General features: G+C 38.1%; 6 protein-coding genes across 6 annotated transcripts in view; all 6 read right to left on the bottom strand.

Moving 5' to 3' along the window:
* LOC122401267 (odorant receptor 4-like) overlaps nt 1–3418 on the bottom strand; it is a 3955-nt gene extending 537 nt beyond the window's left edge. Inside the window, exons 1-5 of the mRNA XM_043403296.1 lie at nt 3385–3418; nt 1888–2140; nt 1226–1329; nt 578–917; nt 223–494 (exon numbers count right to left, since the gene is read on the bottom strand). Coding sequence (XP_043259231.1) covers nt 223–494; nt 578–917; nt 1226–1329; nt 1888–2140; nt 3385–3399 — 984 coding nt within the window. The 5' untranslated portion in view covers nt 3400–3418. The remainder of the gene's footprint in view (nt 1–222; nt 495–577; nt 918–1225; nt 1330–1887; nt 2141–3384) is intronic.
* A 3793-nt stretch (nt 3419–7211) lies between these two features.
* Nucleotides 7212–10240, bottom strand: LOC122401308 (odorant receptor 22c-like). Its single transcript, XM_043403374.1, has 6 exons — nt 9989–10240; nt 9291–9543; nt 8956–9059; nt 7937–8272; nt 7585–7860; nt 7212–7301 (listed from the first exon to the last, which is right to left on the bottom strand). The coding sequence occupies exons 1-6, from the start codon at nt 10238–10240 to the stop codon at nt 7245–7247; spliced, it is 1278 nt and encodes a 425-aa protein (XP_043259309.1). The 3' UTR covers nt 7212–7244.
* A 636-nt stretch (nt 10241–10876) lies between these two features.
* On the bottom strand, nt 10877–13731 carry LOC122401307 (odorant receptor Or2-like). Its single transcript, XM_043403373.1, has 6 exons — nt 13477–13731; nt 13102–13354; nt 12722–12825; nt 11979–12314; nt 11360–11635; nt 10877–11049 (listed from the first exon to the last, which is right to left on the bottom strand). The coding sequence occupies exons 1-6, from the start codon at nt 13729–13731 to the stop codon at nt 10993–10995; spliced, it is 1281 nt and encodes a 426-aa protein (XP_043259308.1). The 3' UTR covers nt 10877–10992.
* Nucleotides 13732–14903: 1172 nt separating this feature from the next.
* Nucleotides 14904–18012, bottom strand: LOC122401306 (odorant receptor 30a-like). The gene is made up of 6 exons (XM_043403371.1): nt 17818–18012; nt 16460–16712; nt 16128–16231; nt 15593–15928; nt 15142–15417; nt 14904–14972 (listed from the first exon to the last, which is right to left on the bottom strand). Exons 1-6 carry the CDS (start codon nt 18010–18012, stop codon nt 14904–14906), a joined length of 1233 nt encoding a protein of 410 aa, XP_043259306.1.
* Nucleotides 18013–35601: 17589 nt separating this feature from the next.
* LOC122401320 (neuropeptide SIFamide receptor) lies at nt 35602–119360 on the bottom strand. The gene is made up of 3 exons (XM_043403391.1): nt 118708–119360; nt 51537–51636; nt 35602–36380 (listed from the first exon to the last, which is right to left on the bottom strand). Exons 1-3 carry the CDS (start codon nt 119267–119269, stop codon nt 35603–35605), a joined length of 1440 nt encoding a protein of 479 aa, XP_043259326.1. The 5' UTR covers nt 119270–119360; the 3' UTR covers nt 35602.
* On the bottom strand, nt 41220–43479 carry LOC122401321. Its single transcript, XM_043403392.1, has 2 exons — nt 43431–43479; nt 41220–41898 (listed from the first exon to the last, which is right to left on the bottom strand). Exons 1-2 carry the CDS (start codon nt 43440–43442, stop codon nt 41650–41652), a joined length of 261 nt encoding a protein of 86 aa, XP_043259327.1. The 5' UTR covers nt 43443–43479; the 3' UTR covers nt 41220–41649.
* Nucleotides 119361–144179: the final 24819 nt, after the last annotated feature.

Below are 144179 nucleotides of genomic sequence, written 5' to 3'. Positions count from 1 at the left end.
TGAGTTATATTAATACGATTCTTTGATTGCGCGTTCAAAATGGGCACTTAGATAATGGTTCATCGAGTTAGTAGACTAAATTTTCAGTCATCGTAGGCGCCTCAGTGTACTGATGAAGTTACTTGTAATGTTGACTAAAAATTGGTATTTCTATAGGAAGCATGGTCTTCCAATTGAAAATATAGAACTGTTTTAGTTGACAGATGTAAAACTGTTAATTACCGTAGTATACGTTTCGAGGGACACAACAAAGAATCCACTAGCATTTAGGCAACAAGGAACTCTAGATCTCATCATGACAAGTATTAAGTCCTTTCGTAGCGCACTTCCATCTTTGTTCATAGGCAACTGTGTCCACGGTGCTGCGTAGACAGCTGCAGCTATTTGTGTACTTTCTTGTATCAAACAGTCACAGCTGTAGGTGAACATCAACAGCTGGCACATGCAGCCCGTTATGTGAAATGCGAAAATTAGACGCCTTGATAGACTCGCTGCTTCCTGTTTGATGAAAAGAAATGCAGAATAATAGCATACATGCAGAATGCTGGAATATTATCCTTATATTTACAACACCTACTAACCAAGAGAACCAGATATCCATCGAGGCATATTAATAAACTAAAGATTATCACTTGTCCCAGTCCGACTGCCGCGAATACTTCTTGGAGCCTACTGCAGTATTTTATAAGTGCCTGATGTTGTTTAACGTACATTTTAAATGCTTCTAAACATTCGTCTGCCTGATACAAAGGATTTTGAAACGAAGCTTCTTTCAGCTTCGTTTCGTCTTTCAGTGAAACCAGGTTTTCTATCCTGTATTGTAATATACGAAACTGACTAGCTACGTGGAGATTCAAGACACACAGGAAGTTGTCCAGGCATAGATAGCATACGCCGATATGGTATAAAGTCAGTACCTGCGCAAGTGTAAAAAGTATACACAGAAATGATTTTCATAATTTTATTCTATTTGTAGCAAAATTGCATGAAATTCCCACTTTTGAACAGTATAATTTTGCTTCAAAATATTTTTCATTAGACGTACTATAATATTATATTTCGTTTACGGATTAAAAAAATAAAAAAAAAACTTACACGTACGCTGTGTTCAATTCATATTCTTTGATTCACTAGTAGCTTAAAATCCTGTACAAGAACAATACAAAATGGACGTAGAGGAACATACTTTTCAGAAATGCAGTGGTAGGAAATTAATTTAAAATACCTGTATTGTGAACGTTATCTCAAAATACGGCGTTACGGTGAATGGCAAGTCAAGCCATATTTTAAATGGAAGTATCCTGTCAGAGTCGTTTTTTCCTATATTTGCTAAAAATGTTTATAGAATTTCGTCGATAGGCTGTTATCCGATTCTGAATGTTAATTATTATATAGTATCTCAGTTTGTATTTTTTACAATGAGGTGAAATGTCTTACTAATTTTGAATAATATCAGGTCAGAGAAATAATTGTAAAAATTGTAATTATATTTTATAACATAAATTACACAAGGTGAGTTACTTGAATCGGAACACCTGACGTCTATCCTAAATTTGAAGATAATTATACGTTTTGTCTGTGTTCCATGCATTTGTTTCTGTCTTTCCGAATCTAGGATAGATATTTAGTTGCTCTGTTACCGATTACATATCCTGCAGAGTATTATACTTCCCGTCTTCAGATGAACCAGACCGTCGATTCACTTGAAGACGGGAATAACTCTATCACGTATTTTCTTGAAGTGTTTGGCTAACCGATTGCACATTCTAAAACAGCTGCATTTCGTCTGAATTTGTAATTTAAAAGCTTCGTAAAAATAATACGGATGTAGAACAGTGGCAGTGTAATGTGTTTTCGTTTTGTGGTAGTCTCAGCGAAAAGTCTTACCAATCATGGGGCCTACTGCATAGCTAATAGCTGTGCCTTGCGAAAAGAAACAGAAGATACAAATTAGACAAGTACAGATACGCTTGCAATTGCCCATAACAGTTTTCTCGTAAGGGTCATAATTCGTATGCCAAAAATTCTTCTGGGTGTACAAAATCAACTCGAGAAATGCCTTTCTGTGCTTGAATAGGATAAGTATCTTGAAAGAAATCGTGATCAGTGTTATGGCGTTGCATATGCTGTAAATGCAATCCTATAATCAGAAATCACGACATGCATATTTTAAGGAAACATGGGTATACAACAATTTCATATACATATGTGTAATGTTATATAACATTAACGAGTGAATTCTAAAATGCAATAGCAGTCAAAAGAAGATATCTTGCTGGCACTGAAACATCTTTCTACACAAAATCAACGTAATTTAAAACATTACTCCCAAACTTCCTTTAAAAAATGGACACTTTAGTAATGAACGACTCAAATCTTTCTGATAGACTATACAGGGTGTTCGGCTACCTCTAGCAAAAATTTTAATGAGCAATAGTAGATGCCAAAATAAGACGAAAATCAAGAATACCAGTTTGTTGATGGAAGCTTCGTTAAAAAGTTATTAACGTTTAAAGTGCCGCCCTTACTAAATTTTTTTCTCGAAAATGCGCAAGATTTCGGGGGTATGTCTATTCACCAAAAATGACTGTAATTGAACCCTACAACCGAAAATAATTTTTCCACAACGATTTGCAATTTTTTAATTTTCTCGAATAATTTCACACCTTCTCTATTTTTTTTCTCGAAAGTGGGCAGGATTTCGTGGGTATGTCTAATGACAAAAACTGATTGTAATTGACCCCCGCAACCGAAAATAATTTTTCCACAACGATTTGCAATTTTTTTTCTCCGTTGAAAAATTTAGGCACCTAATTGGATTTTCAGTAAGGAATTTTTTTCTCGAAAGTGCGTACAATTTCGGAGGTATGTGTAATGATAAAAAATGATTGTAATTGATCCCCGCAACCGAAAATAATTTTTTTAGAACGATTTGAAAAATTTTTTTTCGCCGAAAAATTTCACCACCTACTCGATTTTTTTTCTCGAAAGTAGATAGGATTTCGGAGGTATGTGTACTCACCAAAAATTATTGTAGTTGACCCCCGCAACCGAAAATAATTTTTCCAGAACGATTTGAAATTTTTGAATTTAATTGTTAATAACTTTTTAACGAAGCTTCCATCAACAAATTAGTATTCTTGATTTTCGTCTTATTTTGGCCTCTACTATCGCTCATTAAAATTTTTGCTAGAGGTGGCCGAACACCCTGTATATGGCGATTCTAGAAACTGTGGCCAGCTGTAGTTCGTTTCTAAGAGATGCTATAAAGTTAATGAAATTCAGATTCGAAGATCAGAAATTTTTGGAATAACGTCACTGTTTTAAAATTAAAGTTTATTTGCCCCACACCAAGAACATTATCCACGTTCTTCTCACACTCACAGCGAATTCATCCATGGAGTGGTAAGCATCCGTCGTTTGGACAACGAAGGAAAAGCATACAGCCCAGACCGAATAAATAAAGGCAATTTTCCTCCGACGTTCCTCGATTTTATTCTTTGCTGGCCAAATCCCGACTACTTTCATATAAAACGACGTTGCAATGAGCGAAAGGTCTCTACTGTGTTCCGTAGACATAGCGAATTTCGGATGCCTGTCCGTGGACAATTTTCAACTTTCATAAAGATCTCAATGCCGATGGTCATTGGCGTGAAGACTAACTAAGTTCACGTGACATACTATATGTGATATATTCTTTCCTCAAGATTCACGAGTCTAGAACATATTCGATCCGTGCATCCTTTCTAGCACTGTATAAGCTATGCGGGGTGAATAACTAGCATAATTACAGCTGTCAGGGATGAAGTGGAAACATAGTCGGTTAAGCTGCTGTAATAATGTATGAAGAAGGGTTGTTGATTTCCACGGGTAAGAATTGGCACGCAAGTAAAATGAATCGTTATAAAGTAGTGCCATCTCCATTACTGGCGAGGCAATTGTCTTTCTAACTTGTAAGTATGTATTATTACAGTCACCCCTTTAACGTTGCGAAGATAATTCTGTTCCTTACATTATTCACATTCTAAACGACAGTCAGGATGGTCAGTTCTTGCCAAGAACCAATCCGTGAGTGCAGAGTTGAATGTAAATCTGAACGAGAAATAACATAATGTAATGAATCTTATTCATACTGTACAAGTTAAACTCGTTGTTCGGAGAATTTGTGTCTGACCATTCGTTATGTACATAGGTAGACAATCTGCAATTTATACGTTCCGTTTTCCCCAATATATTTTCAATGCTGAAACGTAGCCTCAAAAATTGATATTAACACGCATTGTACAAAGAGTCTGTTGGCAAAATAAAAAACAACGATCAAATGATTGTTGTTTATTGCTTAATGTAATCAAACAATGGTAAAATCGATTTCTTTAAAACGTAAAAAGAATCATTCCTTAAGGTTTGTCATCCATAAGTCTGTTCGTTTATCAACTTTCAGATTTACTGATTATTTTTTAATTAGCCAGTGCTGTATAGAAGGTGTTTGAAATCGTGGTTGTATTAATATTATGTAGAAAGATTTGTGTTGCGTAGCAACGTATTCCAGCCTCAAGGCCATAGTAATTTCGACCGCAGCGCAAAGAAAAACCCTGCAGCCCTGTACGTACTAATACAAGGACACTACAGAACAATAGCGACATTTGGCCGCTGAAAACCTTCCCAAAGGACCCCGCACAGATCTTATGAAAAGTGGCCCCCGGTTAAATTAGCTGAACTTTTGATATGATGTAGTTCATTATGTCTTGATGAAAAGTTCCAATGAACCCAAGCTCGTAAATTGAACAGTTTCCGAGATACAGGGGATCAAAAGTCAATAATAGTGCGCCTTATTCTAGACTACCACGTTTCAGCATATTTGAGTGTAAGAAGCACTGTTGTACACTGTCCATTTTGTTCAGCGCGCACACTTATCTTTTTCTGGTTCTGTGATGCGCTTCAAGCGGTAACTTAATAGCGCTTGAATATTTGGTGGTTGGTGTAATAATTGAGATACAATTAACTATTTTTAATATTTAATAATCTATCTTAGTCTACTACAGTGCGGTCTTCACCTTTCTTGTTTAACTTTGTTTCCTGATTTAAAAAATGTTTATTTGATGGTAACCGATTCAAACTTTTTGTTGTTATGCCTCTCCCCGTCAGAAAAACTACCCTTAAATACAAATCGGCCTTGGGTTCTGACGGGGATGAGGCACGCGGATTGGCTGCTGTGGTATTTTGAATTTTGTCAGGGAAGGCGGTCGTTTTCCCTGATTGGAGAAGTATTTGTCGAAAATATTACAGGTGACCGCCTCCAAGCCATCGGTCACCGTTAGGTACAGAGGGCACTATCGAATGACGTCCGGGAAATTCCGCGTGCCTCGACCGTAGCAGGTAATAATTTTTATGAAGCGCCTTGACCTTACTAAGACATGCAAAAATGTTTAAGCCTAAAATAGAGAACCAAATTGCGGATTATAAAACGGCGTGGAAGACAACCGATGGTCGATGGCTTCATAAACTTATTCTTGCTATGGATCAGGGGGGTTTCTTTAGACCTTTTGGCGGGCGTACATGGGTCCCGCTGTAATTAATATTGTTACCTGGTAACACATTTATTTGACCCCTTAAAACTCAATAGTAGTACTGTGGGCCCTTAAATATTACCCCTTGACCCCCTAACACTCTGACAAAATAAAAAAAAAGCCAAAAAGGTGAAAAATGGTTCTCTTTTTCAATGTACAAACATAAAGCACCGTCGACAGTAGCATTACCCAGTGTGTACCACGAAGAGGTTGCTCGATCGGATTTTGCACACCAAGTGGCCCTGAAAAGGGCCGTTTTTATAATTCTCTCTATTCGGCCATAAGAATTTCAACATTCATATTGACTTGATGCCCCCTATTAGCGGCATCTCTGGTCGTATTTAGAAAATTGCCATTCGAATATTTGGCATGCCTTTGATGACGAGCAAATCCTAAAAACCTTAAAACTCTTGCAATATGTGCGCATGCACCCAATGTTTTGGCACCAGATTGACAGGTGCAGTAGTAACCATTTATTACTTCCTCTTCTAGTTCCAGTTCATTTTCGCGAATGTGAGAAATAAGAATTTGATGTTTGGTACAATTCCGAAATTGTGAATAAACTTTTAGTTTTCTAAGGCTGTTATCTACCAACGAAGTGCCAAACTATAATTCATCGTCATCATCTTTTTGCAGCAGAGGGTCAGGGAATCTAGGGGTAATATTTAAGGGCCCGCAGTACTACTATTGAGTTTTAAGCGGTCAAATAAATGGTCAGTGTACAACAGTGCTTCTTACACTCAAATATGCTGAAACGTGGTAGTCTAGAATAAGGCGCACTATTATTGAGTTTTGATCCCCCGTATCTCGGGAACTGTTTAATTTACGAGCTTAGGCCCATTGGAATTTTTTATCAAGACATAACGAATTACATCATATCAAAAGTTCAGCTATTTTAACCAGGGGCCATTTTCCATAAGATCTGTACGGGGTCCTTTAGAAAATAGTATCATGTTTTTACAACCTAGGTACCGTCACCTTTTGCATCGACCTCGACCTTTTCTTTCCAAGACTTTCTTCTCCTAAAAACCATCCCACGACTTTTCCAATCACCAATTATAGAATTGTATCCTCCCAAGTCTTTCCACCACTTAAAATATCCTACACCAATCAGGACTCCTCTGACATGTAATGCTAAGTAAACATTATCATCGCTAACAGTTCGTTCCAAAATCGAAATCATAGAGAACCAAGAATAGTGCTCTTTTGGAATACATACCGACTAACTGTAAAATTTACATAGTCTCAGCGCGATTCGGTTATGTCTTGTAACGGAACAGTGTATTCGTGGTAAACTGACCGAGCACTCGCCTACGACGTTCAACAATCTGTTATGAGATACGATAGAATAATTTGTCAGTGTACATTAGTGAAATTAACAACAAACAGTGGTAAAAACTTATTTATGTTGATTAAATTACAGATCGCGAACACTTTTGTACAATATTTAATTTTGTCTTCGTTTGTATTTATATTATGAACGATAAAGGATGGAAATAAATTCAATTCAATGGCACCAATTTTACTAAATGCAAACAAACGATGCTACAAATAAGGTACAAGAATATTATATTATTGAGACCTATACTACGAAAATATTTGGTCCTTTTGCATTTGATCCACATACACAAGTATTAACAATTTCATTTATTATTACTCGAAGTGTAGTTTGTAACTTTAATTAATCATGGACTGCCTCAATAAAGTGAAATAAGACATTGCGGTGCTAAGAACCTGCAACAAAAAACGTTGGATTTAGAAAAGCTCGGGGAAGAGGGAATAACACAAAGTAGCAAAAAGAATTTAATGATTCGTGAATCCATTTATTATAAATGGGAATAAAAATATTATAGTTTTGATGATTTTTTAATGTTCATCAACGAATATAAAAATCTCACGAAGCAATTAAAATTCAGGTAACAAATTTTTGCGATCAACGGTTACTTCTAGGGTACAAAAAGAGTAGCGAAATTGAAGATTTAGATCAGAAACAAAATAAATGGAGGAGTTATCGTACCGTGGTACAAGTTTCCAAGGACACGGCAGAGAATCCACAAGCAGTTAGACAGCAGGGCTTTCTCGATCGTAAAATAACCATATTCAAATCTTTTCGTAGCTTTTTGCCCGCTTTGTTCATCGGTAGATTTATCCATGGTCCAGAATATATCGCTGTTCCTATATTTGAACTTTCTTCTATTAAATTATCGCAGCTGGATGTAAACAGGAGTAACGCGCATAAGTTGCCCAGTATATTGAATATAAAAATAAGACGTCTAGTTTTTGCCGACTCAGCCTGAATTGCAAATCACAGGTCTCTAAAATATACTTCCGGATGGACTGTGTACAATTTGAAAATGATAAATACGAACCAGAAATATTTGGTAGCCCACGAGGCACATTAAAAAGCTGAAGAGAAGGATGTGCGCCAGCACTATTATATTAAATATACTTTCCAGCCGATTGCAATACTGAATGTGCGCCTCGTGCTGTTGTACGTAGCATTTAAATCGCGAATAACATTTTTCTGTATAAGCTGACAAATTTACGCTCGATGTATTTTCGGTTATTTTCTGGGTATCTGTGCCACCCAAGTTTTTCAGCCTGTACTGCAATATGCGAAACTGAGTGGCTGTGTGTAAGTTTATTAGGCACAACAGATTGTCGAAGCAAATGTAACACACGCCGATGTGATACACAGAGAGAGCCTGTGTAAATAAGAAAATTACGTAGAATTTTTATGATGTACAGTACTGCATCACGTTTTGCAATCAAATTTGAACAGCTAGATTTCATATGATTCGTTTTTAATTACAGAACTGCTGGCTACTCGAGTTGCTGGGTGGTATTCGAGGAATGTAAATGGCAGTAAAACGAGCCCGAAGCAAGTATCCCTAACGCAGATTGATGCAAAAAGTGAGAAAGTATTGTACCAGTTTGCTTATTCGTTTCAGAAACTATATTATAATGGAGGTTATTTCTGAACGATCATAAACGGTAAATAGATTCTGTTTCGATTATACTAACTCAAAAAAACATTTGATCATTGTTGTAATCGATATTAAAGCTTCCATAAATCACTTTTTATAAATAGAAGAGGTCTTTTCAAATTTTGGCAATCCTTGGAACACAAGTTCTGCAAGTCTCTTTCGATTCATCCAGCACTTTAAATTGTTATTTTAACTAATATAACTGAAGATTGTATCAAACTTTTTTTTCGATTGAATAATGATAGTTGAGTAGTAATATTCGTGCAATAATTTTTGAATACTCAAATATTCGAATAGTGGCAATCTTAGTTAATAATTTCATGTTATCTAAACACTTGTTTTGGGATCCTACAATCTAGGAGTGCCTACAAGACTAAAAGGCATTGCCAAATATAATATACCTGTGCCACAAACGTTATCTCGAAATACGGTGATTCGTATACAGGAAAGTCAACCCACATATGAAATGGAAGAACTCTGTCTGTGTGATTTCTTCCAATACTTTCTGAAATACAGACATTTATTCAGAACACGCGGTTAAATATTCAATGACATTCGAATGGAATGTAACTATTAAATTGTTTTAAAGGATTTAGTTTTCCTTCTTTGTCGTATCCAGTAAAGATTTCCTCAACGATCGTAGTTCATTTTATCTATTCTATTTTATGAAATTTTATGAAATATAGTTTCATGAGATACTAACATAATGTATTACTATTCAAATTAATCCATTTACCTAGAATAGGCGCTATCACGTAGCTGACAACCGTGGCTTGTACACAGAAATTGATTAATATCAGACTCACAGTGGAGATTCTTTTGCAGTTGATTATCATAATTTTCTCTGTGGGATCATAGTTCGTATGCCAAAAATGCTTGTGTGTGTACAAAAGCATTTCGATGAACTTTCTTCTGTTTGCAAATACAACTAACAACTTCAGTAAAACCATCATCAGACATAGAATGTTGCATGTTATGTAACAGCAGTCCTAGAATGAAAAAATTGTAACACATTTATTTATTAGAATTTGGATTATTGCATGAGTGAAGTAACGTTAGAATTGTCCATGTAAATATTGCAGGGAAGTATAATTAAACTTAACCGCAATAAAAATTGAAACAAAGAATAAATCCCCATAGTTCCAATTTGTAGGTTTAATAATTTATAAAAACACGAAACACAAGAATAGTTATTGAAACTGAAGACTGTTCGTTTCCAAAATAAATAATTAAATTTCCGGGTCGCGCTCCACGTATTCTGATAAAAAGAGAAATTTTTTAAAGGAATGTTAATAAATATTACAGTGATTATTAAGATTCATGTATGTACCGCAATTTGTGATTCAATTACATTTATCGAACCCCAAGTTACTTGAGCTACTTGAAGTCTATTTTTTAAATAGAAAAGATTTTTAAAAAGTCTCGTATACTCACGCCAAAGTTTGGCCAGGAATAGTAAAAGTCTCTTGTTTGAAGCCACACGCCGAACAAAACTGCAATAACCGTATATAACAACGTTAAGTCTCTTCGGCGTTGTTCCACGCGATTTTTCGCTATCCACAAACCGACAATTTTCATAAGGAAGCTTGTTATGCGAATAGAAATGTCTCGTTTATAAAGATCAGAATCTAGCGTCTTTGAACGATCAGAAATGCTAGTCTTTGGATCGTTCAAAGCCTTTCTCATTTTCTAAACAGTGTTACCGATTTCAAAGAGAAGTATTTCTGACTGACGTTATCAATTTCTGACACCTTTCAACAGTGCTCCTTCCGGTGTACGATTTTCTTGGCCAGACAAAAGAATGCTAAATTGTGCAAACGAAATTACAGTTCACGAATGTCTATCATTTGTTCGGGTCGATGAGCAATGTATAATTCAAGCTATAGACTTCTGTCACTTGCAGCGAAAATCAAACCAGCATGCTGCTGTGATATTGTAACTAGTGCCATGCTGGAAAAGGTAAGCAACAAAGGATAGCAAGTGAATAGCAAACTTCCTCAGTTTGACCTTGGATGTCTAAGAAGACGTTATTTACCAAGAAACAAGTGAGATTCTCTTTTTTTAACTGTTTTTCATTAACAATTGCTATTTGATCAAATCTTCTTTAGTTACGTCTATATTGACGCGTATAAACGTGTCAATGGAATATGGTTTCGTTTGTTTTGATAAGGAAGCTACTTACGATTTTTAAAAGGAATAGAATATGTCCATACATTTTGCTAACTACTCGAAGCGTGCGGGTGTTCGAACTTCCGGTCATTTAAATTCATTACCTTGGTTGGAAATTAACATTAAGTAATGCAGTGAAAGTTGATTGAATATATTTGCAAAAAATATTATTATCCGTACAAGAAAAATACTTTGATTTTTTGCATTTGATCCACAAATACAGGCATCAACAACAACATTTATTATTACTTGCAGAGTAATTTACAACTTTAGTTGAGCGCAGATTGCCTTAGTAAAGTGAAGTAGGACATGGCGGTGCTAATAACCTACGATAAAGATTTTTATGTTTCAAAACTAATATACCGAATTTATACATTCAGTTTTCAAAGACATTGACAGATGTTTCAAATTTTTGAAAAAGGATAAACCTCTAGTGATCAGTGAAACTTTTTAAAAAATTTTAAATAAAGAAACAATTAGTTCTTATAAAGTATTATTTCTGAAGAACGATATGGGTTACTATTAAATGTCAAATTGTTATATTATAATGTACTCCTTTATTGGTACGTTTGATTAAGATTGAGATTAACGAAGAGGTCGTATAAATAAATATATAGAAGAATGTGAATGACGTACCTTGGTACAAGTTCCCAAAGACACAGGAAAGAATCCACAAGCAGTTAGACAGCAAGGCTTTCTCGATCGTAAAATAATCATATTCAAATCTTTCCGTAATGTTTTGCCCATACTATTCATCGACAGATTTATCCATGGTCCTGAATATATCGCCGTTCCTATATTTGAACTTTCTTCTATTAAACTGTCGCAGCTGAATGTAAACAGCAGCAGCGAGCACAAATTGCCCGTTAGATTGAATATAAAAACAAAGCGTCTAGTTTTTGACGATTCAGCCTAAACAGATGTCAGACAATGTATTGTCAAAACAGACAATTGTATATAAATAAAAATGTACCTTACAAGATACATTTTGCCATCCGAGGAAAAGAGGATATTTAATTAATTATAGAAAATACCAATATTATTATTAGTGAAGTATGAAGAATGAGCAAGTCAACTTTAATTAAATAAAATATTAGAACAATAATAAATACGGGACTAATGCAATAAATTCTGTTTTCAAATAATAATTTTGTGCCAAATTAAATGTGGGAACTACTATGCCATTAATACAATAGAACCTCGATTATTCCACGAAATATGGACAATGTATAATTTCAGAAAGATAAATACAAACCAGAAATATTTGGTAACCCACTAGGCATATTAACAAGCTAAAGATGAGAATGTGTGCCAGGACTATTATCGTAAATATACTTTCCAATCTATTACAATACTGAATGTGCGCCTTGTGTTGTTGTACGCAACACTTGAATTGCGAGTAACATTCTTCCGAATAATTTGACTGAGCTGTACCCGATGTTTTTTTGAATATTTCTTTCGTGCTTTCACTGCCTAAGTTTCTCAGCCTGTATTGAAGTATGCGAAACTGAGTGGCTACATGCAGGTTTATAAGGCACAATAGATTGTCAAAACATACGTAACACACGCCGACGTGATACAAAGACAAAACCTGTATGAAGAAGAAATTTATATATAATTTTTTAAAAATCACACATATTGTTTTTACACCGCTAAAATTTTACGTTGAAACATTATTTCAACTATTACTAATTCCTTAACGTTCTTGAACAGTTATATTTTATGTAGACTATAGTAATATAAATTAATGTGAAATCGTTTAAATGCAACATGTTGATGACTGATTTTGAAATCTCTATAAAATTATGTGGGTTAAACTGTATATAATATATTTTAATTTCAAATTATGAAATTCAGGATCCTAAAATTAGAATCCTGTTTCTAATCATCGACTAAATTTTAAACGAATATTGTTTATAAAATCGATTCTTTAAACGTGTATTGTGTGGTTCTACGTTCTAACACTACAAAACTAAAAGGTATTGATAATTACAATACCTGTAGCACGAACAATATCTGGTAATACGGTGTTAAGTATAGAGGCAGATCAACCCACATATTAAATGGAAGAACTCTGTCCGACTGATTCTTCCCAATGTTTGCTGAAACACAGACGTTTATTCAGAATATGCGTTTAAGCGTTCAATGATTTTCGAATGGAATGTATTTTTCGGGGAGGAAAATGATTTTTCACAGATTGGTCTCGATATTCCTTCATTTTCTCTTCGATTATAGATTACAGAACGTCCGCTCTACCTCGACTAACTCGATTTAGTCTTCACACCTTCGTAGACCATCGAGCCCCTTTCTTAGGTAGTCACACTCCTTCCTTATCTTAATCCTGTATTTGCAAGCCCAATAACGGCATATTAACTTACCCATAATAGGCGTTAGCACATAACTGACGATCGTGCCTTGACAACAGAAGTTGATCAATGCGATACTCAAAGTGCAGAGTCTTTTACAATCAGCTATCATTACTTTCTCATTGGCATCGTAGTTTGTATGCCAAAAATGCTTGTGCGTGTACAAAAGCAGTTCGATGAAGTTTTTCCTGTGTATAAATACAACAGACACCTTCAGCAAAACCATCATCAGACATAGAATGTTGCATGCTGTGTAAACGCAGTCCTAGAGCAAAAAAGAACGTGTGTTCTGAAATTTCATACACTGACGCATGAAAAATATTTTTTTTCACAAAAAAGAATTAAGAACCACGGTCGTTCGAGAATTGAGAAATTTGATACACTCACGCCAAAGTTTGGCCAAGAATAGTAAAAGTCTCTCGTCTGGACCCATACACCGAATAGAATTGCAACAACTGTGTATATCAACGTTAAGTTCCTTCGACGTTGTTCCACGTGGTCTTTCGCTAACCATAAGCCAACGATTTTCATAAGGAAGGTTGCCAACAAAATAGACGCGTCATGTTTATAAAGAGTTTGTTCGGATGTCTCTGAGCGATCAGAAACGCTACTATCTCTTGGCTCGTACGATGTTTTGCCCATCTTCTGTCATACATTACACATTACAAAAAAAGAATGTATTTCGGATAAAAGTTATCAATTTCTGGTGACAACGATGGGGAACGATTCTCTTTCCGCGCGGTCTTCTTGATCAGAAACAGAATGCTTAGGAACGGCGAGAAAATTACAGTTCTCGAATGTCTATCATATGCACGGATCGTTAGATAATGTATAATTCAGGCGACAAACCTCTGACAGTTGCGGCGAAAATGGTAACCAGTGTGCTGTTGCGACATTGTAGCAGGTGTCATTCCGCAAAAGGGAACCTGACACGAACTAGCGCACCCCGCGTGTGTAGCAACTTCTTCAGTTCTATTTCCGGCGAATAAAAAAACTCTTTTTTTCTCCTATATTATATTACTATAATATTTTGTCATATATTCCTATATTACTCGTGTTTCTCCATTGAAATGGTTTTTGTTTCGTGTCAATCCAACTTTAATTTTAAAATTCCACCAATCTATCTCTCTATCGTACGATAACTCGTCTAATAACTCGTATTAAAAATACTAAAATTTATACGCGTGGAGTTCGGAAACTACTCATGTTTTATCCATAATTAAGCAACTGTTAGAAGCGGCAAAGATTGCTTTTTAAAATGGTTTTTAGTTTATGTCGATCCGACTTTCCGTTTTCGAGGTATCGTAATTTATGTAAAAGGCAATTTTTTTAATTCGACTATCTCTGTCTTCGTCTAACGAGTCGGGTCATCCTCTTGCACGTGCGTCGTGAGAAACGTGACCGAGTGACGTAATATTTACTATTTACTGCGAGCGTGAGCGGTCAATGACCTTACCAAGGCAGTAGTGAAAGTTCACTGACTTCGCGACGTAAACAATGAAAAGTAAACAAACGCTTCGGACCCTTACATCTCCGGAATTAATTACGCTATCGGCTTGAACGTATTCTAGCATTTCATCTGTGCAACTAGTAGAACGATACAGTGAAGGGTTCAGTGTGCCAAGGCTTGAAATCGATAATTTTGTAATGGGTAATGTATATTCCTAAACCTATATTATGCATACATGGAATCTTATAAAATGATGCTTATGATCTTTTCTAATACAAATTATACATTTGTAATACGTAATATGTAATGCATATATTTACACGAGCATACAGAATGCGGAAAAAGTATAAATTCGTGATTTCATTTATGTATTTTCCATGTCAAGAGTTGACTGCCTTAATAGAGTAAAATACGACATCGCAGTACTGAGAACCTGCAATAAAAAAGTATAAATGTTATATTTTCAAAGATTATTACAGTTTTACAAATGTTAATATCGCGGGTAATCTGATTCTTTAAAATGTTTATATTTTGTCATAGCAAATTTGTTTAGCAAATAAATAACTGATATCGCTAATTTCCGTTGTAAAATAGGTAATTACCCCAGTGTAGGTTTCCAAAGATACGGGGAAAAATCCACTAGCTGTCAAACAACAAGATCTGTTGGATCTCATAATAATTATTGTTATATTTTTTCGCAGCAATTTGCCAGTTTTATCCATTGGAAAGGCAGCCCACGGCCCTGAAAATGTTGCACTGCCAACATTACCACTTTGTCGTATTAGACCATCACAACTGTATGTAAACATGAACAGCTGACATAAAACAGCTGCCATGTTAAGTATCAAGCTGACGCTTTTCGAGGTAGGTGTATCTGCCTGTTCAATTAAACGGTATTAATACAAACAAATCAGATAGAAATAACATATACATTGGGGAAAAAGTCTATATATATATAGCAGATCATTATGAATTAAAAGTGTCACATTACAATATGATTTTGTAATGTAAAAATACAATTATTTTTAATTTCTGTGTACTTAATTTACTAACCAGGAATAGTTGGTATCCCACGAGGCACATGACCATAGCTAAGAATAACACCTGACCAAGTACAATCATTGTAAATATATTCTCAAGCATTCTGCAGTATTCGGTGAGTGACTGATGTTGATGGACACAGTTTTTCAATTTTTGAGAGCACTCGTTCTCGTAACTTGACAAAATTTCATTGGAAGCTCGAGCACGAATTTGTTTCTTAACGATGTCGTTCAAACTCATCAACCTGTATTGCAGTACTCGAAACTGGCTAGATACATGTAGATTCGCGAGACACAAGAAATTGTCGAAGCAAATGTAACACACACCGACGTGATACACGCATAATATCTGTACAAATACGATTCACTTTCACTAACTGGGGAATTTTACAAAAATTTAAATAAGTCGTCATTTTATTTACTAATAGTCTTATCGTTCGAAACAGTCTTTCGATAAATCAACGGTTCAATGTTCATTTCCTTTAGGAATAGAAACGAACACTTTGTTTTACATAAGTACATAAAGGGAATTCCGGAAATGACAATACCTGTATTATGAATAATACTTCAAAGTAAGGAGATATCCCTGTGGGGAAATCCACCCACATATTAAACGGTAGTATCCTGTCAGATTCGTTCTTTCCAATATTTGCTGTGGAAAGAAAGAATCTCTGCCATAAAATATATTTAAGAAAACCATCGAGCCAAATTTTTTTCGAACGGTTTATTCCAAAGTTGAGTCATTTATCTAAATTGTGCTTATGTTAAGAATAAACAGCGAGGAAAAAAATCGAACAATATAATTGATACTCACGAAACTGCATTTTACGAATACAAGCGTAGAATTTTGTTGCATCTGTGTTTATATAGTTGAGCTCACCTAAAAGTGGTGTCACCATGTAACCAGCGCACGTGCCTTGAGTACAAAAACTAAGTACAACGATGAAAATAGCGCACAACCTCTTGCAGTCGTCCAGAATCAATTTTTCCTGTTGATCGTAATTCGAATGCCAGAAATTCGTTTGCGTGAACCGAACTAAATCAAAGAACTCCATTTTGTGTACGTACAAAACGGCGATCTTAAAGAGGACGATCATCAGGTACAAAATATTGCAAGAGATATAGACGCAATCCTGGAATAGTAAAATAATGAATAACACACTCGCAAAATGATACAAATTTTTTAACTGTTTCTAACGAAACAACGAACAAAATCTATTTATTCTATTTACGAAGAAACTATAATCTCATATATTATCTTCAACTTTTACTCTTTTCTTTCGCAGTATAATATTAAAGATATCTACAATTCCCGTTATTCCACGTTTTCTTTTTATCAAGAAAACCTCCGATAATTCCCCTGTTTTGGGCTTCAAAAATTAGATATATACGAGGTGTGTAAATTAAGTAATGAGACTGGCAACGTAGCGTTCGATCTGTCAACATTTGGAACACGGGACTTGGAGAGACGGTATGTGAACGTGTGATACGCCTTCGATACAAGTTTGTACCCGCTAGAATCATTTGGTTGTCCGTAGCAATTATTTTCGTAAAACAGTTGTTTCTACTGCGTTCTAACAATGAGTCAAAAGTCATGATTTGCTTTTTCGATAGCCAGGGAATCGTCCACAAACAGTTTGTGCCTCAAGGCCAAACGGTCAATCAACACTTTTACCGAGAGGTTCTAGAAAAATTTCGAAAAAGGGTCATGCGTGTGAGGCGAAACATTAAGAACGACTGGGTGTTGCATCACGACAATGCGCCTTGTCACACAGCAATTTCAGCAAATGAGTTTTTGGCCAGTAAAAACATTCCTGTGGCTCCTCAGCCTCCTTGTTCGCCTGACTTGAGTTCTTGTGATTTTTCCTCTTCACGCGATTGAAAAATCACCTCAAGGGACGTCATTTTGGAACACTCGAAAACATTGAAGCGACTGTAACCGACCAGCTGAAGGGTATATCAGTATCCGAGTTACAGCGGTGCTACGAGGATTGGAAGAATCGTCTCCAGCGCTGTGTGGCTTCCCAAGGAAGTTATTTTGAGGGAGATAATATTGAATTGTAATTCTATTTGAATGAAAAAATTTTATAAAATCAGTCTCATTACTTAATTTACACACCTCGTACGCCTAACAATTTTTCACGCTGCAACAGGTTTTTGTAACGTATCGATCCTAGGAACGCAGAAACATCTTCCTCTTTTTCAAGTTAAGACAGCGTTGAATTCTTGTTCACTAACATTGAAATTTCCCCACGAGTAATAGAAATCCCTTATCGCGATGCACGCGGCGATAAAGAGTGTTGAGATCGTGTAGACCAACGCGAAATTTCTGCGGCGTTGTTCGGCGCGATCGGCAGCCAGCCACAAACCAACGGTTTTCATTAAGAAGCATGTCCAAGCGATGGATATGTCTTTACTCTGTGCCGAGCGCATGGCAGAATTCTAATAGTTGCAAATATTCTTCTCTGTCTCGTACGATAGCGTTCATATCGATTTCCGTGAAACGGAGGAAGGAACGTCTTTTCTTCTGACAACACTTTCACCTGTCGATTCTTTTTTGCGCCGGTCTCTGATTTCGCGTATCCGCGTGTCCTGTCCGGCGTGGCAAAAAAGGTGTTGGAAATTTAACGGGTGCATTATTGATGGTTGAAGGGAAATGAACGCAGCACCCCACAGAACAACAAAGAGACCATGACTGGTGAATCGAGCACCGTGCCTTTAGATGTACCTAGTTGCTAGCGATCGGAGTGTGTCAGTTTTAAGCGACACGACGTAGTCTCGCCATTTTCAAAGGTAAATGGATTCGAATTAAGTGTCACGCACTCTGTAAGACGAGTACAGGAAAGCTTATCAATTTATTCAAAATTTCATCATGGTTTTGGGCGTATATATTTATTACTCGATGAGAAAATTGGTTCCTTCCACATTCGAGTGACTTGTTTAACTCGCGATAAAAATAAATGAAATGAAGTATCACTGTTTTTAGTATTCTTCGAGTGAAATAGCATTTCAAAAGATTCTGACAACAAACAAAATATTTTATTCTGATAGTTACACAGTTTGAGTCCTCTCTATGAAATAAACACGTTTGAGGCATTACCAAACTTTTTTGGGACCTCGATGCTAGAAAACTTGTTAAATCAGGTATGAAGAGCAATTATACTTGATCAGAAGAAATTATTTTCTTCTGTAACCTACAGATATTGCATTTTATTGCTCTTCATAGATATTTATAACTAATTGTAGAAGTGTTTACTACTTTTATTAAGAAATTCGTGAGCTAAAGGGAAACTGGGATTGTAATCCATTCAGTCATTCTGACAATATTGTTGCACTTATTTGAACGTAAATATGATACGTGCATTTAACGACCGATGTTTTCACAATAAATTAAAGATTGAATGGTTTCAGAACGGATACTTGAAATTAGCTTATGCCTGTGAATGCAGTTTGTAATGTTATATTTAATTTTCGAAGAACATTGATAATGTACAGAAATCTGTAATTTATAAAAATTACCAAAGAATTAAATTATTATATTTGAGATTCGTATAAATTGTAAAGTTATATTTTGTTCGTTAAAATCGCGTATACCTTCGGTTTGATTCAGATTTACGGCCAAACATTCTAACATGAATAATGTAAATGATAATAAGTGGTTACATATTTCCATATGATATATCTTTGCATAATTTACATAAACACATATGAAAAAAAAGTATTATTGCGTAAGAATATCTTGCTGTACCGGTTACTAGATTTGTTAAACATTGATACCACAAACTGTATTTAATATTTTATTAATTGCTTATAATATTGTGGGATCGGGAAGATAATGACTCCGCTCTGTTCCGTTCCGCACAATTGTATTGTTGCTGTCGTACAACGACGTGACTCGTGGTGCGGGTTACGCTCGACTCTCTGGTACGATCATCGCCACCGTACCAAGAGGCCTTCAAAAACAAAAGACGGTCAGAGACGACGACAACGGCTTTTCGGCTCACGCGGCTCTGGTCGTCTCGTGTGCAACCATACATTGTAGCGGCTTCGAACGGCTAAGGCGTATGTGGTGCCTTGGCCGCCACAATAAAAATTATCTATCACCTAATCAAAGAACCATACAAATTTCAGAGACGAACAAAAATGGAAATTAAGCATCAAAATTAAACTACATCTGATGATCCCACGGTGGATGATGATGTCTTCTGCGATGTCCTCGCGATAAATCTAAAAGTAAGTCTGCAAATTTCATTTAGGAATATAGAAAAATAAGAGTTTAACTTTATCAAATTGTATTAAACAAAATATCACATAACACAGGACCCCGCACAGATCTTATGGAAAATGGCGCCCGGTTCAAATAGCTGAACTTTTGATATGATGTAGTTCGTTATGTCTTGATAAAAAATTCCAATGGGCCTAAGCTCGTAAATTGAACAGTTCTCGAGATACGGGGGATCAAAACTCAATAATAGTGCGCCTTATTCTAGACTACCACGTTTGAGCATATTTGAGTGTAAGAAGCACTGTTTTACATTGTCCATTTATTTGACCGCTTAAAACTCAATAGTAGTACTGCGGGCCCTTAAATATTACTCCTAGATTCCCTGACCCTCTGCTGCAAAAAGATGATGACGATGAATTATAGATTGACACTTCGTTGGTAGATAACAGCCTTAGAAAACTAAAAGTTTATTCAAAATTTCGGAATTGTACCAAACATCAAGTCCTTATTTCTCTGTTACATATCATTCATGCATGGGGCTGAAACGTTTGGTGACTTGGGCGTTGGCTCGAGCATCTAGCGTGCAACCCTTTGAACGGGGTTGACTCATGCCGTATGCGCACACCCGGCCCAACTTTCATTTCCTTTTATGGTAATGCCCCGCCTTAGTACTGAGCATTTTCAACTATATGTATAAGGGCCGCGGTTTCTTACTCGGGGAGCTCAGTTTTACCTAAACTCTCGGCACGACGTTACTGTGGCACTCAGGGCAAGATCGGGCTATAATCCCCTTCAAGCAACTATCTACGACTATCTACCTTAGCGGTTTATCAGTGAGTGTCCATTAATCGAGTAGGAGCTCCCGCGAACGCGCCGCGTAAAAGCCGATAACAAATCTTGCGCCTTCGAGGCAATTTAGCAATTGTACAACTTCTTGTAAATCCATAGCTGTACTTGAGCATCGTCAAAAATATATATTGAAGTAGCATTCCTTACGTGTGTTATTCACTCAATTCAACCCTGAACCATATTAACCGTAAGGCTAGGGGTATCTCACGAATCCGGTACACCTTTACCGCTCGAGGTGTACCATCACGACAGAGAGCAAGATCCTAAAAACATCCTAAAACCCTACGTAGCTCCCAGGGTATAAAGCCCCTGGTTCGTCCACTTCTACTAGCGACTCCCAGGGTATAGAGCCCCTGGTTCGTCCGTGAAACCTTACATCTTCCCTATAAATCTAACCCCGTGGCTTCCAGGGTATAGAGCCCCTGGTTCGTCCACGTAACCTCCACCTTCGGCTCCCAGGGTATAGAGCCCCTGGTTCGTCCGTGAAACCTTACATCTTCCCTATAAATCTAACCCCGTGGCTCCCAGGGTATAGAGCCCCTGGTTCGTCCACGTAACCTCCACCTACGGCTCCCAGGGTATAGAGCCCCTGGTTCGTCCGGACCTCCTTTCTTTTCCTAACCATACCCAAAACCACCGGTCGAGTACTGACCCTCGACCGAATCCAGGATCTCGCGCTCGCGCTCGTAACATCTCACATTCGCGAAAATGAACTGGAACTAGAAGAGGAAGTAATAAATGGTTACTACTGCACCTGTCAATCTGGTTCCAACACATTGGGTACTATGCGCACATATTGCAAGAGTTTTAAGGTTTTTAGGATTTGCTCGTCATCAAAGGCATGCCAAATATTCGAATGGCAATTTTCTAAATACGGTCAGAGATGCCGCTAATAGGGGACATCAAGACAATATGAATGTTGAAATTCTTATGGCCGAATAGAGAGAATTATAAAAACGGCCCTTTTCAGGGCCACTTGGTGTGCAAAATCCGATCGAGCAACCTCTTCGTGGTACACACTGGGTAATGCTACTGTCGACGGTGCTTTATGTTTGTACATTGAAAAAGAGAATCATTTTTCACCTTTTTGGCTTTTTTTTATTTTGTCAGAGGGTTAGGGGGTCAAGGGGTAATATTTAAGGGCCCGCAGTACTACTATTGAGTTTTAAGGGGTCAAATAAATGGACAGTGTACAACAGTGCTTCTTACACTCAAATATGCTGAAACGTGGTAGTCTAGAATAAGGCGCACTATTATTGACTTTTGATCCCCTGTATCTCGGAAACTGTTCAATTTACGAGCTTGGGCCCATTGGAACTTTTCAGCAAGACATAATGAACTACATCATATCAAAAGTTCAGCTAATTTAATCGGGGCCCACTTTCCATAAGATCTGTGCAGGGTCCTTTCCTAATACTGCACATAATGAAACACACAAAAGTTCAATTATATTGTAGGAATGGATGTGTTGTGTGAATGTTTATTGATTGGTATGGCTGAGGAATGTTTCGAGTGATTCTATTGCAGAGCGAATACAATGTGTTTTGGAAAGATTGTGAAACAAGAGTGTTTGGGCCAGAGCATTTGAGATTATCTGACCGAATGCGTTTTTCGAATAACTGATGACGGTGAACGAAATAAAGTGAAAGGGAGAATGAAAGATACAGCAAAAGAAAATAAATTCAAGCAAACAGCTTCGGGAAAAGCGCGCAGCAAAAGAGAGAGTTTAGCGAGTTGTGAGAGAGTTTTCGTGAGATTTCGTGAGTTTTAGAAAAAAGAGAGAATAGTGAGAATTACCTCGATTTCCATTTACGAGGAATTTAATACAAATAATTCCTACACTATCAAACAGTATTAAATAATGAAACACACGTAGAAAAATCAAAGTTCAATTATATCAAGCAGTGTTAAACAAAATATCACATTACAAATCTCCTAATATCACACATAATAAACAGTTTAGTAAAATAATAAACGATTACAAAAATTATTCATCACCTAGCTAAAGGGCCATTCGTATTGCAACAAAAGCAATTAGGCAGTTAAGTAAAGCCAAATTGGAAGCAAACGATAAAATAGAAGTGGGGAGCGGATTTCTGAACATTTCTTACCGCTGGTTAACATTGGTCAGTAGTGGTCAGCACTGGTCACCTCTGGTCAGCACTGGTCAGCACTGGTCAGTAGTGGTCAGTAGAGGTCACCAGTGATCACCTGGGGTCACCTGGGGTCACCTGGGGTTAGCAACGGTCAGCAACCCTCGAAGGTTCCCTCCTTGTCATGTGTACGCACCCAAAATCGCGACGAGACCGATGAGCCTACCAATAGCCTTTTCTAACATGATGGAAATTTGGGGATTCTAAGTCACAGCCAAAATCAAAGTTAACAGTTAAGATCGTTTGATCTACAGAACTATTTCGATTGGTTCTCCCTCTTGGATATTCCTGAACCTTCACTAGACCGCTGATTTTGAAATCACCCTCATTTTTGTCCATCGATGACCATAAGCTAACCACTGTTGACCATCGAGTAACCAATGACCCATTAAAAACCTTACATTTTATTCCACTTTAAAGGAGTGTATATCAAGACTAGGAAATAAAAAAATAGATGTTAATCGGACATTCCGGATAATCGACACAATAAGACATACATGCACGTACTTTAGGATTATACTTACCACGGGATGAATCCATGGTAGGTACAGAATACAGAAATTTTTCGACAAAAATGACAAATTTTAAATCGTTGTGAAAAAATTATTTTCTGTTGCAGGGGTAAATTACAATCATTTTTGGTGAATAGACATGCCCCCGAAATCTTACCTACTTCTAAAAAAAAAATTCGGGTAGGTGCTGAAATTGTCTATAAAGGTGACTCGATCAAGCATTGGTTCTAAGATTTAAAATGTCTCTGTCGAATTACAATTTGAATGATCTCCGGGATCGTAATTTGAATGCCATAAGTTCCGTTGCGTATAAACGACCAAATCTACAAATTCTGTTTTGTTTTTTACTTTAATTTAAAATTACTTTGATCTACTTAGATATGCACTTAGCCATCCGTCAAAGGTTTCATGTCTTTTGTCGTACGAGTATGCCACATTCTCACGCGAAACGGGGATGACGTGTGAACGAAAGGAAGAACCATATGCTGAATCGATGAATGATGTTTATGTGTCGTATGATTGTTGTATCGTTTGTGAAAATGAAGGAAAGACATTTTACGATGTATCGAACATCACGAAGTACAAGATTTTATCGTACACGTCCGTCTAGCGAAGTAGTTTACACGTGACTTTGTTGCTTTGATAACCAAATTTTAGTCGTACGACAGACGAGTGAGAACACCATGCAACGACTTATTCGTTACATTTATTGTTGAGCAATTGTTTATAATATAATTTTATTTCATGAGTCAGAAGTTTATGTCAATATGTTGTAATTGCAAACTTGTTTTCGTAGTTTTCAGATAAACGGATACGAAGGAATTAAACAACGAGAAACTTGCATTAAGAATTACAGGGTAAGCACAGGTATTAATTTAAAAATGTACAAATTAAATATCATTATATACATATAACACAGAATGTGAGTAGATAATTGTATACGATTGTTTACACATTTTGTTTATTTAATTTCTAGGCATTGTTTCTTATTATATGTACAATATGACCATTTTAATTCTTAGATGAAACTATTATTATAAATTTTTAAAATATTACAATTTTGTATTTTGTAATTATGTAGATACGTTGTTGGACTTGCTATAATAACATTTGAAACATTAAAAATCACTATTTGCATTTTAGAAAGAGAAAGATTATATAACTTTTCGGTGAAAATTATTGAATCAGAGAGTATAAAACGACGAAACGAAAAGAACTGTCGGTCTAGATTAAAAGTGTTATTACACGACATTACGTCGAGAAAATATACGTTTAAGACTATTGCAAATAAATTAAAAACTTACCTTGCGTTACAGTGTTATGCACAGTTACGTGATGAAAAACGTCAGAGTTTAATGAATCGTGCAACTGCTCTAAAAAGTAAAAGTGACGATTAAAGCGGAAAATTTATTAATCGTATCTAACTGTAATAGACGCCAAACAACTATAAAAATACAAGGAAATAGCTACAAGAACCGTGAAAGTAATAGCAGCAGGAATAAATGACAGAATTATTATTTTCAAAATTATTTCTTGAAGTAAGATAACATAAATGTATTAGATTGTAATATAAATTAATCCAAATTTCAAATAGAAACTCTATTTAATAACGAAGATTATATAATTCGTTTAAAATTATTCAGGACTTTGTTACCATTTAGTTACCATTTTATTTAAAAAGGAATAATTTAAATGCAACCAAACTCATTTATGTTAAATAATATATTATTTTGATATAATATTTAAAACGTATCTAAGTTTAAAAGAGGAAACGTAGTAAATAAGAGGGACTCCTTCAGAAAAGGACACGATTTACAGTGGAAGTATTTTATCATATATATATTTTTATCATTTTCATTCAGAAAATACATATACTTATTCGCAACTCATTGATCCTCGTGGGACATGATTCAGTGCTGCGATCGTTCTATTCATACACTCTTGGACAGACAGGAGGTCGCAGGGACAAGGAAAGGAGGCAACTGAAAATTTATTGTTACTTCTACCGACAGGCAAACATTGGTGGACGAAAATTTTTAGCGACCAACACTGAATCATCGTTCCACAACAATGTCTGACGCTATACTGAAACGTACAACAAACAAAGACTACCCCTCGCAGTGCTTACGTATTGGGGTCTCGATCGCAAAGTGTACCCATTAACGTTACAGTAATTAAAGGAGAGGCAAGAGGCTTCGATATTGGTGAACGCTCTTCGTTTTCTTGTTTCGTGGGAGGGGGGAGGTTTCTTGGTACGTACACTTTGATACAATATTAAAACACTTATCAATTTCATTTGCAAACATTTCCTTACCTAGTATGTTTCTATTATTTCATTGTTATTCGGATAATGATAATTATCCACATAACGTGTACCCATAAAAGCAACAAAAACTGAACTGAAACGTGGTGTGTATTCAATTCACACGATTCCCAAGTAATATAATTAATTCTAGTTAAGTTCGTTAACCGAGGGACTTATCGTGTACAATATACAGATATCGATACCCGGATACAATTCTCGTCTAATTAGAAGCTGAAGCTCGTCCTTCGACAGACTCGATCGTTTATCCTTCGATTCTTTTTTCCGAAAGCGAAACGATTTATCACGTCTTTTGCCAATCGTCGAAGTTTCCAAGGACGCGCGAAACCATCGCGATGCTATCGTAGAAATTTTTTCGCAATCGCAAACCGCGCGTTGCTGATTACGTTCGATCGTTCGTGCTAAATTCCATCGCCGATCATTTCGAAACTAATCGAAACGCAACCACGTATTTCGTTGAAGCTCCCTCGAACACAATATACGTTAATACAATTTAATATTTTTGTTCTTTTTTCTTTTTACTACGGATCAACGCAGCTGGTCGTTGATAATATTCCTCTACATTGCAGCTGGTAGCCGATAATAATTTCCTCTAAACGTTGAGTGTCTATTTATGTCTCTACTCACGGATTACAAGTGTGAACCTAACGATTGCGACTACCCGAATAGAACTCACTCGAAGAAAGAAAAATGTAAGAAAGTAAGAATCTCTAATGCTTAAAAGTACGTACGCGTACGTGTCGATTCGCGTAATAGTTGCGACGCGTTAAACATATGCGTTTATTCTGCGAAAGCTCGAAGTCCGTCTGCAATGTCGTACACGCAATAGCTTCAGTCCGTATTACGCGGCGTTTCTTTTGCGTTAACGAGAAGAGGCCGTGCTAAAAAGTTAGTCAAAGCGAAGGTAAATTTACCAAAGCGCGTCGCGTTCTTTAACAAGCTCACAGTCGGATCAATGCGAGACAATTTTTAAGCTTAATCCTTGATTATCACTCGTTCGTTCCGTCAACCAAGTTTTCTGTTAATTTACGTATATGCATAAACTATCGGCCATATGTATGATAACGATGGTTAGTATTTCATTTCTGACATTATTGTTAGAAATTTTTACATTTTTCTTTGAAGGATTAGTATCGACTAAACTGTCTAATTTAAAATATTTTTAATTTTTACACAATGTAATAATTAATAAATTAAATAAAGAGAATAATAAATTCACTGATATAAATTACTAAACTGTATTGGTCTGGTCTTGATTACTAGAAAAAATCTTAACTTTAATTATACATATACTGTATAAAACGTAATAATTGTGAGTGAATATAAAAAGATGGAAAAAAATAAATATCAAAATCTGTAGAAAGTATAGTCACAAAGTCTAATAAATGGAGTATTATGAACGTTAAAAGTAGAGGTATGGTATTACTTCGTTAACTGATTGTACTATTCCCTCGATAAACGAGGTAATACTGTGTTCACATAGATAAAATTAATTTAGGAAAATGATCTCATTTTATATCTGAATAGACAATCTTTCATATTAAGCTTGTAAATATTAGATAATATACAAATAAGATAAAGAATTATTTTTAATTAATAATCACATGTAGAAATAATTCAGTAAAAAATTGTTCGTTCAAGTAAACTAATGTATAAATATCTAAGGATAATTTGTTACTCCAAAAATCGTCCATAAAATATTTTGTGATTCATAAATTGTTATGTTGGTGAACGTCATATATTAATGTCAAATAATTACGAACAGTTAAGAATATTAATTTATGCAAGATACGAAGGGGAATAGCACTGTGTCTATTAATTAACGTCATTTATTTTCATCGATATCTTGAATTCTTTGACTAGCAATAACTTTTCCAACAACGTGTATAGTTTTAAACGAGATATCCCACGTTAACGACGGAAAAATATTACAGTGTGTGGATGACAGTAATTGAAGAATATTTGTTAAAATAAAAGGAAAGCTTATTCGACAATTTAACAACAAGTACGATACAATGTTTCTGAAACGTGATCATTTATGTGTATACTTCACCTTGAAAGATTTAATGTAAGTTCTTAGAAAAATATTGGATGAATATGACTTGAAATTTTCGTGACCGGCATCAACGTGTTTCCTTTGACTTATCATTGCTTCTTACGGCAAACAGGCAAGGATTAAACTTACGAACCTATCCTTAGTTGCATATTTGTTAGTTCACATACCTATGTGCAATATGTGCAAAGTGACTTTTGATAGGTAGTAATTGTTTTTTTTACTATATTTATTATTATTCAACACAATTCGTTTCGAAACGACTGGGTGAAAATTAAAAAAATCTTTCATCAGTTTCAATATCCTGCAGATAATCCCTTACTTACATATATGTATATACGTCTCGTTATTGCGATTGCAAATATGATACTAAATTTCTAAATTCCAAGTCGTTTCAGCGTCGTACGACGGTACGAGGACAAACTCACTTTGACGTTAGCTACGATACGTATTAATAAGTTTGCAAAAAATGACATTCGGTGGAAAAGGATTAATTTAACGTTCGTTTCTTAGAAAAATAGTTTATGAATCCTTATATGACTCGAAATCTTTTTCGGCCGGCATCAACGTTAGAAAGTTTCCAGATTGAAAACGCACTTTCTCAGGCAACGATTCACGAATTTCCTATGTACACAGTTTTCCTACGAAGTTGAATCGCGGATAAACGCTCTTTCAAAGTCGAGATCGTTGAACTTTCACGACGAAACCCTGGAAACCGTCCAAGGACAATGTACTCCGTCTAGTGAAAATTTACAAACAGTTTCCTCTGGCTATAATCTATAAAATAAAATCCATTCGAACGTAAACGTCATCCCAGTGGACGCCGAAGCATACAAGGCTAGGTGTTCGTATAAAGAGCTTATAAAACAATGTAATCGGTAAATCGCCCTTCGATCGCGCTCGCTTTGTGCAGTTACATTTCGTAATCGTGTTTACAGAACAGCAATGTTTGTCGCGTAATCGATTCGGCACACCGTGCTGCACGCCATCGCTTGATTAATTTGAAAACCGTCCGTTTCGAAATTACGTACTCGAAGATATCGTAATAATAGGAATAAACGATGCTAAAGTGTCGCTGCTGGTTTAGTTTTTCTTAAATCGTACTGAATATAATATGGTTGCTCATAATAGTCTGGGAACGCTACGTTTTTCCAGTTCGAATGTCGGACATTTTGTGCTATTCAAATTCCACGTACAGTACTGTCCTTCAGGTTGTCACGCAGTTACGCCATTAACTATATCTCACGCAACATCGTTTGTTGATTCTGCAGATTCTTGTTGTTCGCGTACCCCAATACCTAGAGCACTTCCGCATCTTTCAGATTGTCTTAACTCGGTCCCGAGCCTATGACAACCCGAAAAGCAACACTGTACAATGTGCGAGGGGATCGAAACATTAATATTCGTTTCTTATTTCCTTACAATCTACTTTACGCGAATTACGCTATCATCGTGGATTAAAACAATATTGACTGCAACGCTTTTATAATTTGTCGGTTCTCGAACAACGAATATATTATTGATACAACACACGTACTTCGCGCGCATACAGTAGAAGGTCGATTATCTGGACAAGCGAGGGAACAACTTCGTTCGATGAACGATTAATAAACTGCTCAAAATAACTGCAGAATCGCCTATTCGTGTTTCTTTAATTTCCAAAATTTAATTCATAGTTCTGCAGAGCCAAGAAACGTGATCCTTCAATTACTTCGAGCGATTTATTGCATCTAACAGCCTTAACCATTCGACCCAAACAGTACCCATTAATTAACATTGCTGATAAATAAGTATGCAAATTTAACGAGGCATGCGCGAAACCGGTTTCTAACGCTTAAGATAGATTGTAACAGATTTTCTTCGAACGTTCAACTTTATTTAACAAAAAATTTTCTTTCTTAAGAGCCTTCGAAACCTTTCACAAATAACAACTAAACGAAGGTTAACGTTCAATTAATCGTTCCTATCTCCTTGACAACAGTAAATTTTCCTTTTCTCAACAGTCGAAGATCCAAAGTCAAACACCTCCAAATTCTTTCAAACTTAATAACAACAAAGATTAACGAAGCAACGCTGTTTATCGTGAATATGTATATATATACTAATCGAGAGTTAAGGTATCATCGTTCAGAGAACTGGAAGTGCAACATGTAAACAGTTCTTTTGCTTTAAGCCTAATATTCGAAATGGTTTTAAATAACAACGATAACTTTAATAGTAGATAAAACTGTCTAAAAAATAATGAAAATAATTTCTGTTGCGTTTTAAAATTAATAACCATCGATTTCCTTTTGAGTCTGTCAGAGAAGTTAATTTTTGCAATCAAGTTCCGAGGCAACGTTTCTACAAATACATGTTTTAACATTTACTTTACTTTGTTTTGCAATCGTTGCGATAAACGGCGTTCTACTGTACCCGCTTAAATGATTCTCTGGACAATGTACGTTCAACTTGTGCCGACGAACGTCAATCTTTCTGTATATCTTGTCGAATTGTTCGAAAAGTAACATCCCCCGGTTGCGCTAATTTTACCAAACGACGCATCTGCTGATGCTTGATTCGATAATCTCGAGTGTGTGCTTATTTATGGCGATTGCTCGTTCGCCCACACGCCATAGTAATCAGAAATAAACATATAAAACATATAGAGTTGTAGCAATAAACGAAATCGTCGACCAGATTAACGTATCGAATGACACAAGCGTGACAATTAATTGGCCAGGTTAAAATCTTCAACGAGCTAAGTTCTTTGGAACGCTAGAAGTTTGATATGTGTATCGTTTGTAAATCGTTTCAGAAGAAAGTTTTAGGATAACTTGGTCGTACAATAATTTCCACTTTCAAACGACAATGTCTCTACCAGATTCAAGTAACGGAATCATTTTTACTACTGTTTTGGTTTATATGGTACGAGCGGTTCATCTATTCGAGACAAAGATCGCAACCTACTCCGCTTTTAAGGAAATTTACGGTCCCTGTTTTATTTCTTAAAAGCGGACACTAGCGTGGATGGATGAACTTTGGAAGTATATTTCGCTCATTTTGGATACGATACAAGTTCTGTAGTAGTGTTCTTCGAAGTAGTTTCTTTGCGTCATGACTTTTTGGTTTTGATCCATTTTTAGGATATCTTGAGTCCGATAAGTTGGAAGCTGTGGAAATTACAATTTTCTCATTTTCAATTTTAGAAAATTACCAAATATCAGAAATAGCACACTTAGTATAGGAATATTTTTACTAAATTTTTAATGTGCAAGATTTTGAAATATAATGATTACGATTACGAACTTTTCTCATTTCCAAAGTTGTTTAAATTTACTCCCAAACATTCGAGAATCGATTTCAGAATGATATTGTATTTTTGTACGAAATTTAAACATCGTGCAATTTTTTAAATTATCCAGTATATACTAAAAGGCTTGAGGCATTCAAAAAATACAAATAGCTGTCGAGAAATCACCTGGCCAATTAAATGTCACGCAGATAACAGTCAATTTTTACGTTTCGTACATTTTTTGGCGATGTTCGAAAAGTCCTCGCATGATTGGTATTACTGGGAATAGTATTGTTGGTAATATGTGAAATACAAAAATCGTCAACGAGATTATTGACAATACTTGGACGACACAAGTATTTAAAGTACAAAGAATATCGTTGACAGTGATACTTGCAATAGATGTAATATCAAAATAGTTAGAGTACTGACAATACTATAGATGACATTATTACCAGGATTTCAAGCATTAACCTAACCGACAATCTTCACGAAATATTCACAATCTTATTGGCAATACTTGAAACGCTGCGGTATTTAGAATCAACGTTGTAAAGAGAGCTCTGAGAATAGGATAGAAACATTTGATGTTATATAGAACTCACAATAATTGATAAAATTTTCCGTTACAGTGACAACAGTGGCAGGGTCAAGTACAGTTTCTACTCATGAGTATCGATAAATTCGGTATCCAAAATTCACTTTGAAAAATCGAGTACTATTTATAAAAAACATGTTTCGCTTCATGCATCTATGAAATAGATGATACATCGTCTAATTATGATTAAAATCCGGAGTAAGTACGTACAAAGTTTGAAAATATACTTATCAGTTAAAAGAATAAGAAAATATCCTTAAAATACTTCATTGTTAATTAACTTCATAGTAAATTACATTCATCCAAGTATAATAAATATTCTGCGTTTTGTACATATTATTAATTACAATAACCAACAAATTTATAACACCTTTCAAACATAATGTCGAATGAAAATATAAACTTCAAGAAATGCAATGTTAATGTATCCTATTGTAAATTAGTAATTGAGGTAGAAATACGATAGAATTTTATTTACAATACTTTTCTTGGCTACGCTTCGACTACGGTTTGTAAATATGTCTATTATTTTTTCTCTTATTCATATAAAGTTCGAACATATTCTATGGGGTTTCGATTCTACTTGTAACTATTGTTTTAGTTATCTGAAGTATTTACACAGGATTCAAATAAATACCATAAGATTTCGATATTATTTGCTATACATATACTTGATCCTCTCACTACTGTATGCTAATGACGTTCGTAAAGGCAGAAATACAAACAATAATAGGAAAATTTGTCGTAATCAAAGTTGATGGAAAATTAAGTCAACAACATTCTCACAACGTTATAGAAGAAAATATAAAGCTTCAAATTATTGTTTCTAAATGTTGCATCTGTTGAATTCTTTCCTCAGGCCACTCTCTACAACTTAGAATGTTATCGATAATAACAAACTATGCGAGGAACTTTTCGAAGCCTGTTTTTCGGTTTTAGTGTGCGTGCAGAAACTAATCGCACGACGGCGAACGAGTAAACGACGAGCGTGCGCTCCGATGGGAATTAATGAGACTTGATGCTTTCAATGAAATAATGAATAAGAATGGAGGTAACGGCGGTGTATATAGTTACAACATCGCTGCGATATATATATATATATATACACACATACATATACATATACACATACATATACATACACACATATGTATACGTATACATAGACGTATACACGTGTATATGTATACATATACTTACATACGGTAAGTTACATATTTACATAGAGACAGCAGATAGACGTTTAGTTCCACGTGTAATATGTACTATATAAACATTACATTCTTATGTATTATATCGTGTAACTTAAATGCTTAGTCACGTTTAGTGCGTATACAGTCGCTCCTCGAGATTTTATAATATTTCCTCAACGTGGGCCCTCCGTTTTACAATTGTCTTCTCTGTATCTCCATTTTTTGTGTGTACTTGTTTGTTACCCTTAACAGTAAATCGTTCTTATCCTATATATTATGTCACGCGACATCGCCCGACATCGTTGAGCCACAATAGATATGAATAAGGTATCTCACGACCGTCTATACATTATACTTCGCACGTTTCGGTTACATCTAGATCCTGTCTCGCCACGTATAAAAACCTTACGAAAATAGTTGCTCTATCATAAAATCCCACAGCTCTTATACGACGTACCATCTTACATTTTTACAAAGTGTCGGGGAGTAAATTTCAACGGCTAGTCGCGAACACGAGCACGCCTAGAGTCGTGAATCCCCGGGTAAAATGCCGCTCGCCGTCTCTTCGTTGATCGTTTGGAAATCTAACGGGCGGACGATACGAATTTGATTCCCAATCCCGGCACGCGCTTCACGCGGAAACGATCCGTTATAGATCGACGGAGTGTCCTCTGACATCGAGGAATAGCGCTGCGCAAAATTCGCATAAGGTCGACGAAATTCTCTGGCCACCCGTCAGCATGCAAAACATCTCACGGAACAAACATCGATCCGAGTAAAACTAGCCCTATTACGCATACCAGTTGATTACTTTGTCTTCAATTTTTTAGCGATATTAAATTAATATGTATTAACTGAAACGTAACGGTGGATCAATTGGTAGAATCGTCGAGTATTCCTAAACTTTAGTTAATGTACATAACAAACGTAAAGTAAAAATGAAATAAATATTCTGGTATCTTTCAGGTTCACCTTTGCTTTATCAAACGATAGAAAACAGAATATTAGATTAAAAGGTACAGTGACATTCCAATTTATTTTTTCGAAAGCACAGATTGTATATTTACTATTCTTGAACACCTAATTCAAAACTTTGACAAATGGTCTTCGATTAAATTTTGGTTTTTAAAAACATCGTAACCTAATCGTTCGCGCAACGTGGTGTACGATCTTTCCATGCTGACGAGTTATCCGCAGAATGTGATCAGCGCGAAAGTACGCGTAATATACGTAAGTTTCCCTACGATTCAATCGGTGAGATCAACTTCTAAAAAAAAGATACGCACACGCGACAAATGGTCGACAACCATCGAACGTTTACCGTCCTCTGGTCTTCCTTTGGCGATATTATGGCAGATAAATCCGAACGGTAGCGGCAGTTTTATCGTCGACCATTTGCCATCGGTACGTAACATGGTCTCTGAACTAGCTCGTAACAGGAGTTACTCCCCTGGAGCGTAAAAGGTCGTTATTGTCGCCAGTGACCGCGTTAATTCGTCGCACATGTAATCGATCGAGAATAATTCGAGACAAAACGGTAAGTCGGTCACTTCCGTCTTTCTCTTGGACACGTAGACACGGGGTTGGTGGCGGGTAGGCGTAAAGATGGCTCAGGGATAGAGACAGGCGACGGTTGGAGGAAGGAGGCAACGTTGATAACGCGGGCAAAAGACGAAAGCGCGTGAATCGTTAATTATTTCGATCGAATCGGTCAACGTTAAAACCGTCGTTGCGCACTGCTGGGTCGCTTGGCGCGCGTTCCGCCTTAATATAGTCTCGAGAGTAATTTATATAGGCATATGTAATGTATGGCACCTTAAGAAATCCCAAGAAGACTAGAATCGTCTAACGTTCCAATAAGAAAATATATGTGTATATACCTGTTGGAGTCGACCGTGCTACGATAAGTACAAGTAGAATACCTAGTAATCTGTATTTCTCGTACGAGGAGGTAATGTTTAGCAATCTTTCCGTCTCCCTTCCTATAATACGCACTGTCTGTCCCTCTCGTTCTACACCAGTAGCGTGTATAGTAACATCGTGTATGGAGTACGCAACGCACAGAGATATTTCAATGGCGTTACGCAACTCGAGAACGCACCAGCGATAGTCGAAAACGAGTCGATATCGTCTCGTTTCTCCAGTCTGTCATCCGCGCGCGATTACAGTCTATCACGAGTTCGCAGTTAGAAGATCCCCAGACCCTGCAAGGCGCGCGAAACCCATAGATCAGAATCAATAATATACTTATTGTTAGTGGTGGTTCGCGTACGCCGGGAAACGACAAGACTCAAATACTCGATTCTCTCGATATTCTTCGTCTTCTCATTCACGCAACGCGTCTTCCGGCTGCCCTCTGCTCGCCGCTGTCATACATCACCGCTAATCGCAATCAGGTGACTCGGTCCCATTGTTCCGCTGATTCCTTACAACGCTAGAAAGACGCTCGTGAAAAAGGAAGAGGCCTCCGACGTTTCCATAACCCTGGAATTCGACGATCATGCCCCCAGATATGTCGGAGCGAGGGATCTACGACAACGGCGAGCCTACGGAACCGTCGAAGGTGGTTGGTTCTTAACAAAATACTATTTCACGCGACGAACGAATGAACGACGGACTCGAGAAACGTTGTTCTTCGCGATGGTCGACCCACGCCGTGACGTATTACATACGATCGCGAACGAAAAGCTCTGTTCGACTCCGCGTCGACGACTATCCGATCCGAGCGACAATCGGTGCGATCAGCGCTACCTGGAACCTCGGACCGGCTCGCTTGAAACCCGTTCCGGGCAGCCAGCCCCGGAATAACCGAACATCAAATCTCTCCGCGACAGGATTCGTGCTTAGACGCCAGTGTGATTGAATATGTAGGAAACGTTGCTGTCCTGGTGCACGGGAGGCCCATGGCAGGCCCGCCTCGTCGACGAATTGTTGTTGTTCACGTAATAGGACGACTTCCTCATGCTCGTTGAGGAGGACATGATGGCCACCGTCTCGTAGTATCTGATCTTGCCGCAGCAGCGTCCGCTCTTCAGGATCGCCACGAAACCGCGACGGTACTTCTTGTTGAAGAACGCGTACAGAATGGGATTGATGCAAGAGTTGCTGGCGCCCAGCCACTGGGCGATCGGCGTCGCGATCTGAAGGATCTCGTCCTCTCGATCGGCAACGTTCACGCCCAGCTTGATCACCGTGAAGATCACGTAGAGCGGCAGCCACGAGAGGACGAACAGTATCACGACCACGACCAGCATCTTCACGACCTTCACTTTCGACTTCTGCTGTATCCTCTCCATCTGGGCGTCTTTGGTGTCGGTGGGTATATGCCTTCGCCATACCTTGATCCAGATCAAGATGTAGCAAAGGGATATCAAAATCGTCGGAAGAACGTAGCAGAGCGTCAGGTTGCCGATGAGGAAAAAGAGCGCGCCGTCTTCGGGGTGAGGCCACTCGTCCACGCACAGTCTAAGATCTGGGTCGTCGTCGTAAATGGCGACCAGGTCGAAGAACAGCAGCCACGGCGACGTTGTCGTCAGAGCGATGAACCAGATCACCACTATCATCATCCTGGCTCGCCTCTTCGTGATCTGACACTTCAGCGGCCACCAAATCGCCAAGAACCTGGAAACGGGAAGATCGACGTTAGAAAAGATGCGATCACCGGGACAAAGTACTTTAAGGGAGAAATCAACCCTATTATTTGAGATACATCTTCTGTTCAAATTATAAACGATAAAAGATATCTAAAAATAGAAGAATCGAAAGCCTCTTTCTATGCCTGGCATCGTCCCTGGGACTCTATCGATACATAATAATTATAAGATACGACGAGAGATACGAAACTATCATTTTTGTTGCTTCGATGATTTATGTCGGTGGATAGATCATCGTCGATCGCGGTATGTTGATAACGGGCTGTCTCGATCCGCGTGTGCAATTTCAGAAAACGACGAGGATTGCTACGAGAAGGACTGTACTCGAAACATAAATATGAAAACAGTGTTTACAATAGTTTGATATTGTTGTACTATCCACAATGTAAACGACCCTTTTGTATACTATTCTATCTATGGATGGGTGTGCGTACTTTAGTATTATATTACTATTATATCAGTAGTAACTTAGAATAAATTTTAAATAAAAGTATATGAGAATAAATTAAAGATACATTACTCAATCCACTTTTATTGTCATTCTGAACATTTAGATACGCCATTAAACGGAGTACCTAACTCAAGAATAATATTTGACAAATCTCATGAATTATCTTGTAGGAAGGACCTCCTGCACCTAACAATATTGTATCGTTCGTTCTATACTTTTAAGTCAGATTATGTGTCTATGTTGGAAAACTGGAATTCGCTAAGCCTCCACTTTTATACGCAATGTGTTTGAGTCCGTGTGCTCGTTTTTCTCATTACGACGTACAAAGTCGTTAAATAAAATAGATAAATGAAAAATAAACGCGCAGCAGGCTTTCGAACGACTAGGCGGCTGAGCCATGCCATAATGTCCAAGCACACGGCGGACAATCCATTAAGAGGGATTGTTCGTCGAGAGTCTGCTGTCATTTTATGATCCGGGGATACGAGTTCGAAGCACGAGAGACTCCTACGCAGCAACGAAACGCGACTGTTCGTTTTTATACCTCCATTATGGAAATGTATATTCTATTCGCGGTTTCGAAAGACTCTCGGTTCGGTTCCGCTTGGTCGGACGCGGCAGCCGCGTGCAGACACAGCAAGGTCTCCTACACGCGATGGCAACTCGACATTCCCGAGTCGCGGTCTGCAAAACGAGTCCACATCGTGCTAACACTCGTCCCGATAAGGCGTTGTTCGCGGGAAATTTATTAAGCAACGTTTTCCAACGGATTCGAACAGACCCACGCCCCCACCCCCGGAAATTGCAGCGTCGTCGTTGGAGGAGCCTCGTCCCCAGTCATCCTCGAGGTCGATAAAATCCACCCAATGCGCGAAATATCTCTTTATCATGCAAAAGAAGAGCCGCGTATCAAAGAAACTCGAATAGACACCGCGGCGTTCATTAATTAAGGGTTTACACCGCTCTTGAAATGAAAAATTGTTACGATTCTTTAGGAATTGATTGCAATGGAAAGATTTGGACTCACAGAACACAAATCTGCATTGTTAGTGGGGGTATAAAAGTATTTCCATTCATCTAGAAAGTCGAGTTTTATGCAAAATGCCGGCCTTGATTAAAGGGGTGTTTTCTTGTACATGATTTAGATACCTTAACTCACTTATTGTTGTTCGTTAACAGCCCAAATCAAAGCTAAACGTATGCAAACGTTGAGAATATAATATATAGTATCAAAAATATTTTATCCACCCCAAAGTTTCCAATTACATAATACTGGAAATAATAATGTAAAGTTGCTCGAAGTAGGTGCACCAGAATCCGAATGATTGCCGATTTTGGCGATTATCGATCGAACCGCCATCCGCATTGGAGGATCCCCCGCGATCGAGGAACGCGCAGGGGCCATTAGCGAGGGAACTTTTTATTTCTGAGCAGCGAAGGTCCTCGTTTTCCCTCGCGAGAATGACGCGTTGCTTTTAATCAAAGCTTAGCGGCAAACAGTCCTGTCCTTCGATTAAACGAACGCGAACGCTGTCGCTGTCGACGCTAAAGAGTCCTTCTATAAATCAGAGGCCACGATACCGATCTGCGAGCGGTTGCCGTCGTCAACTTCCGAGTGCTACACGTCCCGTTGCATATTTATGACGCGAAGGTGCCTACGTTCGGCGAAGATGCAGACAAGAAGGACGAAAAAAATCGCTCGATTCGCGGACACGGATTATCGGAACGATCGAGGCTGCAGCCCACCTATAGCGCCGCGGCAAACAATGAAGATGACACGGCCCGTATATATAAAGAGTTCGATTTCTGTAGTGCCAACAGCAGTATCCATTTGCGTCCCTTCGTGTTTGCGAACGGAAAAGCCGATAAAACGTTTAACATGTTCAAGCTGGCAAGTATACCTATCGTACCTATACATATATGCGCTTACTTACGTGTACGTATATGATCGCGCGGCGACGTTCGAAAGTTTTGGCTGCGCGTGTTAATGAGGACAGAAGCTCGTACTTATTACCGAGCTGTCTATCGTATTATGGCTTACGTAAAGTACACGTTTCAATTAGCATCGAATATATTTCTAAAGTGTTTTAGCCTTGCGAAAGGATTTTAGAGAATTCAACAGGAACGTTTCCTTTTTTCTTCTCATCCACAGTAGACGCTATTAAATTTATTTGTTTCTTTAGTTCAGTACAGAGATTGGTAAATTCTTATCCGACTATCAATTTTGAATAACGTATTTAAACCGAGTTACACGCTTTTAGAATTTTTGTCCGTTTGCTCGTACAAAAATAGGTTTTGTGAATTGTTAACAATTATTTTGGTTACTTTAGAGAGAATGTCATGACAGTTATTTAAAATCCGATTAGTAAGAACTAGCAGAACCGAGTAACCTCCAAAGTATATTCGAAAAAGAGATATCACTTAGGCCAAGGATTCGTCAGATATCGCTACACAAAATCTTGTTGGGCGATTGTAAGTATCGTAAAGGACATCAAGACACAGTCTATTCTTTACCGGATTACGTTTTATCCGGCACAATTTGCAACATCTAGCTTTCGATAGTCGTGGTCTAAATGGTGTTTGGTTTACTGTGCTGAAATTCACTTTCTAATCAAGGTATCAAATTAAATATATTCTTCAAGAACGCTAAAATTACCGCTTGGGCCAAGGATTCGTTAGGATTAAAATCTTGTTCTAAATATCACAAAGGACATCAAGACACTGTTTATTCTACACTAGAAAACTATTTTCCAACCGTATAGAACATCAAGTTCAGAAATAATATGATTTTTGACATGTTTTTCTTAAATCGTCCTTTGTGTTCAACAGATGTTACTGCTGGCTGTAGCCATGGTGGCTGTAACGTGTGCGCCAGCTCCGGTGCCGCCACTGATTGCACCCCCATTGGTCTATTCGCACCCCTACGTGAAAGTCCTGCCAATCCACCCTGCAGCTGTTCCTCTATCTTACAATCACGGATACAAGTGGATACATCCTGGCTCGGTCTACCTCTACTGACGACACATCACCTAAAACTCCACCCACAACCTCTACGAGAACGTTCCGCCGAGCGGCAGCGTGGCCAACTAATTTTGTACCCGTTCGAAATGTGAAATAAAACGCCCTCGAAACGAACTTATTCCCTTTTTCTAACTAATTTCGCTTTCGAAGTCGCTCGACGTCTTTCACGCCGATAGTAAAATCTGTCGTGCCGTTGGCAGCGACCAGAAAGCTTCGAAACACACCACGCGATGCAAAGGGCGAAGAACTTTCTGCAGAGACAGTTTGAAACGGTCGTAAACGAAGGGGGTGTGCGAAGACTGGGCACAGAGGACGTGGTTTATGCGGCCATTTACATACATCGACAACAACAGACATTCATCCGGTCGCGTCTGCAGTATCAGACGAAGTATCGTTACACGTGTAGATACGTATTTTCCTTATCAGCAGCTTTCAGGGTGAATGCTCGGAAAGACGCAAGTAATTCGGTGTCTGGTTCCGGAGATTTTCCGGGAAAACGAATTCTAAATCTCGGAAATTTCCAGGTACATATTCTCCCCAAAATTTTTTCTCTGGTATCGATAGCGAATATTATTTTCGTTTGGTAGTATTTTTATTAAAATTCAATTTCAATCGAAAGTAACTTGATGTTTCTCACTGTTTATTTTACCCTCGCTGAAAAGCACTGTTTTCGTTCTGCTATTTATGTTTTTTTTTTATTGGTGTGGTGGTGAATATTATTGGTTTTTTGTTTCAGGGATGCAACGATTTGAACGGTGTACTTCGATGTAGAATTCTCTCTCCTATTTTCATCAAAATCGGCGTGTTACGAATTATAAAAGGTAACTATCGTTTCCAGAGAATCTTCTTCAAATTCTGTTCTTCACATTTCTTTTTTTTTTTTGCAGTGGTAAATATAAATTATTATGTAGTGACGTCCACCGTTAAGATTTACCCTCTTTTATGACTGCAAGTAAGTTACATTTCATCCTGAGTCTTCTAGAGGGCACCAAATAGTTAGAACGCGCATCAAACAAGAAAAACAAAAGCGGAATAATACGAAATAATACGATTTATATAATGTAAAATAGGAAACTACTCTATGGCTACTCATGACGGAAGAATCACTTCGATCTACAGTTATATAGATCGATAAACCATATCATCTCCTTGGCTACCACTCACACTCATAACGTTAACTTCTTCTCCGAGCTGAGTGAACCACGTATGTATAAAATACGTCAAATACTTTGCGATACGATTATTTTCCAAAGGTACGAAAAGGGTGTAAATCCGTTGAAATAAGGGTAAGCTGTTGAGCGTATTTTTTAAATAAAATTTTATTAAAATTCCGTATGGCCAAAGGGGTAGGGGTCCTGGATGATGGTACAAAATGATTGAGATGCGAATGTCCGAATTACATTGATGATCTAAAATTCGCGAATGCACATAAAGGAAAGAGACTAGCCGATTGGGACGCGATCCAAAACCGTGAACTCGCGTCGTGGACGTATTATCCTGAATGTCCTTCGCGCTGCTTCGCTGTCGGCGACGTGCACGTGGCGAATCCGGTGGCTGGACGTCATCCTGATGCTTGGATAGCAGGGGAAGTGAATTTTGGTTCCTTTTTCATCGTTCTTCGAGCTATGGTCTTTCCTTCGTTTCTTTTTTTTTTTGTTTTTAAAGGGGGACGATTTACGCAGGAAGAGTGGGGGTGGTGTGGTGTGCTTTTCTAGGGGGCTGTCTCGTCGTGAGTTGGCGGTGGTAAGATAGAATAATCCGTCATTTAATGCAAACCTCCGTGGGCGGAGAGGAGGGGCAGGGGAGCGGCAGTGAGGACGGACTTGGTGACGATCGCGGGAGTGCGGACGATGGGGGAGACGGGCTGGGCAGCGATCACGGCGTGGGCAGGTGCGGCGACAGCGGCGCCCAGGACCAGAGGAGCCTGGATGGGTCCAATTGCATGGTCGGCGACGATGCCAGTAAGACCACCGGGAGCAGCGGTAGCGACAGCCAGAACGGCGGCGAGGACAGCCTGTGGGGAATATCACCATTCGTTACTCTCAACCCCAACCCACTTGGCACTCGATCTTCGTATCCTAGCTTCGTTCTGTACGTTCTGGACCAAATTTCGCGACATTTACCCTCAGTACTATAACCCTTTGAGCAATTACATCTTCGCAGAAGACGAAAATCCCTGAGCTTCGATCATCTTTAGTCACCTTCGACGAGTGTCAACTAGGTTTGTATCTTTGATTTGAACTTAAACTTCTACAGTCTAATGTGCAACGAGATAATTCTTGAATCTCCATAAATGGGACAGACTTTTCAATTTCTCTAGCCCGACATGTAACGAACGAATCGGTATCGCGTTGAAAATGAAACAAGTAGCCATAATTATAAGAAGAGTTTTCGGACGTATATCGTTTGTAATCTTAAACCACCCGTCACGACTACGTCGTAACGAGAATCTTTCTTCGAGGCAATAGATAGGAGGTTCTGAACGATATATCAGAAACTGTCGTCCACGGAGCGAACAATCGCAAGGAACGCGTTTGCGGCAGCTTCGATAGACGTCAAACCCATGAATGCACTTATCAGCGATCCCGCAGAAACCGATACTCGTATAATTGACTCGCGTGTTGGAGATTACAAAGCAAGTGACGTTGACGCAAGAATAGCCAAGCGTGCGGTACGCGAGAAAACGCGATGGGGTTTCGCGAAGGAACGCCTATATATAAAGAGAGAGAAAAGTGTTCGAGCTGCATTCCATTTTGTCCGGCTGCGTTCGCCGTTTGACTCGGCCAGCCAGCGATGTTGGCTAACAATGTGCATGCTCCAGTGGTTTCGCTCGGATTTTTGTGACCGGATGGAAACTCGGTGTCCGTTCGAGTGAATGTAAGGGCCCGTTCGTACATACGGGGCGTGCACGTTGCGAGGCGGAAAGGTCACGGTGCGACGGGAACCGCGATACGTTTCTTTCCCGTCGAGAATCGATAGCTTGCCGATCGAAGAGGAAGGAATTTTCCCAGAGTGCTGTTTAACGCGTCCGTTCGACTTATGCGGGTCTATTTCGAACGTGTTTGCCTAGTAGTCTGTCGATCTACGAGGAGTCTATTCTTTGTCGAGGGAACCGAGACATTTCGAAAAAGCAGATACGAATTGATTTAAAGAATGATTACAAAACAATTACTGTCATAAATTGAAAAGCCATCGAGTATTCGAAAAATTGTGAACAGCAAAGAGTAGACGATTCCCTGATCAGGCATATATTCGATGCTCGTACGAGCAAAAGGAAGAACACTGATTCATTTATAGAAAAAATGTTGAAAAAAGGAATTATCGTGTTAAAGCAGTAATCAAAAAGTAGGTTTTTTACTGGAGAATCGAAGGTTCCACTCGAAATTACAAATTTAGTTTCTCGTACGTGTCCAGAAATATTATCTTGATTTTTTAATGTATCGAAGGTACGGTCGCAAGTCGATAACCGCGAGAGTAATTTTCCACGAAACTGGTGAACCGATCGACCGTGGTTTAGTAAAGAAAAAGTAAACAAGTTCTTCTTACCAACTTGAACATGTTGATTGGGTTGTAGGTTGCTTGGTTACTTGTCGAAAGTAGGTAAGCTTATGCTCAATGTATCGGCTGGCGGTCCTTTTATACAAAAGTCGATTTCAAAAAATCGTTATAAATTTGATCACGTGGTCCGCCGTTTGACAGTCTGACGTTATGCGCCGGCCGGTTGAGTCAGCCGGTCAGGCGATCAGAGTGGGGTGCCGTTTGCCCAATGCACGTTCGGTATCGGTACGAAACGGCAGGCAAACAGCCAATCGCGTGCTTTCAACCCCTCGCGATCGGATCGGGGAATTGGGTTAAGACACTGTATGTGGAAATAGTTCAATCGCTTGCTTGCGTTTACACGGCCAGGCTACCGTGTGTGGGTGACACACAACCGACTGGTCAGGGTAAGTATACGTTGTATGTATGAAACGTAACGACCAACTATACTCTCTAAATGCAAACCGATTTTGTAAACACGCAGCCAAGGTCTTCTTCTTCTCTACAGGACATAAAGGGATTTTACTGAAATATTGAGCTAGCCGAACAAGGGCAGTTTCTTTGCACAAAAAAAGAGTCGAAAATGCGAAACGAAATTTTTTCCAATACCGTGGATTCCTTGTACAATAATTAATCGAAAACATAAATTATGCAAATATAGATCGAAAATGCAAAATACGATTTTTTTCGTACCATATTCGTTCCTAGTAGAAAAGTAAATTTTTTTATATTACTCTGATTTAACGAACAAAAAAAAGGATTGAGAATGTGAAACTAAATTTTTCTATATCATGCTAATTCTTTGTACAAGAATGAATTGAAATACAAAGAATACAATTTGGTTTTAAATATTATTTACTCTTTCGCTTAAGTACGTAAACGTGCATAACTTACTAAATTTATTTTCAATAAGAAATATTTCAGAATACACGTATGTACGTGTTAATGAGAATAACCTTGTCTTTTTACTTGCTATCTTTCAATTCCAATTACAAAACCGTAATTTATAATTGACTTCCTCGAAAACGGAGCCTCGTAGTAAAACATTTTATTACGCCTTTCCGACTTGCTTTTCCAAGGAAGAACCAGCCCTTTTACGGTCGAACAATTTCAGCTGGACACTGGGTAGGTGCACGTCGGTTTTTCAAATAGAGAGGACGCGTCGGGAAATCTTTCGAGATTCTTGGAATAGCGTCGCTCGGTCCCCTGTGTCTCGATTAAATGGAATTCGAATCCTGCCAAGGGGACCGTACGCGAGCATCCCTTGGCCCGTCTCTGGCAGGGACCAGCTCTCGAATTCCACGACAAACCAAGGGAAAAGTTGCGGAAATCGAGCCGTGGAACGTGCCGCCGAAACCCGACGCGACGCTTCGATCGACCGATGTAACAGCTGGGGTGAAAACGCGATTAGTAATCGGAATTCACGAACACTTGTAACTGTCTGACCATGTAGATGACTTACGCGTAACTCGAGAACGAAACGTTGAATTTTCTTTCGGGCTTAATCATGGTTACAGCTGACGGAAGTGTCGTGATTTTTGTTTAGTGGATCCTAAGAGCAAGTGGACACACGAGTTGCCGCGTGAGATTAGAGTTGTGCATATTTACAGGGCGTTCGGTTACCAATAGTAGTTTCAAGAGAGTTCAGTGAACCGAAATAAAGTTCGAAGAAAATTGGAAATTTCTGAAAAACATATATTACCAATGTTAAAATAGATATAATGAAATTGCACTTCTGATTTTTATAAAAACGACAGTTTGTGGACACTTTGGTGAGAAAAATAAAATAAATCACCATCCAGAAATGTCCAAGTGAAATCGTTCTTTATCTGTATCAGGAATCGAGAAATGAGTATTTCGTGAGAAACGCGAATGTCTGTAACGATTATGAAGAGAAAGTATCGTTCGGTAGATTTTAAATTTAGTATATTATAATATAAAATTAACGTTTAGCGAAATCACGGCGCTCATTGGGGCAAAGAAAGATTGTTGTAAACAAGGATTTGAAAGAAGTAAAAAAGTCTTATTTACTGTAAAAGTAATTATTTACTGACAGAACTACTATATTAAACAGTCTTCTGAAATCTGTATAAATAAAATAATAATTTTGCCTGTGATTGTACAATTTTAATACGATTTTTATAGCGTATCTGAACCAAATTATAGTATAATAAATTTTGGAAATGAAAGATTATAATGAATCTTGAAGACGGAAAAACTATGTATGATGCATTTTTAATGATGTTAAGCTGCGATGAAGTTTGAAGAGTGGAAAACTATAATAGAGTTTCAAGGTGGAAAACTTTAATAGGGTTTGAAGGTGGAAAACTATAATAGAGTCTGAAGGTGGAAAATTATAATAGAATTTGAAGGTGAAAATCTACCATAACTGGAGGCTACTATATAGTTCGAGAATAATGAGAACAAAATGATGATTGAAAAGTAATAATTTCACTTCCAGTAATTATAGAGAAACTTCGATATGCTAATCTCTGTTAATCATCGTCTACATAATTGATCTCGGAAATTAAGCAACTTCTCTGGCTACCCGATATCAACTCGTCCTGTTCGACTATGTAACAGAGACCGCATTCCTCATCTTTGGCGCGTTCCTTCGCGGATTACGCCATATTAGGAAGTCCAGCGTGGTGTTGTAATCACAATCGCCGCGAAACATCGAGACGTGAAGCAAGTGCGGTAGGGTGTCGTGTGTCAACCTCACGGAAGTCCTGTACACGACTTTCGGTGGGTGCAAAACGTGGGTCGACATGCCGCGGCGACCGCTAACGCGATTCATATCGCTCAGAATCGGTTGATAAAAATAAACGAAAAGCTTTTCGAACTCTTATCTGTATTTAATCCCGGATACGTGTCGCGATAGCTCATCCGACGGCCGCTTGTACGTTTCGATAACATTTTTAGTTTCGAGGAAGAAATTTATTCACCGCCTAAGCCGTATTTACGCGTTGGATAAGCTATAGCGATAAACTACCAAATCGGAGCACCAATTTTTTAACAATTTAGTACACATCTAAAAACCTAATTTTATTAAAACATTATGCGTTTATATATTATTGTATTATTGTATTATTGCCAAACTCATGAAGCCATTCGTGGCAAAACTTTCAAAAAGTCAAATTTTAAAGAACAGCGTTGAAAAGAATGCTTATAGCTCCAATTTTCTCTATTTCTTATTTCGCAGTGTTTGATTTTTGAAAGGCTTAGATGATATTAATAAGGACCCGTTTTCTCAATGTGAAAATTATAAACGAATCGTTATCTTGTAAAAGTAGAATGAAACAGCTGGTTAAAAATCTAGTTAAAAGTCATTCTTTGTAAAATAAGCAATTTCTAATGTGGTTGCTTCATAATTAACATCTCAACGAGCTGTTAAAGGTCGCGGTTTGCTCCGTCTCAGGTAACTGACCTATGCGCCCCAGTTGTTGCGGTCGGCGGACCTTACTGCCTTCGTGTTATATTGTTTCACGGAACTTTACAATAAAAATTGGCAGGTGTCGCGATCGTTTCAATCCTGATGCACTGTATTGTCCACTCATTCCTTTTTTAGGCTATTTACAAAAGTCGCGACTAGAAAACAATCATTCTTTCGGAGGACCTACAAACGTTAAGGGAAGTCTCTGCTTCGTGACAGAAATTACGAACGACTTTGAAGTTTCCTTCCGCTGCGGTGATAATACTAGGCAGCTGTCGTCGAGCTTCCGAAAAAGAACACGTTCGAAATTCAATTTCAACCCCTTTCTCTGGGTGCATTAAAGCGCCAACAATTACGTTTCGATTTTTCGTCCTCGAAGGACACGCTCGAAGGCGGAAGTCCGCGATGGCTCGTTGGATTTACGTCCGTCTAAAGGTGTTGCGCCGGGACGAGACTATCGGGAAAGATATATGTATTTCCGGAGATGGCAATTCGCCGCACGAGCGGAAAAATGGCGACGATAGAGAGAGTAATGCATCGCTGCCCGAGCGTTGATCAGAAGGTAAGACAACTTCGAGTCACGGACGATCCCTTTCGCCAAGCAATTTCAGCGAGATCGATCGCTTCCGAGGATTCTATAAAACTATTTCGCAAGCCCACTACCGGCAGCCGGGGACCGTCTAACGTGAAATTGACAGGAAATCATTCGTCGACGATATCCAGTCGTATTGCCCGCTTCCGACTGATTCCATCCGCGCCAGCTGAGGTTCTCGCGGGATTAATCTATTACGATGAGTAACGCGTGTCCTACCAGAACCTTGCGACAAAGTGATTTACGCTCGTTCGATGAAAATACTTGTGGGAAGAAAAATAAATGCGTGCGAACAGTGGCGAATCTAGGACAGGCTAAAAAGATTCGAATTTTCGATGGGTATTTAATACTTGTCGAGGAATTATGAAATTAAAATTTAGATGCAAGATTTTGTTGACCAAATGGTTACTACTATATACTGCAATCGAAGTCATTCTACAAACGTGTTTGATCCTAATGAAAATGACGACGTAGCATACTCTACACATTTGATGTATAAAATCAAAGAGAGAGAAATAATGCAACTGTAATAACGGAAAAAATTTGGGGTGGTCCAGAAAAGGGACTGCAGAATGTTAAAATTCATCATAAACTAACGTATCATTATACCTACTATGACAAATTATTTTTTATTAAAATCTCCTTATCTGCGTAAACATTACGGAGAATGGTAAATATTTTTTACAATTTCCAGATCTCAAACGTTTTGAATCCTTGACGTCTAAAAATAAAATAAAAAATAACATCCAAAAATGCAGAATTTACGACCCCTGCCACTAGACACAGACAGAAATAAATATTTCTAGAAACTAATTATTTTATGAGAATGAACCGTAAGGGTTGAAACGGGACACGAGCAACGTCTGTCACCAAGGTGACACAGAAAGGCATTAAAAGCGAAAGGACAGGGTCTGCTGGATACGCCATACCCGGGGATGACATGCAATATCTTTCTCTTCCTTCTACTATTAATCATTAATCACTGTCCAGCGATTTCTTGCTACATAATACAAAGTCAAGTTGAATGGTCTGAAAATAGTCAAAGTATTTATGTATCTATGACTTCGATCCTTAAAAAAGTTCCGTTCTTAACGTATCAAATTTTTGATAACGAAATATATCCAAAATACAGCTCGCGTAGAAAATAAAAATAATATACTAAATATTATTATAAACCGTAATATAATACATCAAAATAGTCGGAATATCGGTTTAAATTTTTATTCATCCTAGCAGACTGTTTCGTCCTGGTGGTTAATCAGAAACGCGAGAAAAGTGGACAAAATGGCGTCCAAAACACAAAAAAAAGCGAGACTCACCTAGGGTATTGGCACCGGTTTAACGTACATCATTTTTATAACGACACTAAAAGGCAATATCGCGCGAAACGAAGCGAAAGAATAAATAACTCGTTTCGGGGAAACCTAACGCGCTTTGTCTGAAACTCTTGGTGAAACTTGGTCTGCTGATTTCGGTATTTCAAAGGGACGATGGGGCGACCTTGTTGGCGTTCGGGAGAGAGACGTCGCCGTAGCGTACGACGCCAGGGCTTGCAAACGATGCCAAAGTTATTCGAGACGTAAAAAGGTGGCTTCGAGAGCTGAAAAAAGAATTTCAAAGGACACCCCGTCCTTTTGTACATCCCCTTATGGCAGCGTGCCAATGAGATCGTTAAAACGATGGAAGGAAATTCAGCAGATAATTTTCATTTAATTAAGGGGCACAGAGTTACCGTACGAGAATTCCGTGAAAACGAATTAACTTTCCGTTAGTTATCGTATTTTAAATATTCAAGAAATCTCTGCTCAAAGACATTTTCGAGCAATCAAACGTTCAAGCGCGGACTAAAAGTGTATCGCGACACGTCGAATTGCCACCATGAATTGTTAATTTTAATGCTTCGAATCATTAACGCTTTCACAGTCCTTTCTCTTCTTTTTAATGTGACTGATTTGAATTCCTCCGCGTACGACGTTGCTTTAATCTGATAGAATGGAATGCCGTAAACAGCAATTTCGTTCGAAATTATTAACCTTCGAGATCAGGTTCCTCGTACTTTTATGCACCTTCGAATCAAACATAGACCTTCGAGAGTTCTGATTCTGTCGACCAATATTGTGCAGGGTCATTTTAGAAACTGGAACGAATCGTAGTTGTGTTCTAAGCGAAGACGCAAGAAGTTGAATTCCGTTATGTCATCTATCTTTTTACGATGGAACTTTTTTTATACGATTGTGCAAGAGTGCCATTGCGTTTTTGCATAATCCAGGCGAGTTAAGGGCTCCTAATTTCTTTATTCTATCCCGTTCCGTCGTCGTCTCTTCGATCGTAGATCCAGCTTCTCCGAGAGATTGTCAATTCGATGATATAGCGCTCACCTTGTTCTTATTATGATGCTAACATCGGTATCCATTAAAAGCAGTTAGAATGTCACAATAACGCAGAAACACGTCGATGGACGCGTAACCGCTCGTAACGCAGACCATAATTGTTACAGCAGGGAGCACATCGCTATGCAGATGAGAAATAAATGTTTCACTGTTAGAATATGCGTTAATGATGTGTCGCAAGCGTTCCATTGATTTCGTAATACGTAATGGCACATTTGTCCAGTTTCTTGGTTTGCTTTCGCATCGCGGAGAACGAGCTTAGTCATGGTCCGATAACGAGTCACCACAACCAGTCTGTATACTGGTAGAGTCTATTAATTATCTCGTAGCGCGAAGGAAGAGTGATTAGGTGTCGGTGAGAAGCTTGACGTATTCATTGTTTCTACAAAGTAACCCTACAATTGGTCTATTGAAATTCGCACGGGACTATCACGTATCGTTTCGGAACACCCACATCTCAGTTTTTAGGAAAATTGTACAAATTCGCCGTCCTTGCGTTAGAAACAGTAATCTGTACCGAATAAAATTGTTTAAAGTATGTTATCAGAAGAAAAGTTTGAAAGAAATTTGAAAAAGAAAAGGAAAAAATAAATTCTGATAAATTGATTTCAGCATAATGCAAAGTCAAAAGTTGATCTGTGCCGTTTTTCATTCTTCGCCTAACCTTAATTTTTCCGTTCATAATGAATAAAAAATATGAGAGCGTCAGTGTTTGCTTTTACGTTACAGTTATAACATAATTTGAAATATAAATACTAAACATTGAATGTTAAAGTGTATGGGTATACTGGTAGCCTTGAAGAGATTAATGAATTTGTGGGAACAGGTGTAAGCAAATAGCTATCTGGCGATGCTATCTGGGAGCTTGAGTTTAATAGCCATAGTAAAACACAGTGTTTAAAGTTAATCTGATACATAGCTACCAGTAATGGTGATTAATCGAAACAATAAAGAATCTTCAGCATCTCTTTGTTACAGAATATTCTAAATAATATTGTTCGACCTTTCGATTCTTCCGATGCATCTTGAAGGGACCGAGTAAATAATGCTTGTTTTCAATGTATCATTATTTTCTTCATATTCTGAATAAAATGACCTGAATGCACGTACTAGTTACACCGAGAAAACCTTCTGAAATTTATTTCATTTACTCGAGAGTATTCGTATCAAATGGTGATGATTCTTTTATACGAAACACCTGTTCGAAACGAAGTGTATATCAAATATTCTTCTCTACAATAATTTCTTGTCTTCTCAAAAGTAGTCAAATGACGTTATGTATTGTTTAGTTCCATTGTGCACCAAACAGGACATAAATTCCTTATCGCGCTCATCTTACATATTTAAAAAAGAAAAACGAATAGAAATTGCTGTACATTGAAATGATTGTATTCTTTGGTAAGACACCCAAAATTTAAATCTAAGCTCATTGTATAGATAAATTGGGTATCAATGAACGGATCACGGTACGTAATAAAAATCATGATATGTCTGATTCTTCTGCGTTTTTCAGAAGCAAAAGTCCTTTAATTTATTTTGAATTTGCACAAGAAAAAATCAGAATGAATACAGTGAAATTCCTGCAATAACTGTTACGGGAATCGCGCTTGGTTCTCGATAATATGCACGATTCCGACTGTCGAGTGATTGTCAGCAAATGCGCAATCATTCTTTGAAAAGTTCAGTGCACGTGTACATACCTGTCCAAGGAAACTGCAACAAGACTGTAGACAGAGGCCGCTACGGAAACGCCCTGTATATAAGCGACTGCTTTGCACATGAACCATCCCAGAAACCATGCTGAAACAGAAGTGCACGGTTTACAGTTTCAAAGTCATATAGTAAAATAGAATTTTAACTACCATCGGAGCAGGTTGTTTCTCTTTAAACGATAATTTCAATACTAAGAGCCTGTCCGATGATAATTTGTACTTTTGAAAAGAACAAAGACACGCGTTATTTAAAAATCAGCAAAGAAAGGGTTTAACCAGAAATAGAGAAAAATTTTATTCGAATAATAGACGATCGTTAACTCCTTCCCGTGGCATTTAGCTCGACGAAATCCGGGCCCAAACGGTAAGCGTCAACGCGCGGTAAAGAGACCAGGCTGATGCTAAAATGCTTTGTAACAGAGATTATAAGAATCGTGACCAACTCTTGTGGCGTACTGATAGGAACTAAAACTCAATCACGATCGTGATTTGTTGTCTACGAGCCTGACTCGTGATGTTCACGTTTATGTCGATTTTCTGTTCGCGAGTCTGGCTCGTGATATTCATGTTTGGGCTAAAATCTTCATCACGAAAATTTCATCAGACTCGTTAAAGTACGGAAAGGGGTTAAAGCAAACGTATAACTATTTATTAGAGAAAAAAATTTTCTTGATACGCGTGTAACAATTTATTAAATCGAAATAAAATTTATGTGTTAAATGAAGTGATTTTCACGTTAGTTTTCCGTGCTCCAAAATGTCGGTCCGCAAAAGGTTGAACGCGAGTGACAGATCGTCAAGTATTCGAACCTTAGAATTAAATGGTTTAAATGCAGGAAAGGTGACAGTCGATGCGAGAAAAAATTAAAATTATACAGTACGATGCACGCGACAGCGCTGTGGGCTTAAGAGTTCTAGAAACGCTAAACGTCTATCCGTGTAACGAGCATAAAAAGGAACGAGGCTCTTTCTGTCAGCCAATACCTATTCTGACGTCAGCATTCATTCGCGATGGAAATTGATTCTGGTTTTGATGGTTAAGGAATACTGTTTTATGCGTGCAAATATTGCAGAACGATCGAGAACGACGAAACATTTACATTAAGAACATTTGAAATGTAAACTGTTTGGAATATTGCTGGAAAAAATTGAGTTCCTCGTTGAAACAGTAGACTTTGAGTATAAAGCATCGTTAGACACCCAGTTCCCGGTGTCACGATAGAAAGATAACGATGACGTTTACGACGAATGGAAAATATTCCTCGGATTTTCAAGAAAAACAGCAACCGAGACTCATTAGCATACGTTTGATGCAAATTAGAATCAGGCGTACGAAGAAAAATTCATTGAATCTCGGTTTATACGTTTCGGGCACATTAAATGATAAGAGTTTTTCATTCCAGAAGAGTGGTTTTTCCTGTATACTTTCTCCTTGTTTACACGGTTTATACGAACGATGCATGTACTTAAGAAAATATCCACATCGATGCAAATACACGCATACCTGTACCTGTATTGTGCAATATCGATTATCTGAAACAGCTGTTTTCAAGCACGTGAATGCGTAAACTAGTTAAAGTACATGCATAATGTTATGAATAACAAGTATTCGTGTCTATAATGCATGTATAGCATTTTAATTAAGACTTCTGTTCGGTTGTTTCTTTTATTATTGCCCTACAACAAAGCATTGCTTTTCCTCTGACGTGTTCACGTAAAAAGACGATACTATCAAATAATAGAAAATTTTGTACATTATGTTTATCGAACAAATATATAATTTGAGACGTTATCAAGACGATCGTAAAACGAGATGGGTTTAGATGATTTTTCAAAATTTGGTTTTATTAGAATACTATTCTTCCATATAAATTGGAAGTTAAAAACTTGGTTAGATATGTTTTTTTCCAGCATCGTCTGGCACCTAAAATATTAATACATAGTGCCTCAACAATTGTAGTACAACTGTTCAAAAGAAATGTGTTTTAATAAGTAAAACGTGTACAAAAAAGCAAAGTTGCCCCAGGCAGCAAAATACTTAGACACGTTCCTGCATATAAAACTCGACATAACATATCTGTAAATACAATAACTGTTTCGTAAATAGAGATAACTCATTTATCTTCTAAGGTTGATTCCATTAAAGTAATGGTTCAACCTGCTACCAGGTTGCTGCACGGATATCTGTACTAAAGACTCGCAATCAATCAACCACACTGTATATTCTACAAATTTTTAAATTCGTTTTCCTGGATAACAGAACGTCGTACAACCAAATTTTATTGAATATTCTCGAAAAATTGCCCTTGTCTGTGTTGCATTACGATTGTCAGGGCACCCTGTATAAAGGAAAAAGGGCTATATCGTTTTACTAACTTTTTATTTAAATGTTTTCGGGTTTCTTCGTTTCTGCGTATTTCTATCATGGAAACATACGAAAGTGTTTTATAAAAATTTGAAACAAAATTAAAATCGTGTCAACATACTTATAAAAGTACACGTAACGATGAAAATGGTAAGTATGGTAACTTACGTCGAAATTGCATTTAGAAGTTAGATGGGTCGCGGTAATTGTGATTTGATACTGATAATAATGTGTTAATATATAAATTAGTTACAATACAGAAAGTATTGTGTGAAGTGAAGGGTGCGCGCGAGGCCACCTAGAAAGGATACTTCCCGTAGGCAGTAGATCAAGCGTTGCGCTGATAATTATTTATTCCAACGAATACGTAACTCCTCGAGACCAATAAGCCGCAAGTTGTATGCGTCAAATCTCCATTTCTGTGAAATAACGATTAAAAACACGTGCCAGCCGCACTTTGGCGTTATAGAAAGTAAGGCTCGAATGTCTCGCTGTCGTTACGCTGGGCGTGAAAATAATGGGGTATCGATAATTGTCGGGTATTTCATATACCAATGAATCACCATATTATCGTAGTTGGTATTCAGGCCAATAATAATTAATAGACGCGATAAAAAAGCAAACGTTTAATAAAAATGTTCTATCGAAAGTCCCCGGCTTGAAGAAGAGCACAAACTTAATAAAAACATCCAATTTAGAAAAAAAATTTAATGAAAATATTCGATCGTAAATATACAGCTTTAAGAAAAGAGTAAATACGTAACAAAGATATTGAAACGAAAACATTCAACGTTTCTATTTTTTGCTTTTTCCCAATGTCTGTTATTCTTTTGAGAACGAACGAAAATGCAATCGCTTGGAGATTCACTATTGTACGACGTAATTACAGAGCCAAAGAAGGGTCTTCTTTTGTATATTTAATTGTCGCGTATGTGCTTTGGACGCGTTCGCAGGGCAATGCATCCAGTTACTCGTGCATCAATGATCGATCGCCCTCTGGGTCCACCACGTGATGAAGCACGTGAGATAATTAATTTCCCTTAAACGCAATTCGATCTAACTAACCCGTTAAATACCTAATTACTGGTTTTTTAAATTGATATTGTTTTTGTATATTTCGCAAACTTCCAAGGAAATACGAGTAACCATACAAATCTGTTGGATGATTAATAAATGATCATTTACAAAATTGAATCTAACAGTGAGAAACACTGTACATTGTCTGCATATAAAGACCGTATTGGCACCATCGAGCCTAGGGGCCTGGGTCTGTTTTGTCGTCGAGGGCCAGAGAAATAAACATGATGCAGACAATGCTTCTTTCCTTTTTTAAGTGGACGCCAGATTTTCCTTTAGGGGGTCTAAGCGTCGCTTCACTTCTTGTTCAGTTTTAACAGAGTGAAGACGTCCTTCTGAACCGTACAATAAAGTTTCACTTTTAGTTACAGAAGAGTACTGCTTTTTCACCCAATTCCAATAAAATCTCATACTTTTTTAAGAATTAAAGATTATCGGTGCAACAAATATTTGGTAAAACTTAAGACTATTGTAATATAAAGATCTTGAGACGAAAATGTGTGCAATTCATCAAGCACGTATGCATCACAGCAAAACAGACGAGAAACCGAACTGGAATCATAATAAACACATGGGTAAAGTATGGTTCGCTTACGTCACGTTTGGTGAGTAATTTGAAACAGTAAAATTGGATTGTTATGGGCCGGATTTAGATTCATTATCTCGACTCGAAGGTTTACTATATATTTTTCTAAGGATCATTTCCAAAATTAAACGTCTACGTACTATCGTAATTCATACTATGTTTATTTTGGAAAAAGAAAATAATTACCACACGCGTTTTACATCCTTTGAGTTAGTTCTTTCTACGTATAACATTATAATTATTCTTCACAATGGAAAGTTTATCAGAAAAGAATTTTATTCCAATAAGAAGTAATTCAAATAACAGCCAACTGTTCTTGGGACGTTGGAGGGTTGTTTGTTTCGCTAGCAGACGTCCATTTTATAAATCTCATAAGTTGTTAAGACGCAACGAAATCTTATAACGCGACGACTGCGAATAAAAATACGAGGGAGCAAACGCATAAATTACGGAACCGATTCTGTAAGCGGTGTAATTTACGGGAGTGGAGAGTTCGATTCGTCTGTTTACGCGTAACCGGCGAAAGAATGGCGAGTCTGGTTTTTGCGCATTCCACGGACGATTTACGTGAGATATTATCGGCCGTTAACGTTAAATGCCGCGGTTAAAGGCGCGGATAGCGAAGTAATGAAGTAAACTGTGGCCACGGTCAGTTTACGAGATACAATCAAAGAGAAGGTTATTACGACACCCGTATTAATCCATGCCCCGTTTGTGTAAATACGCGAGCTTGTGTTCGACTGAAACGTACAGCTGGTTACGACAGTGAACACTTACGGTCGAAAATTTTAACGAACAGGATATGCAAATTACAAATTTCGAAATATTACTGTGACTGCAGCGAGACGTCGCTGTTACGATTTTAGTAGACCACTTTGGAGAAAATCCAGCCAAAGTTAATGGTACTGCTATTAATAATATTATTGCTTTTGTTGCGCTACGCAAAAACAAAGCTCACATTTAGAGCGGTGTAAAAGTCGAGGCTCCGGTGCTCTGTTATTAAGCCTAACCTGTAATTATTATGAAAATCGTACCATAAATTAGAGTCGTATGATGCCAGTTATTACTTCAACATTCGAGACATCCAATTAATGAAAAATAGATTTGAAAAGAAAAATTCGATAGAAATCGTTCTTAAAATTGAATATACTTCGAGTTAAGATGGCATCGTTTAAGTATTTTCTTTAAATGATAATTGGACTAAATTTTTGCAACGAAGAGAACTATATCGATGGACGATAAAGTCATTTCCCTAAATCGCTAATATCGTTCACATTTTTTGGGCCGTTCGACGAAAGTTATTTACAGACCGTGTACGTTCTCTAAAATGTTCAGCTCTGATTTTCCCAATCGTCGCAAGCGAAACATCCGTTTTCGACGATGCAACGTTGCAGAACCGAATTTCGCTGCTGACGTTTGTAATGTTCGACGGACCAAACGTTTGTTTCTCGTCCGAACACACGCGGCATCCTGATTAATCCGGCCTACAGCGGGACAGAATCCCCAAAGCGTGATAAAACCATGTAATTATAACGTGATTAAAATATACCCGATTGTGACTGACGATAAAACTAGGTACTCGAGTCCTCGTCGATGCTCATTCGCGATGCAGTCATTCAAAATTAGATGTATATGATCTTAATTCACCATTTTATAAGTACAGTAAAGACATAAATAACGTAATACGATTAATTGTATTTCAATGTCTACGACCAACATTTTTGTTCTTTTGAAAAGTTCTCACTTTCACTTTAATTAGTTTTAAAAATATATAAACTTCCAACCAATTATTCCAAAGTATGGCCTAATAATATAAACAGAGACTTCAATAAGTACAAGCTTTAGACGTCGTATATTGAATATTTGAATTAAATTATGATTCTTTAGTTCGTGAAATTTTATAATACACCAATTACAGCAAGGTATATATTTATTAAATTTGCAATAATATTTATAATATTATCGACGCTTCTTTTAAATTATTTAACGGTCGTGACTCGTTACTGTTTTTAGTAATTACGTTTGTGCCTAGTATATTGATAAATTGATTGTTTGAATTTTGACGTCACGTACCGAGAAATTTGGATACTGTGCAGCCTGACGTTAAGCGGATAATGCAACCCTGTTCATTATCGCGTTCTCTATACCCTTCGTTTGCAGCCAGGTTCACCGAAATCTCCTCGCCCAATTACGCGAGCTACCAATCACACGGAAAATCGAAACGATTGGAGCGTTAGCGGGACTAGTCGATGACAGACGCTCGCCAAAGGATGACCATCTGGGAACAGCACGCAGTTTTTCGAGCGGAAAAGTAATTAACACAATAGTCACGTGGTTTACCAAACCGAAATTCTGAGCGAAATTTTCTGAAATTTTTAGCGAAAATAAATAGCAAACGCGACCTTATAGATAGTAATTAGATCGAGCGACAATTTCCTACTACGTTTAAACTGTTGTATGTTTCGTATAATTTCAAAACGAGTAGCAAAAGAAACAAAACGTTATGATTCACGCAGCATACAGAAGACCAGACCTTGTTCCGTTCGATTATTACATCTTCCGTGCAATAGAGCACTTTTTGAGCGGTAGGTGATTCAGCAATGGTGATTACGTCGAACATTAATGTGCAAAGTTTTTGTACCCAAGGAATCCAGCTGAGTATCGCAGAGGAACGCGATTGTTTTAACAACAATCGCAGAAGATCGTAAATCATCGTGCTTGGGAATTATTTTCCGTTGCAGTTACGACTTAAGGGTGGTTTTTGCACTTGGTTGGGAATTCATAGAGAAACAACAATTCGTATCGATGTTACCAATTTTTATGAATCGATACAATTAATTTGAAAAACAATCGCTAAGGTAGTTCGTTTATTTTTAGACCGAGCTGTAACAAAAATTAATTAGTACAATGACAGCTCGAACCTAACCCGAACCTTTACGATACGAAAATGTAGAATATTTCAAGGTTATCGAAGTCGATGCCACCTTTATTTCCAATTGCTATTATATAAGATATCGCGAGGCTAGGGGTTAAGGTGACCCGATCGTGCGAATCAAACCGAAAGAAAAGAGAAAGAAGACTGGCGCGAGCGCTAACGAACAGCCAGCGAAAGGGCAAAGTCACGTTCGCCTCTAAATGTCAAAATTTTCCGATCGCCGGCATCGCGGGCACGTTTCGCACGCGTTCGTTTATACAATTCCACGTTTCGACGTATCACGTACTTTCACTGTCTACGCTCGGCTGGACAAGCAACGGTCATGTAACGTACGCACTGTTTCCTCGACCCGGCGTGAATAAAGAGCAGCTCGTTCGAATAAAGGGGAAACGGAGAGAACGGGGCCCCGATTGACGACCACGGCCAGCCCGAGAAGGCAAACGTACCGTTCGCCACTCATAAACGAGTAACTTTAATTGCGAGCCTGTTATCCGGTAATTGAGACAAATCGTCGTCGGACTTAACGACCACCGAAGCTCGAGAGAAACTTAACGACCGTGCTTTCGAAAAGTTGCACATAGCTTTTCGTTCGTTCTCGCTGTCGCGACAGCTTTCGGGGGGACTTTTCGTCGACGCGCTGGTCCGTCGTTGACCTTGATGTTTTCCATTATCCGATAAAACTTCATTAGCAACTAGCCAATTGTCGCGCGAGTACGAACTTCTAGGCCCGGAAAAATTATCGGCGAAATTAAAAAATTTTAAATCGTCTAAAAAAATTATTTTCAGTTGCGGAGGTCAATGACAATCATTTTCGGAAAATAAACATACCCCCGAATTCCTACGCACTTTCGAGAAAAAAATTCATTACCGAAAATTTAATTATTGACAGAAATTTCATGTGAATCTTTAAAACATTAATAACTTCTGAACGGATTGGACGATTTTAATGTTTCGAAATGCAAACGACGCGTATTTTCATCAAGACTATGCAGAAATTCCAAAAATATTCGAAAAGTTGTTCCTTAAGACCAAAGGTGTGAAAACCCACATAAAAATGGTCCAATATTCAAACAGCCATAACTCCTACAATAGTGAATATTTAATGAAATTTAGTATGGAAGTAGAGCTCATAGGTACCTACAAAAAAGTATTAGATCAAATTTCCGTAACGTGTGAAACAAATTTATTAAAAATCAAAAACGAATTTTGAAGAAAAATCGACAAATCTGCCTGTTTTTCAGCGAAAAAAAAAATTTCAAATCATTCTGAAAAAAATATTTTTAGTTGCGGGGGCCACTAACAATTATTTTTAGTGAATACACGTACCCTCGAAATCTTACGCCCTTTCGAGAAAATATTCATTACCGAGAATATAATGTCTGACCCTGACATTCAGATTCCCCTGAAATTTCAAAAAGTTTCAAATCGTTCTAGAAAAATTATTTTCGGTTGCAGGGGTCAATTACAATCATTTTTTATGAATAGACATACCCCCGAAATCCTACGCAATTTCGAGAAAAAAAATTCGTGTAGGTGGACAAATTTTAATAATAATTTCTAACAATAATTTTGTTAATAACTTTTTAACGAAGCCTCAATCAATAAATTGGTATTCTTGATTTTCGTCTTATTTTGGCCTTCAGAATCGCTCATTAAAATTTTTTCCAAGGGTGGCCGAACACCCTGTATATTTATCTTTGAATTATTATGTAAAATTCTCTAAACATTGAAGATCAACCCTTTTTTTATGGAAATCATTATAAATTGGAAATGTGGAACAGAATTTGATGGCATCATTGAATTTTAACGTTTGTCAGATTGGCGTGTGATTTGCCTCGCCCTTCCATTATCTACTATTTCTACTTGTGCTAATGTTCGATTCATACTCATGATACATTTGTATTTAAATCCTTCTTTACTATTTACTCTTAACTTCGTTTTGTTATACCTGATCAACAAAAGTCTTCCCAAGAGTTTACTAATTGAAGGTATCAAAAATGATTTTTTAAAATCAATATCCAGGTGAACGAAAACAAAAGATGAAATTTCCTCGACTTTAGTTGACATGAATAAAGTAGCTTACGTGTGAATTTCTGAATGATAATCGTAGGGGAATTTGTATAAAAGGATCTGGCCCTTTCTACTTGAGAATTCTATAGGGTAAAATTTGATAAGACCGTGTGGATTTCAGCAAGTAAATGTATCGTACAAAGCCTTCTAAGGCTTTTTATATAATTTTAGAAAGAGCTATAATATCGCGTGATGTCTAAAGTTATTAGTAGACTGCGGATCTTTATGCAAATTCATATTTTTATTAATAGGATTAATGAAACGGAAGCTTCGCAGAGGGCTGTCTCAACCCCTAAATATAATAATTCGTATCTTACTTTAAGTATTTCTTATATTTTTGTATATTAAATGCATTCTGTAGTTTTTTGAGGATTAAAATTTCCCATAAATGCATAAACATCCGCAGTCTAGTTATTAGGTATGGATAAGTGGGTATTTCTAGATAGCTATGGCATTGCCCTCGCCGTGAGTCAACTGAAGACTACGAGCCAGTAGTACCATAAGTCCGTCGCTTTCTCGATAGCAGGCGTAGTTACTAAATATCATAATACTTGTGTCCATTCTTTACTTTGAACGTCAAATTTTAAATTACACTTCCTTAATTTGTTTCTGTTAGTTTAAATAATGATTCGAAATTGACATTCTTTCCTCGGGTACCTAAATATCTAAACACGACCCTGCTTGTAGCGCTAAGCACAGCTAAAAGAAACAGAGTGCCTGCAGTGGAAAAAGAAGAAAAAAGAGTCATAGTTAAATAATAATGCTTGGCGAGGCAATTCTCTCATTCCATCGAGGATGATGCTTTATCGAACGCAGAATTGAGAAAGTTCTCTATGATCGATGTTCATTGTTATCAACTTTTACGAGTGGTACCGTCACGTGGAGGACACTCACACGCGACATTATGTAATACGCTTAGAAACAGATTTAACTTTTAAACAGGTTGCACGTGCAGCAGACTGTAATGTATTCATACGTTAGTATAGAACGTTAGCAGTTTTACTAAATGGAATACGAGTTATAATTGGGTTATGAGTCAAAGTTAACGAAAAAAAGCGATACCCTTGTTTAGCGTAGAAATAATGTTCATTTGCCACGGAATTCGAAACGCATAAAAGGTCGTTAAAAACAAGGAATAATTTTTGCAACGTTCCGGTTTAATTACAGAGGAAACTCGGGTAGTTTTTTTAGTACTATTAATGAAGTTATATCCGAATAGTAAAAGTCATGATTTAAATTCCATCGTGTGGTTTGCACTGTCATTATTTACTAAACCAAAACAGACGATCAGGCTGAGATACGTTGCAGAAATTAGTCTCGTTACTTCGGGCGTAATATTAACTGTAAATTGCCGACTACATGACTCGATCAAATTTGATCGACTACTTAATAATTAATTTCGTAAAAAGAAAGTAACATAGTCGGTCGCGTGCGTAACGTAATAGACGATTTTATTTGTTCTTTGTTTATCGCTTAAGGGAATCAATATTAAACTGTGTAAATAAATTTTAATATTTATGCAAAAGAGTAGTTACATTTTATAATTTTTAAGCACTTGATGATTTTAGTATTTTAATATTAGATCAATTGCAAATACATAGAATTTGAATTTTTAAATATTTTATTACCAATCTAGCGAATAATTGTCTTCGAAGACCGGTTCTTTGAAATATTACATTATCGTAAACCTATCCGCAGTTTCTCATCGCACAGTATAAAGAGAACGTCCTAAAGGAAACCAAAGTATTAATATTCAGTATTTTCATTCAGTAGGAGGATGAATTAGCATTTTCCACAATCGATCGTCAAGTGTATTATTTTGTCTGTTTCGTCTGTTTCTTTCAGAATTAATTTACGTAATATGCATTATATATGAAGTTGCACGTTTGTAAAGGAAACGTACTCGTCGGGTAGAAAATCAATAAATATGTAAAAACATTTTTGCGTTACAAATTTTTGTGTTACTGCGTCTTATAAATTTCATCGTATTAATTTAATTTAAATTGTACTATAACCTTCGATTCGAATACTGATTTGGGTATCCTCTGTCACATTGACACCGTTAAGCTTCACAGCACCTGACCAATCTATCGATTTCCTGTTATTTGCTATTTCTCTAACACGTTTTATTTTCAATAATCATCGGTTACCATGTCACTCTTTTTGCGTGGAATTAACCGTTACTCAATCTCGAGCTGGACGTAATAGTATCGTACGTTCACTGATACCTAGTTCCAGGGGGATGATTTATTAGTTTAACATAACAGGAGAAAAGTATAATCAAAAGTGAATTTTTAACACGTTAACAGTCACAGATGATCGCTATTAAGCAGCACTTTATGAGGGAATCTTTAATACTCGATGAATAGTACAAAATAACAGATACAACATTTTCTTTTTCGCTTCTCGTACGAAACACTTCAATACGCTCGTACGATTCTTGGACGTTTGTATAATATTCTCTTCATTTTGTTTGAAGTCGCTGCTGAAAAAAACAGAGGACGTTTGATGAAAATTTCAGAATGTAGCTTTGCAGACGTACGCAAAATAGACGATTCACCCGCAAACGGTTTCATACTTTCGACAATATCCTTCTTTACGATGGCGGATACGATTTTCCAAAGTTTTCGTCTTCCTCGACAGGGAGCCAGAGAAAAATTTCAAAATTCATGTTTGCGCATAAAATCGAAACGTTTCTCGACGAAGGTGAAATCTAACTATGGCAAGCTACAGGCGCACGATGTATAATGCCTTACGACGTGGTTTTATTCTATTTTTAGGGAAATGCTGCAATACGTTCTTCCATCATAATAAATACCGATCGCAAGAAAAACTAATAAGAAATATTTAATTTACATACAATTGTTAATTCATATTTCCTCGATATAAACAGTACTAATTTCAGTTGAATCTCTGCTGCGTACACTTCGCGTTACGAGCAAGAAAAAAATCATTCGACCTGTCCATCTTCCTCCTACGCGCTACGTTCCCCTAAACCTGAGGATCGTCTTTCAGACCTCAAGCTATAAATCTCTATCAAGATTCGCAATCTCGATGGTTCGTAACCTGACGATATATTTGAATAAGTTGGGGAGGGTTGTCTTAATTGGATCGCGACTACGTCGAACCAGTTTTGTAATTTGACATTTAAGGAAAGTTTGCCCCATTTGTCTGGCTACACAAGCTATCTATATTGGCAGGTAGACGATGAAACCACTCGATTCGTTCTGAAACTTATTATTCATAATTTGGCAAAGCTCTGCTAGTATGAACCATAATCTGTTATCTCAATATTGATCGAAGGCAACGGTAACATTTATTATTGACGATGATGGTGATTATTTAAAACTTCTTCTCGTAAAGATGTTTCACGATACAATACAAATATAATAGAGAACGACGGGGAACAATTTTATTCCTTTCAATTTCTTTCGTCCCGGGGAATCACTTTATTTTCGATACGTACCACGAATCATTTCTCACCTTGTATATCCAGCGCAAATAGAATAACTAGGGTCGCGAAAACTACCCCTACGCTGACGAGCGAACTTTTAGAACTCGGAATTCCCTCCCGTGTAACTGAAAAAGGGAAAAACGGTCGAGAACGTCAAGGTTTCAGCGTGAAAAATAGCTTAAAGGAAGCCACATTGCTCCCTGGGCGAGATCGAAATCCACTCGACAGGCTCCTTAAGGGCTCGAGCTCGCGGGTTAGTTTGAATTTCAATTTAATGGCGAGAATCGACGACTGCGCGCTCATTTCGTCGTCCTCTCGAGGGACACTTCAATTGCTGGGGATCAAGTCGAGCCGAAAGTATTTCAGCGGCGAATCTGACCCCGGGTGTTCGATCGTGTATCGATGTTTCGTCGAGCTCCCTCCCTTTTCGCTCGCTCGTTTGTACAACATGGCCCAATCGGATCTACGCCGAGTACATTTCGTTTCTTACACGGCGAATTTGGGAGAAATCCCGTTCGATCGGCGTGACTCAATTAGCGAACGGAGATCGGCCCCATTAGCAGCCAGTTTATCTACCCGCGACCGTTTCTACGCCATTGAACACACGACCTCGATCCAACAGCTGGAACAAAATCGAAAACTGGACAAAGAAGAATACGATCGTGCTGTTCTCGTTCGAAAATACGGATAAAAATTGAATACTCTTTTCAGAGAGTATTCAGATATCGTTAGAGTAATCGATAACAGGATCTTATTGTCGCGATACAATTTCTTTCATCGAGCGAAAGAAATAAGAGAAAACCAGAGAATAAATATGCGAAAATAAAAATGAGTACAGAGACAAAGTATAGCAAAATATACTGTTTCTAACTGAGAAAACTTGACGTTTCTAGTGGTAATTTTGCTAAAACTGAAGTATATTGCAATACATGGAAATAGTTTAAGTCGTCGTGTTGCTATTTTCGAAATTATTTAAAAAATACAAATCCCCCGGAGTTTACGCTGACTTTTACGAAAGGAATTCTTATCTTGGGAACGGTTAAAGACACGAACTTTGATTTTACACGGAAGTCGAGGGGTTCCGATGTGGTGTCGAGCGATCGAAATTCATGAATTCTGTTTTCTTGGATCCTACAACCGATTTCGTGTTATCGGTCGCGAAAGGAGCTCGGATTAAAAATGGGAAGGGAAATAAAGGCAAATCGGTGTGCAGCGTCGCGTGACGCCCAGGAATTTTCGTGTCGAGGACCGTGGAGGTGGGGATCGTGTGTAACGCTGTTTCTATGCGCACGATATTATCGGTTGGCTCGAAAGTGCAGCGTGTATCAAAGCCGTTCGTTTCGCGCGACGCACGTGGCCAGCACGGACTTTGGTTATCGGTAGCGATGGGACTAATACCGTATCGATACTATCGATATCGAACAGTAGACCATCGTTTTTGTATCGAACTGTTCCAAAGTCTACGAGATAGTATCGATATCGTACGCACTTGCTATCACTTTCCGATATCGATACTTTTATAATCGGTACAGATCGATACAAATATTGTACGCCATCGTGTGATTATCGATACTATTATAAATTAATGTATTTCTTCGTCGAGGTTTGAAAAAACGTCTGTGTAAAGTCTTCGTGGCGAAGGTCGCAAATTGACCGTACTTTTATAGTTGAGAGTTTGATATCTTACAATATTTCTTGGTGAGTACTTGTATCGTCAGTACGTGTATTTTCAGTCCCATCGCTATCTGTCGAACGACGGACTTGTGTGATAATCGACTGGTTCTGTTTTGTTCCATTTCCCCCGCTCTTTAATTCCGTTCCCTACACGCGAAAATTGACTACCAATTGGTATCCAAATGAATGTCGACACAACGGATTGTGCGATTGGATCGAAACCGGCAGCGAAATAGGTTAATTCGAATCTGAACAGGCGTGGTAGGTTTCAACCAATATCACAAGTCGGTCAATAAATTTGTGAACATTTTTTTAAATACAAGTTGCTCCGTTTGCCTCGAGTATCGCAATACCTCCGTTGCTTGTAAAACAGGGCTGGGACTGTTTGTCGAATCTTACCGTATTAATACTTCCACGATTCAAGTATTCAATTTGAATACCGTTCGAATATTTTCTGTATAATATAGAAGTACTAAAAAACAAAATATGAATTATAGAAAATATTCGAAAGAAACGTGAAATACGAAATGGAAACATTTTCATAGGATCCACGCGTTTAGTTGTTATTTTCGTATTAACTAACGATTGAAAATTTCTTTAGCCACAACGTGCCATTTTATTTTTAAGTAACCGTAGAGGCCCTTTTAATATAAGAAACTTGTACTATAAAGGGTTATGGTCCACTTTTTATAATCGCAATCGTTTAATAGCGATTCCTTTACTCACCGAACAAGTTTCATAACTCTACGAGCAGTAGCATTTGCATCAAAACTTTTTGTTCTCGGATGAACTTGACGCCGCGCGGAAAGTTTCGAAACGAAAGTTTCAATAACTTTATTGTGGATAACTCGCAAGCTAAGCCGTTAGTACTGTTTATACTTCCTGAATCAGAGTCCGCTCGTCTCTTGCAAACGCAATCGAGTGACTACCGCGTTTCCGCTTGAAATTTTAAACTATCGTAGTTTACGCGTGATCTCCTGTATCAGAAAAGCACATTCGGTATTTTAATCCTGTATTTATTAAAAACTCACTGTTTTTCAAAATATTTAAAACCACTGAAAACGAATACATACAAATTATCGAAAAAATTTCAAAGGTATCCTTATTTTTAAAATAACTTGTTACGTACACGGCAATCGAAACTTTTAAGCCTTCTATTTTTCGACTCTATAAAAATAACTTCTTTGTAGGCACTTGAAATCGTTCCAACTTCATCGAAGGTTGCTTACATGATTCTTCTAACAACATTTCCATCATCTTGACGTCAAACATTTGCTGGCACTTGAAAGGCTTCGCTTTTAGAAGAAATACAGTTCTTCCTATATTTGATCATGCTTGACTGTCCTCGTCCAATACAATATTATTTTAACCGATAGATTCTTCTATTTTACGATTTGACGTACAACATTATAGAGATGTTACATATCAATACGAGGCATCTATAAATTTATTATTACTTTCAAACGTCACGTAGAACGAATTCGAAATTCACGAGTCCTCTTCAGGTACCTCGACTTCAACAACTTGCCTTTAGAATTACATTTCTTCTTTTAAATCTACATCACAATAGATGTGATCGCGTAAAATTAACTTGTTGAATTAATTTCATAGGAGAACGAATAGAAGGCTTGCGAAAATCAGAGTGCAGGTGCTCCCTACGAGAGGCTTGTTATTAAAAGCGAGCTATAAATTTTTCATAAGCCCCGGGAGCTTCTCCCAGGAGTATTTAGTTAAACTCGAATACAGTCTGGCTCCTGGCTGTGTATAAGATCCCCTAGCTACTTCCTCGATAAGAGGAAGACGACTCCGTGCGAGTGGTTAAAATCGCGAACGCTTCATTACGGTTCGTAGGAGACTCGGATCCGTACTCCCACATCCAAGCAGATTTATCGTTCCTACTCGTTTCGATGAATTACGACGCGCTAAATCTGTTCCATCGTTACGATTGCCTCTCCCACGGCGCATCGGCTTTACTGCCCATAAAAATCCAATACACAGTTTTTGCTGCACGCGCGATCAATGAAATGCAGAACGCGATAACAGCACAATTTGGCGATCCACCACGTTAGAGATTTTTCTCCCTGAATGCGAATTTAAACGACATTGTTTAGCCGTTACGTACGAATTATTTACTGGCAAAGGCGACACTTTGATACCTGATCATAAACTTTCACCAAATAACCAGACGAATAATACTGCTCAGAATTGGTCGTTACTCGTATTTGGGAAAGCAGTTATAAAAATTATTGCAGCCTGGGTGGAACGTTTTAGCTTAATTATTATGTTCGCCTTGCCTTACGAATTGTTGCAATGTTCATTATTCGAGGATACCAGCGAGGAAAAGAATAGCTTCCGGTACTTGTATTTCGAGCTTTAAAACACTCGTCGAGGAAGTTTAATAATTTTTACTCGATTCTCCGTATCAAAAGGTTGGAAATAATTGTTCAAAGCATATGTAATATATGCGACACTAGCGACCATGTCAACTTCAAACGCTATAACCATACGTTACTGAATCTATTTCTATTCGTAGTCGGTAGTGGGTGGTTTTACGGCACGCTTGTAAATTTTTCTAGAAATGTATAATCTATGGTTATAACTTGCGTGCCTATTACATGGTCATCAAGACTCATAAAACGTAATTACTGTATGCAAATCTCCCTTTTCAAGCGGGATACCAGAAATGTATCTAGGACATTTATGTCACTGTATTCGAACATCGTGCAATATCTGACATTGAATTCTCTAGTTAAATATTACCGAAAGATCCTCTAGTTAATTTACGAAAGTAAAAATTGTACGATTAACACTATTCCTACCACGACCGGTCAAATGACCGTTTTTAAAATTTCGTTTAGAATTTCCTATATACAACGTAATTGTATCGCCTTTAAACTTCACGACTTTTCCTAAAATATACATATAATAGTTTTTTCAATATTCACTTTTTTTTTTATTATTTATTTTCTGAGAAAAATTTATAGTCTGTCTTGCCTACCACGACCGATCATTTTACCGGTTGAACGATTTATATCTTTTTGTAACAGTATTATCTCGAAGACTCAATTTCGAAACTATAAAGTCGTTAGAAACGAAAGATAATGCAGTTGTGGCATGATTTTAGCTGAAAAGTGCCTTCCAGAGACTGCTTTAGGCACTTCCAAGTGTTTATAATTTTCACTCGCCTATCGGCCTTACGGTATTTATTTGCCAGACTGGTATCTAAAGTGGTCCAAAACCTCGGATTTTCTTATACCATCTTATCTATTACAACTGTAAAATAAATAAAATCGTAACCGAAGGGGATGCCTAGACGACTTCTCACGAATTCAAATCAGTAAAGTCTTGTGATTCGAACAGAGAGCATCAAAACGTGAAAGTTGCCTGGAGCATATTCAGCAGTCATTTATTATTTTATATTTTTATTCTATCATTATTCTACTCTTATTTTACCTGAATAGAAGAAACTATATTTTTATACTGTAAAATTGGCTATTATCTTCATTCTATATTACAAAATATAAGTTGTGCTGAAAACCAGTCATTTGGCCGGTCGCGGTAGGAATAGTGTTAATGTGTACAAAATGTAGTCCAGAAGGGAAGGTTCAATAATTTATTATGAAAATGAAAATTATATTTATACGAACTACAGTTACTTATGTTATTTGTTAAATAAAATAATAAAATGTTGTAAGAAACCTTTTCGTTGATCAGGATTGTAAAAGACGTGGTAGGTCTGCAGTGTACGATTAAAAGACGCGCCACGAAAGTATCAATATTTTAATTGGGATTCACGCGTGGACGAGTCAAGCCAATTTACAGACGATTAGGTCAAGCAAGTCCTTTTTACGGAAGATATTATTCCAATTAATTGTCATATTAGATTCTATGGCTAAAAGATCCAACTGCAATAATAGCCGCCCTCGCCAATTGGCCAACTCCGACTGCGAGAAGGGAAACAGATTTAAAATTAGTTTTGATGAACCGTGAATACGATTATCGGTTGAAAGTTTCGACCTTGGTACACGTAGGGATGTACGCTCCATGAAAAAGTTGTTATTCGAACGACAATGCGACGCTGAGCAAACTGCAACATTCTCGAGTTTCTATGGCTGAACATCGCACTGACAGTGGCAGATTCCTTGGGAATTCAGAAAATTACGAAACTCTACGAACGTACGAAATTTGTCGACAAGTAGTACATACAGTATTCTACTTTCATTCGCTACCGAAATCCACATCGATGGAGTAAAATCGATTTTTCCGCACGAAACAATTTACAGAACAAAATTTCTTCCTTTGTACGTTTAAGATTTAATTTATTAATAAATTTCCCTTCTGCATATTTTTAATGCCTACCGTATGAATTAATTTTAATTAAATCCTTAATAAGTTACATTTTTCATTAAAATGTTTTCAAATAAAACATAGTCGATAGCCGTCTCCGATTCCCGGAGAATTGTCAATCTCAGTCGTTTTAAGTAGCAATTAAGTTTAAATTAAACTAGAGTTAAGTCTTCCGTGATATGTCCTAATTGAACTATGCAATACTATCGGATGATAGATGAAAACCCATAGAGTGCTCAGGAAATCTTGCGTTTACTAGAGGTGATTAGCATTGATTTGGTAAGTAATTAATAATTTGCGTGCGATTACGTAGAATCGTTGCAACTTGATTACATTGCAGTATTCTACTGTAAATCTATCCAAGAACAGATATTACCGGAGTACATTATTTTGATAGCTATTATAAACAACTTAATGTTAAAATAACAATGAGTAGTCTGGTAACATCCAATCCATAAATTAAAATTTTTCTACGCTCTATTTTAAGCAAGAAAAATATTTAATATATGAATGTAAAGACGTACAGATTCTAATTTAAACAAAATTAAAGAAATTGTGGCGGCCAAGGCACCACATACGCCTTAGCCGTTCGAAGCCGCTACAATGTATGGTTGCACACGAGACGATGGTTGCACACGAGACGATGGTTGCACACGAGACGACCAGAGCCGCGTGAGCCGAAAAGCCGTTGTCGTCGTCTCTGACCGTCTTTTGTTTTTGAAGGCCTCTTGGTACGGTGGCGATGATCGTACCAGAGAGTCGAGCGTAACCCGCACCACGAGTCACGTCGTTGTACGACAGCAACAATAAAATTGTGCGGAACGGAACAGGGCGGAGTCATTACCTTCCCGATCCCACATTGGTGACCCCGACGTGATCTCGCCGCGCAAGTAAAGTTTTTTTAAGAAAATTTGGACATTTTTTGTATACGGACAATATTAGTTAGTGTAGAGAAATAAGTGTATAGTGTTAAGAACATAAGGAAAGGACACGGTCTGACAAATAGTAGGCGCGGTGTGTGTGTGCGGTGAAATTAATCTTTTGTGACCAAGACTGGTAAAATGACTGACCCTACCGTTAACGCGGGACATCCGGGAGTGTGCCGTTGGCAGTTGATCGCGTCGCTGTACGAATACCCGAGTTTTGTCCGGGAGACCCGGAGACGTGGTTTTCGATGGTAGAGAGAAGTTTTGAGGTATCCAATGTAACGTCGGAGACCACGAAATTCGGGTACATTCTCGGCGCGTTAAGTGCGCGACACGCCGCGGAAGTAAGAGACATTATCATGAATCCTCCGGCCACGGATCCGTACACGACGCTCAAAAATGAGTTTATTCGCCGGCTTAGTGCTTCGCAGGAACAGAAAACGCGACGGTTATTGGAACACGAGGAAATCGGGGACAGAAAACCGTCCCAATTTCTTCGTCACCTGCGCGGATTGGCCGGTACGGCTTTTTCGGACGGTGTATTGCGGACGCTTTGGATGGGCCGGCTACCTGCTAATATGCAGGTGATTTTATCCACGCAGCGGGACACCCCGCTGGATAAGGTAGCAGAGTTGGCAGACGCTGTCGCGGATACGATGACACCGCGGGTACACGTCACGGAGGCCGCGACTACGGGCGTATCTGCATCCTGCCAAATACCCCCGCCGGGCCCGAGCATCGAGGCCATGTTAAACATTAAGATGTCGCAATTGGCTCTTTCCTTGAGGCAGGAAATTTCTGCCATCCGTGAATCCTTGGTGGACCAGGGGCAATCTTCCCGTCGCAGGTGGACCCACCGAAATCATCCAAACTCGCGCTACCGCAGACGATCTCTATCGCGATCGCGAGAGCGGCCCGCGGGAGGACAAATGGACCATCAAGGGAAATGCTGGTACCATTGGCGGTTCGGTCCGGCCGCGCAGAGGTGCGTTGCACCGTGCAATTGGAACGCCACGGATCAGGGAAACGACCTGGGGAGTCGTTGATGGCGGCCAGCGACACAAATCCAGCATCACGCCGCCTCTTCATCTTAGACAACAGCTCGAAGACGGAATTTTTAGTGGATACCGGGGCCGATTTGTGCGTTTTTCCGCGCCGCCTGCTAGGCGGATTGCGAGAAAGATCGGAGTACCAGCTGGCGGCGGCGAATGGGAGTGTAATTAACACCTACGGGACAGTGTCGTTAAACCTGCACCTCGGCCTACGACGGGATTTCGTGTGGCGATTCGTGGTTGCGGATGTTACAAAACCCATAATCGGGGTAGACTTTCTCGATCACTTCGATCTTATGGTGGACATCCGCAATCGTCGCCTCGTCGATCGGACCACGTCGTTAACGGTCCGCGGAACACGAGCCGAGGATGAAACGCCGTCGGTGAAGACAGTAGCAGGGACTACCGTTTACCACCAGCTCCTGATGCAGATGCCGGAACTTACACGGCCTAGCGGCACCCCGATGAGGACTACGCACCAAACGGTGCATTACATCGAGACAACCCCTGGACCACCCGTTTCCAGCAAGCCGCGGCGGCTTGCACCGGACCGGCTCAGGGCTGCCCAGAAGGAGTTCGACGCGATGGTGAAGATGGGCATCGCTTGTCCTTCGAAGAGCGCGTGGTCAGCACCCCTTCATATGGTTCCGAAGAAGGGCGAAGAAGCTTGGAGGCCTTGCGGTGACTATAGAGCGTTAAACGCACGGACAATTCCCGACCGATACCCCGTGCGTCACATTGAGGATTTTGCGCAACAACTGAGTGGCAAAAAGGTATTTTCCACAATAGATCTCGTCCGAGCTTATAATCAGATTCCGGTTGCGTCGGAAGACGTCGGAAAAACGGCCATTACAACGCCGTTCGGGCTTTTTGAATTCCCGTACATGTCGTTCGGGTTACGAAATGCCGCGCAAACATTTCAGCGCTTTATCGACGAAATTTTACGCGGTTTCGATTTTTGTTACGCGTATATAGACGACATTTTGGTCGCCTCAGAATCCCAAGCCGATCACCTGCGCCATTTAGAATTATTATTTAAACGATTAAAAGATTATGGCATTGTTGTTAATCCGAATAAATGCACGTTCGGACAGGAAGAAGTTAAATTTCTAGGCTATCGGGTAAATGAAAGCGGCACTCAACCTTTGCCCGGCAAGGTACAAGCCATAAAGTCATTTCCCCTTCCGAAAAACGCGAAGGATTTGAGGCAGTACTTGGGAATGCTTAATTTTTACCGCCGTTTTATCCCAGATGCCGCTCGCTTTCAAGCACCCTTGAACGACCTTCTAGCCGGCAATTTAAAGGGCAAGACCTCGATAGCCTGGACTTCGGAAGCGCGTCAGGCTTTTGAAAATACCAAAAATAGTTTAGCAAACGCAACCCTGCTTTCTCATCCTGCGGTCAACGCTCCGTTGTCGGTTACCTGCGACGCTTCTGATTACACCGTAGGAGCTGTTTTACATCAGTGCGTCGGCAACGAACGACAACCATTAGCATTCTTTTCTAAGAAGTTAGGATCTGCCGAAAAGAAGTATTCAGCTTACGACCGGGAACTACTTTCTATCTATTTAGCAATAAAACATTTCAAACATATGCTCGAAGGCAGACATTTCACGATTTTTACAGACCATAAACCCATAACTTTCGCTTTCAAACAGAAATTAGATAAATGCTCTCCTCGACAATTCCGATACCTAGATTACATTGCGCAATTCTCTACAGATATTCAACATATTTCCGGTAAAGACAACGTCGTTGCCGATGCACTGTCCAGAGTGGAAACGGTTAACCACTCGATTAATTTCGAAGAATTGGCAAAATCGCAAGCCCAGGATGAGGAGTTGCAGCGGTTGTTGAATAGCGAATCTAGCCTGCGATTACGTAAAGTCTCGTTGCCTGGCACGTCTTCCGAAATTTTTTGCGATATTTCGACTAAGAATGTAAGACCTTATGTCACCCCTCCTTTCCGACGCGCAGTTTTTAATATGTTACATGTATTATCACATCCAGGTATTAACGCGACGATCAAGCTCATAACGCAACGTTATGTTTGGCCGTCGATTAAAAGAGATGTTCGCACGTGGACACGTTGCTGTATACCGTGCCAAAGATCAAAAATTTCCCGTCATGTGACTGCACCATTGGCTACATTTGTTAAACCTTCTGCGCGATTCGAACACATTCATTTAGACATAGTAATTTTACCGGTGTCCGAAGGTTTCAGGTATTGTCTGACCTGTGTAGACAGATATACGCGGTGGCCGGAAGCCTTCCCCATGGTCGATCAGGAGGCCCAAACCGTAGCTCGAACCTTTTATGACGGTTGGGTAGCGCGGTTTGGTGCTCCCGTACGGATTACCACCGATCAGGGTAGGCAATTCGAATCCAAATTATTTTTTGCGCTGAACAATTTAATTGGATCCACACGCCTTCGCACAACGGCGTATCACCCAGCGGCCAATGGGATGGTAGAGCGTTTTCACCGACAGCTCAAGTCGGCTATAAGGTGCCACGGATCCGACAAGTGGACAGAAATACTTCCGACGGTTCTACTCGGTATTCGTTCCGCCTGGAAAGAAGACCTCGGCGCTACCTCAGCGGAATTAGTTTATGGCGAGCCATTAAGATTACCGGGAGAGTTCTTGTCTTCGCATTCAGCGGAAGGCACAGAAAATGCTTCCGATTTTACTAATAGACTACGCAACCATTTTTCTAAATTGAGTCCCTCTAATGCATCACGCCATTCCGTTAATCGTACATTCGTTTTCAAAGATCTTAGCAGTTCAACACATGTTTTCATCCGAACAGATTCAGCCAAAACTATTTTACAACCCGCTTATGAAGGTCCATACGCCGTAGTGCGCCGAGGCGAAAAAACATTTACAATAAACATTAGAGGTAAGGAAATAAATATATCAATTGAAAGGCTAAAGCCTGCTTATATGCTAGCAGAAAACAGACCGGATCCCGTGAGCATAGAAAATCAGCCGGTCACACAAACAAACGTACCTGACAATGCGCCGGTTATACAGCAACGTGTCACGCGTTCAGGTAGACGCGTACGTTTTCCCGAGCGATTTCAAATTACGCGGTAGTACTTAAGGCTTGCGCATTATTATAATAAGTATCATATACCATTTATTTTTTTCCATCACTTTTATGTACTTTCATGTATTTTTAGGTATTACGTATTATATATTAAACTCCATGTAAATTCCTTTTTTTTTCAACTCTGTTCAAATACTGTAATGTAAATCTTAGTTAGGATAACGTATTTTATATAATAGAGTAAATGGTAGTGGTAATGTAGTCGGTCAATTTTTCGTAATTGTGCCAATTACTGGCAGGGGGGTAGTGTGGCGGCCAAGGCACCACATACGCCTTAGCCGTTCGAAGCCGCTACAATGTATGGTTGCACACGAGACGATGGTTGCACACGAGACGATGGTTGCACACGAGACGACCAGAGCCGCGTGAGCCGAAAAGCCGTTGTCGTCGTCTCTGACCGTCTTTTGTTTTTGAAGGCCTCTTGGTACGGTGGCGATGATCGTACCAGAGAGTCGAGCGTAACCCGCACCACGAGTCACGTCGTTGTACGACAGCAACAATAAAATTGTGCGGAACGGAACAGGGCGGAGTCATTACCTTCCCGATCCCACAAAATAAATATTTTTTTAATTTCGTTACGATTCGATCGCGTTTAAATATTATAAACACGATTCACATTTATAATAATTGCAAACACGACCACGAACATGAGATAGAACAACTGCACAAAATACAATAAGTATTATCGAATGAAGACAAAAGTGTGAGCCAACGGAGCGAAAGACAAAAGCTGTTTACGTACGGTTTACACCCGCAGACAGTTGTAATAGAATGCAGTTTCGACAGTGGTTGATGGATTAGTGTGGAGGAACAATACCTTTTGTGCATCCGTTGCATAGAAATAAATCGCCCGCGGCTTAGGTAAGAGAAATTCTTAATTTCTTTTCGGTCTGAGAACGTGCCTCGGAGATCCGCACGGACATCGGACGAAATAAAAGCGCACGAATATATGAGATGTACCGGTTAATGCTGACAAACGACGCTGAATCGTTTCTCCTGGCATAAAATTCAACGAACGGAAGCAAGGATCGACCATAATTTGCACGAGGATACGCGGAATTAAAAAAATGGGACGCGCAGCGGTAATTCTTTCTTCGTCGAAAGAATAGAGGCTCCTCGAGATAAAAGAATACGAGCTAAATTATATAGGAAGTGTTTATATAATATATAAACGTACAATAATTTACGGACGAACTAAGAAATTCAATTTCCAACGAGATACTTTCAAGAAGAGACTATGTATTTACGCTATATTATGAGATATTTATGCTCGCTTTTGTCAAAATTTGTCGATCGTCTATGACTGTAGTTATCGTTACACTTATCGTATATACGGATTGAAATTTTATTAAAATTGATTACGAGAATTCAAGAAGAAAAAGTGTAATCTTAAATAATCTGTAATCCCGTAGAAAAGATAAATGTCAAATGGCTATATAAAATCTTAAAGAACAGGAAGTCAACGAAACATCCAACTTTGTAAAAATCCAAAGACCCGTGTAAGCAAACCGTATACAGGATCGAGAAAAGAAATGCTGATAATATATATCAACCTGACGCGAACAAGTTTCTGACAATAGCGTACGACGTATCGTGTGCTCGGATGTAGGTACACAGAGAAGCTTCTTAGGGCTCGTGAGCGTCGTTTATCTTTTCGGTTCTGATACGTGACTGTCTACCATCTGCCGCTGCAGGATACAAATGTGCCTCCGCTGCAATTTACGGTCGGTGCATCTTTACGTAAAAGACGAAACTTCCTGTTACGCCAAGATGGTGAACGACCACGGGATCCCCAAAGGGCGGATGCCAACGAAAAGAAGGGGAGACAGTGGGAGTATTTCTCGTATACCTCTTACAAGGCGAATGCATATTTCAAAGGAGACTTCACGCAGACACAGACATTGCAATTCATTCCGGTGTCGAATAGGTTTCCTCGGATTTTGGAATACGACTTTGCAGCGTCCGTTCAGCTTTGAACACTGAAAATTCAACGATACTCGAGATTTTTCTCTTCGCTTTTCGACTCGAAACCAAGAAAAATTTTTGGAAACTTTTCATCGCGTGTTAAATATAAAAGAAAACATTTTTTGAGCGTGCAAATACGTACATTATAAATATTGTATTCTTTCGAATAAATCTTAGAAAGAAATATTTCATATAATGTGCCACTTATAAAACGTAATATGATTAGAGATATTTCAAAACGAGGATACTCTCGAAAGTTTTTTTTACTCCAAATTAAATTCTTCGCTTTCGTACGAATAATTCCTTTATTAAACTATTAGAAATTCACCCCACATATATAGTTCGCGATATTTGATTAAACGCAGCAGCCTTTTTCTCGGGGCCTGGGACGGTTGTAACAGACTCCATTTTTATTTAATAACTCATATAAGTAGGTAACATATTCAAGAATCGACTTTGTAAATTTTGATTGACTGACTGTTAAATAGAATCTATCATCTTACAAGAAGAGAAGATATCAATTTGAATTGGAACAGAATTCAAGAAAAATAACACTACGTTTAATCAAGTGTCACATTTTGGTAAATTTTTATTAAAAATCTGTTATGTGGCAAAAATAGAAGATATCAATTCGAATCGTAGCAGACAATAATTCAAGAAAAATATTATTTATTCAAATTGTACAATATAAATGGGCTCTCAACAGCTAGAAAACACCTAATCTTAATTTTTAATTCGAATTGAAACAGACAATAATTCAAGAAAAATATCACCCAAGTCTCAAGTTTTGGTAAACTTTCATTAAGAATCTATTATCTCACAAAAATAGAAGATATCAATTTGAATACTGCCAAAAATATTATTTAACTAAATTGCACTAACTGTACTGCACTGACTGTATGGATTCTCAGCGCCCGAAAAAGAATGCCTAATCTTAAGCATTGATTTATTTTGATCCCAGACGAAGGTCCCTACATGTACGATCTTTCGTTAGAAACGTACGTAATAAAATACCGAGCATCTGTATAAATAACTGGTCGCAATCAGGGTAACGAAGAAACAGGTGCGGGGTAAAAATATTTGTCATCATCTTTAATGGAGATTCATAAAAAATGTCGACGGACGAGAGACCTCTTGGGGGAATCGAACCAAGTCGGCTTCTGTTCTAGATTCGCCGGGTGTGAACGCCGAGTTTAGCGGTGGAGCAGCCCCTATCTAGGGCAACCTGGCTTCGCCGCTCGGCGTAGACGGTCTGCGATTGCGCGGACCTCTCTTCGGGACACTGCCCCGGTTTCGAGTACCTTCAAGGTCTCGTCGCTCCGCCGTGCAACCCTCTTCTCCCGACTGATCCAGGTGCATCGATACACCAGAAGCGTACCTCCTGCGAAAACAATCCTGCATTTTGCCCCTGGCGCTCACCACCGTTGCCATCCCTTCATCCTGCAACCTTCTTTCGTACAACCGCTAGACCATTATTGTTCCAAAGTGCTCGCGTATCGCGCTATTTACATAGCAGAGACGGCGAATTTATTAATTGGGTCAGTCTTCCTTCGAGCATTCTTGGGGAATCCTAATTTATGCAACGGTAATTGTAAGCTATACTCGCGGTGATCTTCCTGTTGAAAAACAATATTACGATCGCGACGACGAATTCTGAGATTTCGAGCTCGAGCTGGACAATATTGTATTATTGTATCGCTATGCGGGGCTCGTTGACTGGCCCTCGTCGACGTGCACGCATCGGCTGGCTTTCTAGACGACCCAGAATCGACGAGGATCGCGTGTCTGCGCGACCATCTCTCCGATCGCGTATCGAGAGAGACACGAGGGGGAGGGGGCAAGGAAGAAAAGGGTGGGAGGAATAAAATAATTTCAAGGGAAAGACAGGAACCGAGGAAAACATAGACTGAGGAGGGGTGAAGGGGAAAAGAGTGGGGGGGGGGATGAATCGGGAGGAACGAGGGAGGTAGTGACCTAGTCTAAGTGGCCGAGATGCATGACCCGAATACCGGTGCTGTACAGGTGTGGTGTGTGTCCCACTGGCCTCTACCCTCTTCGAGGCAGAGAGTGCTTTCGAACACGACGCCGGGGCGGTGGTTGTGGCGGTGGAGAAAGAGCTATGCGGTCCCGAGGGATGCACAAAACGGAAATGCCATCGATCTTTCGATATATCGGTATACAGAGGTCTCCTCTCTTCCTTGGCTGCTCGATACAAGACGCAAACACGCCACTGATAACGGAGCTATGTTTCAAAGGGGATTCCGGCGAAATGGGTGCTCGGCCGCCACGGGTCATCGACCGTCTATAACCTAATCGCGTCGTTACGTAACGATAACTCTCCGTAATAGCGAACTAGCTCGAAGTAGACCGATCGAAAGTGTGCTCTATGCCTTTAGCGGATTACTTGAAAGCGCCTGCTTATGGAAGAGACTATTCCGCTAGGATCTGGGCAAATATCCCGGATCGGGGGTTTAAATTGCCCCTATCGTTTCTCAACTACGAATTATTATCGCGGAACGAGATTGCTACGCTTACATGCCTGTCTACGAACAGGAAATTAGTACGCGGAGAACTGTCGTTGCCACCGGTGATTAGGCCAGCAACGAACATAACACGATCTCTGATTTTTCGGTTCGACTTCGTACTCGGCGGATTTGGAATATTTAGTTTCGTTTCTGAAAAACTATCGGGGATAGAGAAGGGGAAATAGAAATGTTTAATCGCGTGGATCTCATCTTTAAAAATATTTTTTAAGGGATAGTAGCCTAAATAAGGATTTATTTGAAACGATTCACGACTCTGACAGTGTACCAGCGACATCAATGCTCGTTGAGGTCTCGACAGTACTTGATATTCAAATTGTATCCATATTACGAGGAATGTTAACAAGTGTTACCCAACAACTTCAATAAGATCCCTGAGGGAGTGGCCTGAATGAAGAGGTGGAGACTATCATCTAGGCCTATCTATAGTTCGCCTATCGTGTGTCATCTAATACTCTTTACGAGCAGTAAGATTATGACAGAGTGACAGGGACCAACGATGAACCAAATCCATGTTTCATTTATGACGTCTAATAATACAAGACGTTCTAGGCCACGTGCTCAGTTTGAGTAATCACGAGATCTCTAAATAAATTTATACAGTAGTGACGTTTGATGTATTTTATAAATTTACTAGTTATGCTTTCTTGTTCATATGCTATAGAAGGTCCGGTGTGAACAACAGTATTTTTTTCAGAATTAATACTAAAACTACCGAGAATTATAATGTATTTATTTGTACCAAAGGCATTAAAACGACAAATACGTGACAAAATATATAATACAATGAAAATAAGTGTTTATTCATTCTTTTATAGAAAATTACAATAAATTTTCAAAAATTCAGTCGAGTAAATTTCTTACAAGTTTTATTAGAAATCACGAATGTGCCATTTTGACTATTCTGGTAGATCTGGTGTTAATGAACGACCTGCAACTTGGGACTTTAACATATCGATCCAAACCCGAGGTACTTAACAATTGAAAGTCCTAATTATATTTGGAAAAACATTTGTTTTCATCTAGCATATCCAGCCTCAGATTTGACTGAGCGTTCGTTCTCACCCTATAAATGGACTTTAAACAATAATCGTCATGAACTAATCTTTGACAATATTGAAAAAATACTCGTAACATATTGTAATTTAAATTATAATTGATTATTATTGTGCTTAAGTAATAAAATTATTTGAACGTATTTTGAGTATATTTTGCATATTCCTGTATGTTTTAGCACATTATTGATACATATTTAGACATATTTTATTGAGCCCAACATCCACAGTGTACTGATGATATTTTACGTACTATCAATTCGTAAAATGCAAGAAATATCGTTGTATAAATTTGCTTACGATTCCCAGAACTAAGATCGATGTTAACGAGCGTTGTCTCGGTCGGTAGTCGCTGTGTCGGACGATATTCGGATTTTGCGGAAAGGAAAATCGAGTTACGGAGGCGTGGACGCAATTGTCCGTATGAAAATTGCAGTCCCGAGTGCATAGATCAGATTATCCCCGTGGACCACTGTTCCCCGAATGGAATACACCCGTCTTCAACGAGTCCGAAAATTTAGTTTAGTGGCGCAGTTCTGTATGGCGGCGCGAATGGATTTATGCCTGTCCTTGACCAACGATGGCCGCCGCGCGGACTGCGCGTCGAACTTCGAGGGAACAATGGATTTAGCAACGTCGGGTGCAAGCGTGGATCTGTTGACCAGACACTCGAGTTGTCGCGGAAGCCGTCGAATTGTCCGCTTAAACGCCAATAGAAACAAACGCGGCCAACGACGCGATTCTGTAAATTCCCTCCCCCCTCCCCCCTCCAGAAACGTGTTTTAGTGCCGGGGTACCGAAACTACGGCACCGCGAACCGACCTTGAACGCAACCACGAAGACCGATGGGGAAGCTTGAACGCGAAATTACATTGTGGTTTCGAGCAGAAGTCGACTGCGAACGCGAAACTGTCGCAATTTCTGTCTTCGAGATACTGGTTTTCGCTCTCGGGATCGCTGCTTACGAATCACCATTGTTATCAACGTTGGGCGAGATCAGAAATCGTGGAACACGACTGCATCGATGCTGATTGCCATCGTTTCGAGCGTCTACTATAGTACAGGTTGCTTTATCCTATCGAGATTGAGGGGAGGTCAAACAATACCCCCACGTTTTACACTTGCAATATAAATTGATTAAAGAAAGAAACTTCTATTTTGATTTCACTCTATTATCTATTTCCTAGTAACATATGAATTTGCATAAACATCCGCAGTCTAGTAATAATGGTATACTTATCCAAAAGTGGAAGTAACCTTTTTGAAAAATTTTAATCACCGAATTTGAATTCTAACCAATCTCTGTTCCCCGTCTCCTCTCCCCCCTCTATCAGTGTACGTGCTGTTACCGTTGGCTTATTATTTCCTTGCATATTCCGTGATTCATGCATGCAGACCCTCAACGACCGTTCCTCGCTACGGACTCGCGTGATTTCGCGAATAAATCCTTAACTTCAATTGCGAACGAACGATATCGCCTGGAAGGAAGGCGGCGGAAAATATTCAGTATCAGAATTAATAGGCGAAGGGTACGTGCACGTAGCCACCTCTGCCTACTATCTGTATCATGGCCGAACCGTGCAGATATCCGTCTGTCTGACCTAAATACGTAATTATCTTTTCGCGAGGCACGACCTTGGACGGGTCAAGTCCGAACTGGGCCATGTCTCTGTCTGCCAGTTTTACTTTGTACATAAAGTTACCTGGTTCGCCCTATCTCTGCTCTTTAAGTCGCTCGAAAGAATCTTTAAAGGCGCCGGGAATCGGATACTCTCGCGGGCGCCATCTGCTACGGGAATAATATGTCACGATTCTCAAGGATCGCCGTTGGATAATTTAATTAATCCGCTTTAACGGAAATTCGAGACACCCTCGCAGCCCGACGTTTTTAATTACACGACGGAGGTGCTCGATGCACCCTCCGAAACCCTCGAAACTCGTAAATCTCCCGAAACAGGGGGGTTGGCAACTTCCTTCTCATCCTCGATAAAAATTATTACATCTTCAAATCTCGTGTCTATTCTCTTTAGAAATGCTTTGCTTCTATAAATTGAACGGACCATCGTATTTTTCGAAGTTACAAACTTACCTTAATATAATACTCTTTTATTCCTAAAATATTATAAGCTTATATTCGAATAAACCAGCGTGAAAACTTTCCCTCGAGTGTCCTTTGAACGATACAGTAACGGATTAATTGGGATTCGCGTAGGCTGTGGAAGAGGGCTGGATTCGAGGGATCGAATTTTTTTTCGGAATTCGTAACGCGTTCCCTTGAAAATATCGACGTTCACGGGTTTTATAGGTCGTCGGGTATTGATGGCTGATATAAAATGGATGTCTTTCAAGAAGATGTTCGTTCGATCGAAAAACGTTATACGCTGGCCGGCTTGCCAACCGACACACAGTCCTCAGGTGAACTCGTTCCGGTGACCACCACCCCTGCGACCCACGCCGCCCCCGACAACTGGAACGCTGACCCAGTTAATACACCTGTAGAAACAGTGCCAACACTCCCGTGTCCGCGGATGTCGGTCCGTCGACGAACGACCCTGTACGTATCCACGGAACGGGCTGCAATTCCATCGTGCACGCAACATAATCCCCTTGTAAACGACGCCTTTCGAATAATTCCTTATCGTTTCTTGAAACTAAGGATACCGTCACGCGTACACATGGCTCTCCGTGCAGTTTGGTTACCTTGGCGGAGATCCTCTTGCTCCAGTTCTGCGAATCAATTGTACTCTAATCGGTTACTCGCTACGTTAAGACGTCTCGCTCGCATTGTTCGTTGTACTCGAAACAAACATTAAACGCGTCTCCTTAACCCCTTGACGTACGATTTAATGTAATTTTTCAAACGAAAAAGAATAGATTTGTTTTACGAATATCTCGTGAATGTTAAAATGTGTTGATTTTGGTATATAAGATTTATTGACGAACGAGTAGCCTCATGATTGTAAAACTTGACATCAAGAACTTGTCACGAATCAGACTCGTCATTGTACGATAAGGGGTTAATTTTATCCTCGGCCGCAGCAAATACAATTATTATCAACGATACTGTGATCCATTTCGATTGCTTTGTAACTCGAGAATGAGCAATCTCGAACTTCAGTGTAGTATTCTTTTCCTAATATTAATAACGATTAAACGCGTTATACACATAAAAGAATCAAATAAAATTACACATCGAGTTATTATATACATTATTAAATACAGGGTTCCAACCCTAATATTTGAACCGTTCTTCTAAATTGCCGGGTGACACGATTCCTTACAGTACGATCAATGTCAATTGACCTCTCCTTCAGAGACAGAGAGACTTAAGTCTGCTGCAAAGGGACGCAAGATAGACGGGTTAAAGAGACTATGTCGGAGTGTAACTCTCGGCGGCCTTGAGCTTGTCGGTTGATTTTTATCCAACTATAGTTACAGCTGTGCGTTCTACGTGTACGTGCGAACCATCGCGGTGCACTTGCAGAAAAATTACGTAGAAGGTCGAGCAAATAATTCAAGTTTTCGAAATAAAACTCCTTCGTCTGTAACAAAACACACGCAGAATTCTAAAATACAAACATTCATCCCTGCATTTTATTGGGGCGATAGCCGATCGTTTATACCGCAAACAGCATCGAAACCTGATCAGTATCCGTTTAACCTTCGTACAAACCTGATCCCAGTATCGGGACAGAGAATACGATCGCAAGGTAATTTGAGTCAGCAATTTCTGCGACGTCGATTCGTTTCAGACACTTGGAGCAATTAGAAGGGATGAAAATTGTACAATTTTTCGATAAGAAATCTTCCTGTTGCGTTTAAATTGTCTATAAAAATATTAAATATTGTTGCTTAAGGAATGAATGCTCTAAGTCACCCTTCTTAACCGTTTGGGGTGCAAGAGCAGGGGATTATAAGTCGATTCTTGGTATTTGTTTTGACCGGTTTTCCCTTACCTCTGACCCTGGGTAATTGCTAAGAGGTCAAGCAACAGGCATCCCGTCATTTTCGCGAGACGTTTGGCTCGGGGTGTTTGAAAAATGCCGAGCCCAGGCTGCGCGGAGCGTCGTTCGGGGGAAGGTCTGGCGAAGAATGCAGGTGGGTAGCCGGGTCGCGAACAGGGTCGAAGCCAGTGGGTGGGTGGGAGTGTGATCGGCCGATGTAGGTCAGTCGAGAGTGTTGGCCCCTTTCGCCTTGACACGAACGCAGGTTATATGGATCTCGGTTTGGGTCAGGTTACCGATGCGCGGAACTCTTGAAATTCTACCAGGCGGACGTCTATGCACGGAGGCGCGCCTCGTCGGGTCCGTTTTTCGCGAAACAACACCCGATTAAGGGCTTACATCGGCTCGGGAGACGTAAAGTATTCATGGCGCTTTAAAAATTAATTGCGGCGAAACTGCTTCTTCGATACGTCTGTGCTTCCAGCACGCGAACACACGTGACTCGCGGAAAGCAAAAATATTTTTAGTTCTCCCCTGAAAGGTGATATTTGTTCGAAATTATCAACTTTACGCAAATGACATTTTCTGTACTATGAATAATTGAAATCCTAATTTAAAGAAGTACATAACAACTAAGTTTGGGTCGTTTAGAAATAAAAATATTTCGTACAAAGTAAAATAATATTTGATCGATGCATAGAAATGGTACATTCGCTTATTAAATATTTGCCACGTGTATATATGTATATAATTTTACTAGATTTTGAAAGATTACTTAATTTAGTGACTTTAGATACCGCGACGCGAGATTTGTATACCATGGCTGATACAAATAGAGTAACGATATTATATTAAATTCGCTTGAAATCCTGATACGTGCAAGAATTAACAATAGGAAGCACCCTCATCCTCCTGAAACTTCCGATCTTGACTATACTCAAGATTCTAACGAAGACTAAGACCGTAATGAAAACTGTCTAAGATTATCATGAAGATTATCTAAAGACTCGCTCGGGCTATCGATTTTCTGTCGCGGGTGAATTCCTTTCAGGACCGCCATTTTATCGAAAAGATATGGTTGTGTGTGGCAGTGCTAGCATTTGGACGACTCGTTGTGTTCTCTCTCTCAGCAATATTGAGTTGCGAGGAAGTCCATAGCACGAACGATCTCCAAAACTATCACTCTCACGAGTGTTCGAGGATTTCTATACTTTAAATAATAAAGAATCGTCTATGATACCTAATCTTTCCAAGCTTGCCAATTTTCGCCTAGCTTTGCAGGGTTGTCGAGTTATAGTAGGTTGTAGAGAAATTGAGCCTGGAGGGTTATACATCTGGCAAAGCTATTTAGCTTTGCCTTAACGATGTGTGCCTGAGTTTACGCTACGATCGATAGGAGCAATGCCATTTTTGATAACGTTACGAGCACGATTCTGTTTTGTACACGTTTTTCGAAGACTCCTGTATGGCTGGAAATGCACTACCTAACTTTTCCCGAGCTGTCGGATTGTAAATCCACTGACAATGGATGCACGATAGTCGAGCGAGGCTAGAATACCTATAACTGTGATCTAAAAGTCATAATCGTGATCTTTTGCCATTTCTAAAGAGTTTAGAGCGTGAATAAGTAGTATCATCGAACAGGGAAGCCCACTAGACTTGAGTTGGTGACATTCTAACTGGCAGAATCTAATATAATTCCTTCAGGGACACGATTGTTAGCTCGTTTCGAACAAGGAACTTGTGTATAACGTCCTTGCAGAGTCTGCATGCAGGTCGGAAGCCTGTAGGCGTTGCACATTTCGAAAACCACTAAAGATGTAACTGGATACATGCTACGTTCCCATCCAGACCACCAAACGTTACCTAAAGAGGAAAGGAAGGCATCGATACGACGTTGGCTCAGTTTTTTAAGCAAAATCTTCAGATTAAAAATATTGATATTTAAAAATACGTCGAAAATGATATAATTTGGGCGATTTTGCTTTGTTTTACGGTTTACGATTCCTCGGTGCAATACTTTCGAGCGGGTCGCGACTGCAAAAACTGGACGAGCGAGCTGGTGTTGATTTAACCTTGACACGAGTCGCACCAAAAATCAAGCGCTCGCCGCGGATCGTTAAAAGTAGGGAGGAACTCGAAATGAAATTCAACGCGATAACAGTTCCCTGGCAGGTGCGCCGCGCAGCGGAATCGGTCGATCGATCGATTGTGTAATTATACACCAACGTTCCAGTCGCAGGGGGATGTTAACCCTATCGTTTCCAAATTATTATACAGTCGAAGGAAAAAATATTTACACAATTTTCAATCGATGCGTAAAAATAATTATACTGTATAGTTTGGAAATATTCAAGGATCGTTACGTAATACATTTATTGAAAATATGTACGATAATTCTTATGCACGATGGAGATCTTTTTTCTGTGATGTTGTCACACTATAATGACATACAAATGACTAATATATTAAATCCACTGTGAAAGTTGTGATCATTTACTATATAATTATTTCAGGCGCGTCAGATGTTGTTAAGATATACAAGGTGAGTAATTTAACTCTTTCACCTTAATTTTTCTCGTAAACTACACGTAGCAAAAAATGTTTCGAACGAAAGTTCCTTGGTATAAAAAGAAGTATACACGGCAATAATGAATTTTCCGAAGTTTTCCTTTTTTATCAAACGTTTGAGTAAAAAATTAATTGTAGTCGTGCATGCCCCTCTTTGTACCAAACAACTTTCGTTCAAAACATGTTTTTATACAACATATAGTTTACAAGAAAAATTAAGGCGAAAGAATTAATTGATTCACCCTGTACAAATACAAATTTTCAACTATACCCACCCTAAAGCGACATATCGTAAAATAGTTGTGATATTTTGCAGGATATATTATCGCTTTAAAAAATTACTATCAACGTCTTACTAAAACAGCAATGGAGTACAACGTAATTAATTTATTCGATGATAATTTTATCAATGTTTACAAATGGAAATCAAGTACGCAGGATTCGAAGCAAGTAAATTTTCAAATAATTACATCGGGGCGTATTAGACAATTCTCAACCAATAATCCACTCGTTGATCAACGTTCCCGCTTTCGCAAATTCGAAAACAGCGGTAACGCGAAGAAAGGAAGAATTCCTTGTCGCGAAACAGCGCGTGAAAATAAACTCGAGGATAAGAAGCTTTGAAACGGGCCTCATTGTCCCGTTAATAATGGGTTTTCAATGCGCTCGTGGCGGACGCCAGTTGTGTACACGACTCCTGGCGTCTCCGAAGAAACATTTCGGCGCCGTTTCGTCGTTCACCTCCGCTTCCGTTTCGCGGCGATTCTTCTTTTCGGCCGATCGAACGCCAGGCGGTTTCGCGACCCGCCAGGCAGCGACCAAGGGGAAAAAGAACTCGCGCGATCTAACGAGAAAACTTCGCCGTTCGAAACGAATTTAAACCGACTCGAATCGAAGGAGACCGAAGGAGTTTCGGGGAATATTCGATGGAAGGGAGAGTAATGATGTCGTTCGTGTCCATACACTTTCCGCGAAGTTTCCCTGTTCTCTCGCGCGAGCGGCAAACGAGAAAACTTGCTACTCGATTAATTCGAGAACGATGACAACGATAAACCTCCCCCTTTACCCGTGATAGCTCGATTCCTATTATTCTCTCGACGTTTCGTAGTTCTCGTCGCGATTCGCGTGGTATATTGATACTTTGAGCCTTTCATTCTCCAATCGTTAGAAAGTCGAAAAGGTTTTAAAAAAGTATCAATCGTTAGGAGTTAGTAATCGAAGGAGATTCGAAAACAATAAATCCTAGTTAGAACGGTGGTAAAGAAATTAATACATTTTTTAGATTAAGTTTTGAAAGTTTAAATTATTATTGAAATGAAACAAAATTGGAATCACATATCGTGTAGAACAAAAATTTGTCCAATTATCGCGAATTGAATATGATATGTAAAGTGTCCAACTTATTATAGATATGTATAATTGAATTAACAGTGTTTTATTTGCGAAGATCGAACGATAAGTCAGGAACATTTTTATTCGCTCGCTATAGTTTCGCGTAAACCGTACAAGCTGATAACAGTATTGCGAAACTTTCCCGGTATTAGTTTAGAGCGTATCAAATTTTCTCGGTTTTAATAGCTAAAACTTTTAACCAAATACAACGTGTTCGAGTAATTCTCGACCTAGAAGCCAGATCCGTTTCTGTTGGCTTATCCTCGCAGAAGAACCCACTCCACTTCTCAACGTAACTCTTCGTTACAAAACAAAATATAGCACTCCCTGTACCAATATTTCCTCAATATCCTCGACGAACTTTTTCAAACAGTTAATGGCATCGATGCCCCATATATGGAAGATCCTCTGTCAAAGTTTATGATATTCTGATAAAGCAAAACGTACACGCGCATATAAACGTACAGAGTTCAAAGAAAATTTAATAGCTTCGATGTTCCATGTACAAAAACTACCAAAAAACTATTAAACGAAATAAATTCCAATAAACATCGATACAAACACGCACGCGTGCATACAGAATCTTGCAATCGTGTTTCAGATTCACTAAGCAGGATTGGAATCGTGTAATCTAAAAAACACAGTGCAGAACTTGAAATTTCGAGTAATGCTCGAAAACGAAAGTACAATGTTAAATCTACTTATGGAAATTGTAAGAAGAATCAGTGATTGGATCGTTGGATTCAAATCCAGACAGCTGCTTTAACCAATTTAACTGTCTAGACCATCGATAAATTCTCTCCGAGTTAGATATTCGAAATATTACAGCTGCCTACGTTGACACATGGATCGAGTAAGCTAATCAGTTCACGACAAATTGTTAATTATTTCAGGATAGTGCCGTATTGGAAACGTAATTATCAATTACCCTCCACAATTTCTATCGTCAATGTTTACAAAATGATAAAATTTTCTATGTAGAAATGAAGAAATTGAAAATCAATGAATGTTAAGAAAGAAGCTAGAAAAGTGGGAATAGCTGCACGAACCAATTTTTAAATATAATAGTTATACGAACGTTGTAATGGTATTTTTACTGTGTCGAATACCGCTTAATATTGTATTATAAAATTATGTTGATTTACAAAGTGTAGAATCGAAACAAAGAAAAGAATTTCTATTCGATAAACTCCCACTCCAATCTTTCCTCAGCGTTTAGACGAAACGTTTGTTGAACTGGAAAGAAAGTTTCAAAGGTGTGTCTGACAAATTCTGTCAGTTCCACCCGATATTCCATTAATATCAAGACAAACTACTCTTATGAGAGTAATCTTATAGGGAGCTGAAGTTTTAGTAATTTCACAAATTTGTTGTCCTCTCTCGGAAATACTGGGCCAACGCCACCGAAGAAGACAATCGCGAGGAGTCACTTAATCAAACATAAACTGGACGACAAACATCGCTCCACCCACGTCGAATGTACAGAAGAACGATGTCTCTATGGTCAGTTAACCAAAGTCGAACTCGCAGTCAGTCAACTCTTAATCATCTCCGTATACTGTCCACTGCGATAAATAGCTTGACAAATAACAAGTTAGTAGTTATTTAATTAGTTCCTCGTCCATTTCCCAATTGCTGCACCTTCTGTACATAATCTTGTTGTATATGTTGGAACGATAACTTATAAATGCTGTAATTAGGTACAGCAGCGCATAAGTAAAAGTAAAAAAATACAATTTTGCTTTTACAAGTATCAAGTATCAAGGATAAGCATTCAAATAATATTCCTTGAGCACTATTACTATAATCGAATATTGATGCAAGACAATGACAGACAAGGCAACGCAGTCTACATTGATTAACAAGTATTTCCCAAATTATAATGAAAATAAAAATTAGAGATAATAATAATCTGTCTTTATTGTACTAGTCTTATAAAAATTGAGAACGTTCTAATCGTACGAAAAGAAGAAATTATATTTACATACAGGGTGTTCGGTCACCTCTGGGAAAAATTTTAATGGGAGATTCTAGAGGCCAAAATAAGACGAATATGAAGAATATCAATTTCTTGACTGAGGCTTCGTTAAAAAGTTATTAAAAAATTAAATTAAAAGATTTCAAATCATTCTAAAAAAATTATTTTCGGTTGCAGGGGTCGATTACAATCATTTTTGGTCATTACACATATCCCGAAATCTTACGTACTTTCGAGAAAAAAAATTCCTTACCGACAATACAATGTCTGATCCTGACATTCCGATTCCCCTGAAATTTCAAAAAGTTTCAAATCATTCTGGAAAAATTACTTTCGGTTGCGGGGGTCAATTACAATCACTTGTGGTGAATAAACATACCCCCGAAGTCCTACGCATTTTCGAGAAAAAAATTCAGTACGGGCGGAACTTTAAACATTAATAACTTTTGAACGAAGCCTCTGTGGCGTCGCCTCCCATGCTCGCCACCAGAGGGGTCGCGCTCTCACAAGCGCTCGACCGACCCCTCCGTTGCTATATATACACTCCTCGAACGACTTCCCAATATCCCAGTCGTCTAAGGCAGGGCCTGCTAGAAAGCCTTACTGATGAGTCCACTGGCAGGCCCGGATGAAACGCGCCCCCTCCTTTCCTTTTCTGCCCTCCTACGAATTCTCACGAGATCCTCTACCCGCAGCGAAGCAGCGCCACACCTCCATCAACAAATCGGTATTCCTGATTTTCGTCTTATTTTGGCCTCTAGAATCTCCCATTACAATTTTTCCCAGGGGTGGCCTAACACCCTGTATATGCTGTTGTTAACGCTAGAACTACCGACAATTATAGTATATTTATTTGATAAGTGAAGAAATGTATAATGCAATAGAAACAAGTGTTTATTCATTCTCCTACAGAAACTTACGACAAATTTTCAAAAAATTCTGTCGAGTTTTACAAGTTTTATTCGAAATTACGAATGGATCATTTTGACTGCTTCGGTAGTTCCAGCGTCGACCCTTTTATTTTGGTTGGAATAGGGTAGACGCAAAGCAAATTTCAAGTTGTAGAAAAGAAGGTTCGAATGTATTTCATCTCTTTGTAGAGAAGATTCTGGATCCTCCATGTTTCAAAATAGATCTCTGGAGCTCCTAGCTGTGTTCGAAAGTATAGACGTCGTGTTCCTAACGCCAGGCGAATGCTACGTTCGTTGGAAACGGTAAGGTCGTTTCTGATCCCGACTGGGTCCCGGCAATCCCGCTCGTGAAATCAGGATTACGCGAAACATTCTGTCACACGGAACGATCGTGCAGTCGATCGAACGCGCGTCGTCGATCCCCAGCGGACGCAAGAGGGAAAACTTAACGGTGTCCTCCGAAGCGCAATAACGTGTAATTAAGTGTGCATAAAGCATGCGACTGTTCACGATGCCGTGACAAAGACAGACTGAATAGACACATTCAACCGTCGCATGCAAATTTACGTACGTGTGCGGGAGTCTGCATTGCGAACCTGTTCGAATGCATCCATGACCGTGCCCATTCGTGTGCGCTGACACATATTCGCGTATGTCGCCCGCGATATGTGTCAAGGTCGATGATTTATTACGGGACTATAGCTGGCGAACTAGTGACCGTTCGAAAACCTTTTGCTTTAATTGCGAGGATGATTGAGAAATAATATCCCGTTCCCGCTTTTCCGCGGTATATACTCTCCGCGTGCATATAGAATTTAAGCGTTAATCGTCCGTGGCTTAAGCGATATTGCCGTTTTAATAGTCTGTTAATTTACTTTCGTATTATCTCGGAGGAAATGTCTGGCCCCGAACTATACTCGAACGATCGCGAAAAATAATTCCGTTTTCAGAATTTTCAGAGAACCATTTTTGTTTCGATTTTGAGGCAGAGAATCCGAATTTGGCAACTTTCTATACCGTATCAGGTTTTCGACGAAGAATTCGAGTTAATGAGAATTTATGTTTCTGAAGAAAAACCATAGAAGGGATACAGTACGAAACGCTAACGTCCACTTCGTGACGAGTAGCATTAAGACCCTTATGATGCCCAGAGGTTCTTTCTTTTCAGAGTATAATTGTACTTGCTTAATGGATTTACAGCAACTAATGTTCCTTCCGCTTCCCCAGCACTTATTTTGTATCAATGTGTTCTCAAAATGGTGGCACTCATAGTCGTGACTTTCGAACAAGTTCTTCGAGAAGAATGTTGATAGTTTCAAAGTTTTTGTTATTATTTAAAACTTATCATTCGAGAGCGGAAATATTCTTTTCTTTTAGGTGCCCTCAAGAAACAATAAGTGAGAGAGTGAGACATTGACCTATAAACGATAACCATGACTTTATGACAACCCGAGAAGGAATATTACATTCTGAATTACAATGAAATGATTACAAAGAATTTACTATTTTTAGATGCTTACTATTCCCTTAAATTCTAAGTGCCACATGCCATAAATATTTTAATTTGAAGCCTCTATTCTAACAGAGATATTGTATCCTGCATAATTTCAATGCATACTACGTGTCGTTGAAAATCTATTCTAAATATTGGATGTAAAATATTTTGTCAATATCCATCATTTTTCCTAGCGAGCAAGCTGTATAATCTTCAAAAGACTGACTCACGCATAAAACGGTTCGCGAATTTGTTTATCGCTCGATGTTACATTTTTAGTTTGCTCTATTTTTCCCTGTATCGATACAAATGGCCCTTTTTACACTTTCCTCGAAGTCAAGGTGAAATTTCCGTTCGATTGGACGTGAAAACTGTCGCAACTCATTTGTTCGACTTTTTCAGTTTGTTCGTCACAGAGGAAATAATGCAGTACGGAGGATCGTATTACTGAAAACTTCGTGGAATAAGATATCAGAGGTGATAGCGATGCTCTATATTTAATATACGCGTGGCAAGATTTATCGAACGAACGCCTGACAGATGAAACTGTTCAAATGTTTAAGCATCTTAGCTAGCACCCTAGTCATACTTGGATGACACGTTAATTACTGTGGCGTGGGCCTTCGTTAATTAAACATAAGTAGGAGAATCGATAGTTACTTAACACTAAAACTAACAAGAATTATGGTGTATTTATTTGGACCAAAGAAATTAAAACTATAGAAACTTGAAGAAAGTATAATGCAATGGAAATAAATATTTATCCGTTCTCGTTATAGAAAATTGTGATAAATTTGCAAAAACCCAGTCGAGTGAAGTTTTTACAATTTTTATTCTAAATTACGAATGGGTCATTTTGACCACTTCGGTAGTTCTAGTGTTAAAGCGAAACGTTAATTTATTTTTTAAACTTCTCGTTCGGAGTCGTAAAGCTCTCGTTTGTAATGAATCTTGTAAAAATAAAAAATAATACAACGATTCGATAAGAATCATTAAATTCAGATTTCCATTCAGTTACCAAGACGATCCGCCATTAGTTATTAAAATTGAAGGATTAAATGTTCAACAATTATTATCTCAAACTAAAACAATACTTTCAGTGACGTATTGGAAACTATTCGCTGCCAGATAAAAATCGTATAATACTCTGCAAGACTAACAATTTTGATTCAAGACCATTTGTAAACTAGATAACCCAAAATTTCTATCGATACTAATTTTTGTAACGATTCAAGAATTAATTTTTCTAGTAGCGACGTAGCCAAACGTAATCAAAGCGTTAATTCTGTGCAAAGTTACTGCAAGAATACCAGGCGTACACTTTTAGGGGTGGATTGTATATTGAACCATTCGAGCAATCGTCGATTCTACCGTGGGCAAGAAGGAGGAAGGGGTTGAAAAAGAGGCGTTAAACGGAAGAAATTTACTCGACCTCGAGCGACTGGCGAGCATTGTTGATAAACACTGGACGTTAACAGTTCAGACGTGGGTGTCAGGAGGAGTCTAGGCGGGGTCATCACGTTCGCCAGAGGGAAGGTTCGAAGCACGGCTGCCTGGTATAGTAGAACCGTGCCCCAGTTTCCAAAGGAGACTCTCAGAAGCGCTGCAGGTTGGAGGGTGCGGGACGCGGTCACCTCGGGGCATTCACCCCGTGCAGCCAGCGCACTCGATACACTCACCCTCTGTTGCGTGTGCGGGGGCGTACGTACACATTGAACTCGAACGGCGACCCGCTGCCTGCAACCTACGACCTACAGTCTACCGCCACCGCCTGCACCTATACAGTGTATCCTTGTCGCTCCTATCCGGCGTTACTCTTCTTTCCAACCGTTTTTCCCTTTGCAAACTCTTTCCCCACGAAACGATTCTAATTTCTCTATAATTATTTACCACTTTCAAACACTCGCAATATCAACCCTCCGCTTTCTAGTTTAGTTTCTCATCGAACACTGAATCTCTAATGCGACAAAATGAATACTCGATTTATTATAAATTTCGCTGAACTATTAAAAGACAAGGTCGAAGTAGTTAAAAAGCATTAAATATTAAAAGTATATTTAAAATTATTTTTCAATTTTAAAAATTTGTAACACCAACCCTCTGTTTTCTGATTTAGTTTCTCGACAATCACTGAATCTCCAACGCGTCGGAACGAACATCCAATCTATTATAAACTTCGTTAAACGACTAAAAATTGACAGTGTCAACTACTTTAACTACTTTAAAAAGCATAAAATATTAAACGATACTCACAAAATGCATATTTATAATTATTTCCCAATTTTAAAAATATGTAATATCAACCCCTAGCTTTCTGATTTAATTTCTCATCAAACACTGAATTTCTAACGCGTCAGAATGGATATCCAATCTATTATAAACTTCGTCAAACGACTAAAAGACAATGCGTTTAAAAAACAAAATAGTTAAAAAGCATCAAATATTAAACGATACTCACAGAATGCATATTTATAATTATTTCCCAAATTTTTAAAATATATAATATTAACCCCTTGCTTTCTGATTTAATTTTTCGACAAACACTGAATCTCTAACGCCTCAGAAAGAACATCCAATTCATCGTAAACTTCGTCAAACGACTAAAGGCTATATAAAAAGTGAAATACACAGAATTCGATTAATTCTATCACGATTACGAGTCGTTTTAGTCAGTTTTGGAGCACGGTTTGAGCACGTTTGGAAACGTTCGTACAGTGTGTGCTCAGTTTTACTCGTCGCTGTACACGGGACTAACGGTGCCACCAAGTTTTTAATATCGCACGAAATAAAAATTTTCTGAAAACCGGAAAAACGGCAACGTCGAAAATTATTTTAACCCGTCCGTATGACGAACTCTGTACTCTTTCTTATTTCTCGTTGATAGATGTCACTTGCAAGGAAAACGCTATTAACGCGAACGTCCTGCATGTTGGCCAACAACATCGAGGCGGCGCCTTTTCCTTGCATAATTGCTCGCTGTTCCACCCCCGCACCGTCCAGCTCGCGGCGTTTCGTCGACGGTTTATCGTAGATCCCGCAACCTAATTATCGGCGCATCGATCGCAACAATTAGTCAAACTCGGTCTTTCTTCTTCCTTTTTCCTTCTTTTTGTTCCCGGGAGCTCGAAAGAAGTCTGCTCGAAATGGAAAACGTCGATCGGCGAATAGTTCGAGAAAGTTCCCGGAGCTTACACGCTACACGAACAGATCGCTTTTGCGAACGACTACGTAGAATTAATGAAATATCACGGTCGCAATAAGCACGCTGGAGGTTGAAAGTTCGAGACCGGGTCAGAAGTGAGCTTGGCCCACGAAAACTCAATCAGAATAACAACGAAGCGGTTTTGTAGCTTTCGTTGACGAGAATGAAATAAAAACAATCGTTGCAAATTGCAGAGTTATTAGTGAGAATATAGAAACTCCTTGGTCGATTATATGTTTTAAAAAAAAAGATCTGCAAATGATTTCTGAGAGAAGAATTTTCAAAGAGGGCTCGTGCTACTTTACTTAGATAAAAGAACGTTTGGATAGTAACATACGCAGATAACTTGGATACGCAAAAGTCTCTATCGTAATTTAATTTTGTAAATTTAAATCATATTTTTTTTGTTTAAATATTAGACGCTCTCAATATCCATCGAAACGTTCTGTCGTGCAGGTGTTTAAAGACATTCCCGATTTTATCATCAGGTCCTTGACACGTAACCATATCTTTGCCTAACCCGGTGTTCTCTCGATTTCTGCTGCCAAGGACTTTGCCGAGCCATCCGCAAAGAATATTATATCGACTTCGTTCAACGGCTGAATAAATTCTGTTGGTCGACGCTGTTTCGTGCCCATCCACTTCTGCCCGCTGTGAAACGAAAGCTTATCGGACAGGTTATCAGAAGATGGATAAAGATACGTCGCTTGAGCTTTGCCTTGGGTCTTAAGTACCGCGAAAACGAGATTAAGAGACCCTAGTTGATTTCCTTGCACGCGCGACCTTGAGACACGGGATTAAAGTGTTGCAAAAATGCATTCCCTTGATGCTTGTTTATCCAACGACAGGACAAACCGAATACGAGCAATTTTTCAATTGACTTTCGCTATTAATCTTATGGAGGCGAATTGGTTAAATTCTGGGCAAACTTCAACTGTTCTTAACGCTTAGGTACAAAATAAAATCAAGAAATAAAATTAAAGTAAAGAAGTTCTCAAGAACTGTAAGGAGACTTTCAAGACTTCTAAGATTAAAAGTAACTCCTGGTTCGAAGCGACCATCGAAAGGTTTGAGAATTATTATGTTACTTGTAAGGGCTATTTTCTCGAATAGATAATAAAAACTAAATTAGGGCTTATAAATGTACCACGTAGTCGCTAAAATAAACAAAAACTGTAACAACGCGAAGCACAGTGTTTGCACGCTGAGCACATACTAAATAAAATTGTAGAGCAAGGAAAATTTGAATAAATTGTACAGCTCGATTTGATCTCGGTTTCATAATAACGCCGAAGTGTATTTAAATGCAGAGACGTACCTAGAAGAGCGCAGTTGTAAATTCCGTGTGGTAGGAGGCCGTGCGAAATTTACACCGGACAGATTTTCGGTTTCCGTGATTTACCGGCGATCCTTAAATCTAACCGGAATTCGAGGCAAATAAAAGACTGTTTAGGGGCCAGCAATGAAGCTACAAAAACGCCCGTTGATTAATGAAGGCAAAGTTTTACGAAGGTGGGTGGATTTTATTGAAACAATTTGTAACCCCGGAAGTAGCTACAGCGAAGAAACACGTCGAGGAGAACTCGCAGATGCCGCTAATACACGAATCGTGAAACGTTTCTATCGTGGCTTTCATTAGAAATAATTCTATAATATAATTTAAACCAGTGTTTCGCGTTCAAAAGTTTTCATATTCGAAGGAAAATTATTACATTCTCCATCTCGCGTGAGAAGCTTTAGAAAACAAATATAGAACCAGTCTCGCTTCGAAAGCCAATTTACGTTTAAAAATATGTAATATAGAACCAAATATTGAGAAACTAGTTTTCTAGTATCGAAAAGCATGGAATAGTTGGCTAAAATAGTAAAAAGGAGTAGCAGCTAAGCTTTTATTGTTAGAATGAATTATTTTGTGCCAAAGTAAGAGATCTGCACGTATTCTTAAAAAGTTTTAAGTTTACCGATTTAAACCAACGATTTGGATTTCATAGAATTATTGCATATTAAATGATAAAGTATTTTTGTTTTATTACTTTTATAAAAAGACACATTATTTTGCACGAGATAAAAATAAGCTGTTGAATTATATAGATTTGCGATCAAGGAGACAATTTTATTTAAATCCAATACGTGGTATACGAATAATCTTTCGGATCTCTGACTCCTTTATTTGAACAAAGTTCCCGGTAAATCCAGAAGATAAGCGGTAACAAATCGTGGCTGTGACTTTGATTAATAAGAATGTAGTTTTTACCAGTACATCGTCTTTCTCTTTTACAACAATTTCCGAAGCGTGTTTTGTAAATAAATTAAAACAAACTACGAGTTTCGCGCGGGAGTAACTCAATCAATTCTGCTAAGTTTGGTTTTTGTAATAGAGAATTATTGTTATCGTCATTAACGACAGTAATATTTCACGAGATTTTTTATAGTATATGTACAATGAATTTTACAATATTCACTTCTATTCTTATTGCTTGTTTCCCGACGAAAATATGTAGTCTCTGTTGCCTACCACGACTATCTTTGATATAGCAAAGATGAAAGGAGAGAATCTTCAGTTTTCACTTAAAACAGTCTAACAACGCTTATTAAAAATAGTTAAACATTAGACCCGTGCAGTTCTGAAACTACTAAGGTTTTATTAATAATTGAGCCATCGTTAGAAGCGACAAAGCCTCTCCTTTAAAATGGCTTTTGGTTTTTGTCGATCCAACTTTCCGTTTTCGAGATTTCGTAATTTATGTAAAAGGTAATTTTTTTAATTCGACTATCTCTGTCTCCGTCTGACGCGTCTGATGGACCTCTTTTTCTCGTACGTGCGTCATGTCCGAGGCCGTAGTAAGAAAGTTCATTGTTCTCGCAACGTAAACAAACGCTTCGAGCCCTTACATCTCCGGAACTAGTTACCCTATCGACTTGAAACTAAAATCCTCGTATCTCCGGAACTAATTACGCTATCGACTCGTTTGAGCGCTCGTTTTAAACGGCATTTCATCCTTTATCCGATGACTATATCAACTACTATAATTTATGCTGTTTTCTATATTTATTTTTATATTTACTTTGACACTATATACCTAAAGAGGTTTCAGCAATTCCTATTGATTATACGACTGGTTTGCGATAAAACTCGATTATAAATTGTTCACTTAATTGAAAATGAATTTAAATTTGCATACAGGATGTTTGCATAATTACTATGCCATTTTTTCGTAAACAACTGTTTTCTCCAGAATTAACTACGGTATCGACTACAAACAGAATTCGTTTTCAAGGGCGTTTTATCTTCTGTCCGATGACAATTAAAAAATTTCGACACAGTTAAAGTAAAAGTATTGAATATTCTTGCACAGATTCTTAAAACACTTTAAGGGAAACTATGCAACATAAAAGAGAAAGGTATCTGATGAATGAACTTCAAAACACAACTTTCTATGCATATAATGCAAAAATTAGAAGTGCGTTGCCTCGTAAGAAAAAAAAAGAAAATCATTTGATCAGTCATACTACGAGTGGGTATACACAAAGTATCAGTTTAGTGTTGAAGTCTGATCGTTCGCGCAGACAATAGCCGTTCGATCGAGCCGATACGTATCTTCTAACGGTCCCATCGAAGCTGGTCGTACGGTAAATATTTGAGAAGCCTCGCGGATCCATTAACGAGCCGATGAAAATGGCGACGCACGGCTAAGCGGACTCGAATGATGAAATCAGCCCCGTTGCGGTGTCGTGGTCCAATGATCGACTTTGAGCGCGAGTAATTCGATTTGCCGTGTCGTTAGTCTAGAATCCCAAGATCGCTGCCAATTTCCATTTCAAAGCAAACGAGGAGGGAGCCGTGCACCCACCGCCCTGATGCACCCTGGAAAACGGGGACCCGTTTGATCGCCGCGTTTTTCGAACCTGAATAACCGCAACGACCATCGGGACCGCTTTCGCGTTATATGAAAAAATCGTTTGGTCATTTCTCCATCGTCTTTTTCAATCCACGAGGAAGCTGCTCGTTGCTTGGCCGTCTTGGGACGCGGATGAGTTCGAATCATCGATCTAATATCACTGTCGAGGAAGTGTTATCGAGAAGTTCGTTTACGACTTATAAAAGTCTCGTTACTTTACTCCATTTCTCGACAACTACGATTCCATAGATCGATAGAGCAATCGTTAAGAAACGAGTTTAATACGAGCACAAACAAGCGTTTAATGTCATTTTATCACACGGATTTCAGGAAACTGACCTCGACTATGGCGAACCATTTTCAAACTCATGCTACTTTCTTCTCGTATCGTGTATCTGGAGCTCCATTAATAACTATACAGTAACCGTCAATATTAACAGTCGATAAATAAAGGCAGAACTATCCGTCTGCTGTCTCACGTTTGACAAGGTCTTGTTATCTCAGGTCATACGTCTTATTTTTTGTCCTCCTTAACAATATATTTTAATAAAAGCAAAAAGATTATAAAATGAAATGTCTGAATCGTTTGATATTGTTTCGACAAGCCTGAATATTTTCCTGATCGACCCCTTATTTTGGCCATTTAGTAAAATTTGCAAAATTTTGTTCGTTCATTAAATTCCAAAAATATTAAATTAAATTGTCTCGTCAAAGATTATCGAAGTAGTTTTTTTTCGTGCAACGCAAGCATGAAATCTAATTATTATTCGCTGGTTGTTCCGAAGAAAGTGTTAGAGGACTTTCGATAGCTGTTCCCGAAACGGTGGCAGCTTGGTTACCGGAAGTGTGCTCGAAGCGCAATTTCAAAGCTCGAACTCCCGTCGATTTTAGAAAACTATGCAAACTTGCCAAAGTTGGTGCAATTACGTTATAACCGTGACTTGGGAACGCTGTGATGTTACGGAGAAACGGAAAATTAGGGTAATTACGCGTGATTACGTTGCAAACGCGTCGATCAGGCTTTGCCTTTGATTTTATTGATCAGCCACAATGGCACAATGAAATATATTCGAGGGAAAGGAACGACGCAAATACAGTGCATTTCCTTTGTAAAGGATTTCTGTGATTTATCCTTCTGCAATGAAATAGAACGATGAGAAATGCAAGAAATTTGTTGCACGAAAACGATAACCGTAGGAAACCAGCAACTCATAGTTTGTTATACAGAATCTATAATAACAGACACGAACCTGTTTAAGATAACAATTTGATATTTAGACATTTATCAGGTAAACATATAATAACTAAATTTTTTAAACGATAAGTCACACGAACGCAACTGTTTTTCATCGATATCCTCTTTAGCGCTCCTGTCATAGAAGCACTCGTAAATTAATACAGTTTAATTAAACTATCCTCGAACGTATAACCATGACGTTACGCAGCGGGTAATCGTACGTTTAGAACACTTCCCGCGACCGTGACCAATTTGACAAAGGTTTTTAATAAGAAACGGTGTCGACCGCCAGTAATAAATTACTGGACGTGCCAACGAGAATCATCGCTCTTGATTCCCTCTGTAAAAATCATATGGGAGCGAAACTTCTTTCCATCATCTAATAATCACTCCACGAGACTTCAACGTGCCACGCAGCCCTGCAAAAAGATGGTCTTGCGTGGGCGGCTTCAATTTCGTTAGAGACTTCCGGTTTCTTTCGCGAAGCAAATACGAAACGTGTGGAGACTTCGTCATCCGGTGACGATAATGTCACCTTTTCAGGAAACATTAACTATGGATAACATTTGCAGATTGACCGACAACGTGACAGTTTTATATAAATTTTCCATCCGCGATATTTTGATAGAATAATAAAAATTATATAAATTTTGTTACACGAATTCATAGAATGAATTCAGTAAACTCAAAGAGAAGTTTCAAAGAAAGTAATGTCTCAAATAAATAAAAACTACTACAGATAATATAACCTTGCAAATTCTCCAATAAGTGTTCAGAAACGTTCGTTTGATTATTCGTTTACTGGTGCCACTTCATCGTTTTGTAAACGAGTTTGTCTTAATTTCCTTGCGAATAATTGCAATAAATACGGACTTTGTGATCACGCACAAAAATCCATCGATTCTGTGACTTTCCACGAGCGTCCAAACAATTTGTTGACAAGCTCTCTAGTTGCAAATACGGAAAACACTATACAAAGAGATAAAAGGAGTAGTTGTAGTCAAACGGAGTATTAGGGATGAATCCTGAATGGCCTTGAGCCGGTCAGTTGATGTTGATCCGACTATAGAAGTAACCAGTCCATGAGTGGCATATCATCTAAAGGTCACAGCTCTCGATAGAAACATCGTCCTACTTTAAATTTTATAAATAAAATCGACCCGGTGATGTATAGCATAATCAGTAGGCGAGGATGTTACATAAAATTGATCTATTATACCGTTACTCCAACTGAACCTTCCTTCCATAACCTTGTTCTTCCTCTTTGAGTACCTTGAGTACCTATTCCTTTGTACAACAGATCCTTTAAATCATTTATGACTCTAACCCGCGAAAACATGCGATTATACGAATTCGACGACATTTAATTAAATATTTTAAATCAATGGCACTTGAATCTCTAACAATGTCTTGTTAGGGACAAGTAAACTTTGAAATTTTTAACGTTTGGAGTATTCTGAAAGTATTGAATATTTTATGATCTTAAAAGTCTTTGTTGCCTTGAAAAGAACAATTTTCTTAAGCTTGTCGTTTACAAACGGATCGAACAACGATAAAATTTCATTTTATGGGTACGAATTTGAATGGTCCTGAAATACTAACGCAGGCATATCGTAAATCTGAACGAAGCGATCGTTTCGAAAAAATAGTCGTTAGAATATCGGAAATTGAATATTTTTTTATTTAATAAACGCGTCAATTATGAACTGAGAACTGTACCTTGAGTGACGCATCGTCCGTTTCTTTCTGATTGAATACTACACTGTCAACTGTCAGGGCAAACTGGAACCCCTAGGATTACTCGTTCCCACAGGTGGTGTAATAGTTATCGCATTTGAATAAAATGTAACAATCGAAAACTATTTTCTCTTCAACCCCACAAAGCAGTCGAATCTATATTTTATGCCACTCGTCCCCTGCAAAACAGTTTATGCAAATCAATAGGATGAACGAGTACCTCGTAAAGGAAGCGTTATTATAGATCGGAGACGCGTTGAAATTGAATCACGAGCGTTGCAATCGATATACAGGAGTAATAGAATAAATGTATCGAATTGAAATTTTTTTTATCTCCCTGTAACAGACACAGAACGAAGAATAATATTTTTACGATATTTAATGAATTCAAAATGGATATAATAGACATATAACGCACTTTTCTTAAGGTTACTTTTTTATGAGATTTTAAAATTATCGATGTTTTAATATGCTGGATATGGCTTAGTGGTATATCAACGAATTTCGTCGACTATGATCAAAGCTAGGATAATACTGAAGAACGACGGCGGTCGTACTATCCAGAAACTTATATTACGATAATCAAAACCTGACTTCTTTGAACAGTTTCCTCAAGTCGAATAATCGAATTATTTCCACTCGGTTTCTGTTTAATTCAAAGTACAATCTGCTGAGGGCAGCATTATGCATATTGGAAAGCCGTGAAGAATACCCAATGATAGAATTTGATATTTTACGTTCAGAACGTTTGAAGATGATTATTTGATTATTGGTCAGAATTTCACGTAGCGACAGCGACAAATGCTATTAACTTCTCGTCCAATATATTTTGTGCTATTGATTCTTACTCGTCCATTATAAATCATCGACAATATATGTATTATTTATTTTGTTCTCGGTGGAATGCGTTTGAATCTTAGTAATTAACCATTGTGGTATCAAATTCTACTTGAAATTAAAATTGTAGAAATTGAAATGCTTCGTTTGCTTGTTACAGATTGCGAGTACCGTGGCATCGTACTTCATCTTACTGGAACGACCTTCCGAGGCTGTAGTTGAATTTTAATTAGAACCAAGACTTAATGAAGCTGAGCGTTTGGAATTACAGTATGCATTTGATTTTAAATCGTGATTTCTTAGGAGTAACGGAATTTCGTTGACGGAATAATTTAAATATTAATTATTAACCTTGGAAATATCGAAGGGGTCTTGTTTCACCGATTGAAAATTTATCTTGTGCAAAATATTTCCAAATAATTATTTAACAACCGCACGAAGCTGCTTAAAATATTTACGTTTAAAGAACGTGCCCTGGTCAAAATTAACGTAGGCGAGTGGATGTTAATAATGTCGTTAGTCACGCGACTCGGTGACAATTGCTCACTGGAAATTGTCTGAAGAAGTCTCGACCTCTTAAATTCAAAACGGGACGAGTAAATCGATCGTGGAAGACCTAGAAAGATAGAAGTCGAAGGTTCTATTAGATATCGATAAATTTTTATGGGCGTAACTTGACCCAGAAGTGCACACAACGGTCCAACAAAAATAATTAAAAATATTTAATATAAAATAATACTATCGATAAGCCTGCAAAATGTGTAAGATAGATTAGGTCCCACAGAATTCATTCTTTTCAGTGCTGCCAAAGTTTGTCAATTTAAAAAATAAATGTAAAACTTTATAGTCGAGCGAAAAACTTCTTAAGGTGTTAGGCAAGACGCTTCAAATCTCAAGTTCCACTCAAAATAATCTTGTTTAGCAACGTGCAATCGTATTTATTCTCGAAAATTGGTTCCGTTGGCAAACTTCGTTTTTCATGCATTTCCAAAGTAATCCTTCAAGCTATCGACAAACGTTTCACCGTGTGTCACGAGAGAGAATTTTCGAGTTTGAACGCATAAAGAAAGTATGTAGAAGTATTTTGAAGAAGATCGATGCCCTTGTCAACTCTGAAATAAAAGACCTTCGCAAAAAGGAAGTATCTTCAACTTCATCCTTGACCTATACCTTTCCTCGAACATCTGGACGTATACATATAAATAATGACATGTGAATAAAAAAAAAATTTTATTACGAATTTATGTTCCATCCACGTGGAAAATTCGCTACGTCAAAATCTAACGATAATGACGCGTCGTACGCAAAGATTGGTACTTTCGGCGTTCTTATTTGCCATTTATTTTTATTTTAAGGAATTAATGACTTACTTAGTGACTAAACTTTCTGATTTCTTCTGATTCCGGAAGTCGTGTATTAAATTTCGTTCTCTTCGAATGGAAAGTATCGGTGCAGGATGCGAAGACAGAATAAGAAGCTCGTTGCATCTCAGCAAAGGGTGCGACTCGACGTCTACAAAGTAATAATAGACACTTCGTGACGAGTGCTGTCCGTTTTCGCAGATGGTGATGACACATTCTGTGCCTGAATAATACATAACGCATTGATTCAGCGTTCTTTTCTTCGAGCCCGGCGCGAATATATTAATCAGTCCTTCCCTTCACGTTTTCTATTCTCAACGAAACAGCCTGTGCACAAAAGGTAGCGAAAGCTTCACGAATGTCTAAAAAAGAGAATATCAGATCAAACTGCTATCAAAGTGTAACATCCGTCGTGTGTCACAATACATATGCTGGAATAATCGTCAGGAATTAAAAGAGAAATCAGCTGTATCGTTTGACACTCGATGCACGCCATGCCTACGGAACAGATTTCGGACAGTGCCATTAAATGGACTGCCTTCTTCATGAAACGGATCGGTTTGTGGAGCGCGGACAACGACGTAGAACAACGCCACAGAAATTTTTCCATGGGTTATACTATCTGGTCATCGATAATTGCCACCATGATCGAGGCCAGGGATTTGTTTTGCTCGAGGGAAGACGTTGATGTAAGTACAATGAGTATAATTACGAGTAATATTATAAATATTACGAATAACTATGAAAACTTCGTCGAATGATTTACTTCCTGCACCTTGATTGAATTTTTAGGCTGGTTGGTTCTAGGAATTTTATGCTCGTGACTACATTTTTGGTATTTCTTAGAGTCAAGTAGATCTGTGTTTATCGCAGGTGTCTCGATATTCTTATCGTAGTGGTACAAATCTGTACCTTCGTTAACAAATAAATAAATAAATTATATAATTGCTTCTTTCAGACTTTTCTTTATGTTATCAGCAACTGTATGTGTCTTACACTGATAAACTGTAAGTTTTTCATGGTACTGGCGCGCAGAATGGAATTCATTGACTTGCTTATGTATATGAGGAATCGTTTCTGGAATAATACTTATTACGATCAGGAGGCAGAGATCATGGCACAATGCAGAAGAACTTCTACTTTTTTTATTATCTTCGTTACCATCACTGCCCATGGCCCTTTTTGTTGTTACATAATGGCACCGATCATTGGTGAGTTAAAATAACATTGCGCTTGTGCATAATCATTGATATTAAAATTATCTAGTAATTCCAGTACAAGTGGGAAGTGTGTTTCATGCAAAAACAAAACGAAAACATATAATCAAATTTTGTTATATGAGTTATATGAGAATATTTTATGAAATTTTGCAGAAATGTTATTTACACATTTTGTTGTTTTAAGGATAAAATCTATTTTTTTTATCCTGGTAACATAGTTGAAATGAAAGTTATATCGTTTCTGTTAATTTATAAATACGTCTAATATAGTTTCCAAAAAATTAAAATGTAAAAATTCAGTGAATAAAATACTAAAGAGAAACATTAATATATTTTGTGCCTTTATTAATTTTGATAATTTCCTGCAAAATAACATAGGAATTAAACGAGAAGTAAGATTGTTTATTAAATGTGTGATACAGCTAATCTAGGAAAAAACGAATCTGACAGAATACTTCCATTCAACATGTGGGTCGATCTACCTTTATCCATGACACCCTACTTTGAAATATTCTTTTTTCTACAGGTACCATTGCTTGTAATATTAAATTATATGAAAAAATATGATGTTGTGACGTTATATTAGACAATAAATTTTTGTATTCTGAGGAATGCCAATATTGCACTATTACCATTAAATTATCAAAACAACTTTCCCCAGACATACATTAATCGACTATTAATCAATTAACAATTTTCTATTTACACAGGTGATAACGTTATATCCGCTTGTCATCTGTTACTTTTGCTTCGACAATATTTTGTGTATTATGTGCATGCACATAGCTGGTGAGTTCCGTATACTTCAATACAGACTGACGACGTTATATCAGGCAGAAGAGGAAATGAAGGATTTAAATGCAAATATCAGTCTAACGTACCGTGCAGACCAATCCTATGAAAAATTAAAAAATTGCGTCCGACAACACCAAATACTTATCGATTGTTGCGCGAAGCTGGAGAATGTATTCACGCTTATGATACTGGCACAAGTAGTAATCTTCAGTGTACTGATATGTTTCACTGGGTTTCAACTACTATCGGTTCGTATTCGACGTATTGTATGTACAACTATTACCAATAATTATGAATTACCCTTAAGACAATTTAGAAAATTATCTTTTATGTTAATAATTCAAATTCGCGTGTCGAACATTAATACTTAAGTTGTTTTTATTGCTCGCGACGGACATAATCTACATAACTATATCACATTAAAATCGAATCGTACCAAACATAAATAGTGTCTTTTCATTTCTTAAACTGTCTCACAATGTACAATAATAACGTTCGCAATCAATTATCATGATGTACTTTCTATGAAAGAATTTTTCGTTAGAACCGATCGGTAAAACATGGATTTGGTGAATATATTTTCCAAGTAGGGAAATGATATTTCTTTCAGAAAAGCTACTAAAGAAAAAGAAAAATCATAATTCTTTCAATCGTCACGCATACAGGAAACTACGACCATCCCGAGACGTTGTAACTTCGCGTTCATCACAATAGCCAGCTCGATTATGCTGTTCATGTTCACCTACAGCTGCCATGGCTTGGTAGACCAGAGTGGTAACGTTGGCGTAGCAGCGTACTCAGCATTGTGGGCGTATATACCAATGAACCGAGCTGGGAAAATGATACGAAACGATCTATTGATGGTCATTATACGATCCAGAAAATACTGCTGCGTAACAGCCAATGGATTTTTCCCGATAGCATTGGAAACATACACCAAGGTAATCGAAGCACACTACTTGGTGTTCAAATTGATTATTAAAGGCAAAGAAAATTTCCCTGTGCCTTATCAGTTATACAGCAAGATTTAATTCTTCTAAATTTGTATTATGTAACTCAAACTGATAACACGTATATAATGACTTATCATTATATACGCGTTACGTATGTGGCTTATCTAGTATAGTAATCTTCTATTTTATGTCCGTATAAACAAACAAAACACTAACCGTATACCATTTGGCCTATTTAATAAATTTTAATAGTATAATACATAATTAAAAACGTGAACTACGTCAAAAAAATAGTAATGAAGAAACAAAATGATTTATTCGTTATTCGAAATTATTATCTGGATAAGAATTTTGCCAATTTGTTTACTAGTACTGGTCAACTTTCACTTGTTGCAGATCATGAGCACCGCAGTATCGTACTTCACTTTACTGAGACAAAGTTCTGGCACTGAAAATCAATCTTGATTAGTAACAAACACAAATGATTTCAAATATAATTACTTCAAAATAAAGGATTTTCGTCGTCAGCAAAGTGTAGGTATTAATTATTATTTCTATTCCGCCAGACAAACGCACTCGGTTGAACGGTTATGTTGCAATACTTCGAAATGTTTTTTGTCACTAAACGAATAAAATGTCATTACTGAAAAATGTTATACCGAACGTGGAATAAATTACTTCATTTTTTAATCTTACCTCTTCGAGAAAATTAACACCTTACAAAATAATAGAGAATATAAGACATGAAAATTATAAATATAAAACATATCGAGAATACAAAGTGTTCTAATAGTAATGAAATACGACGTAAGCAAAAATTACTATTTTCGACGTTCTCGTTTCCCATTTCTTCTCATCACCAACCACAAACAAGACCAGTAATACGGATTCCGATGATCAATGACTTAGCCCGCGTAAAATATTTCTGATTTCTTCGTAAAAGTCGCTCTCAGCAACGTATCGTAAGTCGTGCATTAAATTTCGTTCTCTTCGAATGGAAAGTATCGGTGCAGGATGCGAGGACAGAATAAGAAGCTCGTTGCATCTCAGCAAAGGGTGCGACTCGACGTCTACAAAGTAATAATAGACACTTCGTGACGAGTGCTGTCCGTTTTCGCAGATGGTGATGACACATTCTGTGCCTGAATAATACATAACGCATTGATTCAGCGTTCTTTTCTTCGAGCCCGGCGCGAATATATTAATCAGTCCTTCCCTTCACGTTTTCTATTCTCAACGAAACAGCCTGTGCACAAAAGGTAGCAAAAGCTTCGCGAATGTCTAAAAAGAGAATATTAGATTAAACTGCTATTAAAGTGTAACATCCGTCGTGCGTTACCATTCATACGCGAGAATAGTTAGGAATAGACGTGAAATCAGCTTTATCGTTTGGCACTCGATGCACGCCATGCTAACGGAAAAGGTTGAAGACAGGTCTATTAAATTAACGGGTTTTTTCATGAAATTGATCGGGTTGTGGATAGCTGACAACGACGTAGAACAACGCTGTAGAAATTTTGCCCTAGGTTATACTATCTGGACGTCGGTGTTTTCGGCCGTCCTAGAGTGCAGGGACTTGTATTACTCCTGGAACGACGTTGATGTGAGTACAAAGAGTATACAGTGTAGAATGTACGAAGTGTGTTTTTTTAGAAATATTACGAGTAACTACAAAAACTTCGTTTAATGTTTTACTTCCTTGATTGGATTTTAAGGCGTCAGCAAATATATTTTATTGTGGTGTGTGTGTTGTTTAGTTCAATGAATTTTTCCTTATGCTCGTGACTGCGTTTTTTTAGCTTTCTTGGAGTGAAATAGATCTGTGTTTATCAGACGTGCTTCGATGCTCCATGCAGATACTTTTTCTTACAGTTGTTTTCCCTATTGCAACGAAGATAGATATTGATTTATTCCAACGTGAAGAGAAATTATTTAATTGCTTCTTTCAGAGTGCTCTTTATATTTGTTGCAACCTTCTATGCCTTACACTGATAAATTGTAAATTGTTTGTGACACTGGCGCACAGAATGGAATTCGTTCAAATGATTCAGTACATGAAAGACCATTTCTGGAATAATATTTATTACAATCAGGAGGCAGAGATCATAGCCCAATGTAGGAAAACATGTTTTATATTTACTACAGTTGTTACCGCCTTTGGCCACGGTGCTATTTCTTGTTACATCATAGCGCCGATCATTGGTGAGTTAAAACAACATTGGGTGGATCTAGTAATTCTATTAGTAGAAGTGGGAAGCGATAATAAAATTGAATTTTATGAAAACTTGCACAAAAGTTCTTTAGACCTACTAAGGATTCAGTTGTAATTATTTCAAGCTACTTTCTTACTTTAAGTTTAAATCTTACTTAATAAAATTTAATTACGTTTTACTTTTATTAATTTTGATAATTTATGAGAAATAGAATTAAAAAGAAATAAGAATTAAAAAGAAATAAGGTTGTTTATTGAATCTGTGCTTCAGCAAATGTAGGGAAAAATGAATCTGATAGAATACTTCCATTTAACATGTGGGTAGATCTACCCGTAGCCATCACACCCTACTATGAACTTGTCTTCATCTTACAGGTACTACAGCTTGTAATGCTAAATCATATTATTACAATGTAAAAAACTTGTCTCATAGAATACTGCACTTTTACGATCAAATTCTCAAAGCAACTTTCCCCAGACATACATTAATCGACTATTAATCAATTAACAATTTTCTATTTACACAGGTGATAACGTTATATTCGATGGGCGTCTGTTACTTTTGCTTCGACAATATTTTGTGTATTATATGCATGCACATAGCTGGTCAGTTCCGTATACTTCAATACAGACTGACGACGTTATATCAGGCAGAAGAGGAAAAGAAGGATGTAAATGCAAATATCAGTCTAACGTACCGTGCAAACCAATCCTATGAAAAATTAAAAAATTGCATCCGACAACACCAAATGCTTATCGATTGTTGCGTGAGACTTGAGAATGTGTTCACGCTGATGATACTGGCACAAGTAGTAATCGTCAGTGTACTGATCTGCTTTACTGGGTTCCAAGTATTATCGGTTCGTATCTGACATATTGTATATAGAACTGTATCATATAATTACAAATTTCCTTTAAGACAATTTAAAAAACTATTTTATACATTAAGTTCCTTTTATTGCTCGTGACAAATGAAAACACATTCTAATTTAATTATACCAAACACGTAAATCTTGTCCATTAATTACTTAAACTGTCTCACAATGTCCAGTAGTGAAGTTCGTAATCAATTCTTATAATGTGTTGTCTATGAACGAAATATTCTAACTGGATATAACATAATGTATAGTTTCTTCGAATCTAAACATCAATTTTGTAAATATAGTTCCCAAGTAGGAAAATTATGTTCTCGTCGAAATCTGCTACAGAGAAAAAAATTATAATTCTTTGAATCGTCACACAAGTAGGTAACAACAAGTACCGCAAGACGTTGTAACTTCACATTCACCACAATAGGCAGCTCGATTATGCTGTTGATGTTCACCTACAGCTGCCATAGCTTGGTAGACCAGAGTGATAACGTTGGCGTAGCAGCGTACTCAGCATTGTGGGCGCATATGCCAATGAACCGAGCTGGGAAACTGATACGAAACGATCTATTGATGGTCATTATACGATCCAGAAAATACTGTTGTGTGACAGCCAATGGATTTTTCCCGATAGCATTGGAAACGTACAGCAAGGTAATCACAGCGCACTAATTGGTGTTTAAATTGATTATTAAAGGCAAAAGAAAATTTCCTTATGCCTTGTCAGTTATATAGCAAAATTTAACATCTTCTGAATTTGTATTATATGACTCTAACTCAATAACTTATCATTATATACGCATTAGTTATGTGACTCATATACCTACATATGAAGGTATATTCTTAAAAATTCGTTTTTTATTTTTAATAAATTTATTTGACATTCTACAGAAATGTTCTTTAATAACTTTTCGTAGGTACCCATGAGCACTATTTCACAAATAAATTTCAATCAAATACTTTTACTATTTCAGAAGTTATAGTCGTTTGAAAATTGCACAACTTTTCGAAGATTCTTAGAAGTCTAAATATTCTTCACCAAAATACACGTTGTTTGAATTTCGAAACATTAGAATCCTTCATTCGGTTCAGAAGTTATAATGTTTTAATGATACGCGTGGAATTTCAGTAGAACATGATATCTGGCCAGACATTAGATTGACGGCAAGGAATTTTTTACGCGAAAGTGCGTAGAATTTCGGGGGTATATCTATTCACCAAAAATGATTCTAATTGACTCCCCTAGCTGAAAATAATTTTTTTAGATCGATTTGAAATTTATTTTTTGACCGAAAAAACGTTAAACCTGGCATAGTTCAGGGCGATTCATACATGACCGGTAACGGAACCGCTGCTGCCACCTACTGGTGGGAAGGGAGAGCAAGGAACAGATCCACCGATTTGCTCCCTTACTGCGTGTACGGGGTTAGTTCGTTCGTGTAGTTAGCTATGCTCGGACGCACAAAGGGAAAACAGTCCTCCCACGCTGTATATTACGTATCTATTGTATATTAAAGTGTTCTATAAACTTTATGTGTGTCGTCCTTCCTGCGTTCACCTCCATCAACAAAAAAGCACCTAAGCGAATTTTTTTCTCGGAAGTGTGTAGGAATTCGAGAGTATGTGTATTCACCAAAAATGATTGTAATTGACCACCGCAACCGAAAATAATTTTTTTATAACGATTTGAAATTTTTTTTTCGCCGAAAAATTTCAACACCTCCCTGTCGATTTTTCTTCAAAACTCGTTTTTGATTTTTAATAAACACAACTATAAGTGATGTAGTAATACAATTTATTAATACAAAATAAAATTTCTACGCTTTATTCATCAACAATTTACTATCGACGTCACTGCTGGATGCATGAAGCTGACTTCTTTGTTTGTGTGAAATATAATTCGTAACATTTACCGGAGAATAATACATATAGTAGTATAGTAATTTTCTACCTTACGTAGTACGAGTTTCGCATTACGTTTGACACATTATTCGGAATATTCATTTGGTCTATTTAATAAATTTTATTTGTACATGAAATTTTTATCCGGATAAGAATTTTCCCAATTTCTTTACTAGTATTCCTGAATTTTTCATTTGTTACAGATCATGAGTACCGCAGTATCGTACTTCACTTTACTGAGACAAAGTTCAGGCACTGCGATTGAATCTTGATTAATAATAAACTCAAATGAACTTACAAATATTGAATTTTCGAATGTGTTTGATTTCAAATGTGATTACGTAGAAATAAAGGTCGTTCGTCATCAGCAAAATGTAGGTATTAATTAATATGTTTTATACTGACACTACCAAACAAATGCATATTAATACTTATATAAGTATATTAAAAAAATGTGGATTATTTAATCTACATGAATGATTTTCTTCGATGAAGAAGAGATCAGAGAGTTGCTCACCGGCCTATCAAATTTTGAAACGTCTTATTTAATGATTTCAATTTTTCTTCGTAAAACTCTTTTCATACGCTGCAACGTAACAAATACTGAAAGTTGAAAGTGAACGTCTTCTTTCTGTTACGTTGTATCGCTACCGGCTCGATAAAACAATGTATTTGTATGCGGAATGAGCCGCGAGTCGCTCTAGACGAACCTGGAGGACTTGAATTTGTCGCGAAGAACATAAACGTGCGCCAGTGCGTGATAATGGCGTCTTTGTCATACGACTCGTTGACAATTGGCCGCTGAAACAAGTCTGGAACCTCACGGTCGGTCTCTCTGTTTCTATATGCAATTACATCGACCTTTTAAATTCGAAACGAAACCGATCTTTTGTGTAATACGAGTGGAAAGTATGATATCACCGAGTGAAATTGTTACACCTGGATGGACGATACATGAAAGTCGCCGAAGCTGAAGCTTCTATTAAATAACAATAAATTTTGATGGATACCATTTGACCTAGAAAAGGATCGTATGGGTCGAAAATGTAATCAGAAATATTTATATCGATAAACTTTTGTGGACGTTGTTTGACCTAGTAAAGAATACGATGGATCGGCAATTAAAACTATTTAATACAAGAAATGGAAAATATCTTTCAGGAGGATTCAGATAAACGCGTAATTATATTTCATGATTCTGAATTATCGGAACATGAAACAATGTTTTTTTTTGTTAGAAAGTTGTTCTTACAGGAAGTATTAACTTCGTCAGATTTCGTTGAAAGGAACTGGTTTAGTATTTCAAGATTTTTTAATTTATGTACAAAAAAAAGTACGTAAAAGTTAGAGAAGATTGATGTCCTTGAGGAGTTTGAAATTGAAGACTTTCGTAAAAGTGTATTCAATATCTCCATCCTTGACCTACACGTTTTCTTTGTCTTAAAATTCAGTAAAGATATTTAATACAGTATCGAATGAGAATGTTAGGTGTAAATATTTAAAAGGACATTATTTGTTACAAAAGACAATGGTATGGATCGGAGATATAATTCGAAATAATAAATGCAGAGTAATAAAAAAGATAATGATTCGTAAAAGTCACGAGAAATAAGACGTTTAAATGGCCCTCTGGAATTGAACGATTGGAAAAACATGCGTAATAAAATCTTATGGTTCCTAAAGATGAAGATACCGAACATAATTTTTTTACTTGCACAGTTGTTCATGTCAGTCCTCGAGGTCACGATTGTTTACATGGAACCATATGTTTTTATCTCTTGCATATTGTAGCTACTACGAAGACGCGAGGCATGTGTTACAGCTTGACGTCTGTCAGTTTTAAACGAGCTATTTTTACTTGCTATTTAAAACAAAAAATGCAATTTTCATCGTGGATCTTTCTTATCACTGCATTTAAATAATTAAATTTTTTCTGTAAGTCCAAACAATCGGAAGAATTCAATACGTACAAATTTGTTTTCCAATTCTACTAAAAATTGTAAACGATGAATCTAACAAGGTTATCGAACAAAAAAAAATAGATTTTTTCTTTCACAGAAAGGAAGTGAACGATGGATATCAAAATTTAATCAAATTTCAATTTCCGCCCTTTTTCAGTGGGAAAAATGGTCGAATGTGGCAAGCCAACTCGTATTCTATTTCTGAACGAAAAGCAGAATAACGGAAATTCTGATATTCTAAGGCAGAGGCCAATTGACCGTAAGGGCGATACTGCGAAACTCTGATAAATATCTACCGGCTTAACAGAAAGTCATTCACAGTAAAAAGAAAAATATAATGAATGGAAAAGACGATTGGTAAAAAATACAACCCCGTCAAAAATCATGACAAATCCCTATCGGTTGTAATTTGTTTCCAGTAAAGATTCAACACGTGGGAATCAAAAGCTGTCAGTTTTTAGTTAAACGAAAAGAAAATATTGCGTGTAATGCGTTTCAACGCGTCTATACTGTTCTCATATCCCTAGCATAGACCAACAAAATGGAACTAAGGTCGAACTTCGATCGATAAATCCCTTAGATCTCGACGGCCCTGAAGAGTATACTAATCTTAACAGGCGACAAAGCTACCGATCAAGGAACGAAGGGTCTCGTAAAGGTGATGTTTCCAATCATGGCCTCCTACGATCAGGCTTCAGCTACAAATGTTCGCAATCGTAATTATATTGATGTTACATCGAATACGCGTTGCACACATAATGATCTCAGCTTAATTGCACGCCGTCCCAGCGACAAATTCATATTATTTGTCCACCATATGCCTTGTTATCCCTTGGCATTATCGGAATTAACTGACCCATTTAATTAATCGTTATCAAATTGGTCATTTACATCCAACCGTTTATTATAGTCTCATTCCTGTTAATGATGCGATGAAATAAGGATTTTCCGAGGTTGTAGACTAGCAATAGGACCAGCGATTTCGGTCAACAGCTGTTCAATGAATTTACACTGTAATACTACCAGTGTTGTAATAAAATATACGTGGCAAATTAAAAAGTTGATTTTGTACAAACTGTCTTCGAAATACATCGACGTATTTTTGCTAAGTAGGTATTACGTATGTTACCCTATATTACTATAATAAGATCGATTCAATAATTAGAATGTTGGGGTACGTATATGAATTAGGTTAATTTTGCAAATTTATATTCTAACTAATCAACACGGTAAACTGACACACGTTATATGAATTATTTATCTTGTTACTGTATATTAATGTATCATAAAACTTGTCCTCTCGATTGCCATTAGATAAATTAATAGATAAATAAATGATACGTATCGCTCTTCTATCGTCAAATATTTATGAATAATATTAGACATACACGACTGTTTTGTTAACAGATGGAGTTAAAAAGTACAACTTACCGAAACTTAAATCTGAAAATAGATGCTTAACACAATCGATCACAATATTTAAAGTTTTCCTTGCTTCGATAATTGGAATATAATATTCTTACTTCCGAAAATGAATTCTATCTTTCAGTCTTTTATATCGAAACGCTTGCACGAGTACTATAGTCTCGATCATGCTACAATTTTCCGTCGAGTATCTCTTAAATATTCCCGCCAGACGCGACGAAGAGAATTACTCGATTAAGACTGGCAACCTCGTTCCTCGTCTCCGCGATCGATCGATCGAAATCCAAATCGGCAGATCGAATTCAGGAATTGAAAAGAAATCCGGCGAAACCTCCTTTGCACTTTGTCTGGGACATATCACGTGATTCCATTATTGAATAATTTATCCGCAGTTAGCCCGGGACGAAGCTGTCGGCCCCTGAAAACGGAATCTCGATACGCTCGGTGCATCGAGCGTGAACAGCGCCAGAGAGAGTCGCGAAAAGATCGATTCCGTAGTATCAAGGGAACCTTTCAACCCCCTTCCAATCCTGCCTCCAACCACCCTTCGAGGTCGAGAGAGGGCTGGAACCAAGGGGGCGGACGGGGGTGGAACCGCGCGACGACAAATCGACAAACGGATCGCGCCCGTTTAATCGCCTTCGATCCAATTTTCCCGTTTTCCCAGGCCCCCCTCTGCACGCATGATCAATACGCGCGATCGATTCAATCGCCGACCGTTTTCGTATTCGCAAACTTACACGAGAGCGCAGTATCAACAGCATTAAAGGATTAAAGCTACTCCGAAGAAGAACGTGTTCGCGATTGCTGCCGGAGAGCTCGAGAGAATGCATAGGATTCAGATTTAGCGATCGAGAATTTTTCAGAAAGGTTATTTCACTGCTGGCCAGGATTATGTGTCGCTAATGGCATTGCTGTCGCGGAAAACACCCTGGAACATCTAGCTATTCTCGCGCTAATTGAACGTAACGCTTGCTCTAGGGTCGTTGGTACGATTTCCTTAATATCGAGTTTTTTAGGACCGAGTTATAGTCCTTACTGGTTTTAAAAACTCAATTCTTACCTTCGTTGTATATAACGAGAAAATAGCTCCTGTGTTATTTACACGTAAAACTAGTAATTACATTATATTATTATAAGGAATGGAATATCTATTATAAATAAATCGAGGGTATTATTTATGGCTACATGTAAAACTATGTGGAGTTAAGAAATTGATCTCTGGAAGGATTTGCGATCGAATATCGACCTTAAAAACTCTACGACCGAGCAAAAATTAGCCATCCATTTTCTCCTTTGACACTGCACTGTAATCCACTTAATCTTTGAACCTAAGAGGGGGAGTTAAGATGTTGTTTTTACTTGTTTATGCCTTTCCATATTTCTGAGATTCACCCAAAGAATGTATAAATGTTATTACATTTGCATTTGTTGCGAGCAAAATTGTCTTTGTTTATCTTTAAAAGGCTAGTCTGGTCTAGGGGACAAAGGTTTAGACTGTTTTAAAGTATTAGATACTACATTCTCGATTTATACATATACTTAATATTCTCGGCTTTCGATAGTAAGCATAATTCCAGCAGTTATGGTCTTTAGAACCAAAGAGGTTCTTGTTCCACGCGATTTGTACTTCATTCGTGTCCGAAGTTGTAAGCCAATCGATTAACTATCTCGAGATACCCTGTCCACCAGTTTGAAAGACTTAGTTTCACAAAATAAGGCTTTAAAGTTTCGATATACAGTGTTAAAGCGTATAGAACTTCAAAGTCCCATTACTTCTACAATTTTTTCAATTTCATTAATCCGTTTTATCGATGCATGCACTCTGTGCCTAGAAACGTTATTAAAATTCTCAACTCGATTCCATTGATTTGTTTAAGTATCGAAGCAATACGTAAACCTATCAAATTTTACATAAAAAATAATACCAAGTTTCTTGACATATCTTTTTTACACTACAAAAGGTGCGTTAAGTTTTACTGTTCGTAAATTATTTTCCCCTCATCTAGAGGTTGACTACTAAATGGACATTCATCCAAACAGTATTCAGTTGACTCAAACATTCTTCCAGCGCCATAGCAATAAAATTTCCAAATACTCACGAACGAAGATGTTGCTCATCAAGGTGGCGGGCAAACAGAACACGATGACGAGGACGTCCGCCACCGCGAGGTTGACGATGAAGAAGTTCGTGACAGTCCTCATGCGCGGTGACCGGTACACCACGGCTATGACGAAACTGTTGCCGATCAGACCAACGACAAAGACCACGATGTAGGCAACACAATAGACCGCGGACATGGCCATGCTGTGCCTGTAGAGGCGATCGGGTATTTGCTCGGCAGTGGAGAGGTTCACCGTTTTGCTGGCGTTCAGCAACCCTCCGTGCTCGTCCATCGGCGTCCTCGGGTTGGTCGTGATGGCCTCGGCGATTAGGTTGTTCAGGTAGTTGCTGAAATCGTTTCTCATCTGTAGCAGGGTGGCTGGTGGAACGGCCGCGACGGTCGTCGCCGGCACGTTGCCATTGTTACTCCTACGACGCGTGTCGACGTCGAACTCCTCGGAGTCCGGTAGTCGCAAGGATGCCATCTCCAGAAGCGGAGACGGTGGCTGCAGCATGGGTAACTTGATCGTAAAGCGTTGGCTCGAAGTGGTTTCGACCATGGGCCACGGCTGTCCTCGCGTCGTTCCCGTCGTGTCGACGACCTCCAACCGTTGATCGCGTTTCCCCCCCCAACAACTTCCCGGATTCGGATTAATCGAACTTACCGAACTCTTTTCGAGGGACTTCGTTACCCTCCCGACACCCGATCATCGGCGTACGATGGAAACTGTCACCGAGGAATCTTTACGCGAACAGGACGGAAGTCATTCCGCGCGGAGACTGGGGTGGCTGAATCACCGGGTACTTCCGCTCGGGGAAAGAAGGGAGCGAGCGCGTGGGTCGTATCGAGTTCGACGCTCCTCAAGAGTCAGCTGGCACGTGCACGGGAGCCCATCGAGTTCAGTTGCATCCCCTCGCGGGAAGACTGGCTGCCGATACGCGGCGGGAGGGCGAACGCGTCGTTCCTTTCTGCGATCGACTGATCCGGAACGAATTGCAACGACCAGGGAAAACAGAGAGGGCGACGGACGCGGCGGGCGTCGGATGGTTCGTTGCGAGATACGGTCCTGCGAGTAGACGAGTACGATTCACGAAAATGTGTACCGGCCGAATGCTGGGCGACTAATGAGCTTGGTTTAGAAGACGACTGCGAACTGCCGCGAGATGCACCCGTAGCGGCGCGGCGGCTGGCTGTCTAGTGACATGGAGCACCGCGCAGGCGCAGCATCAACCGGCACATGCACCCGCATGCGATCTACGCGCGGTCATAGGGACGCGGAGGTAGGGAAAGGGGAAAAGCACCCGCGAAATTCCGTCCCAAGTAACGAAATAAAAATATTTACCAAGGCCGTTTCTGCCGTTGGGCCGCAATTGTTATCGCCAAACGGAAGTGCGCGCTCTGCGTTGATTAAAATCCTAGGTGAGACGGTTGCCACGACTTCTAGCTCCTCACAGATTTTTGTAATCGAGACAAATTTCTCTTTTCTCTGGGAGATACATATTTTGAGAATCTTTGATTACGTTTTGACCATTAAAAAGAGGAGAGATTTTTTTAAAATAAACTTGTGTGTACGTACATACATTGGGGTATGTGTTTGTTGAAATCCTACGTGAGATGCCACGACTTCAAGCTCCTCACAGGTCTTTGTAAACGAGACAAATTTCGACAAATTTCTTTTTTCTCTGGGGGATACATGTTTCAAGAATGTTTGATTAGGGTTTGTCTATTAAAAAGAAGAGAAATTTGTTTTAAATAAATTTGTGTGTAGGTATGTACGTATGTGTTAAAATCGTAGACACTTGCTACGACTTCAAACTTCTTATATTTTTTGTGAGAAATCTTTTTTTTCTTTGGGAGTGTGGCGTTATCTCCCATGCTCGCCGCCAAAGGGATCGCGCTCTCATAACCGCTCGACCGACCCCTTCGTTGCTATATGTATATACATTCCTCGACTGACTTCCCAATATCCTAACCTACGACGCACAAGTGTGGTGCACTGCCACCAAAATCCACATCACCTCAATCCAAAGAATTCGAAACAAATATCTCCAGACTCCATATTAAACAAACCCCGATGTTAGTCCACTGCCTTACTCCACATAGAAGCTAACATAGAGCTCCTGCATGAACGCATTCTGAAATTAACCACCAACACACAGGAATCCAATTCCCAACACCTAAACTCCCTAATAATATCACTCAAAATCCCCATAAAAGCTCTTAAGCTAATTACAAACAATTAACCCCATATCACTCTCATCGCCAGACACACAAATGACAACGAGGTTTTAAAATTTCCTCCGAGCACTAACACCTGAAGCTGATACAAAGAATCACCCCACTCTCATAACCAGACACTAATACCCATATTGTAAATGTAGGTTTTAGGGTTCATCCCAAGGTATTGCAGCCACCCGGGAAAAAAGGATAAACAAAAAACAAAGTTCCCCACAAGTACTTATGAATTAAGAATATGCAAATATGCATTTTATTTACTGATACTGATAACATAGAATATACTGATAAAGTTTACACATCAAAACCTGGGACACTCTGTATAAATTTTAAAGAAACTTTATATTTGAGTTCCGTATATTCTCAATCTTGAATTTTGGACGATACGAGAATTTCAAAACAATATTACAAAAAGTGCACAAAATGATATCATAGATCCATCGAAGCATATAAAGGGTGTTTCTATAACTGAATTAATATTTTATTAACCGTCTCTTTTTAATAAGCAACAGATAACGAAAGACTCATCTTTTACTCTGTATTTGCAATTTTTATTTAGACAAGAATTTTGCCTGCCCGTTGACGATAAATGTTAAGCACAACCATTATTCACCGCTCCTAAATTTTCAATAGTTTGCGAAGAAAATCGCAACGGAAATGTATGAAAATTTCATTAACTCCAGGAGCTTCAGAAATTAATACGAACCCATTTCATTATATTTTTGAATATTCGTTGCATGCATTCCGTATGCAATCTAATAATTACTCACGAGGGAACACAGGCTGCGAGGCAGGAGAGTTGAAAGAATTTCGTAATTTCAGCGGCGCTGGTCAAAGTAGTCTATAAAAGAAAAGAAAAAGAGAAACGTTTACACCAGCTATTTCTATAACTCGGTCCAACTGGATTTCACTTTAAATATTTAAGTCTGCTTTGCTTCAGATATTTCAGTCCTGGGATTGCAAGGTGACAGACTCTATCTGTTTCTTCTCCCTGTAATATAACCAGACACAATTACAATCTGTGTACTATTTTTCCCCAATCACAATATTAGTAATATCCATTTGAATTAATTCACTTCTAATTTAAACGAGTATTTGGGTTACTTCTACGTTTTTTATTTAATAGTTTTAATACAATTTGACAAATTTAAGATGACAAATAATATTTACGCAAGATACTAGCAATGATTAAATACCTGTTAACATTGTGTTTGAAATTTAATGTGCATTTGTATCTAGAAATTAAAAATAATATTTTCGAACGAGTCTCTGTATTAGATTAGCCCGATTCATAAATGCATAAAACATCTATTGATTTCATACGCAAATGTTAATTAAATCCCAGACTATTATGACATACGAAGTTGAATAAATATTTAATCAGGTGTAAGCTAATCTAGAAATACACATAACAAATGTGGACGTGTATGTATACAGCTGTGGAATGGAGTTTCAAAAATACAAAAGCTTGAAGTAAATGATACGTATTGACATCAGAGTCATATGTATCAGTTGCCAATAAGTTGGTAAAAAAGTACGAATAACAAATACAAAGGTACTGATTGTTAATTAATTCCTTCGTTACTTTAACATAGAAGACATCTCTCGAATAACATGGCATGGTAGAACCTCGATTCTTGCAGAAAATCAGGGCTGAAAATTCCTGCAATAATCAAAGCAACTTCTACTTAAATAAGTTCGAAATTTAAATCGAAAGAATGGTTTATCATAAAATAGTAATAATTTTTATTCTCGACTGTATAAAATACATCTGTAAAATTCAAAATATATTTCTGAAGAAATGCACAATTTATAACGGCTATGGAAGTTCTGGAAATTGCTTCCATATTTCTCCTTTGAGACGACGAAAAGAATAACGTTTAGAACGTTTGGCAACCTTTTTCGGCTTAACGCCTCTTTACGAAATCTGTTTCAGGCAAAGGCCCTTACGAACATACCAATTTCTATTATGCACTTACAGACCATGTCCTCAGAGATTGAAAAAATGCAATATTTAGAAACAGACATAATACATCATTTTGCAAAAACGAATTCAGACAGGAGGATAACAAAAATCTGAGGACACATTTTTCTGATTTTCTTTGGCGGGAAAATTATTTTAATTCTTTTGCGAAAAGAACGTACACTTTTCAGCTCTTTTCTTGTTTCCCTAGAAATTTGTTTCTGTAAAACGAAATACATTAAATTCGCATCTAAATTTTATTTTTACGTTCTTTTAAAATTTAACTATATGAAAATATATTTCTGAAGTTTGATTCTGAAATTCGAACAAATGACGGAGATATAGGATATTTTCAAGAGCATGACAGATGGTTGAAACGCACAGTTTGCCAACTTTCGACGCGTTTATCTTGAAACCGCATTTTTTAAGCTGGTTGTCAAGATTTCGCGAAACATAAAGAACTTTTCGACAGAAAATTTTAATGATATATTCTCAGACGAACTATTTCTTCTCTGGTCATTGTTTTTTTTCATGCTTTCGTAACAAAAATAAATGAAACTTGTTCAGCTATTGGCACATTAAATAAATCTGAAAATGTAAGGAACGCGGAGAAAAATAAATATTACAAAAATACCTTCACAGGTTTATTATTGTTATGGCGTTATGTCGACTTAGACCAAACCGCTATACAACTTCTGCATACATAAATTTATTATGCAATACATGCTATTTCACATGACAATCTTAAGTACCTAACTGTGTAACATGACGGTTATACCAATGGTTGTCAGCTGATAAACTATAGACTAAAGTTCTTAAGCCGAACTTGAATCCCAGGAGGGTTTCGCTTCCTATGTTTTGAGGCCAAACTATCACGACAGAGATTCGTAGATACAGTCAATCCTCTCGTAACATCTATTCATCCGTCACTCGTTAAATAAAATTGATAAACATATGACTTTATTTCAGAAAAACAAATCATACCTTCGCATAAGAAAAATTATAAATTAATCTACGCGCATCAGAAACTATTCAACCGCTGTTTGAGACATTTTTCAGTACCATCAACAGTTTCGAAAATATTTGTGTCGATTTAAAAGATCCATTTTAGAGATCTTTTACAAGGAATAAACCAAGTGACACATACCTATGGTCGTAGTAAAACAAATTAGATGCAAGGACGGAATACTGTTGAAGAGGACTAGTGGTTAGGCCAAGACACGTAGCATCCAACTGTCCAAAAGTCCCAATGTTTCGAAGGTTATAAAGCGGTGACTGAGAAATGTCCTTCGAAATCCAGGCCTGCTTAATTTCGACAACGATAGAAACTATTTCTCCCTTCGACTTTCACGCGAATCTCGCGACACGTATGCAGGAGCGAACGCTATGCATTCGTCGCGTAAATTTTCCTATAAGATGAAACGTCGCGGAAGAAGCAACGAATGATTTCACTATCCGATTCTTAGTCCGCGGTTCTCTAGTCGAACTTCCGAGTTCCGTAATTCGTTTTGTACAATCCATCGCGGATACCTAACTCATTTTGCTCGAGACCCGAATCCCAGGCTCGAGAGGATTTCGTTACGGTTCGACTGTCGGTGTCTGTGAAATATCCTTGCTTACGTACTCCCACGTTTTGTCAACTTTTTTATTCCTAGAACAGTGGAACAAGATTCCCCGATCATCAGACTTGTACATCTCGTGATTATTAATTAAATTAGAGGCATCGTTTCTTGACGAAGAATAGTTATGAAACTTTTTTTTTTATTTTCAATAACGTGGTATGGAAGATATTCAAAGACAAATATATTTTTGCTCGCTACATTTGTATTGGGCTTGTAGTTTTAAGTTTGTGAGCGTTCTTAATTTTTCCTCGAAATTAATGGAAAATATGAAATTATTTTTATTTGTGTTCATGCTCCCAAAAATTGACGGCAACGTGGTATTATCTGTTTCAAATGATTCCAGTCGAAAAATAAAAAAAGTAGGGGAAAACGGTCTGTATTCACCGTCATCGTGACAAGTAGAAACAAGGAGAAATGGTCAGACGCGCGGCAAGTCGTATTCGATCGAACGCGTGTCCCACAAATTTTCAACGTCGATTTCTACGAAAATGAAGCATCTCTCATAGAAATTTCATTCATAATATTATACGTATAGTTACCATTAATAGTATTATACGTATTCTATTTTCATCCATTCTTTCCTTTTTTTTTAGGAACAGCGCTTTAACTGTATCTTTGTGCATGCTTTATTTTCTTCTACAACAGAGACGATAAATAAATAACCGAACACGGACATCATTATACACGCGTTACGCATCGATACGAAGCAGAATTTCTAAATTGCACGAGTCTATCGAGGAAAAAGCACGATTCTATTATCAATGGCGGACGAATCAGCGTTTTAGACGAATTTTATACGGCGTTGAGGTTCCGCGAAACGCTTTGGTCGATGATGTTACAGTGTATGCGGGCCGTTGCTCCTTCGAAACAATTCATTCAAAGGTGCAGGAGTTTCCCTGCATTGCGGGCTTTTATTTTCAGTCGGCCGAACCGTTCCGTGGGGCACGTGCTTCCTGATCGATCCTGCGTATTTCCCAGGAATCACGAAACGCAGCTTGAGTCCCAACCGAGGAACTCCTTCGTTTTCTCGTCGCGTCGAAAGAAAAGCTAGAATCCTTGAGCGTGCAGGGCCGATCTCTTCTTCGATCGATCGCGCGACAGCCGCGCACGATGCCAAATTCAATTCGATTCATCCTGCTCGAGGAATCCGCGAACACCAATTCCTGGATGTTTATTGGTCCGACGGTTACACGAGAACTCAAAGACGATTCACATCACGGTCATGATTAGAAGTTGTTATGTCTAAATAATCGATTCGTAAACACCCTTTGATTTGCACACGATAAAAAGGAACACTGGTTATCCTATGTGTTATAATATAAAATACTATAAGTTTCAGAATTACATAATATTGTGTACATAAAATTCTAACGAATTTTAAGCATCCCAAAAGTCATTATTTCGATTCTCAATATAATCGTAAAAGTTGCGTGGGAGGCTCTGTATAAATTCTGAATTCGAAAATTCGCCGTGTAACGTGATCACGTGATCCACGTGATCATGTTAAATCGTATAACTGCGCTCATTAAAAGTTCTCAGCTTTCAATTTCCTTAGCGGATCTTATCAAAACGCTGTTATAGAGAACCGTGCACCCGGTAATGTATTTTCATTTCGTTTAATATTCCGCTTAGTTTTGTCTGTTTTGTATCTCTCGCCCCGGCATCTCTTTCGCCACGTTCATCCTATTTTTTCCGGCTTTATACTCCATACGGTTATTTCCTTTGTACCGAACGATCGATTTTATTTCAACTTTGCATGATAACGGTCGCGTGGCTTTATGACTCCGAGCAATGGTTCTCTTTCTGCCTATCAATTATAAGTTTCAGCACGTTGCACGAACGGTCCGTCGTATCGTGTAAAATGAAATTTAAAATTTAGAAAATTTTGTAAAATACCAACGTTTCGAAAGTTATCCCTGAAACAATTCATAGAAAATTATACATATTATATTTTTAATCGGATTAGTTATCTGGATAATTGCAAGAATTTTCAGCCCCAATTTCTTGCAATAATCGGGATTCATCGAGGTTCGGCTGCTTCGAAACAAGAGGAATCGCCAGATCGCGGGATGGGTAATAATTTTTATCTCGAAACGAGTCAAAACAGAAGAATATCGTGTGATATTGTACCTCGTTCCTATAATACTGCTTCTTCCCTCGAATTGGCGGTCGATTTTGTTACTAGTTTTCTTGCGGTGACACCCACACTTTACCGTGAGAACGTGCTCGTTTTTCCCGGTCACGTAAAAACGAACGCCAATAGCTGTCCAAGAATTTCTGAATTGTCCGGGGAATAAATCGTCGAATGAGTGGATACAACTTCGTCGAATATCGACAAAGTGGTGTTCTAGGTTCCTGGATTTACCAATCATCCTATTTTCGAAGAAAATAGAAAGCAACGATACCTCTTTCTTTGCAACTGCTGCTGATTCTCAATTTCTGGATTTATTATTTCTATTTCGATCGTACTTTTCCCTTCCCGGATTTATTTATTCTCTCTTTCAGTTTACGAAGGTGCAAAACAATTTACAATTATTTCGTATCATTTTGATAGAATTTAAATTACGGAAAGTTTCGCTTTTCATGCTTACTATTTCAACCTTCCATTCCACATTTATAAGGTTTGTTTGCAAAATTATTCTATGTAAAAATTTAATTGCTTTCTAAGTTTAAGCACGAGAAACGCCCCTTTTTAAAAATACCACGACTGTTAGCTTGCCCAGACTTCATGGAGTCTATTACTTAACAAGCAAACATTGTGCTTGCAAACACAAGGATGACTTCATTATTAGGAACAAAGATATAACAATAACGTGACAAACTCCAAAGTACAGAGTACCCTGGTGTGTATATGGTGATATCAGTACGCACAGATATACCGTACCATACTTACGTTATAATTGTTCTAGTAGACAGAGTGCAAAGGTTAAAGTTGTTCAAAAAGTTGAAATTCGCACCGTTGAAATATTGAAATCGTTCTAGTGCAAAGACCGATATACCTTCCATACGGAAGTTAAACTCGTTCCTACGAACTGTTCTGAGAGCGAAACTATTTGGATTATTAAAAGTCCAAGTAGTTTAAAACAATTTGTAATTCCTAATCCACCCTCCTCGACAAGCTTGGAAAACTGACAGTAGACGAAGCGACTTGAACGATGCTTTTCTAAATTCTACTAAGCATACAGATTCAATTATATATAAATCGAGAAATATTTACATCCTTCGACGAAGTTTCGTATCATTTGCCACGTCCTTTGCGATACTCTCGACATTTCGCGACGCAACCCTATCAGCTTTTGTCGTTTCCTTTTTTCCTCAACTTTACATCCAATTACTTCCCTTTCAATTTCCTGCTAGTAAATAATTCTGTTCGCCGGTTCTTTTTTATTTTATTTTTCTTTTTTTTTGCGTGTATTCTGATCCGCTTCCCATGGTCACCCGTCTCTTCCACGATCACCTCCCGCTCGGAAGTTTTCAGATTAATTAACGGATATGAGATACCAAATTGTGGACATATTCTATCTGGCACGGGATTATCGACGAAGATGTGATTACAGTGACAACTCAATTAGAATCTCGATTAATTTCTCACACCCACTCCTCAACTTTCCTTCCCCCTCTTTATCGTCCTCGCTTTTGCTGTTCTTCGTCTCCCAGCGTATTTTATATCGTCCAGCACTTTTCCTAGCACAAACTACTCGCAAATCTGAAACATTAAATTCAATAAGAGTTGACGTTTTATGTTGTTTATTTTAGTACTTGACATTATATCTATCTATACAGGGTGTTCGGCCACCTCTAGCAAAAATTTTAATGAGCGATAGTAGAGGCCAAAATAAGACGAAAATCAAGAATACTAATTTGTTGATAGAAGCTTCGTTAAAAAGTTATTAACAATTAAATTCAAAAATTTCAAATCGTTCTGGAAAAATTATTTTCGGTTGCGGGGGTCAACTACAATCATTTTTGGTGAGTACACATACCTCCGAAATCCTATCTACTTTCGAGAAAAAAAATCGAGTAGGTGGTGAAATTTTTCGGCGAAAAAAAATTTTTCAAATCGTTCTAAAAAAATTATTTTCGGTTGCGGGGATCAATTACAATCATTTTTTATCATTACACATACCTACGAAATTGTACGCACTTTCGAGAAAAAAATTCCTTACTGAAAATCCAATTAGGTGCCTAAATTTTTCAACGGAGAAAAAAAATTGCAAATCGTTGTGGAAATATTATTTTCGGTTGCGGGGGTCAATTACAATCAGTTTTTGTCATTAGACATACCCACGAAATCCTGCCCACTTTCGAGAAAGAAATAGAGAAGGTGTGAAATTATTCGAGAAAATTAAAAAATTGCAAATCGTTGTGGAAAAATTATTTTCGGTTGTAGGGTTCAATTACAGTCATTTTTTGTGAATAGACATACCCCCGAAATCTTGCGCATTTTCGAGAAAAAAATTCAGTAAGGGCGGCACTTTAAACGTTAATAACTTTTTAACGAAGCTTCCATCAACAAATTGGTATTCTTGATTTTCGTCTTATTTTGGCCTCTACTATCGCTCATTAAAATTTTTGCTAGAGGTGGCCGAACACCCTGTATATCTATATACAGGGTGTTCGGCCACCCCTGGGACAAATTTTAATGGGGGATTTTAGAGGCCCAAATAAAACGAAAATCAAGAATACCAATTTGTTGATGGAGGCTTCGTTAAAAAGTTATTAACAATTAAATTCAAAAATTTCAAATCGTTCTGAAAAAATTATTTTCGGTTGCGGGATTCAATTACAATCATTTTTGGTGAATAGACATACCCCCCAAAATCTTACGCATTTTCGAGAAAAAAATTCCACACGGGCGGAACTTTAAACGTTAATAACTTTTTAACGGAGCATCCATTAACAAATTGGTACTCTTGATTTTCGTTTTATTTTGGCTTCTAGAGTCTCTCATTAAAATTTTTCCCAGAGGTGGCCGAACACCCTGTATATAAAATGAAAGGCCTGACTCACTGACTCATCAACGCCCAGGCTAAGCCCTTCGACATAAAAAGCTGAAGTTTTGCACAGAGGTTTCCTTTATGATGTATACAAGAAATAAGGAAGAATATTCCGAAATTCAATCCCTAAGGGGGTGGAAAGGGGTTGCAACGTTTGTATGAGGAATATTTTATTTGTGATCGGATTTACTTGAAACTTGGTCTTAATGCTCTTTGACATAATTAATCAAACATCTGTTCCGGCATTTTAAGAAATTCTACCTCTGAAGGGGTGAAAAGGGGTTGCAATGTTTGTGTGGGACATATTTTGTTCGTGGTCGGATTTACCTGATACTTGGTCTGAATGCTCATTGATACACTTATTTCGCATTAAAGTTGCCTTATTTTCGTAAATGGATCTAGAAACTTCAAATTTAACATGTAAGTACGTAATTATTATCTTATCACTAAACCATTGTAATGGTATAAATACGCCTAAATATCGGTATGGGTGTCGTTATGAAGGTTTTTTGGGGCGTTAATTACGAAAATGGTATCAATTTTGAAATATAAGATGGCGACATGACATAAAATTAAAACTCTATAGAGGTGAATGGGGGCTTAAAAGGTTTAATGGAGAAACAATATCTATTTCCGAGGGAACTAAACGGTTTCCTGTGCGAGCGAAGCCGCGGGCAAAAGCTAGTATTATATGTATAAGTACGCGAAAATTGAATTGTTTGTGTACCTACTTTAAAAAATTTTAGTAATATTTAGCAAGTGGTGTTTTCTTAATAATGTTATATATTTCACTGCAAGAATGATTGATTTGAGTGATTTAACCGTTCTCTTATGTAACCTAAAATTTCTTCGAATTTCGTTTATTTTATACACGATGCGTCAACATCACTCTGGCAGATGTCTGACCACTGATCGATTGCACCAAAATACTGATCGAAAATAACCAGCTTTATACAAGAATTGGCAAATACTCAAAATATCGAAAACCGTCATTCGCGATCATTTAGTGATGCTCCGTTGCGTAAATCGCTTCGATGCACGAGTTCCGCTCAATTTGACCGAAAGATATTTAATAGATTATGTCTCCATCTGAGACAGTATGTACAAATGCAGAGAAAGCGTACCGTTATTGAAGCAGATACTGCCTGGAACAACGAAAAATGAACCTCCTACGATATCGAGCGAAAGAAATTCTGGAGCAACGTAAAGCATTGTTGATATCGCACAAAAGCCGAAAAAAGATACGTTCTCCGTGATTGTTAAGGAAAACAAAATTGTGGTCTTGTGTGACCAACTAAAGTATTTTGCAATTCAATTACGATTCTTCTGTTGTTTGGTAACAGAAACAATTCAATCGTGATCAATCCACAATACACATACTGTTAAACGAACAGACGCAATTGGCGCCAAGTTGAAGAGGAAACCAACCTTGGTAGTTTTCTACACGAAACGCATCTTACAAGATGCTTGGAAATAGATCTAGCCTATTTATGAAGATTCATCGTTGGAAAACATACAACGTTCTTAAGCACATTTAGAGTTCTCCAAATAATATTTAAGACACTGCTTATAGACTAGGTAGAATTTTCAATACTAGGTTTCAAGCGTCATGAAAATAAATATTATTTAGGGTTTTGCAACTGCTAATTTGTGAAACTTTCAAACGAATCTCCAACTCTTTGACGCTCACGCTTCTCGACATAATCCTCTAAAGACATTCACATTCTGAACGACCATTTTTGATGAACCACTTTTTAAATACAAACATTATGTAGCATTTAAGAAAAATGAGTGAACGTATAATGGTATTCAACGACAGTTGTGAAACAAACAATTTTGATGGTTGTTTATTGTTCGATCCGAGATACGAGGGAATCCCCTTAACGTTGTAAGAGTTTTTCTCGACGCCTTCGTATTCGCGCGAAGACTTTAAAGCAACGACAACTCTCGGTGCAAAAAAGGGCTCGACGAGAAGCGCGATCGGGGATCATAAATCTTGGAGCATCGTCGGTGTTTGTGTGGTCCATGCACCAGCCGTCGTGTTCTTGCCAACCGGCTTAAACGAACTCTTGGGAGTAACCGCAACTTTCTCGTCGGTCGATTCCCAACGACGAGCATTTTTCTGCTAACGAGACGGACAATGCTCGTCTCTGGTGCCCCCCAACCGAGACGATCTTGAATCCGAACGCGAGAAGTCACGGTCGTAGACGAAATTACACTCAATTGTACAGGAGAACCTCTTCGATAACGGATTCTGTGCAAAAAGAAAACAATAAAAAGAGTGTTTGGTCTTCCTTTCGAGTTATTGTCCTTATTGTACGCATTACACAATTTTTCAAAAGCCAGTTATTAATATTTTGTACTAATTTTGTTAAATGTCATCAATGTTTTAAAAGGGATAGAGATCACCTAAACTTCTTTTTGTTACAGTAAATTGTTAAACAGATTTTCATAAACTCCTGAACAAAGTACCGATGAAACAAAATCTAATCGTGATCTAAATAGCGAAATGGATAGTTTAAGAGTACGAGAAAATCAGTTTAAACGTTCGTTGTGATATTAGAATTGAATTTTAAAGGAAACGCATGCCTCAAGGTTGCTATGGAAGTGTATCTATGTATGTTTGTCAAAGGAAGATATCTAGATTAACGAAGAATGCAAGGAATGAATAGTGATTTCAGAAACTGATCCTTCGTCTATATTAAGCAAACGAGTGAAATTAAATGCAATCAAGGAGAAGAAGAAAATCAGTAATCAAGATGAAAACATGGTTGGTTTAAGTGCGGTAAGTATGCTATAAGAAAATTATCCGTTGAATGCTTGTGTGTGTGTGTGTAGTGGTGTACATCATGTATTGTACATTATAGATGTCCTAGTCTATTCAAGGCATCTCTTCTACAATTCTCATTCGATCGCTGATATTAACTCGCAGAAAGAGCATGCTAAAATATTATTACACGAGCTTGATGTACTGTATGGAGGTCATACGTCTCAAGGGAATACGTCAGTTAAATTTACAACATGCACCATTGTCGAATATCGTGATTCGAGGAACACTTAAATAGGGAATTGCACACAATTTGAAAAATTACTAAGAAATTACGTAGAATTTTCTTCGAAAGTGTGAATAAATTACTCGAAAGTATTAAACGATCACCAACTCCATGACCTATAAAACTTTAACGTAACGAAAGAGACTCCTACGGAGATCGTGGAATGTTGAGTACCCCATTAAGGAATAATCTTTAGATTTTTAGAGGAGTTTTCACCTTTACTTGATAATTTTTATTTCGAGATCTCTATTATTATTAATTTTATTATTTCTTAGGTACTGTAAACGTGTTAATTTTTTAAATTAATCTATGTTTGTTCTTAAGCTTAATTAGGTTGAAAGCGTTCCGAACAAATCGCTTATTATGGTCAGTAGAACTTACGATCACGCTATAATGGAGATTCTGGCAAAATGTGAAAACTGAATGATCCAGAACGGACTAGCAAAGATTCTGATGCAGATATAGAAACGTACTGATAACGATACAGTGATACAGAAATGAACTGGCAAAGATTCAGAGCTTGAATTTCCAACACAATAACGGTATAGAAATGATCTAACAAAGATCCAACGTTTGAATGCCTTTTCTGTGGAGATTGCTTGGATTTTCAAGGATTTTGAAATAGGAGCGAGGGTAATGGGACGGAACATTCAAAAGATAATACTTCGAATTATAGATTAAGAAAATAAAGTTTAAATAACGTAGGATTCAGGTAATTTGCGACAAGATTTGAAGAAAGATAAAGGAGAAGCAAAAGCAGACTTTGCGATTTTGCTGGACAAAACCGATTTCGCTAAATTAAAGGCGTGCTGCAAGTCACGATAAACGTATTCCATGTATACTTTATCGGTCCGTGTCTATGCACGTTGATAACTATGCCATTCGTCCTTCGTCAAGCGAAACACTGTAAGTTATTTTACATTCGTGGAAACGGACCATGAACTCTGGTATTAAAAAATTTCCCATCGATCGCCTTCTTAATTGTTAGTTATTAACGCCGGAGTTTTGTCGCTGTTTCCATTCCGTAAATGCACCTGCGCAATAAAAACAGCAATAATTGTCCGTTAGGCGGCTCTTAGTTTCTCGTTAAACATATCTAAATAAATTTGGTACCGATTCGAAATTAACAGTTAATATATCCTTGACTTCCATGAGTTGCCAACTTCTGTACGCATAGCAATACATCTTGAGTGAAATGGTTCTATAATGCCACGTCCTGTCTGTTTAGATCTCTGAACTTTTAACTATTGTGCTAGGCCTTGCTTTATCTATTTAATAACGCGATCTTTTACTAGCTAGAACCATTTGACGTGCTCGTCATTGTTTCATTTATATGCTGTTTAAATTTGACGGAGAAGCGAAAATTTCATTTTTGAAGATAGTTCTGCGAAGACATGAATTTTTCAGTTTAAAAATTGACGAGTTTTTTAAGTTATACCGGCACATTTCTGTGGAAAGGGCATTGATAAGTGAACGTGGCGACGAGGGAAGAGTCGTGCAAGAAGATGGTCGCTCCGTAGAGAATTTTGATGCCATAATTTTCATAGTTTACCGTGTTATACGATTAGATTCAGTCGCGACGGTGAATAATTCCAGAGGAATCAGTGCCCACGACCAACGACAATGATCACACTCTTCAGCGACGCTTTACGACCTTGTACCCTAAGCGCTTCTTCGCGAGGCTGCGATTAAAACGGTGATTAATTCGACGAGGAAGAATCGTGCCGTTCGCAAGAAGCGCGTAATGGAGGGTGGGCGTCGGAATCTTGGCGTAAAATTAAAATTGAAATTCTTCGCTTAAAGTTTGCGCCCGTGCTTCGACTATGGCCAATTATTCGGTGCATTCCTGTAGCAAAAAGTGCTATGGGAGCAATTATTAGGATCATTAGTAGCAGCTACATAGATGTTAGCGTTGCTTGCACTCTAGAAAAAACTATAATTTCGCGTGAATATTGTTCCTCCAACGATAATTTTGTAGTATAATGTTTCCATAAACTTTGGAAATAAATTATCCAAAGAATTATTACATTCGTCTCCCGAGCATTACGAAACAGTGTTGGAAGTTGATAATTATTTGGAATAAAATAACGAAATTGTACAAATAATTTTAAAACGTTCTAGAGTTTTTAATCTTGCACGAGGAAAATAATAAAAGATTTGACGAAGAAAATTTGGAGATTCGTATAATCCTCGATATCCAAAAAATGGATTACAGCGCGACCAAAGATAAAACGATCATTTTTCGTAGCACTCCATGTCACAATAAAATAGCGCGCGATGAAAGCAAGAAACAAATAGCACGAGTATCTCCAAAAAATTTCTTTCCCATTAATCACTGACCTTCTCAGATACTCTTCAAGCAAACTAAAAATTAATGGAGCGAATACGTGGAGAAATACGATACGTAGTTTAAGAACTAAAAACAGCTTCCCCGATAAAAAGCCACTGGAAGAGTTTAAGGAAAAGAAAACAGTAAAATTCGCACAGTATATCATTCAATCACGAATCGTTAATCAGAGTACAATGTTGATAATTATTGATAAATATTATTCTCGATGGTCTTAAATTGTCAACTAATCGTTCAAATTATCAGTTAGGATCTTAAAATTCAATTTTGAGCCTTTCGAAACAAACAAATCGACTGTAGTAATTGTTGTAATGTCATCTCGTAAAAACTGATCAAGGTATGTAATATTACTGTGTAATTAGTATCATGCGACATTAAACTCCCAACTCAAAAAGAAAGTACTATACGCGATGGAAACAATACCAGGTTCTGTCATTGGAATACAAATACGAGGTCGATAATAATCCATTTATCTGTTTATTCAAGTCGTATTTACCATTCGAAATGATTGAATGCGATGGAGATAAACGTCCATATCACGAACTGTCAATAACTATCAATAATTTGTATGCCATCGTATCGAACCTGTCGTATGTAATGGCAGACGAAATCCTGAAAGTGAAGTTGACGGTTTTTTAAAACTTCCTTCATCGTTTGTGTATTTTTTACGTTTCACGAGTACCTGAAAAATTTTAGCAAACGAAATTTTTGAATTCGCGCTACGTTTCTACGCAAGGAACAAATAAAATTAAATACGTATCGCGGCTGCACGAAGATGTTTCTCCCAATTGTGCAGAATGGATAGAAGAGCCGAATGGTCTTGAGAATCGTGCTCATATCTTCGAGTGATTTAATCTGATTGCAGACATCGTTCCCTGAAATGCTCCAGAAAATGATAGGACTGCCTGGAATCCATAAATTACTCCCTTGAAGCAGTACGTTTATAAAAGAAGAATATTTCCCTAAGAATTTCATTGCAAACAAAACAGTAAGTACTTACCTGTATTGTGGAATACACCGTTGACTGAATCAAATGCAAGGATTAAATAAACTAATCTTACGTACGCAGACGTCAACAAACAAAAAAAGTAAATAAGTAAATATATAATAAAATTCCACAAAAATCGGCTTGACATATTTAATTGATGTTTCTCATATTTTCTATTTAAAAAAATAAAAATTGCTGCTAAATCCGTTTGTTTTATTTTACATTCGCGAGTCCATCGTTGTCTTAAAAATTGGGATATATTTTTTCTGTGTATCGCGGAAGTCAGAGCAGTAATTAAATCCCTTTTTATGAAATAAAATTTTTTGATCGATGGCACAAACGAACCCCATCCCCCTCTTCAGTCTCTCCAAGCTTAACAATATAAGTCGATGGCTTACTGTACTTATTTCTGGCCCTCCCCTTTCGTTTCCCTGCACTTTTCCCTGGTATGCCTTAATTTATAAATAACTCCAAGTATTTGAATAATGTTCCAAGACGCTACTAGCCTCTCCGAAACCAGACAAAATCGCCTTTAATACGAAGGCAAGGCTGCAGCCTTCGATTTTACCCCCGGGGCATCGAAAGTTCTCGACAACCTGGCCTCCGCTCTTGTTCCATTTGAGGATAGATTTACACTAGACGGTGGGGCGTCCCGTTTCGATTGCGCAGGTTTTAATTTCGCTCCACCTCCCGTCGTCGCTTTTCTTCCTCTTCCTTCTCCATACGGATCAAGAAGGAATCCGCGGAAAGAAAGTATTCCGCGATCTTCGAGCATCCTTGACATCTTTAAGAATTAACTTCGTTTAACCTTACGATTCCTCGGATTCCAACCACTGAACAAACCATGACAAATCAGAATCCATAATTAAAAACGATAAAATTAAATAAACGTATTCCAACTCCGATTTTATCTTGCAGAAGATTATCCGAATCCGTCGACTGTATTTTCACATAGATACTGTAAGCGCGAAATAAAAATTACAAACAGTACGTCGAAGCAAAAAGAATTATACGAATATAATAAAGAAAGTAGAAATTGTTTGAGTGTGAAGTAATATGTGCTTACAAGGTATTAGAAAATAATTGTAACAGAATTAGTCAACCGTCGAACCACGTTTGACAAACGCTCGTGTTCTCCCTATAAATTATGAACGATGACTTTAAGTGCATTATTTGAATAAAGAAATCTGTCTCGTCGTCGAGAGTATCGAAAACGTAATTTCGTGCAATAAACAGTATACGGACGAGAAGTATAGTTTTAATACGGGGGCGAAGGATAAGGTTTAGCCGCGAGTACTTGGCAGAATGATACCAAGCACGAGGACCCGTAATAGGTGTCCATTGTCCTGGTTTCTGAGCTCGTTATAAAAATTTTGCCGGATTCTGGTGGCATCAGAGCACACAGCTGTGGAAATACGGTGTCCTCCAAAGTTATTATCAACTACAAACAATTTTTGATGGTATAGCCAGCAGCCTTTGCCACTGTGTCCATTACAAATTTTAATATCATTTGTTATTAGTTATCGTGTACTAATACGGGGCTAGAAAGAGGGATTATTAGGTTGCTATCTTCAAAGAAATTAATCTTCCAACAGGTTATTAAATTATTGTCGTATTCTGAAATATTAATGTTTGGACTTGTTTGAATACAGAAAGGCAATAAACGTGGTCTCTTCTGACTTCTGTCATACGAATACTTGTTTATACAAGTAATGTTTGAAATTGCTGTCGATTCAAACAGAGTTTATCAAAAGTTTCTTGAATAGATTGATGCACCTTTACTGTTAAAAAGACATCGCTTAAGAACTCTTATCTATAATTATGAAAAAATTGCAGTAGGGAGAGCAGGGCTAGAAAAAACAGAGCTAAATACAAGTTGTAATTTTAATCTACTTTATACAAAGAAATGGCTTATACGACACGAGGAAAACACGATTAATATATTAATCGAAACTAATGTTTAAGCAATCCTGTCTTTCTTGCTGGTGGCTCTGTTTTGGAGAACATTCAATTTTACCATCGTCGATCGAGTAATTGAGAGGCTGTGAAATCAATTCCCAGCGTCCACGAGAGATCGATGGAGAAGAACGCGGCTCGATAAAAAAATTCACCGGGCACTTCGTCCCCGGAAGGTTCGAGTCGATCCTCGAACCAAAGAGGAGCGGAGATATTAAGCCGCGAAGGATTTCGAGCGTCTTCGAGATCAAATTGAAGGTTGCAACCTTCTTCAAGCGGCACGTGTTCGACGACATCATCTCGGTTTGCAAGATGCCGTCTTTCCGAGCGTTATTCGAATACTCCGGTGAAATATTAGCTACTTATTCCGTGACGGGAGCAAGGGCAAGCTTCCGACTTTTCCATCAGCCCTTCGTCCCAACCCTTCGCGTCCCTCGCCCGTGGTTCCTGCTTCCTCCATTTTGCGCGAAAGTGCAATCCCTCGCCAATATCAGTACCCAGGAATCCCAAGGGATCCAGTCACCAGGGTCAAGGTCGCGCGTTAATCTTCCTTCTTTTAAACCAGTCGACACCTCGTCGCGATCCTATTAACCGCTCGGTAATTCGATTCGTTTCGGCCCGATCGAGCGGCTAAAACTCATTTTCGCAAAATATCTACCGCGAGAAGATCATCCATGCGGCGAGCCGTCATTTCTCGATCGCGCTGTCGCAAAATCTCTCGCAGGTATAAACTATTCAATTTATTACAGCACAGCGCGTACAATTATTACAAATAAAATCAACGTCGTTAAATTTTTATTATATTTTCCAAGCTATTCCCTTTGGTATGCAATATTTTAAATATTTTAGCGAGCGTATCCTATTAAAGTTGAGTTTACACAGTTAAGTCGTACAGGGGTTCAGTACCAGTTACAACCTTAGTGACTCCAGAAAACATCATATTTTGCGCTCTACGTGCAAACACGTTGTTTAGAATAGTTTGACGAGAATAGTCATACCCAATCGTGAATGAATATCGAAATAAGCTTTCGCGGGTGTCATTTACATTTTGCCTTTATTTAAAGATGTGGCTCCCAAGAGCCCTGGAATTGAGATACATTTAATCAGTACAAAGTACCGGCAGTACGATACCGGATTGCAATCCCCATGCATCCACATTGATTAGTACGAAGACTATCTAAACTTCTAGTGTCTCTGCGTGGATAATGCCCGGGCTGATTAATAGCAACTCTCAGGGTAAGAAATTCTACACCGCTACGCGGAGTCACCAACTACCACCGCAACGATCTAACCTCAGGCGTCGATTAGAGGACTGAGGATTACTTAACTTGTCAGCTTTGAAGTTTGCAAAGGATTTGGGGAACGATCAATGCTGTCAACCTCTTAAAGCAGACCCCCCACCCCTGGTACTATTTAAGCCGCGGTGGCAACATCAACACAGTTTCCAGTCAAGTTGCCCTACAGTTCTCAGTACTGGTCAACTAGCGTCTCGAGTACGGAACCTTCCTCAACTTTCGGTTTCCGCCAGGGCCATTAGCGGTTGTACGGATAAATGGAAGCCTCTGTTGTGACACAGAATTGCTTATCGTGATCTTAAACTCGCGATGAATAGCTGTTCTATTAGATGCGTCCTAGTACTTGAAAACACCAGTTAAATCAAGTCAAATACAAATTAAATCCCAGCTTGGATTGCTTAAATTAAATCAAATAGTTCATTGCTTTTAAGCAATCTTCATTATCCAAGAAAACTTGGATAATGCTTGACTTGGTTTGAACATCAAGTACTTGAGATTTTCTCAAATTTGATCAAATACTGAAGCTACTTGGGTAACCAAATACTTGATTTGGTTTGAACTTCAAGTACTTGGACAATTTTAATTCGTACACGATGATTTTGGCTCTTAATTTTTTAGTCTTAACCGGTGATAAAAATTGCGATTGCAAAAAAGTATCCAATCAGAGTTAGCTGCTGAAAGCAAACGTTTCTCCGGGTTTACCAGTACGCAATATCTCGAATTAACCGGCGTATAAAGTGGCGTGTGGATGCATAGCTAAAGATTAACATCGGGGCAATGTCCGAGAACAATCGATACCTTGCTCCTGCGATATTGGTTCGAGTACCTCATTACGTGCACAGATAACAAGCTCGCGCGTCGTGGCTAATTCACCGTATGTATGCTTGGGTTGTGTTGCGTACGACGCAGCCAGTTACGTTCATCCGTGATGTAAGCCCCGTGATGTCGATGGCTTTGCTCTGGAACGCGAGGATAATGCTTAGGATTCAAACGCGATGCAACGGCTATTGTCAGAATTGAATACCGGGGGAAGCATTGTACTAAAATTTGATAGAACCTTGTTACGTTGCGACTTAGGTACAGTAAAATTCCGATTATCCGGCATACAAGGGACTGAGGCAATGCTGGAAAACGAAATATGCCGAATAATTGGACTATACCTACATATGAAAGTATTTTCTTAAAAATACGTTTATGATTTTTAAGAAATTTGTTTCACATTCTATGGAAATGTTGTCTAATACCTTTTTGTAGGTATCCATGAGCTCTACTTCCAGACTAAATTTCAATGAGATATGTTCACTATTGTAGAAGTTATGGACGTTTGAAAATTGGAACACTTTTATGGGGTTTTTCTCACTTTACGGGGTTAAGGAACAATTTATCGAATATTCTTGGAATTTCTACATATTGTTCGGCAAATTACGTGTTGTTTGCATTTTGAAACATTAAAATCCTCCAATCCGTTCAGAAGTTATGATGTTTTAAACATACGCATGAAATTAAAGGGGAATCATTCATTCATGGTCAGACATTGTATTTTCGGTAAAGAATTTTTTTCTCGAAAGTGCGTAGGAATTGGAGGGTATGCGTATTCACCAAAAATGATTGTGATTGAACCTCGGAACTAAAAATAATTTTTTCAGAACGGTTTGAAATTTTTTAATGTCGCCGCACACTATCTAACCTCTATCCATTTTTTTTTTTAATTTGTTTTTGATTTTTGATAAATACAACCATGGGTAAGGTACTGATACAATTTATTAATAAAAAATCCTCATGGTTGAATTTTGAATGAATCCTCTTGAGAATTTTTATTTTCTTCTAATTATTCCTTCATTTATTCATTAATCCTATTACAGAAATTGTAACACGAAGGTTCTTCCGTTAAAATACGTTATTTTACTTTGTATAAATTATTGGATATTTTGCACTTGATTTTAATCTTTTAAAATAGTCGCTGACATATACGATAGGTATCGTAATAGCACGAAGGTTCAGGGGGCTACATAATCGAAATAGGATTTCGTGGAATGGAATACAATCAATTACAACACGTTTATCTCCATTAGTGTCTCCAGAACAATTACTGTTAAATAGACTGCATAACAACAACTGCCCATCTCTGTCAATTCATATAAAGGATGCTGCATTCGTTCTCCGATACAAGAGCACACAATTCCCGTGCAATTAATTGTATTTTGCGAATTTAAGAACGAGGTATTTACATAGCAAAATTATAGTCCTCGAAACTATTTTAGAAATAAATGCATTGTTTATTTTACATGTTCGGTTGTTTCCTGTCGGGCATGAAAAATCGAAGGACCAGAAATATGTAGATTTATAACCCAGACCCCTTTTTAATATCGTTTTGAGAAGTCCTCGAACGCTTAAATGTCCTCAGTTTCATCGCGTCGCAATCGTCGCGCCGAATAAATCACACACCCGTCAAATTCCCTACGCAGTTACTACCCGAATTGTGATATTCGGCTCAGAAATCACCCCGGTGCTCTTGCCCTTCGAAAATGATTTACAACCCGTAGCGCGACAATCTCGACGGCTTTTTCCACGGGGCTTTTCACTTGCTGCGGAAATTCCAGTGCTTTTTACACCCTTTCTTCGGCTCGAGAGGAAAAATTTGGCGAAGCTGTACGTTTTAACGTGATCAGAAAGAAGCAATCGCCCGACAAATTGGCTCTGTCCCACCTGCCAGATTCTCAATTAATTATTTTTCCGGGATCTACTTCCTGTGAATTCTGGCTGAAACGAAAGGGATTTGGTTCGTAATTCAGTTACAACTTTGCTAGTTCGAGCCCCGTGACTCAAATTCGAGTCACATTCGGCTTAATCGAGTGAGAAGTTGAGAATATATTGCTACGAGTGATTCAATTTAGTAGAAATGAAATTTTTGAGATCCTAACTTGATTCTTCCGATTGTTCTCTGATGTTTAGTGGATGGATAACAGTCCTACTCCTGAGGATCTTCTAATGAAACTGCTGTACGACTCGCTGAGTGATCGTCTTCGACTGAATGGTTGACTCTTCACAATCGAGCTTTCACAACTGGTCGCTTTTCACTGAATGTATCAATACGTATATCAATAAGTATATTGGTACAGGTTGCTTTTATATCTTCTCTTGTAGTCTATGTGACTTCGATTTCTATCGTCGAAGATCGTTTTCTGTATTGTAACGCAGTTTTTGGGATTGTCTCCGGTTTGTTTAGTCTGCTTAGAAATAAAGACTGAGGGACGAATGACAATCTACAATACAAATAAGAATATTAAAAACAAAAATTAAAACTATACTATCTACTCTGTATAAGTATATTCAAAACGATTATTACGCAAAATATTAAAATGGTTTATATACAAGAATTCGTTTCGTTGACAATATTTAAATGTTAATAAAAAAGTTATTATCTAGATAATAATTTAGTTCATATCCCTCATCGAATATCACGATTCGAAGTATTAGAAAACTACCCCTGCGTCTTCGATCGAAGTAAATCGTTGGGAAAAATCTTGTTCCGGGAAAAGAAATCGAGCGAAACGTAAATGAAAATTGCAAAGTTTATGGAAATTACCACGGTCTAATAGAGAATCGTGTTTTACACGATGTAGTTGCAGCGTTCCCCGATTTCCGTAGCAAGCGTCCCTGACATCCTCCGACACGGCGCGGCGGTCCGACGTGTGGGTGGAACAATTACAACCTAACCCATTTACAGATGATTTATTCGGCCACTTACGAGGGCCTTCCGAAGAATTATCACACATCGCACACAACGACCCAGTGATGCTACTTTTCCGCGCCACGACACCATCTTTTCTACCCCCTTCGACCCTTTTCCCTTCCCGTACGGCCGAGTTCCTCCGCGATACGTATCACCGCCGCGATGGAAAATCGTGTTCAATGACGTGACCGAATTTCCACCAGTTTTCACTGTTCGAGGACTACGAAGGCTGGACCAACGCAACCTCCCCGACAAACTAATGGCAAGGAAGGGCAAAGGGTAAGGTTGCATACATTGGACTACTTTCTACCGTTTCTTGAATTAAACATTTGGCAATAAAATGCTTGTCCAACAGCGAAACAAACTCATATTGAATAGCCAACAGGCATTAATTGGAAATTCAGAACGTTTTCCACGCCCTGCGACGGTTTGAATTTTCTATAAATTAACAAAAATATAAATAAATAAGACAGATGAAGATGATAAAAGAAACAAAAACAAGAATAGAACAAGAAAATATATTTTCTTTTCCACTTGCAATAAGTAGAGAACAGATACTTTAAATATATTTAAATTTATTTGTAAATGTTAGAAATAAATAGACAGCAAAAATAATGCCTAAAGTAAACCGATGGAATAAATATATAATATACTAAAATACTCTGACTTGTAAACCCTCTACGTGATTTTAATGTAAGAGTAAATTCCATAAGATTAGATTTTCCTGCGTAATAAAGCAGCTGTTGCACTTTCTAACATGGAAATCGACCACGTATCGTAACAAGATTGCAACGTTGAAAACATATACGATAAGTGACGTCACTGTACTAATTTCAATTATTTATAAACGCAGTCGAATTTAGACGGTGTCTAAAGCAGTCTTTTCCTATAGAACATTTGTTAATTTTAATCTTTCAATCAGCAAATAGATTTGGTATACAGTAGTTTCCACCCATCTCTTTGCATCATAATTTCTTTTCGTGCTCGAACCTCTTATTAGACTTGAACTTGTTGCATCAACTATACATTTTCATTTGTTTTTTCTTTCAGATCCTAATTTTAATGGTTCTAACTTCAAATCCATACTCTACAATACAGTGAGTTTTTGAATTTTCTTAAATTTTCCCAATTCAATATGGTTTTTAACTCTTTTGATCATGTACTTTTCATAAATATCATTCCTGCTCTTGACATCTTATTACTTTGCGATTCGTATCATCCTGTCCTTGCCTTCCTTATCCCGCTCGTGTCTAAAGCCTCTGAAGTTTTAAAGTGTGTCG

The sequence above is a fragment of the Colletes gigas genome, unplaced genomic scaffold (assembly GCF_013123115.1).
Source record: "Colletes gigas isolate AHSC1104 unplaced genomic scaffold, ASM1312311v1 Colletes_gigas_Sc00023, whole genome shotgun sequence".
In the NCBI taxonomy this organism is placed as follows: Eukaryota; Metazoa; Arthropoda; class Insecta; order Hymenoptera; family Colletidae; genus Colletes; species Colletes gigas.
Note: the sequence above shows the minus strand (reverse complement) of the source record. Positions and strands in the feature narration are given on the sequence as shown.

What these genes read in the sequence shown, in the direction of transcription:
- LOC122401308 (XM_043403374.1), bottom strand. Translation starts at nt 10,240, where the DNA reads ATGAGAAAGGCTTTGAACGATCCAAAGACTAGCATTTCTGATCGTTCA. An exon ending in AGATAACGTTTGTGGCACAG is followed by an intron (nt 8,273 to 8,955) that starts GTATATTATATT and finishes TTATTTACACAG; the next exon opens with GCTCTCTCTGTGTATCACAT. An exon ending in CCTTGGAAACTTGTACCACG is followed by an intron (nt 7,302 to 7,584) that starts GTACGATAACTC and finishes TTTTTGTTGCAG; the next exon opens with GTTCTTAGCACCGCAATGTC.
- LOC122401320 (XM_043403391.1), bottom strand. Translation starts at nt 119,269, where the DNA reads ATGGTCGAAACCACTTCGAGCCAACGCTTTACGATCAAGTTACCCATG. An exon ending in GATGAGCAACATCTTCGTTC is followed by an intron (nt 51,637 to 118,707) that starts GTGAGTATTTGG and finishes CTTCTGTTTCAG; the next exon opens with CATGGTTTCTGGGATGGTTC. An exon ending in GTTGCAGTTTCCTTGGACAG is followed by an intron (nt 36,381 to 51,536) that starts GTATGTACACGT and finishes TCCCGTTTCCAG; the next exon opens with GTTCTTGGCGATTTGGTGGC.
- LOC122401307 (XM_043403373.1), bottom strand. Translation starts at nt 13,731, where the DNA reads ATGGGCAAAACATCGTACGAGCCAAGAGATAGTAGCGTTTCTGATCGC. An exon ending in TGGGTTACCAAATATTTCTG is followed by an intron (nt 11,636 to 11,978) that starts GTTTGTATTTAT and finishes ACATCTGTTTAG; the next exon opens with GCTGAATCGTCAAAAACTAG. An exon ending in CTTTGGGAACTTGTACCAAG is followed by an intron (nt 11,050 to 11,359) that starts GTACGTCATTCA and finishes TCTTTATCGTAG; the next exon opens with GTTATTAGCACCGCCATGTC.
- LOC122401306 (XM_043403371.1), bottom strand. Translation starts at nt 18,012, where the DNA reads ATGCGCTCGGCACAGAGTAAAGACATATCCATCGCTTGGACATGCTTC. An exon ending in ACTCGTGGGGAAATTTCAAT is followed by an intron (nt 16,713 to 17,817) that starts GTTAGTGAACAA and finishes TTACTATTCCAG; the next exon opens with GATTGCGTCTATATCTCTTG. An exon ending in CATGGTGACACCACTTTTAG is followed by an intron (nt 16,232 to 16,459) that starts GTGAGCTCAACT and finishes TTCTTTCCACAG; the next exon opens with CAAATATTGGAAAGAACGAA.